Here is a 144,179-nt window from a genome sequence, read left to right on the forward strand (position 1 = left end):
AAATAAGACTTGCAACATTATCGTCACACGTCATTTAGCCCCACCCTTCGGGCTCCCCGGAGTGGGGACTGCTGGGTCAACAGCTTTTTGGCGTTGTCGCTCTCTTCCTAAGCCTTGTGAGCCCACTGACGCTGCTGGCCTCAGGGCTGGTATCAATCTGGCTTTATACACTACTACATGCCCGTAGGTTACAAAGTTCTACGGTGGCAACCTAGCACACCGTTTAGACGACATATGAAGTTACGTGTGAATTCCCCGAAGAGTAACTAGCGCCCTGGGGCCGTCTGCATTTTCGCAAGGCTTTCCCCTTACGGTTTACTTCCTGTAGTAACAGCATCTCTCCCAGTTTTGTCTGCCCCCAGCATCGTCTCTGCTTCCGCACCTTGGTGGGCCTGTCCTCCTTTCTCACAGCTTCAATATAACACTGCAGTAGCAAGGAAAAATCTATATACACTACTGGCCATTAAAATTGCTGCACCACGAAGATGACGTGCTACAGACGCGAAATTTAACCGACAGGAAGAAGATGCTGTTATATGCAAATGATTAGCTTTTCAGAGCATTCACACAAGGTTGGCGCCGGTGGCGACACCTACAACGTGCTGACATGAGGAAAGTTTCCGACCGATTTCTCATACACAAACAGCAGTTGGCCGGCGTTTCCTGGTGAAACGTTGTTGTGATGCCTCGTGTAAGGAGGAGAAATGCGTACCATCACGTTTCCGACTTTGATAAACGTCGGATTGTAGCCTATCGCGATTGCGGTTTATCGTATCGCGACATTGCTGCTCGCGTTGGTCCACATCCAATGACTGTTAGCAGAATATGGAAGCGCCTGCGATGCTGTACTCAACGACGAACGTGGGTGCACGAATGGCAAAACGTCATTTTTTCGGATGAATCCGGGTTCTGTTTACAGCATCATGATGGTCGCATCCGTGTTTGGCGACATAGCGGAGAAAGCACATTGGAAACGTGTATTCGTCATCGCCATACTGGCGTATCACCCGGCGTGATGGTATGGGGTGCCATTGGTTACACGTCTCGGTCACCTGTTGTTCACATTGACGGTACTTTGAACAGTGAACGTTACGTTTCAGATGTGTTACGGCCCGTGGCTCTACCCTTCATTCGATCCCTGCGAAACCCTACATTTCAGCAGGATAATGCACTACCGCATGTTGCAGGACCTGTACGAGACTTTCTGGATACAGAAAATGTTCGACTTCTGCCCTGGCCAGCACATTCTCCAGATCTCTCACGAATTGAAAACGTCTGGTCAATGGTGGCCGAGCAACTGGCTCGTCACAATACGCTAGTCACTACTCTCGATGAACTGTGGTATTGTGTTGAAGCTGCATAGGTAGCTGTACCTGTACACGCCATCCAAGCTCTGTTTGACTCAATGCCAAGGCGTATCGAGGCCGTTACTAAGGCTAGACGTGGTTGTTCTGGGTACTGATTTCTCAGGATCTATGCACCCAACTTGCGTGAAAATGTAATCACATGTCAGTTGTCAGTTGTAGTATAATATATTTGTCCAATCAGTACCCGTTTATCATCTGCATTTCTTCTTGGTGTAGCAATTTTAATGGCCCGTAGTGTATTACATTGCTTCTGCTGAAAGGCTGGTGTTCTGAGGAAGGGACAGGTCAAGCTGGAGGTAAGGAATTCCTGGATCGTGACTAGTGGCTGGTTAGGTGGAGGGTGAGGATCATGGTTGGACAGTGCTATGAACTAGGAGAGACAGGGATCAGTGTTGGGATTACGTTGGCTCTGGTTGGAGAGACTGGTGGCAAAAGACGTGTTTCCATTTCATGAATCAGGAGAAGGAGAGTAGGTCTTTGACACATCATCAAGGTCAAGCTTGGGTGTCGGGCGGAAGGTGAGGCCTCTACCTACGACCGAAACTTCTGTGGGGCTGAGGGTTTTGGAGGAAAGGTTAACAACAGTGTTAGGGGAATGTTCTGGCTCTGGATTTGGTGCAGTGTTACCAGGGAGTTTTTGGGATGTGGCAAGTTGAAAAGATCAGCTAGGCAGGGTTTGGAGCGCTGTGGGGAGGATAGGGACTGGATACTGGTTCACTGAGGTGGCAGTAGCATGTCAGCAGGTTGGATGACTTATGAAAGCGGTGCTCATAATGCCGTTCCAGGTGCTGGACAGTGTGGATTAGATTAGATTAGATTAGATTAGATTAATACTAGTTCCATGGATCATGAATACGATATTTCGTAATGATGTGGAACGAGTCGAATTTTCCAATGCATGACATAATTAGGTTAATTTAACAACATACTTAAGTTAATATAACAACTTTATTTTTTGTGTTTTTTTGTTTTTCTTTATTTTTTATTTTTATTTTTTTATTTTATTTTTTTATTTTTTAAATATTTTTGTTTTTTTTTCCTTAATTTATATCTAAAAATTCCTCTATGGAGTAGAAGGAGTTGTCATTCAGAAATTCTTTTAATTTCTTCTTAAATACTTGTTGGTTATCTGTCAGACTTTTGATACTATTTGGTAAGTGACCAAAGACTTTAGTGCCAGTATAATTCACCCCTTTCTGTGCCAAAGTTAGATTTAATCTTGAATAGTGAAGATCGTCCTTTCTCCTAGTATTGTAGTTATGCACACTGCTATTACTTTTGAATTGGGTTTGGTTGTTAATAACAAATTTCATAAGAGAGTATATATACTGAGAAACTACTGTGAATATCCCTAGATCCTTAAATAAATGTCTGCAGGAAGATCTTGGGTGGACTCCAGCTATTATTCTGATTACACGCTTTTGTGCAATAAATACTTTATTCCTCAGTGATGAATTACCCCAAAATATTATGCCATATGAAAGCAATGAGTGAAAATAGGCGTAGTAAGCTAATTTACTAAGATGTTTATCACCAAAATTTGCAATGACCCTTATTGCATAAGTAGCTGAACTCAAACGTTTCAGCAGATCATCAATGTGTTTCTTCCAATTTAATCTCTCATCAATGGACATACCTAAAAATTTGGAATATTCTACCTTAGCTATATGCTTCTGATTAAGATCTATATTTATTAATGGCGTCATACCATTCACTGTACGGAACTGTATGTACTGTGTCTTATCAAAATTCAGAGAGAGTCCGTTTACAAGGAACCACTTAGTAATTTTCTGAAAGACAGTATTGGCTATTTCATCAGTTAATTCTTGTTTCTCAGGTGTGATTACTATACTTGTATCATCAGCGAAGAGAACTAACTTTGCCTCTTCATGAATATAGAATGGCAAGTCATTAATATATAATAAGAACAACAAAGGACCCAAGACTGACCCTTGTGGAACCCCATTCTTGATAGTCCCCCAGTTTGAGGAATGTGCTGATCTTTGCATGTTACGAGAACTACTTATTTCAACTTTCTGCACTCTTCCAGTTAGGTACGAATTAAACCATTTGTGCACTGTCCCACTCATGCCACAATACTTGAGCTTGTCTAGCAGAATTTCATGATTTACACAATCAAAAGCCTTTGAGAGATCACAAAAAATCCCAATGGGTGGTGTTCGGTTATTCAGATCATTCAAAATTTGACTGGTCAAAGCATATATGGCATTTTCTGTTGAAAAACCTTTCTGGAAACCAAACTGACATTTTGTTAGTACTTCATTTTTACAGATATGTGAAGCTACTCTTGAATACATTACTTTCTCAAAAATTTTGGATAAAGCTGTTAGAAGGGAGATTGGACGGTAATTGTTGACATCAGATCTATCCCCCTTTTTATGCAAAGGTATAACAATAGCATATTTCAGTCTATCAGGGAAAATGCCCTGTTCCAGAGAGCTATTACACAGGTGGCTGAGAATCTTACTTATCTGTTGAGAGAAGCTTTTAGTATTTTGCTGGAAATGCCATCAATTCCATGTGAGTTTTTGCTTTTAAGCAAGTTTATTATTTTCCTAATTTCAGAGGGAGAAGTGGGTGAGATTTCAATTGTATCAAATTGCATAGGTATGGCCTCTTCCATTAACAGCCTAGCATCTTCTAATGAACACCTGGATCCTACTATATCTACAACATTTAGAAAATGATTATTAAAAATATTTTCAACTTCTGACTTTTTGTTCATAAAGTTTTCATTCAATTTGATGGTAATACTGTCTTCCTCTGCTCTTGGTTGACCTGTTTCTCTTTTAATAATATTCCAAATTGTTTTAATTTTATTATCAGAGTTGCTTATTTCAGACATGATACACATATTCCTGGATTTTTTAATAACTTTTCTTAATATAACACAGTAGTTTTTATAATTTTTGATAGTTTCTGGGTCACTACTCTTTCTTGCTGTCAGATACATTTCCCTTTTCCGGTTACAAGATATTTTTATACCCTTAGTAAGCCATGGTTTGTTACAAGGTTTCTTACGAGTATATTTAACTATTTTCTTGGGGAAGCAGTTTTCAAATGCATTTACAAAAATGTCATGAAATAAATTATATTTTAAATTGGCATCAGGTTCACGGTACACCTCATCCCAGTCTAACTGCTGTAGGCTTTCCCTGAAATTTGCAATTGTTAAATTGTTGACTGAACGTACTACTTTGGAGGACTGTTTAGTATTGCTGAATGGAGCTATGTCATATATTGTAACTAGCTGTGCACCATGATCGGAAAGACCATTCTCAACAGGCTGAGCATTTATCTGGTTAAACTTATCTTGGTCTATAAAGAAGTTATCTATCAGTGAGCTGCTATCCTTTACCACCCGAGTAGGAAAATCAATAACGGGTGTCAAATTGAAAGAACCGAGTAATACTTCAAGGTCATTTTTCCTATTACCCTCTTTCAGAGAATCTACATTGGGGATTCAGTTTCAGAGACACGATGTATACAGCTTGTCTTGGAGGGTTGCTGAGGTAGTTCTGGCATGCCTGTGCCGTACAGATGTGTATTTGCAGTACCAGTTTAGTGAGGACCAGGGACCAGCGGAACCTGAGAAGATGCTCATTATGAAAGCAGGGGTGGGATCCAGAGAAAGGAATTTTTGCAGTTAGACCATTGTACGGGTGGGGTGTGTACTGTGGTTTAGGCAGCGTTTAAGAAACAGGATGTGGGACTGGGTTTTAGCCAGGGAAAGGGATACTCTTTTCAACTGGTGCAGAAAGATGGAGCGGGTACATTGTGGTAGGGACACTGTAGGTAAAACGGGAAGGACACGGAAATGGGCAAATGAAGGAGTTAGATTGTCGTGAGGGGAGCTCAATAACAGAAAAGAGGAGTAAAAAAATACGACACGCAAAAACATGCACAGATACGTTAAAAATGTACAGAAACACGCGAAAAAAGGAACTGACGAGGAACGGGATATGCGTGCGTAAGGGAAAAGTGGGGGACGGGGGATCGGTTAGACTGAGGATCAAAGTTCGTGTGGCACAGGTAGGTGTGGAGAATAAAATGTAAAAATAAGTGAGGATGAGGGATAAAATGGGATCAATAGGAATAATTATCATTTGCAGTGGGAAGAACTTGGAGCATCAGATGCTGCACCGACACCCCGTGCAGTCACGAAGCCACATTTTTAGTGGAAGAAATCGTTCGTACAGAGTTGCTCGGAAGTGTGTGCAGTTTGAAAGGCGGTGAATAAACACTGGAAAGAAGAGAGAAAATGTACAGAGAGAAGAATAATACTATAGAGAATAGTAACAAAGGAAAACATTGCAGAGTTGTGCGATTGTAGAAAACCCGTTAGGGAAAAATCAAACAATGGAAACTCCAGGTTCGAATTTCAACAGTATAAGGAAAAGATAGATCTACTAACTGTAAAGATGACACATTGGCTTGCTGACAGGCACAATGAAAAGATGCTTACACATTTAGCTTCCAGTCAAAGCCTTCAGAAAGTGAAACACACACACATTCACTCACACAAGCAACCACACCACACACACACACACACACACACGACCACCATCTCTGACAGGTGGGACTGGGATGTCGCTGTAATGTGGGATGGAAACAACAATCTCTAGAGGAGGGGGGGTGGGGGACAGCAGCAAATGGGTGGGGGGGGGGGGGGGAGAGAGAGAGGAACGCTGACTGGCGGACTGTGTAGGACCACACTGCCGAAAGGCGCAGTGTCAGCAGGTTGTGGGGCTGGGAGGTGAGGGGAAAAGGACAGGAGTGGGGAAGGGGGAAGACGGGGGGACGCATTGGCAGAGTGTGGCACACAAAGAGGGTGAGCGGGCGAGAACGGGAAGGAGGTGACGGGACAGAGGGTGCGAAAACTGTCGGACGGAGGGTGTGGGGACTGTAGGTTGACGGGAATGGAGAAACCGAAATGATGCTATTTGAAGCTAAATCGTTAAAAGGTAACATATGATGATTAGGATGTCATAGAAGCAAAACGTATGACGTTTTTACACCTTAAATCTCCAAAAATATCTAAACTGGAAGGCACACATTGACTACTTAACAGCTTAGTATTTTCAATTTGTATTTTGGCAGGTGCGAGAAACACGGACTGGAAAGGTAGTCTATAACTTCTACTTTGAGTCAGTTATTCATTATGGCATAATCTTATGGGGAAATTCAACAAATGAGACTCCTAGTATTACAGAAGAAAATACTTAGGAACATAAGTGTTACCAAACAACAGGTGTCCTGTCAACTATTGTTAAAAGATTTCAATACACTATCTATACCCTCCCTTTACATATATGAGGTGATGTTATTCTTATATAAAAGTCAGCATACAGTAAACTCTGTTTCGTCCACAACTAAAATACTCACCACAGAGAGAATTTTAAACTCTTGAAACACTACTGAAAACTTTTCACCCAAACACCAGGGTAGAAGGGACTTAAAATTTACAATAAAATAAAAGGCAGTAATGTATTTAACATGGAGTTTGGTTCATTTAAAAGATTAGTTTTTACCATTCTAATGGAAAAGTGTTATTAGTCTATTGACGAATTCAATGGGGACAGTTTCAGAGTTTTAAGATGGTAACTATGCATTTTATTTTTGTATACTGGAAACTGCAGTATGCATTTGTGTAGCAGTATCTCAGTAGTATACATAAAATAATGTAAACTATTGCATTTCTCTTTAAAAATGTTTCTTATTTTAAATCCTGACATGTCTCCCACAAATTGTGTATTACGAGACAAATAAGAATGACGACAAGGCGCGACGGTGAGTGCGTGTTTCCACCTGCTGTGGAGGGTCGCTTATGCTTTAGACTCACAGCTTTGCAGGTCTGTCAGCAAGCAAAATCGAGAATGGTGACCACAAGATATTTATAATGTGTAAGTTGGCACACACATCAGCAGGGTGACAGATCATTCATGGAGTGGATCACCAAACCCACACTTGTGCCACTCCACAATGTGTGCTGAAACCACAACAAATGAAATAAAATGACAAAAATTGTTTTCCTAATGAGCCCTCCAATTGTGATGTTGTTAATGTTTATGTTTTATAACTTCTAATTATATGTAAATCGTGAAATATAGATTAGAAATACTGAACAACGGAATGGCAGTGAAGTGTGACTTCTGGTGACACTGACTGTGCAGCAATGTGTTTCAGAACCTCTAGAATATGAAAACTGGTCAGATCTGACAGTTGAGCTCTGGATCAGTGCAACATGGAAAGCATGTAATGTATGTGTGACTGACACTTTATTAACAACATTATGAGAAGGAAAGTTGCTACTCAACATATAGCGGAAATGCCGAGTCCGTCCTGGATTTTCCATTGTTTGACACTTTATTAATTTATTTCCATTTCGTCCCAAATAAAAATCGTTGTGTCCTTTCGTTAGTGTATTACTATCTGCAGGTGACATCAAAATAGTGCACATATGAAATAACTGAAAAGTGTGAAACAGGCATCTGAAAGACATTCAGGACACATGGAGGTAGGATTGCCTGCCCATTCAGATTTAAAGGACAATTTCATCAACACAAGGATATGGCAATAAAAGGTATGAATATGACATTCACTATGGTGCCAAAAATTCCCATTTGTGTAATGATAATTGTGACAATGAGCTTCAATATAGAGGGAAATAAAATCAGTTTCAGTGGCTGACATAATGAATTCTTTTGTGAAATAAAATTTTTTTAAACACGAAAAATTGCATTTTTATTTCGGCCAACACTTTCTTGGCTCTTATACAATAATTTCATAAATCCATATTTTGTCTTTTACTTGCTTTTCAAACAGTTCACTCATCCAGGGGCTCCAATGTTACATTCTGCAGTCTGAAAACCAAAATTATTTCTCAGTACCCTATGTCGGTGTCATCATCATCATCCGTTTCGTAATCTGTTAGGAAGTCATTCTCTGTCCATCGGAAAGTATTAATTATCCTGAGCCGAGGCATTTGACTCTGCATCTCAGCAAAAACATTTTTGTAGAAAACCTCATCCTCTTCCTCATACGTCACATGTAGTTCTCTGGAAGAAGAAAGAGAAAAGTAACTGCAACATTTGTATTTCTGTATTTTATTACACCCTATTTCTTGTAATACTACAAACCATAAACATTGATGAACTGTGTCATAATTGAAGTGCAAAGGAAATTTATCAGAATTTTTAAACTTAGGAGATACAAATTCTAGTTAATACCTATCTTCATATTAAACAGGTTTCAACTGTGGAAATATGTGGGTAGCATATGGTGTTTTGACTGATATCTCAATAAAGGACTTGGAGAAATGAAGAACCTACAAAAACAGTGAAAACTGGTCTCAACATGCAGCTGAGGTAAGTACTAAATGATTTCTATTGTGTTTTTCATTCTAATTATTTCTCGAATACATCAAATCCAATGAAATTTGGAATAATGCACTATTTTGCGACTGATGATTTTAAAGAAAGTGTTTTTTTTCCTCTGTGCCTTAAATACCTGAGGACCATCCTACAAGATATTTTCAAAATTTTTCCTTTTTTCCAGTCAGTCTTCTGACTGGTTCAATACAACCCACCACAAAGTCCTCCCGTGAGCCAATCTCTTGATTTCAGTTGCATCTTGTGTCCTCAATTATTTGTTGGATGTATTACACTCTCCTTCTACACTTTTTACTCCTCACAAGTCCTCCTAGTACCACGGAAGTCATTGCTCAATGTCCTAACACATATCCTATCATCCTGTTTCTCTCCTATCATCCTATCCCTCTTCTTGTCAGTGTTCTCCACACTGATTCTGCACATAACCCATCTCTCATTTCTTATAACAGCCCACCTAACTTTCAACACTCTTCTATCAATTTTCTTCTCTTCTCTTCCAGTTTTCTCATAGTCTGTGCCTCGCTTTCATACAATGCTGTACTCCAAACGTACATTCTCAGAAATTTCTTCTTCTAATTAAGGTTGATGTTTGATACCAGCAGACTTCTCCTGGCCAGAAATGCCCTCTATGCCTGTGCTAATTTGCTTTATACGTATTGTTTGGTTATAATTAAAGTTCAGCCACTTACACAGGTCCAGTGTGGGCTGAATTATCATATGGCAGTGAATCTTGGTAGGTATGCTAATGTGTTAATGCAGGACCAATTTATGCTGGAAAAACAATTACTTCCAACTACAGCCACTACGAGAAAATCTGGCACAGTACACCGTTTGTACGACATCCACACTATCGTTCGACAAGCTGTAACGTGAGTGAACCGTAGTGATAATTGAGGAGAAAGACTGTGTGCTGTTAGTGAAACAGTTTCATGTGAACGGCAGCAATTCCAATGCTGCACTGACAGAGGGGCCGGATGTCATTAAATGCTTTAAAGAAAATGACGATGAAATTCAAAAACGTGGGTGGGCTTGGTGTGGCACCTGGAAGAGGAATGCATACTACCGCAGTGGAAGTTATTGACACAGTTATTATTGCTGCAACTCAGTATGCAGCACGTGTCCCGGCTAATGCTAGTGTTTGTGCCCTTCCACGAGAATTGTCCATCCTGTGGTCAATGGTGTGGACAGTTTTTGTGTGGTGTCACCGCCAGACACCACACTTGCTAGGTGGTAGCCTTTAAATCGGCCGCGGTCCGTTAGTATACATCGGACCCGCGTGTCGCCACTATCAGTGATTGCAGACCGAGCGCCGCCACACGGCAGGTCTAGTCTAGAGAGACTCCCTAGCACTCGCCGCAGTTGTACAGCCGACTCTGCTAGCGATGGTTCACTTACTACAGACACTCTCATCTGCAGAGACAACAGTTTAGCATAGCCTTCAGCTACGTCATTTGCTACGACCTAGCAAGGCGCCATATTCAGTTACTGTAACTAATTACTTCAAGAACAAATAATATTGTGAATCATGTACCGTCAAGAGCGACGTTCATCATCAATGGATTAAAGTTAAGTATGAAAGTAATTACGTCCGCTTTCTGAATTCTCATTCCCTGTCATGTTCCAGACCTCACGTCAGCATAGTCCTTCCCTCCTCACGCCAGCCTGCGTGAGCTAAAACGCGTGCATTTAGACTGGTGCCCCTACAAGATCCGGACGGTGCAGCAACCAAATCGTCATATCTGCAGCAACGTACTGAATTAGCTCTTCAGTTTTCGGACAGATAGAAGTCGATGACATGCGACCAGGCAATTTTCTATGGAGTGAAGAGGCACATTCTACACTACAGGGTACAGTAAATACACAGAACTGCCAAATTTAAGGGTACTGTTAAACTGCATGTTGTGCACCAAGAACCACTGCAGTTGCTCTATATGACTGCTTGGTGTGGAGTCACAAGCATCTTTATTCTTGGTCCGTTCTCTGAAGAGGATACATCCGTAGAGCCTGTCGGGGGTGGGGGGCCCTCTGTGATGCCTTTACGTTATGGAGACCTCCCTGTACAGCACGTGATTCCTGCTTTGGAAGAGCACAACCGTGTGGAAACCATTCTTTTCATGTAAGATGGGCCAACATTGCACGTCACTCACCCAGTGAAAGATCTGCTTAGTGCAACCTTCCTTAAAACATATTATATCGAGAGGTTTTCAGATGCATTGCCTGCAAGATGACCTGATCTGAATCCATATGACTCTCGACTCTGGGAATACCTAAAAGAATACCTTTACCAGAGGCACATTAGGTCTCTACCTGATCTGAAGGCCAGTACGCAGGAACACATGGCTTAAATTCCACCGGAACTACTGTGAGCAAGTGTTGATCACATCGTTTTACAGAAGTAGCATCTCATTCGACATCTCCAGTGCTCGTACAGAATGAATTAACCCTTTAGTGACCAAATTATTTCCGGAAGTTGTAGATTTTTTATGAACACTTTATTGGGCTAAGAAACCGTTCATAAAATCATAGTTTAAATCTTGAAATGAGAGTTTAGCCTATGAGTGTAAAAAAATTAGTGGGAACTATTGGAACTGTGGAGTAACTTCACTTGCTAATTTAAAACAAATGTATTTCCTTTATTTTTTAGTACAAAAACATGTTAAACATTACATTTATATTTGTATTAGTTCATACTGTCCTTTGAGTTCACTAAGGTGATGTACTATGGAACTTAGAGAAGCATGGTGCTACATACAAAGGTACACGACAGTTGCTACTCATTACTTTTGTTCGCTTTTCTTTGTTCTTGGTGCTACATTGGCGGCATCTTCTGTTTGTTGTACCTTTTGTAGGGAAATGAGTTCCAACTTTCTCCAGACGAACTTCATCTGGTACTCCAGACACACCTCTTATTGGTGTTTGACCTTCCTCTTCTCTTACGACTTGAGAAGCCAGAGATAAGCTGCCTTGCCAAGTGCAATCTAAATGTTAGCTGGTCTGCTTTTGTCTTCTGTAGCTTCCACATAACGTAGGAACTGACAACTGCCAAATGCACAAGAAAGGAAAACAGTTTGTGCCACCACTTCCACGAACGACGGCCTACAGCATACCGTTGACGCAGCTGATCAAATCTATCGACTCCTCCCATTATTTTATTATACTCTGCCACAGCCAATGGGCAGAATACTTCAGTTCTGCTTCCACTAACTTACCTTGTAATATTTATGTAATTTTCAGTCAAATGCAGCAAATATCCACGAATACTATCTCCCTCATAAATACAAAAATAGATAAATACAACACAAGTCACTTCACACGCAAAAGGAAAGCACACTATCCAAAAAACGCTGTAGCGGTCGAAACAGTGGCTCGTTTTCACACGGGAACTGCGCTTCTGCAATGATTGACTCACAAGGTAGAAAAACAACAGCTTTAGCCTAACTGTTGACAATCTATACATAGTTAGCACACTCTAACAGAGATGGTAGCATAAGTTAGAAGTGGGAACACGGATTACCACTGAACTTACAGAGAAAACAAATAAGTGGGAACTATTTGCATTCGCAGCACCAGATTCGCACCTGGTCGCCAAAATTGAAACTAATTTTTCTCCAGCGTAAAACTGTTCTGTGTTAACGCATTAGAATACAAATCGAGTTTCGCTTCCATATGATAATTACAGCCCACACTGGACCTCTGCGAGTATCTGCACTTTAATTACAGCCATTTGGTATGTCATCATTGCTTCATGCATCGTGTGTTACTTTATTTCAAATGTATCAGAACTGCATCACTTCTTCATGGACACCAGTTTTGATGTTAAATCCATAACTAATCTGATATAGCTAATGCTCATTAATTTCATCTTTCCTGGTTTCTTTCTCAATCTGTAGTGTGTTCTCATTAGACTGTTCCTTCCATTCAACAGGTTCTGAAATTCTTCCTCCCTTTCGCAAGCCAATAGGAGTATCATCAGTGAATGATATTATTAATATCCATTCTCCCTGAATTTTAATCCACTCTTCCATCTTTCTTTTATTTCTTTCACTGCTTCTTTGATATATAAACTGGAAAGTTGGGATTGAAAGTTTACATCCCTGCCTTACACTCTCTCTAATACTAGCACTCCGTTCCCAGTCTCGTGGAAGTCATCGAGGTCATACGGTAGAAACGCAAAGTCATCGGAACCGGGCTCGGACGGTGAACAGAAGCAGCAGGAGCAACCTACCTGAGGTTCACGAGCCTCACAGAAAATTCTTCAAATGGCACAGCTCTGATGTGGCCGCTGTACAGGATATCGAGGCAGCGCAGTTGCTTCAAGTCCAGGACGTGCCGTAGGCTCGGCTGCAGGTCTGTCAGGTCGTCAATGTACTGGAGCAGCAGCGTGCGGAGGGCCGGCAGCTGCGCCACGTGCGCCACGGCAGATCCACCCAGCCCACTGCATCCGGAAAGATCCAGTCTAGAAGAACAAACAGAAAAATAATGTAACACTTTAAGATGTTGGTGACAACATGAAATTTGCTGTGTAATACACAGTACGACAAAAAAGAAAGGCAATGAATTATCCAAATGGGACAGAAATCAGTACATGTACAGACAAACAAATGGTTACATGTTGTATACATAGTTCCGTGTAGTCAGCGCGTACACAACTTTCCCACTAGAGCGCGCCCCGTTAAGCACAACAGCGCAGGCGCAGCGCTCGTCCGTCTCCGCACTACGAGATGGCGCTGCCTTAGAGACGGACCAAATTCTGCTTCCGCCGATCTGCGTATTAATATGAAACGCAGCCAATGAGATTGCTGCTAACGTAGAACCTTTTCTCCTCGCGGATCACACTCGCGCAGTGATACCTGAACGCGCGAGGTATTATAACGAGTGTACAGACCTCCAATTAGTCAGTCTGCATTAGTCTGTACCAGTCTATAGTCAAGTTTCAGTGTGCGCCTAATAAGATTATCATATTCCTGTACATAGCCACGAAGATAAATGTATAGACACTTTGTCAAGTATCAGAGATATGTGAGAATAAGATTAACGTACCAAGACCAAAGGAACTTCAGATTGTCAATTGTAAATAGCATCCAGAATCAAGTTACGTAATGTTTATGCTTGTTATCATTTTAATAAATGTGTGCGAAAATTAATCAAGTTCTGTTTGAAGTCGGTCACCGTCAACCTGCTACTCTAAGCGTGCAAGTGGCATATCTACTGTCCGACCTAACGTAGAAGATAAACACGCCACAATAAGACCACGAGACATATTGCTGACACTCGCCTACTTCGTTAGATCGACAAGTCAAATAATCTGATGGTGTGTGTACCGAATGTCTTACAGTACGCATACCACATTACAATTTCAGAAAAAACTGGACGATTCATTCAGGAGAGAGAGCTCCACAAATTGAGCAAATCAATAGCGCATTGGTCCATCTCTGGCACCTGTGCAAGCTTGGCACTGATGACAGAGTTGTCGAGTGTCCTCCTGAGGAATATCGGGCCAAATTCTGTCCTATTGATCCATCAGATCGTCATAATTCTGAGACTGTTGGAGGACCCTACCCATAACGCTCCAAATGCTCTCAATTGGGAAGACATCCGGCAAACTTTTTGACCGAGGTAGGGTTTGCGAAGCACCAAGAAAAGCAGTAGAAACTCTCGCCCTGTGGAGGCAGGCATTATCTTGCCGAAACGTAAGCCAAGGACAGCTCGCCACGAACGGCGACAAAACGGGGCGTAGAGTAGCATCGACTTACTGTCATGCCGCAAGTGTTCCGAGGACGACAACCGAAGAAGTGCTGAAAACAAATGGCACCTCAAACCGTCACTTCCGGTTGTCGCACCGTATGGCGGGTGACAGACACGTTGATATCCCTCTGCTATCCGGGGTACCTCCAGACGCGTCTTCAGTCTGGAATAAAATTGTCTTCAGTGATGAGCTCTGCTTGAAATTGAGCCACAGTGACCAGCAAAGACCTGCCTGGGGACACCCCGGAATGTAGTGGGGTACCAACCGACAGCAAAACAACCGGAACTGATAGTCTGGAGTGCCACTTGTTTTCGTAGCAGGTCACTTTCGGTTGTTATCCTCGGAAAACTTGTGGCATAGCAGTAAGTCGACACTATTTGGTTGCCATCCACAGCACCCTTACAGCACAGTGATACGTCAACGATATTCTACGCCCCTTTTGATTGCCCTTCCTGCTCATACATTTCAGCAAGATAATGCCCGCCCGCACACTGCGGGAGTTGCTATTGCTCGTCTTCACGCTCGCCAAACTCTACCTCGGCCAGCGAGGTTGCCGGATCTCTCCCCAACTGAGAGCATTTGGAGCATTACAGGCAGGGCTTTAATGATGTCAGGATTTCGATGACAGAATTGGGCACCCAATATCCGTCAGGACGACATCCGACAACTCTGTCGATCGAAGCCGAGCCGAATAACTGCTTGCGTACAGGCCAGAGGTAGACCGACGCGTAGTCGAATTGCTCAATTTCTGAAGCTCTTTCTCTCGAATAAATCATCCAACTTTTCTGAAATTTTAATGATTTGTTTGTCTGTGCACGTACATCACATCTGCCAGTTTCCATCCCTCTGGACAATTCCTTCGTGGTGTGACCTTTTCTTGACTTAGAGCGGCATTTACACGTGAGTAATTTCCTGTGCACACTAAGTGCAGCAGCTGTTGCAAATACATGCACGGGAACAGACTTTCACTCAGCTCTGTCCCGTGGCACAATCTTCTGGGCCTTTGCAGCTAAGGGGAAAAAGTACAGGGTCTTCATTAATGAGTGGTGCATTTTCATATATTTATTGATTTATATGGGCACATTTTACATCATAGTTTTACATCACTACATGACTACGGAGAGCACAGGCTCGCTGTGTCGTTGGGACCGGAACACGGGTCCGGGAACTGCGACGGACGAGCCCGGACGCGGTCGGGGTAGTATCTGGAGCTCAGCGGGAACGTGGCACGCACACCGACAGTGGCCCCAATACCCGATGCGACGACAGTGGGCCCGGGAGCTGTGACGGGCAGTCGGCCGACGAGACGGGAGGAGACGTCTGGAGAACTGAAGACGAGATCACAGCCAGTGAAGTGGCCTGCCGGGGACAGTGTGTTAATAGCAGATGGCAGGCAGGGTGCAAGCTGGCCGTGTCGTGTGGTGTGACGTCATTACGGTGCGGCACGGGCATTCGAAATGGACGCGGCGGCCAGCTCGCGTGACGCAGTCTGCCGGCTGCCGGAGTGCCCGTTTGGAGCACGGTCTCGGGGGCTGCCCGGCCAGGTCGGGGACGGGACGAGGTGGGTGTGGCTGCGCACTGGCAGCTGGCGGTACCCGTGCACCGTTGACGGCTAGGGGAGTGGACTCTGCCTAACAGGTCGCACGGGGAGTGTCGTCCGTGGACAAATCCTCCACTGAAACTTCCTAGCAGATTAAAACTGTGTGCCGGACCGAGACTCGAAGTAATAGGAAGTTTCATATCAGCGCACACTCCGCTGCAGAGTGAAAATCTCATTCTGGGAACATCCTCCAGGCTGTGGCTGAGCCATGTCTCCGCAATATCCTTTCTTTCAGGAGTGCAAGTTCTGCAAGTTTCGCAGGAGAGCTTCTGTAAAGTTTGGAAGGTAGGAGACGAGATACTGGCAGAAGTAAAGCTGTGAGGACGGGGCGTGAATTTTGCTTGGGTAGCTCAGGGGTAGAGCACTTGCCCACGAAAGGCAAAGGTCCCGAGTTCGAATCTCGGTGCGGCACACAGTTTTAATCTGCTAGGAAGTTTCATATCAGCGCACACTCCGCTGCAGAGTGAAAATCTCATTCTGGGAACATCCTCCTGGCTGTGGCTAAGCCATGTCTCCGCAATATCCTTTCTTTCAGGAGTGCTAATTCTGCAAGTTTCGCAGGAGAGCTTCTGTAAAGTTTGGAAGGTAGGAGACGAGATACTGGCAGAAGTAAAGCTGTGAGGACGGGACGTGAATTGTGCTTGGGTAGCTCAGGGGTAGAGCACTTGCCCACGAAAGGCAAAGGTCCCGAGTTCGAATCTCGGTGCGGCACACAGTTTTAATCTGCTAGGAAGTTTCATATCAGCGCACACTCCGCTGCAGAGTGAAAATCTCATTCTGGGAACATCCTCCAGGCTGTGGCTGAGCCATGTCTCCGCAATATCCTTTCTTTCAGGAGTGCTAGTTCTGCAAGTTTCGCAGGAGAGCTTCTGTAAAGTTTGGAAGGTAGGAGACGAGATACTGGCAGAAGTAAAGCTGTGAGGACGGGGTGTGAATTGTGCTTGGGTAGCTCAGGGGTAGAGCACTTGCCCACGAAAGGCAAAGGTCCCGAGTTCGAATCTCGGTGCGGCACACAGTTTTAATCTGCTAGGAAGTTTCATATCAGCGCACACTCCGCTGCAGAGTGAAAATCTCATTCTGGGAACATCCTCCTGGCTGTGGCTAAGCCATGTCTCCGCAATATCCTTTCTTTCAGGAGTGCTAGTTCTACAAGTTTCGCAGGAGAGCTTCTGTAAAGTTTGGAAGGTAGGAGACGAGATACTGGCAGAAGTAAAGCTGTGAGGACGGGGCGTGAGTCGTGCTTGGGTAGCTCAGGGGTAGAGCACTTGCCCAAGAAACGCAAAGGTCCCGAGTTCGAATCTCGGTGCGGCACACAGTTTTAATCTGCTAGGAAGTTTCATATCAGCGCACACTCCACTGCAGAGTGAAAATCGCATTCAAGTCCTCCACTGGTTTGAAGAACTGAACGAGAATCGGAGTAGTTGAGGTGAAAGCTGTCTCAATTCTGTCCACGGAGACTTTAGTCGGCTCGCCATTACATTTGATCTGCAAAATGTTCTCGTCACGGTGATCGTGCGGTGCACTCTATGGCAGCGTAAGTGGTGGCCGTGCCACGTCTACGCATAATACCGGGTCAAAAGTATTTAATGCGACAAACTCCTGGAGGTTGTAGGGGACGTCAAAACAAATATTTTCCCCTAATGTCATTTTTACCTATGAGGATTATTTAAACTGGTGGAGGCTGTATTATGCTCGTCAGTTGTTAGACGCCGTATTGCGATCTTGAGATGTTAGAGGGTTTATTACGCTCTTCAGTTGTGGGCAACTGCTGTCCACCAGTGTAGTAGTGCATTGTCTCTGTTTACTAGTAGAGCGATACATCTGGAGTGAATACACTGATATGGCTGGTGCGTACTACGTAGCGCACCACAACGGACGAGCTGCACAGCGGGTTTAGCAACAGCAATATCCTAATCGCCGTATCCCGCATCATACGACCTTTGCTGCTGTGTACCAACGTCTGCGTGAGACCGGGTCATTTAGCACATTACCTGGACAGGGACGCCGTCGCACGGTAAGAACACTGCAGTTTGAGGAAGCTGTCTTGTAGCATGTGGAGCCGGGTGCTTCAGTCAGCACTCGTGCAATTGCACGTGACATTGGGACTAATCAGACGAATGTAAGAACAGTCCTTCGAGAGCAGTTGTTACGTCCATTTCACTTATAGCGTGTCCACAACCTGGAACCAGTTGATTATCCACCCAGAGCACAGTTTTCGCAGTGGTACCTGGAACAGTGTGAAATGCATCCTACATTTCCATCCTCTGTGTTGTTTAGCGATGAAGCAACGTTCGGGCGTGATGGAGTCTTCAACATGCACAATTCGCATGTTTGGAGTGAGGATGACCTACATGCCACAGTTACTAGCGCTCATCAAGTGCGGTTCTTCGTTAATGTGTGGGTCGGTGTTGTTGGGGACTGTTTAATTGGGCCGTATCTGCTACCTAGGCCATTAAATGGCAGGCACTATTACAGTTTTCTCGCCAGAGCATTGCCAGAATTGCTGGAAGACGTCCCGCTCCGTACAAGACAACGCACGTGGTGCCAACATGACGGGCCGCCGGCACATTTCAGTCTTCGTGTGCGTCGATTCCTGGACCGACGGTTCCCAGAAACGTGGATTGGCAGAGGTGGTCCTGTACCGTGGCCGGCTCGATCCCCAGATATGTCCCCTCTGGACTTTTTTGTGTGGGGAGAGATGCGCAACCTTGTTTACGCACCTCCTGTTGCATCAGAAGAGGATCTGGTTGCCCGGATAGTAGCAGCAGGAGCAAGAACAATTCAGGATACTGCTGGGGTTTTGCCCGTGTCAGACATAACATGATCCGACGGTGTAACCTTTGTTTACGTGGGTCAATGGAGGCATTTCTGAAAATCTACTGTAATTGAAATTGGGTTGTGTTAATGTGTTGTCTCTTGGTCATAAAAAAATGGAAAAGTGTTTCTTGGTTTAATTAATTTGCCGCCAGAGAAATCTTCCTCTACCGGTTTAAATACTCCTCATAGGAAAAAATGACATTAGGGAAAAATATTTGTTTTGATGTCCCCTACAACCTCCCAGAGTTTGTCGGTATAAATATTTTTCACCCTGTATAATGTGGAACAGTGTAAATCGGCTCGAGCAAATACCCACCGGTACTGTGCCGTGTCGGCGCGTGCAGTCGGAGGTCGGCTGTACGACTGCGCAGATGTTCTGCCGGTGTCGGGCACCGAGGCAGCGTGTGACGGTAGTACCTCCTCCACTAATTCACCGGGAATGGCGAGCGAGTGAGCACAGGCGAGGTGTACAGGTGGAATACCGATGTCGTCCTTGGGATTATTCGCAGGCCGAGAAGTACGAGCCGAAGTGCGTCCGTCCGGGTGATGCCGTGACACGTCAGGGATGCTTCCGGTATACAGTGGAGCCGTTCCGGGTGGCTACGCACACGTCACGTGCACGGCGACGAGCCCGGAACTGTGTCGGACTGCCGTCGCGTGCCGCCCAATGTGCAAACTACGTCTCATCTCACTGGCTCAAATGGCTCTGAGCACTATGGGACTTAACTACTGTGCTCATCAGTCCCCTAGAACTTAGAACTACTTAAACCTAACTAACCTAAGGACACCACACACATCCATGCCCGAGGCAGGATTCGAACCTGCGACCGTAGCAGTCCCGCGGTTCCGGACTGCGCGCCTAGAACCGCTAGACCACCGCGGCCGGCTCATCTCACTGGCACCGTTTGATTCGTGGACACGACAGGACGAAGCAAACAGTCGGCACTCGTTCAAATCCGTCAAGGTGTCAGTGGGGCGCCACGCATTGTACTCGATCCGCGTGGTCCGTGGCTGACAGAATCGGAAATAGGCGTAACTGTCCACGAGGCGTGGACATCTAGCTCACACTGGCTTTTGCTTCGCTGGGTGCTCCACCGTCGTCACAGGTTGGCCCGGCCATTAAATCTCCTCCCACAGGTAAACGCTGACGTGCTGCTACCCACGTGATTCTGTGGGATGCCTGCCACAAGTTTGGCATAAGCTACGTTTAATATTTTTTGTGGGATCTGAAATTTAAAAACCTCTCTCACACCGGCCCGATTGAGCTTCACAGATCAGGATAGTAAAAAACACGCGAATATTTAGGGAATTTTCATTCACAAAGCAGGCTTATCACATTCACACAGTTCAATGCTGTCCTATCCTGATTAAATTGAGCTTAACTTAAATTCCATAAAGCAGTGAAGCAATTTCGAAGTCTCGGTGCGACGAAAATTGTCAGTCGATCTTCTGAAAACATTTGTAATAATTATGAACTTTCGGTGACCACACGGGGAAGACCGGAGATGTGCTGGTAAGACCGTGTTAGCCCATTTATTTGAAGTAACTGGATATCTTGAGCATACAGAACGGCAGGTTCGTCCAGTGTAAATCAGACGTTCCCCACTGATCCCGTGCAGCACAGCGTAGTAAGCAGACACTGTCAATAATAATCAGTTAAATAATACGCGAACACACTTACTTTAGTTTAGTTCATGTCTTAAATTCCTTCTCATACAGAATCTCATCAAGATGGCGACTAGCTCAACAATACATACATATACATCTTCGTTCTTTCACGGCTAATCGGCAAGATCTCCTTCATTCTTTTCATAAGAGAAAACATAGATAGCAGAGAAGGTATTCCATGGAGTAAATGCACGCTCCAAGCAATAATAGGGCTTGAAACTACTTTGCATTGATAAAAGATAAGAAGAGATATTTCGAGATATGTACTGAGTTATATATTTTTATAATATTTCTGAAAATATCGCGTAGAGACCGCCGCAAGAGACATTACATACGGTAGTGCTCAGGTGATCATTAGTGACAACGTCGGATTTCAAACAGAGTCCACAAAGTGGGTACCCCATCTTCTCACCACAGACGACAAATTTCATCGTCTTGAAGCGTACAAACAGCTACTGGTACGCTACCAAATTGAAGGGGAACATTTTGTGCACCGGATTTTGATCTGTGATGAAACGTGGGTACACTGTTACGCACGGGAATCGAGAAAAGCAGCCCAAAATGGCACAAAAAAGACCAATCTACACCCACTGACGACTCTACACCCACGGAGTGCCTAAAATTGTCTCTGTGTGGGGAAGGTTATTGCGACAGTCTTTTTTTATATTAAGGAAGTTCTCATCAGTTTTGTCCAAGAATGCTGTACTGTGAGCGCCGTATACTACTGCCATTTTTTGCATAGATCGGAAAGCGAATATCGCCAGAAAATACCAAATCTGGGGCGTGACTAGGCCGCGTGACAGTGCTCGGCCCCACACGGCAGCCCGGACTCGACAAAAAGTTCGGGAGCTGTCGTGTGCCACACTAGGACATCCTCCCTACACTCCGCACTTATTGTCCTGTCATTTTCATTTGTTTGGACCACTAAAAGAAGCAGTCGGACGACACAGATCTAACAACAATTGCGCTGTCAAAGTGTTTGTGTGAACCCTGCTGTTACAGCCACATTCATTTTGTGAAAACGGGGTTGAGAAAACTACCTATCCCCTGGGGAAAATGTATTTCCCATTCAGAAGACTATACACAGATTAAATAACTTGTGTGTATGAGTTTTTCTGAAGTGAACTTTTCTGAAGTGAACTTATAAACAAAAAATTCAAATTAATATTTGAATTTCCTTTGTACGTGAGCATAAAACATGTTCAAAAACTGCGCAACAGCGACGTCAGGTACTTACATCTGTAAGTGTTTAAGACGGTGGATCTCGGCAAGTGCTCCGTCTGTGAGACTCGTCGCAAAAGTCAGGCTCAGGTGGCGCAGTGACGGGCACCCCCGAGAAATGGTGACCACCGCGTCTCCCGGGAGGTCGGTGGCGTGCGGCAGGTCCAACTTCTGCAGCAGTGGTAGGCAGCCGGGCCTGCAGTTGTTCAAAACAACACCTGTTGTGAATGTAAATCTAAGCCGCACAGGTGAAATATTAGTCAGACCCTCAAAAGAGTACCGTATTTACTCGAATCTAACAAGGGGAAGGCCTCAGACACGGCCAACCGATTCGGCTCAAATTTGGCAGGTCGCTTGTGTACAACCCAAAACGAAGGAATCTAAGATATTTTGGGTCAACACCCCCTCGTTTTTGAGAAAATCACCCCTAAAGGTTATGGCGAGCAATCAACTCAAAATTGGCGGGATCGATAGATAACTGTAATTACATTTTTCATCATCAGGTATGAGGTCCGAAAACGCATACTTTTCCAGAAATGGGGGTAAGAAACTTTTACAACTGCCGCTTCTGTACCGACATGCAAAACGCTTTCCGCCGGCAGCGCCGATAGCACAAAGGTAACTGGCTCGGAATGGGAGAACCCGGGTTCGAATCTCGAAGAAACCTAGCGGATGTTATTATTTTCATTTGTATTTTTCCATATCTCAATTGATAAGGATAGGACGGTTAATAAGGTAAGTAAATCAATAACGAATGATAATAATAAGGTAAGCAAACTAATTTCCCAAACGCCGTGAGTTAGTAAAGTATTAAACTTTTAAGCCTCGTCACATGAAAACAACTCCGAGCAAGAGTGCTGCGAATTCCTCACGAGGGATCACAGACAGCCAACCGCGCGACGCTTGTTTACTGCGAGGCACGGGACAGAATGTACGCGCGGAGAGTTTTGTTGTCCCGGTTGCCTCTTCGTCATATCATAGTTGAGAACCTGGAAGAGTGAAGGTGTGCAGCACGAGCCTTATAGAAGTCAATCGGAAAGAGTTGTTTTCCGTCATAGGCTGCCGCGAACCTCGCCGATGCATGTAGTGATTTTTCCATCGTTAATGCGCCGAATGAAATACGATTTGTGAATGAATACAGTCCTTCCGTAAGTAACATATGACGAGTATTGTCTGTAGTTTGTGGTAATTAGCTCGTCTGTTTATGCTGTAGTAACTAGTTATTGTTTGTTGTGTCATATTTTTTCGAGATTCGAACCCGGGTTCTTCGAGACCCAGCCAGTTACCTTGGCCGGTGCGCATCAGCGCTGTCGCCGAATAGCGTTTACCACGTGGGCACAGAAGCGGCAGTTATAAAAGTTTCTTTCCTCGATTTCTGGAAAAGTTTGCGTTTACGGACCCCATACCCGATGATGAAAAATGTTCTATTTACAATTATCTATCGATCCCTCCAATTTCGAGTCGATTGCTCTTCACAACTTTTAGGGGCGATTTTCTCAAAAACGCGGGGGTGTTGACCCAAAATAACTTAGATTCCTTCGTTTTAGGTTGTACACAAGCGACCTGCCAAATTTGAGCCGAATCGGTTGGCCGTGTCTGAGGCCTTCCCCTTGTAAGCCGCACTTGAATCGAAGCCGCACCTGAAAAATGAGACTCGAAAGCAAGGAAAAAAAATTTTCCCGAATCTAAGCTGCACCTGAAATTTGAGACTCGAAATTCAAGGGGAGAGAAAAGTTTTAGGCCGCACCTCCAAATCGAAACAAAGTTGGTTCATTTTAATACGAGACACAATTTAGGTCGAATGAATGACGATACAGCTACAGTAGTTTGGTTCGAGTCGTAAGCTTAGCAATTAAGCTTTAGCAGGTAGCCATTGCTATGCGTCAGGCGCTCCGTCGGTATTTATACGGGTACCCTTCCTTTTTCACGTGCTTCGTCTGGTTTGAATTGATTGCTTATATTTCTTTGATCTCGTAAGTGCCGTTTTCTTTGTTATAGGTGTTTACGTCACTCTGAGCGGAAAATGCATTACTGTACTGTGTCACGCATTGTTTGTAGCATTATGATAGTGAGTGTTTACGGCCTGTCGCCGCTCGCGGCATGGCTTGCTTATGTGCGCGCTACCGCCGCTTACAATGGCAGCGGGGGGTGGGGGGCGGGGGAAGATGTTCTGAACGAGAGTTTAGCGAAAATTTTTCTCCGTTTGAAAATCTTTGCAGACGCCTCTTTAGTACATTACATTCTGCACAGAAATTAGAGTCATCTTAGATTTAAAAATCTAGTCAATTGCCGTGCTTCATTTCTGACTGTATCACTAATAGGCATAAGAATAATACGAATAGGTCTAGCGGTTCTAGGCGCTCAGTCCGGAACCGCGCAACTGCTACAGTCGCCATGCCTCGGGCATGGATGTGTGTGATGTCCTTAGGTTAGTTAGGTTTAAGTAGTTCTAAGTTCTAGGGGACTGATGACCACAGATGTTAAGTCCCATAGTGCTCACAGCCATTTGAACCATTTAATACGAATATAAACATGACATGATATGTACATTCTTCCGCGTTTGCTGTTGTCTCACTCTAGTTTCGTAGTTTATTACGGAGACAGGATTTAAATGAGATAGCAGCAAACACGAAAGAATACATGGCAAAATGTTTATATTCGTATTATTATATTGTGGTGAAGAGAATACCGCATGTGATTCACAATTCATAAAATTTCCTATTAGCAACCATCTCTTCTCACAGGTAGGTAAAAATTCAGAATGTAGAGTTGGCCATATTGACAAAAACCCCAAACAGTCTTGCCAGTCGGATTTTCATAGTACATTGAAATGCTGCTACATTCGAAGATGAACAATACGGTATTTGTATTTACTTCGTTGGATAATGTATGAAAATGCAGTGGTCGAAACTCGGGGCGGAGGAAAAAGCTCATCTTCCATTTTTTTTTTAATTTATTTACTGACGCAGAGGTTTTGGCACCAGTATTTATCTTTGTGCCTGCAAAGCAAGCCTGTGTAGCACTACATATATTCGACGGCAGAAGTTAGTTGTGGCGGCACCTATGAACATTTTTCAGAACTTCCGCTTACTTTGCACTCGATTCTAAGCCGCAGGCGGATTTTTGGATTACAAAAACTGGAAAAAAAGTGTGGCTTAGATTCGAGTAAACACGGTACACAGGGATGGCTAGAGGACAAATGTAAGGAGGTAGAGGCTTATCTCACCAGGGGTAAGACCTTTGGAGAGACCTTTGGAGAAAAGAGAACCACTTGTATGAATATCAAGAGCTCAGATGGAAACCCAGTTCTAAGCAAAGAAGGGAAAGCAGAAAGGTGGAAGGAGTATATAGAGGATATATACAAGGGCGATGTTCTTGAGGACAATATTATAGAAATGGAAGAGAGTGTAGAAGAAGATGAAATAGGAGATATGATACTGCGTGAAGAGTTTGACAGAGCACTGAAAGACCTGTGTCGAAACAAGGCCCCGGGAGTGGACAACATTCCATTAAAATTACTGACAGCCTTGGGAGAGCCAGTCCTGACAAAACTCTACTATCTGGTGAGCAAGATATATGAGATAGGCGAAATACCCTCAGACTTCAAGAAGAATATAATAATTCCAATCCCAAAGAAAGCAGGTGTTGACATATGTGAAAATTACCGAACAATCAGTTTAATAAGTCACGGCTGCAAAATACTAACGCGAATTCTTTACAGACGAATGGAAAAACTAGTAGAAGCCGACCTCGGGGAGGATCAGTTTGGATTCCGTAGAAATATTGGAACACGTGAGGCAATACTGACCCTACGACTTATCTTAGAAGCTAGATTAAGGAACGTCAAACCTACGTTTCTAGCATTTGTAGACTTAGAGAAAGCTTTGGACAATGTTGACTGGAATACTCTCTTTCAAATTCTGAAGGTGGCAGGGGTAAAATACAGGGAGCGAATGGCTATTTACAATTTGTACAGAAACCAGATGGCAGTTATAGAAGTTGAGAGACACGAAAGGGAAGCAGTGGTTGGGAAGGGAGTGAGACAGGATTGTAGCCTCTCCCCAATGTTATTCTATCTGTATATTGAGCAAACAGTGAAGGAAACAAAAGAAAAATTCGGAGTAGGTATTAAAATCCATGGAGAAGAAATAAAAATTTTGAGATTCGCCGATGACATTGTAATTCTGTCAGAGACAGCAAAGGACTTGGAAGAGCAGTTGAACGGAATGGATAGTGTCTTGAAAGGAGGATATAAGATGAACATCAACAAAAGCAAAACGAGGATAGTGGAATGTAGTCGAATTAAGTCGGGTGATGCTGAGGGACTTAGATTAGGAAATGAGACACTTAAAGTAGTAAAGCAGTTTTGCTATTTGGGAAGCAAAATAACTGATGATGGTCGCACTAGAGAAGATATAAAATGTAAACTGGCAATGGCAAGGAAAGCGTGTCTGAAGCAGAGAAATTTGTTAACATCGAGTATAGATTTGAGTGTCAGGAAGTCGTTTCTGAAAGTATTTGTATGGAGTGTAGCCATGTATGGAAGTGAAACATGGACGATAAATAGTTTGGCCAAGAAGAGAATAGAAGCTTTCGAAATGTGGTGCTACAGAAGAATGGTGAAGATTAGGTGGGTAGATCACATAACTAATGAGGAGGTATTGAATAGGATTGGGGAGAAGAGAAATTTGTGCCACAACTCGACTAGAAGAAGGGATCGGTTGGTAGGACATGTTCTGAGACATCAAGGGATCACCAATTTAGTATTGGAGGGCAGCGTGGAGGGTAAAAATCGTAGAGGGAGACCAAGAGATGAATACAGTAAGCAGATTCAGAAGGATGTAGGTTGCAGTAGTTACTGGGAGATGGAGCAGCTTGTACGGGATAGAGCAGCATGGAGAGCTGCATCAAACCAGTCTCAGGACTGAAGACCACAACAAGAACAACAACATCAACGGTACACAGATCGCTCTGGAGCGCTGCACACGTGTGGAAGTGGTAGTGAGCGGCCACGAGGCGGTGTAGTAAGGCGTGTTGAGCAGGAGACGTGGCAGAGTGGCGCAGAGGAGGTGTCTCGTCTGCAGGTGACGTGGCCACACCGTCAGCGAAGTTGCCGCATTTATTGGGGTATCGACACAGAGCGTCTGCTGTGCCTACAGAGGCTACTGCACAACTCACAGCATAATAGAACAGAGGTCCTAACGAGATTCTAACTGACAGGGAGACGAGTGTCGCGCCTTTTCGACGATAATTTCGTACCTGACAAGAACTGCTGCATTTTCGAGATGAACATTGTAAAGAGAACTGCACGTAACGAACGTACGATGTTTGGTGCCTCACAGAAGGCTATCATTCAGAGCTGCACGTAAAGCTCAAAGTTGCAGCTCGAGTTACGCACTGTAATTGAGTCGACAACTTCACGAGCGGTCCGTCATCCGAGTATTATTCTTGATGACTTTTACCTCGATTCTCACACAGTTGCCTTTCTCAAATTTTCTCGGTGCACAGGACCTGCTACACAATGCCAAATATTGCAGTCTGACTTCTTCTCCGTCTACAAAATACCGAGGGCGGGAAGAGAGCTTTGTAGTATTTACACTACTAAATGATGTAACAACTCTTTGAAGAACCATTATGTTTTCGGTTGTTCTTTCTAACAATTACAACACAGTGCGAGGGTAGTGGTGTGTAGTATCTGTAAGTGGTTGTTCTTTGGTGGGCGACAATGCCCAGTGGCGCAGAGAGTCGCTAAGTAGAGGCAGTTGTTGAGAGGCTGTGGACAGTGTAGGCTGCGTGAGCCGAAGGCGGTTACATAGCGAAGGATTTACCTCTGTGTTTAATAGTAGTGGCACAGTTTGATTAATAGTGTGTTTATGTTTGTGCAGTGTGATAAGGGAAAAAAATTAAATTTTACCAGTTCTTAATGCGTCTCCATCAGTTAGTACCACACCACTGCATGTAACAATGAACGAAATCTCGATATACACGGTCAACTAAAACAAGAGGAATGTAACATAATAATCATTAGTTAAGCCATATAATCTCCAAGGAGACGGGAGCTTATAATTGCATCTCTTGTTAATCAGAAAAACATATCCAAAAGGAATCTCAGAACAGATCAGAAGAGAATGACACCTTTCTTCAGCTCCTTTCAACCGTCCGTCTGGACGTCGTCATTCTGGGTGGCCCGTCTTATTCTCTGCCTTCTGAGACACAGCCGAGCCACGACGCAAAGCACGAGTGACGCCTACACTACAGGTGGCGACACCTGACCGCTATCGCACCCTGGTGACATTCTGTGCTAGCTTGGCTCGCTCCGACTCTGCACACTCGTGAAACCGGCACGAACACAGTGGAAAATTCTCTGCAGCCCAACCACCTAAGCAATAGTTTTACACTGACACCTTCCATCTCACCGTGAGGAAGAGGTGGAGCAACCACGAGCTGCACACATTCGACGAGCCAAATGACACGGACTGGACAGTACCCAGTTGGAGTTGTACGGTTTGGTCCAGTGGGTCGTGATACTGCTCATTTTTGTACGACATCGAGTGTACTGGTGACCCAATGAAGTGTTTAATCTGCAGTATGTACCGTGACTTGAGCACTTTTGTTGAGGTTACTGTGAACATTAACAGTGTTTATTTCCACATTCTCAGTAACCAAACGTTTTCCTTCTGTGTATGTTCCTGATCAGTATGCTGTGGACACTGCTGTCATTTGAGATGACAACAGCCATGTTCACAGGGCTGTAAGCATACATACCCAGTTTCATGAACATTCAATAGCCCTGCCACACCTTGACTTCTCCTCTATACCAGCCAGTATAAATCCCATTGGAGAATATGTGGGACTCATACAATGTAGGCTTTCACAGCCGGTGTTGTCTTCAGTTGAAACTTCCTGGCAGAGAGGCCGTGGTCAATGTATAAAATTTCCACCTGACGTTTCGTCTCCATCTACGAGAGACATCTTCTAAGGTCGACCGGCTACTGCCACTGAGGCACCATGTACTCTCGCATTTATAGAGGGCACCACCGTTCGTCACGTGATGCCGACGGTATGCCTATCTTTGGAAGGCATCTTTTTGGTGGGTCTGAAGATTGTTTCGAACCCATACTTGGCCAGAACTTTCTAGATACGGTCCGTGACCCACCATGAAGTTTAAGGAATATTTAAGAACTGCAAAAGACGCCCGACATCCCCTATCAACACCTGGGGTATACAAAATTCCATGCAGTTGTGGACAAGTATATATTTCAACAACGAAAAGAAGTGTAAAAACCCGCTTAGCCGAACATAGAAGTAACTGTCGCTTAGGACACATCGAAAAATCGGCCGTAACTGAGCATGTTTTTCGAGATGGGAATCACGAAATTAAATTTAATGAGACAAGCGTTCTAGCACGAACATCCCATTATCATGCTCGCATGTGTAGAGAAGCAATAGAAATTCACAAACACCATAACAATTTTAATAGAAAAGAGGAAGTTTTAAAGTTGGACAAAATATGGATGTCGACGTTGCGCCAGCAGAATGACAATCAATTACTCTTAATCGAGAATGATGACGCCTCCCAAAGATAGGCATACCGTCGGCATCACGTGACGAATGGTGGTGCCCTCTATGCGCTCTATAAATGCGAGAGTACATGGTGCCTCAGTGGCAGTAGCCGGTCGACCTCAGAAGACGTCTCCCGCAGATGGAGACGAAACGTCAGGTGGAAATTTTATACATCGACCACGGCCTCTCAGCCCAGAAGTTTCAACTGAAAAATATGTAGGACTATCTCAAATAGAGGTGGGAAGTAGCAATCGATATCCCCACATTTTTTGTAGCTCTTTGTTTTTTTTTCTTTTCTTTCTTTTTTTTTTTTTTTTTTTTTTAAAAATCTCATTTTGTTCGTTGCATTTGCTCGGGGCGGACGTCGTAAGACGTCCATTGAAGTTCGTTGTTGATCGATTAACTCAGTTTTTTATTACAGAGGGCAGCTAACCCTCTGGCCGAACACGCTGAGCTACCGTGCCGGCGTAGCTCTAGATGATCTGAGCATTGACGAGTGGCTCCGGCTGGGTTTGGCATACCTGAAACAGCGTCTGGACTCTCAGCCACTGTGAAGGTGTTAATGTGATGTCTTTATGGGGTGAGTAACTTTGTGTACGGTGCACTTAGAATGGCACTCTCTGCTGGCACACGCAAATGTTCACTTAGGTCGTATCAAAGCCAATCACAAACTTGTGAAACTTGAATTTCTGCTGATGTATAAGATATTCAAACAACTTGAGGGAGCACAGTCAGGAGATGTTTTAGGCAACCAATGACACGTAGCCAGGTGAACAGCCCTTCATTTTCGCAGCACAAATGCAATAGGGCAGCATTGTGTGAGGAAGTTTAAAACCTCAATATGCAGGTCACATTCAGACAAACACTGTGATGATAGATGTCAAAAGTTATCAATAGCAAATACTAAATGGTGACGTCTCTAGAAATGGAAGTTTTTGCTTAAATTCCATTTAAAATCCAGCTCTCTCCCTCTCTCTCTCTCCTGAAACAACAGAGAGACAGAGTTAATGTTGCTTCCTCTCCTGCTGATAATTAATATTCACAATCAATAACTTCCGGTGTTCATCATCTTTGGTTGTGCAGTGGAGCTAGTATTTACTCTCTCTCTCTCTCTCTCTCTCTCTCTCTCTCTCTCTCTCTCTCTCTCTCTCTCTCTCTCTCTGTGTGTGTGTGTGTGTGTGTGTGTGTGTGTGTGTGTGTGTCCTTTTTGACCAGCATACCGAGGTTTTAAACTTCCTTGCACAGCACACTCTCATCTCTCATTGCATATGTGGCTCTCAAACGGTGGGGTGTGTGCCTATCGAAATATTGGCGGTTGTCAAACACGTCACCAGCTGTGTTCTAATAAGACATTTGAACAAGTACACTCTCGAATAGTACCAAATACGAGAGTCGAGGAAAAAAATATTTGGTTTTTGGTTCTCCAGCACTTTTCATTGAAGATAATTGAAGAAAACTTATTTTACAACATATTTTGGTAGCTGAGCTACTTTTCTATGTAGCTGCCACTCAAATTTAAATACCTGTCACAGACTCATTTGCCATCAAGTTGTTGAGCCAGTCACTACTGACCTCTTTCAGTTTGTTGTCATTACCATTGTGCTCTCAGCTCAAAAAGTTCTTCATTTTGTGAAAAATATCATAATCATTTCATGACCAGATCTGGGCTATGACGTCGCTGTTCAAAAGCTTTCCACATAAACTGCCATGGCGACGCAGCAGAATGCGGCTGAACATTATCGTGAAGAACCACAGTGCTGCCGGAAAACAACCCATGCATCAGTTTTGAATTGCCTGGCACAGTCTCCGAAGGGTCTGACGGCAGGCTGCAGCATTTTTGGTCTCTCCTTTAACCCTACAGCCAACGAGCAGGATGCCCATTCAATCCCTAAACACTGTGGCTGTAGCCTTTCTGGTGATCAGAATTTGTTGATTTTTTTTTTTTATGTAAATCACGAATGGTGCCATTTGAATGACACGCACTTTGTTTCTGTACTTTTACATGGAACCCACGTCTTGCAACCAGTGACAATGCGGTTACAAAAACCCCCACCATACTTGTTATGCTGTGTGAGAAATGTTGCTGCCAAATGTCAAGAATACCACCTGGTACACACTTTCTATAGCCGAAATCACCAGAATCAGTTTGATAAAATCCATGTGGTACACACTTTCTATAGCCCAAATCACCAGAATCATTTTGAAAAAACTGATCATGCAATTTCAGGAAAGTACAAGTTCAGTCCATCAAAAGTGGAACGTTTATGGCATCGAATTTTTTTCCTGCGTTTGTCAGTAGCAACTGCCAGTCTGGCGGATTGTTCTTCATCATAAATTTTCCTCTGTCTGCCACTAAATGTGATGCACAATTTTTGAACTAAAACTTCATTCAACACACTTCCATAATGTTTTGTTATGTGTTTCTAAATTTCAATACAGCAGACTTTTTGGCATTCAGAAACCACATTATGCTAAGAACCTCACACTTCATGATCATTACAAGGTGCTGTGACTATCGCCTACTTGCTGACACCATTTTCCATAGGTCAACTGCTTCCTGCGCTGGAATCTTCCTCTTTTGACTTCATCCTACATTTTTATTCTACTCCTTCCCACTTTCTTCTGTGCTCTCACTGAACCTTCAAGAGCTGTTGTCAGAAATCCTTTTACTCATTTTATGTGTTCCGCTAAATCTGTTCCCCTTTTCTTAATGAAGTTTAGGAGATTTCTTTGCTTCTTTATGCTTTTCACTACCCCATTACTCCTCACTTTACCCACTCATGTTGTTTTCTCCATTCTTCTTTCAACCTCACATCTCAAATTCTTTAAATCTCCCTCACACACACACACACACACACACACACACACACACACACACTCTCTCTCTCTCTCTCTCTCTCTCTCTCTACATCTAGATCTACATCCACATAGATATTCTGCAAGTCGTCATATGGTGTGTGGCAGGGGGTGTTCTGTACCAATACTTGTCATTTCTGTTTCTGCTCTATTCGCAAATAGAGCAAGGGAAAAATGATTATCTACATGCCTCCATATGAGCCCTAATTTCTCTATCTTATCTTCACGGCCCTTCACACAGAGTATATTACTGACAGTAGAATCGTTTGGCACCCTGCTTCAAATGTGGGTTCTCTACATCTTCTCAATAGTGTTTCTCGAAAATAGCTTCACCTTTCCTCCAGAGATTCCCCTTTGAGTTCCTGAAACATCTCCATAACATTCACGTACAGTTCGAACCTACTGGTAACGAACCTAGCAGCCCACCTCTAAACTGCTTCGACGTCTTCCTTCAATCCGGCCTGATACAGATCCCAAACACTCGAGTAGTACTAGCTTCCTATATGCAGTCTCCTTTACAGGTGAACCACTCTTCCCTAAAATTCTCCCAATAAACTGAAGTCCACCGTTCAGCTTCCCTGCCACAGTGATCACACACTCGTTCCACCTCGTATCGCTTTGCAACGTTAATCCCAGATATTTAAATGACTTGACTGTGTCAAACACGACACTAGTAATACTGTATCTGAACATTACAGGTTTGATCTTCCTACTCATCCAGATTAACTCACATTTTTCCACATTTTGGGCTAGCTGCTATTCATCACACCAACTAAATTTTGTCTAAGTCATCTTGCATCTTCATACAGTCACTGAACTTTGACACCTGCAAACAACTGCAGATTGCCACCCACCCTGTCCACGAAATCATTTACGTATACAGAGAACAACAGCACTACTGTCACACTTCACTGGGGCACTCCTGGAGAAACACTTGTCTCTGACAAACACTCACCGTCGAGGACAACATACTAGGTTCTATTATTTAAGAAGTCTTCGAGCCACTCACATATCTGTGAACTCATTCCATATGCTCGTACTTTTGTTAACAGCCTGCAAGGGGGTAGCGTGTCAAATTCTTTCTGGAAATCTGCATGTTGCCCACCATCCATAATTCTCAGTATGTCACGTGGGAAAAGGGCAAGCTGACTCACACAAGCGAAACTGTGCTGATCCGTGTACATAAGCTTCTCATTCTCAAGAAAGTTAATTATATTCTTCTTAAATTTATTATATTCTGTCTCTCTCGCCTTCAATTCCCAGCTTTCACAGCCATACAGAAAAACACTCTACACTCTCACTTGGTGGGATCATTAATTTTGTCACACGTTTAAAAATCATACAAATAAACAGTAAATGACACATGCTGTTTGTGTCATACTGGCACTGAAGACAATGAAGGTGTAAGACACAGTGGCGGGATTGCGGGTAGAATTGTGCAGCTCTCAGATCAAAACATTCTTTACTTTTTTTTGAAAGACCCTCTATTTCCCTGGATAAACTGAAAGAACCAGAGGATGTAGAGAGCTTCAGGGAAAGTATAAGGGAACAATTGACAAGAATGGGGGAAAGAAATACAGTAGAATAAGAATGGGTAGGTTTGAGAGATGAAATAGTGAAGGTAGCAGAGGATCAAGTAGGTAAAAAGACGAGGGCTAGTAGAAATCCTTGGGTAACAGAAGAGATATTAAATTTAATTGATGAAAGGAGAAAATATAAATATGCAGTAAATGATGCAGGCAAAAAGGAATAGAAACGTCTCAAAAATGAGATCGACAGAAAGTGCAAAATGGCTAAGCAGGGATGGCTAGTGGACAAATGTAAGGATGTAGAGGTGCATATCACTAGCGGTAAGATAGATACTGTCTACACGAAAATTAAAGACACCTTTCGAGAAAAGGGAAGCACTTGCATGAATATCAAGAGCTCAGATGGAAACGCAGTTCTAAGCAAAGAAGGGAAAGCATAAAGGTGGAAAGAGTATATAGAGGATATATACAAGGGCAATGTTCTTGAGGACTATATTATAGAAATGGAAGAGAATGTAGATGAAGATGAAATAGGAGATACGATAATGCGTGAAGAGTTTGACAGAGCACTGAAAGACCTCAGTCGAAATAAGGTCCCAGGAATAGACAACATTCCATTAGAAATACTGACAGCCTTGGGAGAGCCAGGCCACATAAAACTCTACCATCTAGTGAGCATGATCTATGAGACAGGCGAAATACCCTCAGACTTCAAGAAGAATATAATAATTCCAATCCCATAGAAAGCAGGTGTTGACAGATGTGAAAATTACTGAACTATACGCTTAAGGAGCCCCGGCTGCAAAATACTAACATGAATTCTTTACAGACGAATGGAAAAACTGGTAGAAGCCAACCTTGGGGAAGATCAGTTTGGATTCCATAGAAATGTTGGAACACGTGAGGCAATACTGACCCTGTGACTTATCTTAGAAAACAGATTAACAAAAGGCAAACCTACATTTCTAGCATTTGTAGACTAAGAGAGAGCTTTTGACAACGTTGACTGGAATACTCTCTTTCAAGTTCTGAAGGTGGCAGGGGTAAAATATAGGGAGCGAAAGGCTATTTACAATTTGTATAGAAACCAAATGGCAGTTATAAGAGTTGAGGGGCATGAAAGGGGAGCAGTGGTTGGGAAGGGAGTGAGACAGGATTGTAGCCTCTCCCCAATGTTATTCAATCTGTATATTGAGCAAGCAGTGAAGGAAACAAAAGAAAAATTCGGAGTAGGTATTAAAATCCATGGAGAAGAAATAAAAACTTTGAGGTTCGCCAATAACACTGTAATTCTGCCAGAGACAGCAAGGGACCTGGAAGAGCAGTTGAACGGAATGGACAGTGTCTTGAAAGCAGGATATAAGATGAACACCAACAAAAGCAAAACGAGGATAATGGAATGTAGTCGAATTAAATCGGGTGATGCTGTGGGAATGAGATTTGGAAATGAGACACTTAAAGTAGCAAATGAGTTACTGATGATGGTTGAAGTAGAGAGGATATAAAATGTAGACTGGCAATGGCAAGGAAAGCGTTTCTGAAGAAGAGGAATTTGTTAACATCGAGTACAGATTTAAGCGACAGGAAGTAGTTTCTGCAAGTATTTGTACGGAGTGTAGCCTTGTATGGAAGTGAAATGTGGACGATAAATAGTTTCGACAAGAAGAGAATAGAAGCTTTCAAAATGTGGTGCTACAGAAGTATGCTGAAGATTAGATGAGTAGATCGCATAACTAATGAGGAGGTGTTGAATAGGATTGGAGATAACAGGAGTCTGTGGCACAACTTGACTAGAAGAAGGGATCGGTTGGTAGGGCATATTCTGAGACATCAAGGGATCACCAATTTAGTACTGGAGGGCAGCGTGGAGGGTAAAAATTGTAGAGGGAGACCAAGAGATGAATATACTAAGCAGATTCAGAAGGATGTAGGTTGCAGTAAGTACTGGGAGATGAAGAAGGTTGCACAGGATAGAGTAGCATGGAGAGCTGCATAAAACCAGTCTCTGGACTGAAGAGCACAACAACAACAGTAAAGTGGAAAAGTGAAGGGACACATACAGCACAAAAGCGTACAGGCTGACCTCGTCTGTTGACTGACAAAGACTGCTGACAGTTGAAGGGGGTCGTAATGTGTAATAGGCAGATATCTATCCAAATCATCACACAGGAATTCCCAACTGCATTATGATCCACTGCAAGTACTATGACAGTTAGGCAGGAGGTGAGAAAACTTGGAATTCATGGTGATAAGCCGCACATCACACCGGTAAATGGCAAACAACGCCTTGCTCGGTGTAAGGAGCATAAACATACAATGGACGATTGAACAGTGGAAAAACATTGTGTGGAGTGACAAATCACGGTATGCAATGTGGCGATCCGATGGCAGGGTGTGGGTATGGCGAATGCCCAGTGAATGTCATCTACCAGCGTGTGTAGTGGCAACAGTAAAATTTATAGCTCATGGTGTTATAGTGTGGACGTGTTTTTCATGGAATGGACTTGCACCCCTTGTTGTTTTGAGTGGCACTATCACAGTACAGGCCTACATTGACGTTTTAAGCACCTTCTTGCTTCCCACTGTTGAAGAGCAATTCAAGGATGGCGATTGTATCTTTCGACATGATCGAGCACCTGTTCATAATGCACCGCCTATGGTGGAGTGGTTACATGACAATAACATCCCTGTAATGGACTGGCCTGCACAGAGTCCTGACCTGAATCCTATAGAACACCTATGGGATGTTTTGGAGCACTGACTTCATGCCAGGCCTTACTACTGCCATCGATACCTCTTCTCAGTGCAGTGCTCTGTGGTGAAGAATGGGCTGTCATTCCCCAAGAAACCTTCCAGCTCCTGATTGGACGTTTGCCTGCAAGAGTGGATGGTGTCATCAAGACTAAGGGTGGGCCAACAACAAAGTGAATGCCAAAATTACCGATGGAGGGTTCCACAAACTTGTAAGTCATTTTTAGTCAGGTGTCCAGATACATTTGATCACATAGTCTATCTTACAACCTGCCTCATAACTGCTTGACAGAAAGTCACCTCAATTTTCTGCTTGGTCTATGTGACTAAATAATCTTAATTGGGGGCCAGTAAGCTCTATCTCACACAGCAATCCACACCTTTTATTTCTTCGCTTATGCTGTTATTATCAATTATCGGCACTTCTGAGCACTAGACTATCTCTCATCTCTCACAGTTGGTCCCGTTCAACTCGATGTATTTCTCTTTAACAGCAGCATTTCTCCTGGAAGAAAAGAAGTACTGAGTTTTGATGTCGTCTACTCAAATGCTCAACTCTTCTGCTTTCTTTTCTAGTCTGCCAAATACTTGTTCCAGTTCTTTCAATTTTCTGGACAACATGCAATCATCATAGGGATATGCTCGGTTTTGGTTCACATGGTTAAACAGAGTACCACATGGGTTATTGATCTTTCCACTTATCATCACTTTCTCCAACACTATGTTGAAAGGTAGTGCAGATAGTAGATCCCCCTGTCGTAACTCTTGGTTAACTTCAAATTTTTAGAAGAATTTCTTTCTATTTGCACTTGGCATTTCATGCTGGTGAGGACCAATTGTACCAATCTCATTAGTTTATAATGAAATTTCATACCCATTACAATTTGATATAGCTTCTTCCTTTTAAAGCTATTGTAAGCCTTTTTGAAACCTACAATGAGCTGATGTACATCCACATTATGTTCATAGTGCTTCTCCATTATTTGCCTTATAGTAAATATACAGTCAGTCACTGATCTGCCCTGTCAGAAATCACACTGATGGTCTCCAAGTATCTCTTCTGCAAATGGAATGAGTCTCACAGGAATGACTTTGGCTATGACTTTGTACACAACATCAAATAAGGCGATACCACAGTAATTTTCACAATCTGCTTTCTCCTTCTTCTTATAAATCGGGCAAATAATGGCCAAGTTCCACTGGTCTGACATCACTTCTTTTTCTCATATTTCAAAGATCAGCTGGTGGACAGGGTGTGACAGATGTTCACCACCACCTTCAGTCATCTCTGCTGAAATGTTATTGATCTCCGAGACCTCATTATTCTTCAGGCTTTTAACTGGCAACCTAATTTTCTCTACTATTGTTGTGGGTGCAAATATTTCATCCTAGCTACCACTGTGCATGGCCGACCGTGCCCTGTTTCATTTTCTTCCAGTATTACTACAGTGAAATCTCTCTATGATATTTTTTTTCAAGGGACCACGAATTCTCAACACTGCATCGAGGTAAACACTGTAAAGGTGAAGACTTCTAATTGATGATTATAAAAGTTGAGTCAAATTTTACTGAGGTTATACTACGTAAGAAGACAGTAAATAGTAAAAATTAAAAAAGAATTAGCTACAAATAATTACTTTAATAATGAACTTGTAAAATACAACTTGTCAGACTTTCGCAAAAATCTATGAACTGACACAAATTGAACATCCTGTACCCAGGGTTCTTTGAAGTAATCAAGCAAACATGTTTGCTTCCTATTTCCTCTGGGGTGTATTAGAACCATTTCTTGCTCCAAATGAGAAAGTTGTGCTATTGTTGTACCCGAGGGGTCATCATAAATCTTCTGAATGTTTTGAATGTTTCAAATCCTTCAGCCACCTTTGTATAAATGGATCTTCAGGCCCCAGATTCCTTCTTCCCATCCAGGGTGAACCCAAAAACGTTTGTTTTTTTCATCACAGTCATTGACATCATCATCCTGCCCTCATCCTAATGGTTACAGGCACTGCCAGGGAAATATTCGAAAAACGGCTACGTCTACCGTGTGTAAATTTATGGCCTGTGTGGTTGTGTGTACTACTGCTGGAAGAAGAGTAAATGCTCAAAAGCTAGGATGAATGTTGTTGCTTTTAAGTGTTTCTATGTTCCACATACCAATCTGTTAGACCGTAGGTAATTGCCTTTCCCTTATTTTACGTATTGCTCCATCCTGGAATTTCCATTATTGTTATAAATTTAGATAAAGTGTCCTTGAGCAAACAACCATTATAATACAAAACAGTTGGGTCATAATTCAGAACAGTAATAAAATAATTTTGTGCTAGCTACGTAACAGAACAACAATTACTTTAAAAAATAGGAACCTCAAGGTCACACCTGTCAGAAATTTTTAATTCAAATGAATTATGTTACGAAAAATCACTAATTCTCCTTCCATTTTCACATTTTATTCCATCTAGTGTAAACACGCAGATTCGTGCCAGGGATACCCTGTGTGTACTGTGTAATTGGTTGACGTGAACCAATCTGCAGTTCCAAACACGTATGCCTGCAGTGCACCTCAGGTGTATAGTGTAATTGAGGTGGAGTGTTAAACACACCGTACAGCTGTTCACCGTTTGCTCACACGAAAAACAAAAAAACAGTGCCGACGAGACAAACGACAAGCACAATGTGTGTCACATCTCACATCACGCGGGCACTGACGCTGACGTGTGACTCACGCCCAGTGTGACCTTTCAGAGCTTGTGCAAATACACAGGACGGGAAATGAAGCACCTCCACCAAAGGCTTAAATGCTATGAGGAGAGAAATAATTGGTTAGGGTTCCAAAAATATGAATGTTACATGGAGGAAAGTGTTGTACAGAGTAAACATACTAAAGAGGAAACTTTAGCAGTGGGCAAACGGGCTTTTCGTCGGGACTGGAAAAGAAAGACAGAACATGGGGGAAACATTATCTGAGGGAAAGTTATAAAGAGGTTTCCGTATATCTCTGATCAGCAGTTTACTAAAATATTCAGCCCACCATTCCAGAATCTGTTCTTCTCCTCCTATAAAATTTCCTTCTTTAGCACTGCAGAATACAGTACTCGAATAAAAGCATTTATTTAGTTCACGAACCCTTTCATAGAATTTTCTTACTTCTTCGCCGTTACATTTTTATTCTAGCTCCATAATTCGTGTCTTCTCTGATTTTCATTTCTTGCTTCTGTTGATTCTGTTTACTTCCTCCCTTCCCTTTGTGAAATCTTCCGTATTAGATTTTGTTGCCCTGTTTATCATTTTCTTTCTTGCCTCATTTCCCTCTGTCATTTTCTTTTTACAGTCTTCTTCAAACCATCCTGACACTTAACAGAGTTGGTACGAGGGTGAATCAAATACAAATGGGATTTTTGTTCCTGAGCACCAACAGTTGGTAGGACCGGACCTGTGCTGCTAGTATTGTCGGGTGGTTCCGTGAGGAGCAGGGAGAGCCGGCTATCGCATACCTCCGACAGCTCCGTCCGTAATCCGCAAGATATCTGAGTGACAGGTCTACCTCTCCACTGCGCGATGCATAATTATTACAAAAATTCTTGCTCGTGAAAGAGTTAGAGTGATAGAAATCTTCCAGAGACTGATTGCACAGTTCGGTGATCAAATACTGTCAAGGATGCGTGTGTTTGCTGGCATAAAGATTTCGAGGAAGAACGGGAACGTGTGGAAAATCAGCAATACGATCATCATCCTCGGACCAGTATTACAAACTGAGACATTTGTGCAGTTCGATACATTCTCGAAGGCGACCGATAGGTGAGAGTATCAGAAATAAGTTACGGGAGCTTTCGAGTGATCGTCACAAATTACCTACAACTCCGGAAAGTTTGTTCCACATGGGTACCTCGCCTTTTGATCAAAAATCAGAAGCTGACACATTCGGATGTCTGTCAAAGTCTTACAGCAAGGTTTGAGAAATAAAGTGATGCACTTTTGAGTCGGATCGTCAGCTGTGACCTGTGTGTCGGTCCACCACTGCACTCGCACATCCAGACGGGCCAGTAAGGAGTGTTGGAGGAAGGGGGAGGAAGCCCCAGGGAAAGACAGGGCTCAGCTGTCAGCTGGCGTGGTTCTTTCCACCATTTTTCATTTTTACCGGTAAGCCATTTTGCTCACTGCATTTTTACACGAGCAATGCACAATCGGTGCTGCACACTACTGTGAGCTGCCGAAGAAGGTGAGGGCTGCGTATCGCCTCAAAAGACGAGGTCGACTGCTTTGACAGGTCGTCGTCCTCTGTGACAGTGCTGGACCCGATACTGCAGCTCTGGTGATCTCCAAATTACAGAAAATGCACTGGACTTAACTTAGTCGTCCTCCTTACAGCCCGCACCTATCACAATGTGATTTCAATTTATTTGGACAGCTTGAAAAAAGCTCTAGGAGAGCACCAATTTGAAGATGACGGGGGTGTGGAGGAATCCGTGTGCAGTTGGCTTCTGACGTGACCAGCTGCATTCTATAATGCTGCAATAAAGAAACCTTCCTTCTCCCTGGGAAAAATGTACTTCTGAAGCAGGGAATTATGTGGAAAAATAAATTGTAACTGCCTTTTTTTCAATAAATGAATTTTTTAAAAATAAAATCTGATTTATATCGACTCAGCCTCGTACCTATAAATAGTGAGGAATGACTTACTGGAAGGCGAGAGAGATGAGGCGAGGCCGGTGCGGGCAGAGCTGGTTGCAGTGCAGTTCACGCAGGTTGTGCAGCTCTCCGAGATCTGCAAACGTCGCGGCCTCCTCATCGGGTGCCACGTCAAAGAGGCGCAGCTGCAGTTTCTCGAGAGAGCTGGCGGCCTCTTTCAGCACGGGAACCACACATCTGTCGGCAAGTGACACACTTTAAGCTTTTTAAAAATTTTTATTATACAGGATGTACAGAAATACCAAAATTTCCAATACCGGCTGTATTAGAGCGGAAAACATATTTTAGGTATTTATTAAGTGGACAACCTTATACTGTGTGTGCCCTAATTTTACGTCTGTGCAGATGAACTGTAAATAATGTCAGCTCCAGACATCAGCAAGGCACGACGGTGAATAAAACACTCCACCTGCCGTGGCAGAGCGCTTTTTCTTTGGGACGTCGCAGCTCAGTGGTGGCTTGAAGGACGAGGAGTGAAAAGAAGTGTGCAAGAAAGTCAACAGAGAAATCAAATGATGAAAGTTGTTAGAACTGTCACTCAGTCATTGGCTAATATCAAAGCAAGACTTATGTATGTTGAGACTTCCTGAGATCTGTTCACCTAGAGTGTCACTGAAGTTGTACACAGAGAAGTAGTGAACATATAATACAGAAGATTTAACGATACACTGTTTACATCTTTGTGTAAATAGTTGACGTACATCTGCACTCTCTTACAGACTGAGTAATTTTTCCACCTATCTATGTAATTATGTAGTTATGTAGTTCTCAATTCGTTCAAGCAATCAGTCATTCATAATAGGAAACACAATCATATCTCAGTCACTCAAATGATTCAGAAATTTTACTTGTTAGAATGAAATCAGGCGATGATTCTTCTTCTCTGCAGGCTCGTGCTTTGTGGCAGTCTGCTAATCTGTACAAATAAAATGCCTCGTAATTTTGGGAGCGTTGTATAATCAGTCGGGAAACCTCAGATTATGCGGATATTTGGCTTTGATGAAGTTTAACCTTCTGAAGAAGTAATGGAGCTCTTGGATTATTAAATGCAGGTTCGTATCCAGTCTTTCGGAAGATCCCTTCTGATTAACAACTACGCAATATATTGATGGATATCATTAATTCTCAAATGTCAAATACACACCTTTTGTATAAAGGAGCAATATATATATATATATATATATACATATATATATTTCCCTTTTAATCGTACAATTTCGTATCAGTTATCTTTTGTCATAAATTTCAATATTCAGATTACAATTCTTCAAACAAAGCTCAGGCTAATCGGCACGAAGACAATCTCGGAAGCTTTTTCTGACAACCACCAGAGAGAGTACTACAAAGAATAATTATGTGCTCATGGCATAGCTATTGTATGAAACTACTTTGAGCATGGATTCTGGAAGTATGAAGATAGAAAGTTAGTAAACATCATTCAAGGGTAGAATTGTATCAGAATAATTCATCGAATATAAAGAGGTATTACAACCTCGACCTTCTGCAGGAGGAGTCGAAGTCACACGGCCAGAAGTAGTGGCACTGTGCAGCATTTCCACAGCGTCGAGAGAGCTACGAGAAGGCAAGCGTCGGGCTCAAATGAGACAAAGGTGATCGCGTGAAGCATCAGAATGACAGACAGAACTATAAACAAGGACTCGGTTACTACCGACAACCGGAGACCATTTTATTTCACTTCAGAACATGAAACTAACATGACGCTTGAGAATTATAGAGTTTTGGGCAGGGAGAAACAAAATTAAAAGACATTCCTAAAATAAACACATTCTTGAGCAAAGTATTATGGAATGATCAATGTACAGTTGAAATGTTAGTGTGGTTGGGCACTGGTGAAGTCAATGAATGTGAATGGAAGAAAATGATCACAGTACACAAGGATCTGTAGTGTAGCTATAAGCCTAGGCTACTTTGGAATGTCACAGTTTGGTTGCAAGATGGTGAAGCCAACAAATGTGAATCAAAGAAAACTCACTGTGATGACAAACACATATGTAGCATAGCCTGAAGTTTATGTTAATGTGGAATGTTTAATTAATTGTCAGTTGGGGAAGCCATCAAATGTGAATGGAAGAAAACTGGCTGCCGCGGCAGACTGATCTGTAGTGTAGCCCAAAGTCTAAGTCACATCTGAATGTGGGAGTTTAAATAATAATCTCAAAAACGTAGTGTGGTTTTTGTTTTGTTTTGGAATGCTCCATTTTCCAAGGTCGTGATTTCACAGAAGCCTAAAAGAACAGCTTAAATATTACACAGCATTAAATTTCATATGTCAGCATTCTGCACACCTATATTTCATTATACCGCCCTGTATTTTCAGTTACTCACCATGATTACATTTATCATACGCTTTTGTCTCACTGGTTCCCATATTTGATCTATTTCTCTTGAAAGATACTTTTCAGTGCACTGCTTAGCAATTTTAGTGATTTATATAAAATGACGTACTTCTTACAATATAGCAGAGATGCTGAGTTGCAGATAGGCACAACAAAAAGACTGTCACAAAATAAGGCCTTTGTAAAAATAGACAGACACACACACACACACACACACACACACACACACACACACACACACACACACGCACATGCACGCATGCACGTGTCCACAGTCTCTTCAGCTTCCTGGATTTTTCATTGTTCGATGTACTTCTTACCTACATGTCAGTGCCTAAAATCTGATTTTGATATATGACAATCTCTTTTAATTGGATACAGATATATTCTTAAGTTTTATCACACTGTCCCACTCTCTCTCTCTCTCTCTCTCTCTCTCTCTCTCACACACACACACACACACACACACACACACACACACACACACATCTTTCCCTGCTAATGAAGTTCGTGTGTGTGTGTGTGTGTGTGTGTGTGTGTGTGTGTGTGTGTGTGTGCGTGCGCACGTGCGCAAGCGTGCGCGTGTGAAGGGGGATTTTGCTTGGTAAGTACATTTTTAATTTTTTGCATTTTAAGAAGAATGTCGTGGATTTATTTGATATAGCAGAATGTGATTCAGTTGTATACCTAAATATATGAGTGTCAGGGCCAGTGAATGCTGTGTGTCTGATGCTCATAGGTTGGCAATGTGTCAGTTATGCATGTACATCAAGTGATGTTTTCAGTAACAGTTTTTGCAGCATGTTTTGCTTTCTTGGTACTGAGGACAGAATTCTAGTTATATAGGTCAAGTGGAGATTTCAGTGCCAATTTTTGTAGCAAGTTTCGCTTTCTTAGTATCGTGGACTTCTTTCTAGCTATGTGGTCAATTGAAGTTTCCAATATGAGAATTTGTAGTGAGGTTTGGATTTTTGGTTAGACTTTTTTGATACATTTTCTTACAGATTTACTCATTAATTGGTATTATAAAGCTCGGTTTACCTAAACAGGTTAATAAAAAATGACAATACCAAATTGTGTGGGTTTTTGTGGCCTTCATGCAATGTAGATGTTATTGATTCCTGTGTATTATTTTGCTTGGGTATGTGAGTTAACACAGAAAGTGATTTGTTTTGTTTATCACTACCCAAAATCCCCTAATTTCTACGTGTTTCCTGTTACTTTCATGTTATTCTTTAAATTACTATAATCAAATTTTGTATTTATTTGTTTTGTTAATTTACTGAGTTTGTCAATGTGGTGGACAGAGGTAATATGGCTAAGTATGCTATATTCGTGACTTCTTGGATCAAAGGTGACAGCCAGTAATGTCTCGACATTTCCACTGTCCACATTTATCGTAAATTTTAACGACTATAACTCTGAAAGTAAGTTTCATGAAATTAGTAATTTTTGTCCCAGGTTGCTTTATGGAAATACTGTTTTGTATGCTTATTGCTTCTGCACTTAAAGGGAATTAGTAATACTTTTAGCTTAACAAATCCAGAAATTAAAAGAGAATCAGCAGACTTATTTTAAAGTTATTTGTTGCTGTTTAGTAAAACATTGCACCCGCCACAACGGAGCCTCACTGTGAAGGCTGTTCTCAAACATGGGATGAGATAGATGGAAATTGCCTAACTATTGTCAAACAATTGGAAACTGCTTTGAATATGTGTGTTGGGAGAGCTCCCCAGAGTTTTGTACCAGAGGTAACAAAGTTACCTCCAGCACTATCCTCTCCTGTCTCCTCTACAGAAGACTATTCATCCACTCGGCTGTGGGTGATGTGTCAGTGGGAGGGCTAGGCAACATTTCCAGGGGAGACAGGAACCAGGGAGAACTCCGTGTGTTAGACCCATCTCAATAACAGACAAGTTCAAAATGCTGACTTCCCCTGAAACTACACTCAGCCAGTGAGACTCACTTTCACTGTCGGAAACCTGTTCTGTCTCAGGTCAAGAGAAGGGAAATGTGAAAGTGTACAGTCCATCACTAATTTGTAGTTCAAATGTATGGCAAATAATGGTACCTGTTAGGGAAATGTCAGCTAGGGATGTAAAGGAAGATCAGATTCACCTGCCTGGGGGGTCTCATTCAGCATACCGAAGAGGCTAGTCTGGCAGCCGTTGACAAAATGAGGTACAACCGAGAACCGGTTGTGGTGGGTGTTGGAACAAATGATGCCTGTCATCTTGGCTCCGAGGTCATATTCAAATTATCCCAAGCAGATGGCAGGAAAGGCTGAGGAGACCATCCTTGTTCAAAGGTCACGGTTTACAGCACTGACCCCAGAACTTACTGTGGCACCACAGTTCTGAATGGAGTGGAAGGGTCGAATGACAGGCTTCAAAGGTTCTGAAACTTTCTGGAATAGCAAGATAACGCCGAGAACTGTACGGTCCCCCTAAATGGGTAAGAAATGCACTACATATCAGAGGCTGCTACCCAGGTAGCTGAATGTGTATTGAGTGCACCCAAGGGCTTTTTAGATTAGGTAACCCAATATTCACTCTAGACAATGACAGATGTAGGGGACGCAGAAGTGTCCGTATAAGATTCAAAGAAATGCCTCGTACAGGTGAGAGTCTTAAAATCCTACTGATTAATTGCAGCAGGATTCAGATGAGAGTGACTCACATAATGCTAGGTGCAGAAATCCGGTTAAAACCGGAAACTGATGGCAGTGAGATTTTTGTGAAAACTTTAAATGTGTATTGAAAGAGTAGGCTAATGGTAAATGGATGTGGTGTATTTCTCATAGTAGATGAGAAGAATACAGTTTTGTAAGTGGTGGGCATGGCAGGGTACCCTGCAAAACATTATTAAACCACCTACTTCATACTGTCTGGAAGACCAGTCACGATAGAAATATATTGGATATAACAATAATAAATAAACCTGAGCTCTTTGAGGATTTACACATAGGCCGGTATCAGTGACTGAGGCAGCTGTAGTAACGATGATTATCAAAATACAAAAAGCACAAAAATGAGTAGAAACATTCACAAATTCAGTAAACTAGATAGAGATGACGTAGTGCCATATCTCAGTAAGGAACTCAAAACATTGAGCTCTAGTGAGAATACTGCAGACAAACTGTGGCTTAGGTTTAAAAAAATAATTGCCCATAAATTTGACAGATATGTACCTAGTAGAGCAGTTCATTTTCTTAAAACATTGGGCTACGAACAGAGAGGCGCTACAAATTTGGCTGTCAAGAGAGTAATGACTACCGTCACAGAAATTTATCGAAGACCTGTCGAGAAACCAAAAGAAATTCAGATCGCGAGTAAAGGCTGTTGCTGGTATGTCTCCAGACACTCGTGGGCACGACAGGGACTGAGACTGAGAGTAGCAAAGCAAAAGCAGAAATGCTTAACTTGATTTTCAAATGTTCTTTTACAAAGGAAAATCTACGGGTGCTGACTCAATTTAATTCTTGCACCACTGCAAAGATAAGCAATATAGATTTTAGTGTCAGTGGTGTTGAAAAATAACTGAAATCACTAGAACTGAACAAATCTACAGGGCCTGACGGAATCTCCATCAAATTCCATACCAGACCTGTGGCTAATTTACAATAATCTATCGCAGATCACTCAAACAAAAACCTGTGCCCTTAGTTGGGAGAAAGCACAGGACACACACTTCCACAAGAAGGATGGCAGAAGTGATTTACAAAACTACCATCCAATATATTTAGCATCCATCTGCTGCAGAATCTTAGAATATATTCTGAGTACAAATGTAATGCTGTATGTTGAACAGAATGACCTCCTCCATCCCAACCAGCACGGATTTTGAAATCATTGATCGTGTGGATCCCAACTCATACTTTTCTCACAGGAAATCTTAAAAGCCACAGATCGAGGCAGTCACGGAGATGCAACATTTCTCAATTTCCGAAAAGCGTCTGACTCAGTACCATAGCTATCCTTATTACTGAAAGGATCATTGTATGGGCTGTGAAGTGAAAGTTGTGAGCAGGCTGAGGAATTCTTGGGAGGGAGGACACAGAGTGCTATCTTGATGGAGAGTCACTGTCAGGTGTTGCAGTAACTCAGGGTGTGCCCCACAGAAGTGTGTCCAGACACTTCTGTTCATGTTGTATATTAATGACCTTGAAGACAATATTAACTGTAATCTCAGACTTTTTGCAAGTGATGCAGTTATCTATAATGAAATACTATCTGAAAGAAGCTGCATAAATAATCAGTAAGCTCTTGACAAAATTTCAAAGTGGTACAAAGATTGGCAACTTGCTCTAAATGTTCAGAAATGTAAAATAGTGGACTTCGAAAAATAGAAAAAATGTAGTATCCTATGACGAAAATATCAATGAGTCACTGTTGGAATCGGCCAAATCATACAAATACCTGGGTGTAACACTTTATAGGGATACGAAATTGAATGATCACATAGGCTCAGTAATGAGTAAAGAAAGCAGGCAGTAGAGTTCAGTTTATTGGTAGATTAGTGGGGAAGTGCAATCAGTCTATAAAGGAGATTGCTTACAAATCATTCGTGCGACCTATTCTAGAATATCGCTCAAGTGTGTGGGACCTGTACTATGTAGGATTAACACGAGACACTGAATGTATACGGAGAAGGGCAGAATGAATGGTCACAGGTTTGTTCGAGCCGTAGCAAGAGACTGTCACAGAGATGTTGAAAGAAGTGAACTGGCAGGCTCTTGAAGTGAGACATAAACCATACCAGGAAAGTCTACTGAAGTTCTAAGAACTGGCTTTAAATGCTGACTCTAAGAATATACTACAATGCCTTACATATCACTCACACAGGAACATTTTCACTGTACAGCGGAGTGTGCGCTGATATGAAGCTTCCTGGCAGATTAAAACGGTGTGCCAGACCGAGACTCAAACTCGGGACCTTTGCCTTTTGCGGGCAAATGCTCTACCAACTGAGCTACCCAAGCACGACTCACGCCCCGTCCTCACAGCTTTACTTCTGCCAGTACCTTGTCTCCTACCTTCCAAACTTTACAGAAGCTCTCCTGCAAACCATGCAGAACTAGCATGGAGTGTGTGCTGATATGAGACTTCCTGGCAGATTACAATGGTGTGCTGGACCGAGACTCGAACTCAGGACCTTTGCCTTTCGCAGGCAAATGCTCTACCAACTGAGCTACCCAAGCACGACTCACGCCCTGTCCTCACAGCTTTACTTCTGCCAATACCTCGTCTCCTACCTTCCAAACTTTACAGAAGCTCTCCGTTGCAGAGTGAAAATCTCATTCTGGAAACATCCCCCAGGCTGTGGCTAAGCCATGTCTCCGTAATATCCTTTCTTTCAGGAGTGCTAGTTCTGCATGGTTCGCAGGAGAGCTTCTGTAAAGTTTGGAAGGTAGGAGATGAGGTACTGGCAGAAGTAAAGCTGTGAGGATGGGGCGTGAGTCGTGCTTGGGTAGCTCAGTTGGTAGAGCACTTGCCTGCAAAAGGCAAAGGTCCCGAGTTTGAGTCTCGGTCTGGCACACCATTTTAACCTGCCAGGAAGTTGCAAGATCAGAATAATTACAGCATGCACAGAGGCATTAACAATCATTCTTCCTGCACTCTGTACAAGAGTGGAACAGGAAGAAACCCTAATAACAGGTACAGTGGGAGGTACCCTCTGCCAAGCACCTCACAGTGATTAGTGAAATCTTGATTAGATGTAGATGTAGATGTACGTTAGTGATGCTAAAAGTGCTGGGCACTATCTGGATTCTGACTGCCTCTGAACTGAGAATTTAAATTCAAAACGGTTGTGTGTGTGTGTGCGCAAACTACTGCAAGACCGCCTTACATTGATTTCGAGTCTGGACAATGGCTAGATTGCAGAGATGAAATTAGCTTCCACACTGCCACAGAGAGGAGAGGGACAGATATAGAAGAGATAAAAGGTTTCACACTTTATGCAACACCATCCATAACTTATCAAGCACCTCTCGTCAAGCTTGTAGTCGACACTGGAATGTATGTGCCAGCCAGCTAACTAATGGGCTGCTTCAAGTACAGACTACACAAACCTGCAAAGCTCAGATCCAGCAAAAATGTCTATTGGCACAGCTTTACCTTTCTTAGTAGATATGACACAGCTGATGAGGTAAGCTCTGTTGCCTCATCTCTGAGACAACTACATGCTCTCATTAATACAAGGGTTGCCCAGAAAATAATGCAAAGCATTTTATTTTTTCAGCCAGAAACAATGCTACAAATGCAAAACATTACATACGTATTATTTGAAGTCTCCCGAGAGAGTGTGCCAAGTTTCAGTCACTTCCGACGGATAGCGTAGCTTCGGGACAGTTTCAGAATGGCGTCTGTAGGTGACAGACGTTACGAGTGATGTGCCGTCATCGAATGACTCGCTGCAGGAAAAGAAATTGTGGGGAATACTCAAAAACTCTTGTCCAGAGTTTAAGGAGCACCTGCTGTTGACAGAAGTACAGTCAGTTGTTGGACACTGAGGGTGAAGTGACACGAAGGCAGTTCGGCAGAGCTCCACGATTTTCAGCGGTCGGGGAGACCGTTGACAGCTCTCGCACCTGACCTAGCCCCCTCGCACTTCCACTTGTTTGGGCCATTAAAGGATGCAATTCGTGGAAGACATTTTGAGGGCAATGAGGAGACGATTCAGACAGTGAAGCACTGGCTCTGGCCCCAGAACAAGGATCGGTACCGACAGGGCACACACGCCCTCATCTCGTGCCGGAGGAAGGCTGTAGAACAGGATGGAGATTACATAGAAAAATAGGGTGTGTAGATTAAGGAAAGGCAAACCTACGTTTCTAGTATTTGTAGACTTACAGAAAGCTTTTGACAATGTTGACTGGAATACTCTCTTTCAAATTCTGAAGGTGGCAGGGGTAAAATATAGGGAGTGAAAGGCTATTTACAATTTGTATAGAAACCAAATGGCAGTTATAAGAGTTGAGAGGCATGAAAGGGAAGCAGTGGGTGGGAAGGGAGTGAGACAGGGTTGTAGCCTCTCCCCGATTTTATTCAATCTGTATATTGAGCAAGCAGTGAAGGAAACAAAAGAAAAATTCGGAGTAGGTATTAAAATCCATGGAGAAGAAATAAAACGTTTGAGGTTCGCCGATGACATTGTAATTCTGTGAGAGACAGCAAGGGACTTGGAAGAGCAGTTGAACGGAATGGACAGTGTCTTGAAAGGAGGATATAAGATGAACATCAACAAAAGTAAAACGAGGATAATGGAATGTAGTTGAATTAAGTTGTGTGATGCTGAGGGAATTAGATTAGGAACTGAGACACTTAAAGTAGTAAAGGAGTTTTGTTATTTGGGGAGCAAAATAACTGATGATGGTCGAAGTACAGGGGATATAAAATGTAGACTGGCAATGGTAAGGAAAGCATTTCTCAAGAAGAGAAATTTGTTAACATCGAGTATAGATTTAAGTGTCAGGAAGTCGTTTCTGAAAGTATTCGTATGGAGTGTAGCCATGTATAGAAGTGAAACATGGACGATAACTAGTTTGGACAAGAAGAGAATAGAAGCTTTCGAAATGTGGTGCTACAGAAGAATGCTGAAGATTAGATGGGTAGATCACATAACTGATGAGGAGGTATTGAATAGGATTGGGGAGAAGAGAAATTTGTGGCACAACTTGACCAGAAGAAGGGATCGGTTGGTAGGACATGTTCTGAGGCATCAAGGGATCACCAATTTAGTATTGGAGGGAAGCGTGGAGGGTAAAAATCGTAGAGGGAGACCAAGAGATGAATACACTAAGCAGATTCAGAAGGATGTAGGCTGCAGTAGGTACTGGGAGATGAAGAAGCTCGCACAGGATAGAGTAGCATGGAGAGCTGCATCAAACCAGTCTCAGGACTGAAGACCACAACAACAGCAACAGATGAAACACAATTATTTTGTGTGTGTAATTCTCATTACGTTCAATAAAGAGTTGTTGAAGAAAAAAAAATGTGGTGCATTACTTTCTGGGCAACCCTTGTAAGTCGACGTGGGAGGAATCGTGCAATAGAAGGCAGGACCCGACCTAAAAATAGTACAAATCAATGTAGTCCAACCAGTTTTATTCCAAATACCTTAGTATGGGGGTATGCTGGAATGGTAGAGTGGTGATTCTGAAGCTTAACGATGTTGCTTACTTAGCCTCATAATTGTGTGACACACTACTGATCCTCGTGTTAGCACATTGACGAGATATCTCTGAGGAAGATGGAGGTGAAAAATTGGCTCAGTCAGTCACCCAACACTCCCTATTCCAGTGCTGTCACCCTATCAGGGGCCAGGCCTTCTGTGAAAGCAGCCACGCCATTTACCAGCTCTGTTGCAACCACTCCACAGCTTTTCATATCAGTACGACTACCAGCCAGCTGTCCACCGGGAGGAACGGCCACTGCCAAACTGTGGCCGACAGTGAAGTGGACCGCCCTGGGGCACGGCGTGCAGCTGAACATAATTTGCTCGATTTCGACGCCTGCATCGTTACCTGGGGCATCTGGGTCCTCCCATTCACTACCAGCCTTTCCGAACTGTGCTCCTGTAACTATCCCAAACTCAACCTACAGTAACATACTGTTCCTGCACTCTGTATCCGACAGTTTCCACTCCCCTACATTCTGTTATCTCCTCTCCATTCCCATCTCCCACCCTCCTTGTTTGCTATTCTCTGCCATTACACCTGCCCACGTTTCCTCGCTCCTCTCCTCGTTTGCTCCTTGTTTTCGCTACCTACCTGTCCCACGACCTCCTAACGCCGCACTCGTCAGCATTTGAGTCCCCACTCACTCCGCTAGGCAGCGTTCGTCTCTCTCTGCACTCGTACACTACCGCCCCTTCCACTTCCTTGCCCCTCCAGATTGTCGCTCGTATCCCACATCGCAGTCGCATTCCGGCCCGAGAAACTGAAGTCGGTGGTCGTGTCTGCGTGAGGTATGCTTTCTTGTACGTACGAATGGCACGTGTCTCTCTTTTACTGATGATGGCTGTGGCTGAAAGCTTTATATAAATGTCTTTAAACTGTGCTCGTCTGTAACTTAATATGTCTTCTTTACGGTAAGTAGCAATCTGTCTTTTCCTACATTGTCGATATTCCTACCCGGAGTTTCCATTACAACAAATCTTCTCGAGAGAGAAAAGCTCGTATCCAAAAATCGATAGGGATCTAGATATCACCATTCCGGTGAAACTCGGCTCGTCCTCTTCTCACACGATGTCCTGCAAACTGTAAATCGAGGGCAACAGGCAGACTGCAAATTCCTAGATCTGCAGGAAGCATTCGACACGGTGCCAAACAGCAGACCGTTAATGAAGGTTTGAGCTCGTAGAATAGGTTCTCAGATAAGTAAGCGTCTCTAAGAGTGTTTACGTAATAGAAAAGTTAGTTAGTTCATTTCGTGTTCCACGGATCATTTTTGCACGATAAATCGTAATCGTCAAACGAGTCTTATTTGATGTTCGCACTGCAAATTAATTTGTAAATATGGCTATATGCTGAACATTTATAAGTTTTTTTTATTATGTATTAAATATACAGATGTGAGTTAGTAATTCTTACTCACAACATTTTACATGTTACAATAATGGAAATTCTTGTACAGAACAGGAGTTGTCAAGTAGAAAGTTTTTTAATTTGTTTTCAAATTTTACTTGGGTGCCTGTCAGACATTTTATGTCCTTGTGTAAGTGATCAAAAATGTTAGTTGCAGCACTGTGCACCCCTTTTTGTGCAAAAGACAACCTTAATGTGGAGTGATGAATGTCATTTCTCCTTCTCCTATTGTAATTTTGTACATCATTGCTCCTTTCGAACTGTAGTGGATTATTTACAACAAACTTCATGAGGGGATAAATACACTGGGAAGCAGTAGTCAGAACTCCTTAAACAGATGTCTACAAGTTGATCACAGGTGAGCAACACATATTATTCTTACAGCCCTTTTTGAGTTATGAAGACTTTCTTTTTTAAAGATGAGTTATCCCAGAAAATTATTTCATATGACGTTATAGAATTAAAATATACAAAATGTCAGCTTACTGTTTTGTCTTTCCGTGGGATTTTCAATGTTTCTAAGCGCAAATGTGGGTGAACTAAGTTGTTTCAGGAATTCCAAAATTTGTTTTTTCCAATTTAAATCCTCATCAATGAGGACAGTGAATGTTCCTCACAGAGAAAGTAACCATCAGGATTTCCCCAGGGAAGTGTGCTAGGACCACTCTTGTCCTCTGTACATCTATATACACAAATGACCAGACAGATAGGGTGAACAGCAACAATTTTCTGACAATCTCAGTCGGTCCGTTCCAATTAGGGGACATCGGCTAGTATGTACTTTTCAATGTCAATAAACCTTACCGACAGCTGTACACTTTAAGATATTTTATTTTATTTTGAAAGCAACCAGTTTCGGCAATTCGTGTTCGTGTTGCCATCTTCAGGCCCCGTACGCTATACAATAAGTTCTGCATGGTTCACAGAAGAGTTTCTGTGAAGTCTGGAAGGTAGGAGACGAGGTAATGGCAGAACTGAGGCTGTGAGGATGGCTCATGAGTCATGCTCGGGTAGCTCAGACGGTAGAGCACTTGCCCGAGTTCGTGTCTCTGTCTGGCACACAGTTTTAATCTGCCAGGAAGTTTCATACAATAAGTTCATTGACACTGAAAATTTTCTGATGCTGTAGTTTATGGAAAGTGTCATCTTTGAGTGATTGTAGGAAGATTCAGGACGTCTTAGACAGAGTTTCTATTTTATGAGATGGATGGCAGCTTGCTCTAAATGTGGGGAAATGTAAGTTAATAAAAATGACTACGAAAAACAATTCTGTAATGTCTGAATACAGTATTAGTGGTGTGTGACCTGACAGAACATCTAGGCATAATGTAGCAAAGTGATAGGAAATGGAATGAGTGTGTAAAGAGAAGGCAAGTGGTTGACTTTAGTTTTTTGGGAGAATTTTATGGAAATTTAGCTTAGCTATAAAGAAGTCTGCAAATAGAATACTTGTGTTTTGAATGCTGCTCAAGTGTTTGGAATCCGTACCAGATTGGATTAAAGGAATACATGCAATTATTTCAGATTTGAAATCTGTTACAGGTTTGATCAACGCGTATTGCAGAAATACTCTGAGAACTGAAATCCGAATGCCTGTAGGGAAGAAAATATCATTTTTGTGAAGCACTATTGAGAATATTTAGATAACTGGCATTTGTGACAGACTGCAGAATGATTCTACAGCAAGCGACATACGTATCACATAATGACCACAAAGGTAAGGTAAGAGAAATCGGCACTGGTACAGAGGAGAACAGATAGCCACTTTTCAGCTTGCTCCATTTACAAGTGTAGCAGGAAAGATAGTGACTAGAGGTGGTAAAAGGTATCCTCCGCCACGCACCGTACACTGGCTCTTGGAGTATTTTACGTCTGTGTGAATTTAGGTGACGTACCAGAACGCGGAGAAAGATGCCGACAGGCTCACCTCTTCCCCGCCATGGTCCAGCGCACGGTGGCAGAAGTGAGTGTGTCCCTCTTGGCCTTCACGAAGTACTCGACGTCCTCCAGCGGGTGGTAGTCACAGCTGAGGTTTATCTCCCGCAACTTCGAGCAGGTGTCTGCCAGGAAGCGCAGCAGCACGGGCCCCGCACCTCTCCGATTCTCGAACACTTCCAGGCTCTGCAAGTGTTCCAGGCGCGACACCAACTCCGCGTACTGTCGGTCGGCCAGTAAGTTGTTGGCGATTATCAGCTTCTCTATCTTCGGACACTTCTCAAATATGTACTTCAGGAGCTGCAGGGAGAACAAATTGCAGTGTATTTGTTAGTACATCAGTATTTTCCATAGATTACATCTCATTATGGGATGTAACTATTCATTTACTATTGTCATATTTCATACACTGAAACCAACCTTCTCAATACCAGTATTGCTATTAATATTCTCTACGAATTTATACAGCTGCATTCTTGTTAATGTGAAAATGAGTGTAAGAACACCATCTACATCCACACTCAGCAAACCGCAGTGAAGTTGGAGCATGCCGGGACATGTATCATGTATTAGTGCCACTTAAAGTTCATGTCACAACTGGATGAACCGGTTTTGAAACATTTCCTCACCCAGTAGATAGTGCGCAGTGTTCTCGACCTACCTTGCTTTGCTTATTCAATATTGTCTTCCCGGTAGCTGCGTCTGTCTCACCTAAATCACACTGAAATTAAGAAGCCAGGATCCTAGGTTAAGTTTTCCAAAATCAAAAGTCAAGATCGTATTCACTGTTGAACATTTATGTCAACCACAGTGCGATTTATTTGTTATCACTCGCAAACACAATATTCATGTGACCAGGCCTCTTACACTTAATTGTCAAGTTAATATATCATACTTTATAATTTCCCAGGGTTAAAATGATCCTTTCTAATTGGTTTTGAAGTTAACTATAGTGTTTTATTACTTAAATAACATGAGTGAGCTGTATCAATTTAAATACAGGGAACTAACTAATGCATCCGCCGTGGGAATTCCCGACTTATAACCATGGCACCTCTTGAACAATAATTTTTACATATTCAAATTTACTTAATTCTTAATTAATGCACTTACAAAGTTGAGACTGGAGTCATTTTACGAAGAAAATATAGGTAGCAAAAGTATCAAAACAGATCTCGGAATTATACAGTAGTTTGGTCCCAATTGGCACTTTAAGTCATACAGGCTGCAGATTTCAAGTCTTAATATCTATTTAATTAATAGACTTTAGGTTAATTTAAACACTTTGCTGGAATCAGTAAAATTTAGGCTTTCTTTTGGATGCAGTCTTCTAGCTGAATTCGATCTATTAGCTCACTCGAATTTTATTTAATATGTATTGCACAATATATGTCATTGTTCATAACTGTTAATATGATGCATTTCCAATAAAACTAATTAGCTCATTACTTTCAGAATGGACATTAGAATGTACTGAAATAATAGATTTTACAAGGGGAATTTTATTTAAACTATTTCTGAATTCTGTACGATGAGGCTGAACGTCACAGAATCTGTAGTCGGAATCTGAGTAGTGAAAATGAAAAAAAATACAAGTTCATTGCTTAACTAAGTTACTAAAGCAGTGTAAAACCAAACAGGATATCAGTGGGCAACCCTGCTTCATTACAAAGTGAGTGGAAGAGGGGATGACCCACTGTGTCATCTATTAGGGTTTCTTTCCATTCCGTTCATGTACGGAGCAGAGGAAGAATGATTGTTTGAATGCCCCTCTGCATGCTGTAAATAACCTACTCTTGTTCTCACAATCCTTATGTGAGCAATATATATAAGGGGATGTAGTATATTTATAGAATTATCATTACAAGCATGTTCTTGAAGCTTTTAACAGGCTTTCTCAAGATATATGTAAACTATACGAGTTGGTCGACGTTCAGAAGCAGTCGGAAATTACCACGACTACTGACAAACGATTGACAGCTGCTGCGAATTGGTGTGTCGGAAGAACTCCCGAGAGTCGTGTACCTGTGATACCTCTACCAGAGGTACCTCTTCTCCTGTGGATCCTGCCTCCTCTGCAGAAAGTACAGGATCTGTCATTACCTGTCCAACTGACTTAGCGTGGCTTGTACAGGGCGGACGGTGACCGAGGAGGACTCAGACTGTCGTACCAATCCCCCTAACCGACAAGTTCGAAGTGCCGTCTTTCACTGAAACTGAGCCAGTGGGACCCACTATACCTGTTGTGGGGAAACCTGTTTTGTCCAGTGTCGGGAGGAAGCAAACGCAAAAGGGTAGGGGTCAATTAATCGTCAGCACTTTGAATGTACGGTGAATGGTGGTACCCCTCAGGGAAATGGCAGCAAGGGACGGGAAAGAACATCAGGTGCACTCAGTGCCTGGGGGGGGGCCTCATTCAACATGTTGAACGGGCTGTTCCAGGAGTCATTGAAAGAATAAGTTGCAGCCAACTACAGACTGTGGCACACATTGGAACAAATGATGTCTGTCGTCTGGGCTCTGAAATCATTCTTGTGTCATTCCGACAACTGGCAGAGAAGGTTGAGAGGACCAGCATTGTGCGTGGAGTTTCAATGAAGCTCACAATTTGCAGCATTGTCCCCGGAAGTGATGGTGGCCCTTTGGTTATGAGTAGAGTGGAAGGACTGAACCAGAGAATTCAAAAGTTGTGTGACAAACTAGGCTAAAACTTCCTGGACTTGCACCATAGGGTTGAGAACTTTAGGGACTCCCTAAGTAGGTCAGGCATGCACTACACATCAGAGGTAACTCACTGTGTGTGGGATTCACACAAGGGTTTCTCAGGTTAGGCGACTCTCCATCCAATCCAGATAACAATAGATGTAGGAAACCCAGAAGTATCAGTGTAAGATCGAAAGAAATGTCTCCCACAGGTGAGAGTATTGAAATCCTAATGGTTAACTGTACAATACAAGAAGAATGGGCAGCTTTGAGAGATGAAATAGTGGAGGCAGCAGAGGATCAAGTAGGTAAAAATATGAGGGCTAGCAGAAATCCTTGGGTAACTCAGCAGTTATTGAATTTAACTGATGAAAGAAGAAAATATAAAAATGCCATAAATGAAGCAGGCAAAAAGAAATACGAACATCTCAAAAATGAGATCGACAGGGAGGGCAAAATGCTTATACAGGGATGGCTAGAGGTCAACTGTAAAGATGAGCGCAGATGGAAAACCAGCCCTAAGCAAAGAAGGAAATGCAGAAAGGTGGAAGGAGTATATTGAGGGTCTATACAAGGGTAATGTACTTGAGGGTAATATTATGGAAATGCAAGATGACGTAGATGAAAATGAAATGGGAGATATGATACGGCTGAAGAATTTGACAGAGCATTGAAAGACCTAAGTCAAAACAAGGCCTGGGAAGTAGACAACACTCCACAACACTCAGCCATGTGAGAGCCTGTCATGGCAAAACTCTTCCATCTGGTGAGAAAGATGTACGAGACAGGTGAAATACCCTTAGACTTCAAGAAGAATACAATAATTTCAATCCCAAAGAAAGCAGGTGTTGATAGATGTGAAAATTACCAAACTATCGGTTTAATACGTCACGGTTGCAAAATACTAACACGAATTTTTTGCAGACGAATGGAAGAACTGGTAGAAGCCGAGTCACCGAAGATCAATTTGGATTCTGTAGAAATGTTGAAAAATGTGAGGCAATACTGGCCCTACAACTTGGAAGATGGGTTAAGGAAAGGCAAACCTATGTTTCTAGCATTTGTAAACTCAGAAAAAGCTTTTGACAATGTTGACTGGAATAATCTTGTTCAAATACTGAAGGTAGCAGGTGTTATTTACAGGGAGCGTAAAACTATTTACAACTTGTACAGAAACCAGATTGCAATTATAAGAGTCAAAGGGCATGAAAGGGAAGCAGCAGTTGAGAAGGGAGTGAGACAGGGTTGTAGCCTATCCCTGATATTATTCAATCTGTATATTGAGCAAGCAGTAAAGGAAACAAAAGAAAATTTGGAGAAAGAATTAAAATTTATGGAGAAGAAATAAAACCTTTGAGGTTTGCCGATGACATTGTAATTCTCTCGAAGACAGCAAAGGACCTGGAAGAGCAGCTGAACAGAATGGACAATGTCTTGAAAGAAGGAAATGAGATTAATGTTGTAAGGGATCTGTGATCCCACGAACACAGATACTAGTATCCGACGCCCAGGTCAATAGTAGACAGGAGTCGATTGTCGAGCGCTGCAGGAGGCAGTGAGAGGAGTGTCGAGTGAGTGGCAGTACTGAGAAGATGGGCAAGAAGGGTGGTAGAGCCGAGTATGGTGTCAATGGCGGATGTGCCGAATGAGGAGTAAATTGTAAATTCACGGAAGTGTAACAAATGAGCGCGTCCCCATTATCGTTGTGGGGTTGACCCTCATCAATACCGATTTGTGAGTGATATAAAACCGAAAGTGACAAGTGCCGAATTTTGTGTTTCGCATGAACCGCGTCTGCCAGTAACGACCGTCGATTGCAGTGAGGATTGTTGTGAATGTTAACCATCATCATTGTGTGTGACAAAGTACTTAAAAATCAGCAACCAATAACAGATATAACCGTAATTAAGCGTGTAAGGCGAAGGTAGCCACTGCCTCAGAATTTGCACGCAGGTTGCAGACTGAGCTGTCTATTTGTAGCATCGTACCCAGGGTCGATCGTGGTCCTCCGGTTTGGAGCAGAGTGGAAGATCTAAACCAGAGGCTCAGACGACTCTGTGGCAGTATCGGATGCAAATTTCACGACCTCCGCTATCGGGTGCAGAATTTTAAGGTTCCCATTAATAGGTCAGGCGTGCACTAAAGTGCGCGTCATTTACAACGGCGGGCAAGTTTAGGTTCTTTCTGCACATCTGACGTCACAAAACACAGTCAGCCGATGAACAGAGAATGACGTTGCCAGAACTCGACTGCAGTGCAGAGCACGGACGAGTGTCTTAAGTTTTAGAAACGTTCAGTCATAAATAAAGTAATCAAACAAAAGCAAAGTCTTGATAGCAGACTTTTTTTTATAGAAAGTTTGGAAAAAGCATTCTTTATACCAACTGCTTCATATTCTATTAATTAATTAAGCCAAACAAGCAATAAGCCTCCTAATTCAGGTGATAGCAAGGAAAGGTGTTTGTATCATTCTCACGAACCGCTTTTTTGCAATAAAGAAAAGCGGTAATTGTTTATTTCCTATTGTACTTAGATGAAACATGAGCAATTCGTAGTCATACCAACAGTGTTTGTCGGTATTTTGCTTGGTATTTTTAATTAATTAAGCCAAACAAGCAATAAGCCTCCTAATTCAGGTGATAGCAAGGAAAGGTGTTTGTATCATTCTCACGAACCGCTTTTTTGCAATAAAGAAAAGCGGTAATTGTTTATTTCCTATTATACTTAGATGAAACGTGAGCAATTCGTAGTCATACCAACAGTGTTTGTCGGTATTTTGCTAGATATTTTAGAGTACTCCAGGACTTTTGTTAAACGGAATGCGGGGAGCACGTCTCTTAGCAGCGAAAGGGTTAGTGCGGCCGTGGTGGCTTTACTTCATAAACTGCGCGCTCCCGCCTAAACGTAAGTTGGCGCTGCCTCTCTTGGCGTGTACGTCGTTTGCAACTGGCAACGCAGCAATCTCCCGCATCTGGGCGGGCATGCGCAAGCCGCCAAGATAAAAGAATTGAACTATAAATGCAGGATGCGGCTACTAGAGTAGTGGAGTACGTGTGGTGTGCACACGGAGCTGTTTCAGGTTAGAGAACTCCTCCCTTGGGAGCAAAGATGATTTGCATGTCAAATCAACCACAGCAACCACGGAGATTCTTGGTCCTCGCAGATCAGAGATAGAAAGATTAATATGATTTTAGTAAACTGCAGGAGCATCCCAGGAAAGGTCCAAGAATTAGTATCGCTTACTGAAGGTGGCATTGCACAGTTAGTATTGCGAACAGAAAGCTGGTTGAAACCAGACATCAGTGACAATGAAATCCTAAGTTCAGACTGGAATGTTTATCCTAGGGATAGGTTAGTCGCCAATGGTGGCAGCGTGCATATTGCAGTAAAAAATTTGATAATATCTAGTGAGGTTACCACGGACTCCGAATGTGAATTAATCTGGGTGAAATTGAGTGTCAAATAACGGTCAACAATGGTTATCCAATGCTTTCATAGACCACCTGGGTCAGGATCTGTAGTTGTAGAATGCTTCGGACAGAACTTGCACAATATCATTAGTAATTTTCCTGATTGTGCCGCTGTAATAGGGGGTGACTTCCACTTGCCAGGTATAGATTGGAAGTGTTATGCCATCAAAAGTGGTGCCAGAGACAGAGAATCATGAGCCATTGTCCTGGAAGTCTTGCCCTAAAATTACTTTGAGTAGATAGTTAGAGAACCAACTTGAGAGGATAACGTTTTAGACCTCCTGGCAACAAACATACCTGAACTTATAAAATCAGTTAACGCAGAGAAAGGTATCAGTAATCACAAGGCTGTGACAGAATCTATGATGACGGGTCCTACAAGGAATGTTAAGAAAGGTAGGAAGACATATTTGCTCAGCAAGGGTGACAGGATATAAATTTCAGAATATCTCAGCAGTTAGTATCAAATATTCGGTGATGAGGACAAAGATGTGGAGAACAAATGGAAAAAATTCAAAGGCATCGTTCAATATGCCCTACACAAGTATGTTATGAGTAATGTTTTAAGAGATGGAAAAGATCCACCATGGTGTAATAATCATGTTAGAAAAGCACTACATAAACAAAGAGCACTTCAACTCAGATTCAAGAGAAGTAAAAACCTAGGTGACAAACAAAAGCTGAACAAAGCGAAAATGAGTGTAAGGAGAGCAATGAGAGAAGCGTTCAATGATTTTGAAAGTAAGACATTGTCAACAAATCTGAGAAAAAACCCTAAGAGAGGCTGTGTCGCCTGGCCACCAAGAGCTGTTACACAATGATTTGAATCACGGATCCAGTTATATGGCTCCCTCCGTGTATAGCAATTTTACGACTATGACGTGTGGGGCCTGAAGATGGCATCAATGTAATGCCGAAACTGATAGCACATAGAATTTCATAAAATAAAATAAATTTCTACAATACATACGGCTGTTGGTAAATTATCGCATCAGGAAGTTCATGCCAGCGTCCATAATGGATCAACGAAGACTACGAGATTTTGGTTGTATGTAAAATCAGTAAGTGGGTCAAAATCATTTATTCATTCTCTTGGTGACCACACTGGCACCAAAATGGAAGATAACAAAGAGAAGGCCAAAATACTGAATTCGGTCTTCTGAAGTTGCTTCACCGTGGACTTTCAATCATCGTACGACCATCGAAGTGGCAGATATTGAGATAACTGATCACGGAACTGAAAAGCAGCTACAATAGCTTAATAGTGGAAAGGTTTGAGACCCAGATGAGATACCTATAAGATTCTATAAAGATTATGCAAAAGAACTTGCTCCCCTTCTAGCAGTAATTTATTGCAGATCGCTTGAGCAATGAAAAATACCTAACAACTGGAAAAAAGGCAGGTCATTCCCGTTTTTAAGAAAGGCCGTAAGACAGATCCACACAGTTAAAGACGTATATCATTGATGTCAATCTGTTGTAGAATTATGGAACATGTTTTATGCTCAAGAATTATGACATTTTTGGAAAATGAACATCTCCTTTATAAAAATCAACATGGATTCCACAAATAGGAATCCTGTGAAACTCAGCCCACTCTATTCCTCCATGAGATCCACAGCACTGTGGACAATGGTGCTCAGGTTGACGCCATGTTCCTTGATTTCAGTAAGGCATTTGACACCGTCCCTCATTGCCATTTAATGAAAAAAATATGTGGTTACGGAGTATCACAGCAGACCTGCAATTGGATTCAAGACATTCTTGCAGACAGAACTCAACATGTTGCTCTTAATGGAACTAAATCGACAGGTGTAAAGGTAATATTCGGAGTACCACAGGGAAGTGTGATAGGACCGTTGCTGTTAACAATATACATAAATGATTTAGAAGAAAGCATCGGATGCTCTTTAAGGCTATTCGCAGATGACACAGTTGTCTATACCAAAGTAGCAACATCAGAAGATAATAAGAATTTGCAGAACAACCTGTAGAGAATTGATGAATGGAACAGACTCTGGCAGTTGACCCTGAACATAAATAAATGTAACATATTGCGCATACATAGAAAAAGAAATCCACTACTGTACAGCTACACTATTGATGACAAACACATTGAGACAGTGTCTGCCATAAAATATCCAAGTGTGACTATCCAGAGTGACCTTAAGTGGAATGACCATATAAAACAGATACTGGGAAAAGCAGACACAAGACTCAGATTCATCGGAAGAATCTTAAGGAAATATAACTCATTCACAAAAGAAGTGGCTTATAAGGCATTTGTTCATCTGATTCTTGAGTATTGTTCATCTATCTGGGATCCCTATCAGGTAGAACTGGTAGAGAAGATAAAGAAGATCCAACAAAGAGCAGCACATTTCATCACGGGATCTTTTAGCTGGCGAGAGAGCATTACAGAGATGTTATACAAACTCCACTGGTAGATGTTACAACAGAGGCATTGTGCATCACGGAGAGATTTCCTATTGAAATTTCAGGACAGCACTTTTCAGGAGGAGTCCGACAACATATTACTTCGCCCCGACATACATCCCGTGTATTAACCACGAGGAGAAAATTCAAGAAATTAGAGCCAATACAGAGACTTACCGACAATCAATCTTCCCACACACTATTCAGGAGTGGAACAGGGTTGCAGGGTCAAAAAGTGGTAGTGAAAGTACCCTCCACCACACATCATTAGGTGGCTTGCAGAGTATGATGTAGATGTAGATGAAAGGGTGAAATGCTTAACTCAATTTTCAAATGTTCCTTTACAAAGGAAAACCCAGGAGAATTGCTCCAATTTAATCCTCAAACCACTGGAAAGATTAATTAAATAAGTGTTAGTGTCAATGGTGCTGAGAAACAGCTGAAATTGTTAAAACTAAACAAAGCTCCAGGGCCCAATGGAGTTCCTGTCAGATTCTCTGCTGAATTTGCAGCCAAGTTAACCCCTCTCCTCACTACAATCTATCATAGATCCTCGAACAAAAAGCCGTGCCGAATTTTTGAAAAAATGGCACAGGTCACACTCATCTACAAGAAGCGTTGTAGAAGTGATGCACGGTTTTTTAAAAAATTGATCATGTGAAAATCCCAATTTGCACTTTTCTCACATGTCATACTGAAAGCTTTGGATCAAGGCAACCAGGTAGACGCAGTGTTTCTCGATTTCCAAAAAGCATTTGTCTTAGTACTGCAATGTCAAAAGTATGATCATATGGGTATCAAATGAAATTTGTGACTGGGTTGAGGACTTTTTGGTAGGGAGAGTGCAGCCTGTTATCTCGGATGGAGAGCCATCATCAGATGTAGAAGTAACTTTGGCTGTGCACCAGGGACCATTGCTGTTCATGTTGTATATTAATGACTTGTAGGCAATATGAATAGTAAAACCAGTCTTTTTGCAGATGATTCAGCTATCTATAATGAAGTACTAATTGAGAGAAACCGCATAAATATTCAGTCAGATCTTGATAAGATTTCAACATGATGCAGAGTATGGCAACTGGCTCTAAATGTTCAGAAATGTAAAATTTTGCACTTCACAAAATGAAAAAAATGTAGTAACCTATGACCAAAATACCAATGAGTCACTGCTGGAATCAGCCATCTCTACAACCAGGTGCTTGTATATGCTTTGTAGGTACATGAAATGGAATAATCACATAGGTTCAGTCATGGATAAAGCACGTAGTAGACTTCAGTTTATTGGTAGAATACTAGGGAAGTGCTATCAGTTTATAACAGAGATTGTTTACAAATCACTCGTGTGACCTATCCTAAAATATTGCTCCAGTGGGTAGGAGCCGTACCAGATAGGACTGACAGGGGATATTAATGTATACAGAGAAGGGGAACACTAATGGTCACAGGTTTTTTAATCTGTGGGAGACTGTCACAAAGATACTGAAGGAACTGAACCAGAAGACTCTTGGAGATAAATGTAAACTATCCCAACAAACTCTGTTAATGATCCCTCAAGAGCTGGCTTTAGATAATTACTCTAGGAATGTACTACAACTCCCTACGTATTGCTCACAGAGGTGGCGCGATGGTACGATTAGAATAATTACTGCACACACAGAGGCATTTAAACAATCATTCTTCCCATGCTCCATACACGAATGTCACAGGAAGAAACCCCAGTAACTGGTAAAACGGGACATACTCTCTGCCGTGTAGCTCACCGTGGTTTGCAGAGTATAGATGCAGATGTAGATGTAGATGAGTCTGTCAATTCAGTATCCGCAGTATATCTGTGACACTCTCTCACGGGTCAGACAAGCCTGTGATCATTTGGGCTGCCTTTCTTTCTATCCTCTGAATATTCCCTATCAGTCTTGTCTGGTATGGGTCTCACACACCTGAGCATTATTCTAGAATGGATTGCAGAAGTGTTTTGCAAGCAATCTCTTTTGTGCACTCATTCTATTTTCTTAGTGTTCTACCAATGAACCAAAGTCTGCCACCTGTTTACCTATGGCAAAGGCTACAAAACAGTTCAGTTCAATTTCCCTACAAATTCTTACATCCAGAGATTTGTATGAGTTGCCTAGTTTGATGCAGCTGTCTGCCTCTTCATCTCTGAATAACCACTCAGCCTACACTTGTTTGAATGTCTTTCCTTCTTTCCTGTAATTAAGTTCTGGTCTGCCTCTAAAATATGTAGACTTACTAACATTCCCTGCCCAAATGACATCAGGCAAACATTCATAATTTTATACTTCACAGCATTTACGTTAGCTTCATCTCAATACATTTGGCAGTGGCCCTGCCATAGTGGTAACATCTGTTCCCACCAGATTACCGAAGTTAAGCACTGTCGGGCCGGGCTAGCACTCGGACAGGTCACCATCCGATCTGCCGACCGCTGTCGGCAAACGGGGTGCACTCGGCCCTCGCGAGGCAAACTGAGGAGCTACTCGATCGAGAAGTGGCAGCTCCGGTCTCTTAAACGTACGTACGGCCGGGAGAGCAGTGTGCTGACCACGTCCCCCTCTGTATCCGGTGACACCTGTGGGCTGAGGACGGCACGGCAGCCGGTTGGTACTGTTGTGCCTTCACGGCCTGTTTGGGCGTAGTTTAGTTTAGTTTCTTTTCGATACATTTACTCAAATGTTTTCTCATTCTCCATTTCGTGTGGAGTTTACAATACTGACAGTGTGGTATCATCTTTCTCATCGGATGCAACACCAGGCACCACGATTTTTTAGCTGACAGTCAGCAAAGGTGAGAACACGGCAGCTGTGTAGTCAATAAAAAAAAGGTGACGGCTCTGTAACTGTACCGTGTAATTTATATTAAGAAAATGTTCAGTTATTGCCTATTGGCAGTAGAATTATTTTCCACCTGTTCATCATAGGAAATGATTTGTGAATGTATAATGTAGATTCATAGTGAGTAGTGAGAGGAATTATCACAATTATCACAATTCACAATATCACATTATCTGTAGTGAGAGGAATTATTCACAATTTAAAAAAAATTGCAACTGGGTATTTTTATTTATTTTGCACAGAGTTTGGGAAGTTATATGGAAAAGAAGCATTAAAGACCCATTTAGCCCAAATGGAAGATTGCAATTAGAAACTCAGAGAATGTAATAAGCCTTTTATTACAGCAATGAGTGGTAGTTGTCTTTGACTTAAAAATAAGAACAAATTATTTTACTAAATCCAAGAAAACTTATCTACTAATAGTTTTCTACACTGAGGTGGGTAAACAAAAGAAGGAAGTATTACAACAAAACTATTATATTATTGCGATGAAATGGAGATTTATTATGGTGTACAGAGTTTCCTCATATTCCTTCAAAGTCCGCTTCATATAGCAGGCACCAGTAACTGAAAAGTATTTTGAACTTCAGTCCAAGTAAAGCATTATAATCAAATATACTTCCCTTCACCACCAAATTAATTACTCCTCAATGCCGCAGATTGTGCTGTATCGAGCTACTCCTTCCTTTAGCCATATTGTGCCAGGGAGTTATTTTCCCCCAATTTATTTATTTATTTATTTATTATCGTCCCAATGATCACACTTGTGATATAGGATTTGTCAGGATACATTTCAACAACTATATAATATCTTAACAAAATGTTTTTCTATGCTGAATTCATATGAATCTATCTTATGTTTAATACAATATACAACTAATAAGTGTTTTTATAACATAATTTCTTATGTGCTTAACAGACCTATTCCTTGATGTTGTGATTTCATTTGTCACATTTATGATATCATATATTCTTATACAGTTGAGCAGAGCTATTCACTTATCCTGTAGTGACATTTGTCAAGCATGTGGTTCTTTATATTCTAATACAGTTGAGCCTAGAAATTCACTTACACTGTATCAACATTTGTCAAGCATGTGACTCTTTATAACAGTTTTAAATTTATCCTCATTTTCCAGCTCTTTGATATGTTTTGGTAGTGCATTAAAAAAGTTTGATGCCTTGATTACAAACATGTTTCTGACTTCGGGTCCTTGTTACAGCTTGTAAGGGGAGATCTTTACATTGCCGTGTATCGTAATTATGATAGTCTGTATTGGTTTTAATTTTGTCCTGATTTCTTTTGATCATCAACAGAAATTTCAGAATGTATAATTATGGAATTGTTAAAATTTTCAATGCTTTAAAAAGGGGCCTACAATGTGTTTGAGGTGGGCTCTGGCTCATTATCTGAATAGCGCATTTTTGCAATTTGAAAGTCTCATTTAGACGACAATTTATTTTTTCCCAGAATACTATCCCATAGGACACAATGGACTGAAAATAGCCAAAATATACTAATCTGGTACAGTCATTACTACAAACTCTTGAAATTATTCTAAGTACAAAACATGCTGAATTTAGTTTTAGTGCTAAGCTCACCAAATGGTCCTTCCAGTTTATCTTCTCATCACTGTGCATACCGAGGAATTTTGCACACTGTACTCAAGTTGTTTGTCCTCCATGGTGGCATTTAGGTCATCATGTTCACTTATTTTTCCATATTGCACATAATTAGTTTTTTTTTTTTTTTCATTCACTGTTAGCTTGTTTGCGCTAAACCATTTTTGTATATCTTGTAGGTCATGGTCCACAGCACTGTGCAATGACTGCTTCATATCACTAACTATTAAACTAGTATCATCAGCAAATAACACGATTCTAGCTTTTCTCTCTGACACCCAGATATCACTAATGTAAATGAGGAATAGCAAAGGGCCTAATACACTTCCTTGGGGTACTCCTACAGTGACCTCCCTTGGACCTGACCTTAGTTTAATTTTTTGGTTAATATTTGGTGCTGTAATTTCAACTACCTGCATCCTCTTTTCCAGATACGACTCAAACCACTTTTTTACCGGTCCTCTAATACCTATAGCTTCACGTTTTTCCAAAAGTATGCTGTGGTCAACAGTGTCAAAGGTTTTTGACAGATCTAGATTTAATCCAACTACACTTTTTCCCTCTCTCAATTTACTGATTATTTCTTTTGTGTATTCCAGTACAGCTGTTTCGGTACTTCTCCCAGCTTGAAAACTGTGCTCATTACTGTTTACCAGATTGTGGATATTAAGATTAAGGTTTTACAGATACAAATGAAATATAGAGTCACACATTGAGAAAGTTGGGAGAAGTGAGACATGTCTGTAGTTTTCTATTTTAAGCTTAATTCTCTTTTTCAACAGGGGGATGACTTTAGAAATTTTCAGTTTCTGTGGAAACACTCCCTCAGCCATTGACACGTTTGCTACGTGCACCAATGGTTTCGCTATTTGATTAGCTGTTTTCTTTGCTATTATTATTGACACCTCAACTACTCCAACTGACATCTTGGACTTGAGACTTTTAATCATTTTTAAAACTTCCTTTTCGTATGTTGGGACTGCCATCATACTGCTGGGTGCCTTGGGTGCTGCTCTCCTCATCTGCTCCCCAAAATTCCTGCTTAATGTCTGGGGTATATTTAAAAAGTAATTATTTATATAACTGGGCATGGCATATTTATCTAACATTTTATTCTCCTCATCTTTTAGAATAATTTCCTTATCTTTGATAGGTACCCCAGTTTCTTTTCTCACAATTTCCCATGCTATTTTAGTTTTATTTCTGGACTGTTTTATTTCCATGTCATTACTTATTAACTTTGCATTTGCAATTACTCTGCAGCATATTTTCCTATACGTTTTGACATATTCTATAAAATCAGTATCTGCACACTCCCTCAACTCTGAATTGAGTTTTTTCATTTTTTCACACGATTTATTAATGCCAAGAGTCATCCGAGAACCTGACTTTATGTGTCCATTAGACTTGATTCTGGTCAGTTTCTTTGGGAAACACATATCAAAGTTCATCAGATAATTCGATGAAAATACACTATATGCCTCATCTGTACTTGTTTGTTTCATAACATCTAACCAGTTTTTCTTTTCTAAAATACTTATGAACAGATGACAGCTGTCCACAGAGAAGTTTCTTTTGTAAATATTATTTATACCTTTATCATCGTTTGACCTTAAAGGGATTTCAATGGTGAGAGCATTGTCGTCAGACAATCCTAAATCTATGTTACCTCTATTTCACAGAGTACCTCTTTGTCAGTTACTCATCTAACCTTCAGCTTTCTTCTGTAGCACCATATTTCAAAAGGATCTGTTTTACTGTTGTCTGAATTGCTTATCAATCACGTCCCAATTACATACAAGTGTAGACTCCACACAAGTACTTTCAGGAAAGGTCTCTTAACATAAACGTAAACACCGCTCACAGATTAGGCCTCAGGCCTGTTCTGGCTGGCCAACTGCTGCCTAAAAGGCACTACGAGGAGCGGTCTACGACGGTGGAACGTGTGATCGGCATGCTGACAATTGCTCCAGCCATTGTAGCCACCAGATGAATCCTGATGATGCTGTTGCTTCTTAATTTGACCTCACAAGGGCTGAGTGAATACCGTACCATATCTCCCTATCTCAAAAGATATCTGAAGAGGTACCAGGAATTGAACCTGCGACCTCCACACTGAAGGCAGCAACATTAATCGTTTGGTTGCAGAGGTGGACTTTCTGACACTTAAGTTTGAATTTGATGTTAAAAGAGTCCTCTTTTTCAGAAATGCTTTTCTTGTTATTGATAACCTGGATTTTACATCCTCTCTAATTCAGCAATTATGTTATTTTGCTACTCAGATAACATAACTCCTCTACTACTTTTAGTGTCCAATTTCCCAATCTAATTCTCTCGCCACAGCCCGTTTTAATTCGACTATATTCTGCTACCCTGTCTTGCTTTTGTCGACGTTCGTCTAATATCCTCCTTTCGAGACATTATCCGTTCTGTTCACCTACTCTTCCGAGCCCTCTCCCGACACTAACAGAAATTACAGAGTCATCAGGAAACCTCAAGCTTTTAATTTCTTCTTCCTGAACTTTAATTCCATTTTCAAATTTATTCCCAGTTTCCTTTACTGCTCGCTCAGTGAACAGACTGAACAACACCTGGTTTAGGCTACAACCCCATCTTCCTCGCTTTGCAGCACTGCTTCCCTTTCGTCGGATCCGCACGTGGCGGGTGTCATGGAATAGCGGGTACTTAGACAGAGAGCAGATACGATTAGAAGTATGCACAATCACAGTGGCACTGCTGTTTACGTAAATTCGTACAGCATGTCCAAGAGATTCCATTAGACAGAGCCTAATCATTATAAATGATCAAAATACAGAAATGCCACTATAACCTTCACTCATAGACTACTAGTTGGCTCATTGCAGTGTCTTCTTATCCAGTTCAGCAGTGGTGCTACATACGTGTACGACCAGAGATGTGGCTTCAAGACGGCAGCGTATGCGTTCTGCCTGGCACGGTATCGATACTGTACAGCACTGCAACTTTCGTGCCCTTAAACTCTTACATCTGCAGTCTACTTTCTGTACGTGCCATAAATATCCTTTCACTCCCCGTATTTTATGCCAGCTAACTTCAGGGGCAGTATTGCCCTGTGTGTTTCTACATTTCTCTGGAACCCAAACTGACCTTCCTCGAGGCCAGCTTCTACTAGTTTTCCCGTACCTCTGTAGGCGTGATGGCGTGTCAATAAATAAGTTGCAAAACAGGCTAGAGGCAATAAAAATCGAAGTAACTTCCTGAAATTTGTTTCACTTTGCTACATATTCACACTGTACATTCAGACACTTATCCCACCTTTTTACAAGCCTTCAATAACTGGCAGCAAAGAAGTCTTCCGAGGGTAAGTTGGCACCGTAGGGCAACTGTTCAAAGCATTCCCAATTAAATATTGGTAACAGGTCCCGTATTTGTCTTTCTGTACGAGGGCAGGCACTGTCATCTAGAGGAATCACTACATTTGTGGTGAATGGTGTGTCAAGAGTTCCCACACACTGGTGCAGTATGACACGGCATTCGGTGCCTCACCATGAGGACGGAATTTCACCAGTACAGCCCTCACGTGTCCCAAAACATGGTGAGCAGAATCTTACAGGCTGACGGAATGGCCTTCAGTGTTTTTATTGTCGAGGAGGTAGAATGCTTCCGTTCCATGGATGGTCATTTGGTCTCTGGTTGAAAGTGGTGAACCCAAAACTTGACCCCTCCAACAATTTGTGCCACTAAATCCTCTCCTTCCCTCCTTCCTTCCCCAGAGTATCGAATGAGGTGCTGTTGAGAAAAGCCCATTATATTCATTTTGTGCTCCTCAGTCACCATGCTAGGCAACCACTGTGCACAAACTTTATGAAACTTCAGCTGCTCACCCATTATAGTGTAAGCTGTTTGACACGAACAGCCTACAGCACGTGCTACGTCACTGATCGCCACATACCACTCGTTACGAATTATCTGCTCCACACACTGCTTCTCGGTTTCAGTTGCAACCACTGCAGGACAGCAAGCATGCTCCCAATCTCTGACGCTTTGCCTTCCCTTTATAAACTCCTGATCCGAGTGAACACAGATTTCTGTGATAAACAGTTGTCAACATACACGGGACCCATTTCACGATACACTTCCCCTGTGAACAGCCCTTCCACCCACAAGAAATGCACGACCACATACTATTCTACTCGTGTACACTTCCCTGCAGCCTCTAAATGTGTACACATGCCACTATCTGCTGGCAAAGTATGTATGCACGATTTAAACACAGTATAAGGTAAACTGATATTTGTGACTTATTCATTGACTTGTCCTCACGGTGTCAGTATTTTGCAACAATGGTTTAGTAAACCGTTGGTCCAGTAGAATACACACCTGTAAGTACAGCAACTGCCTTCTCTGGAATTGGAATCGTGACACCCTCCTTGAACTCGGAGAGTATTTTGCCTGTTTCATACACCTTACGAGGTCTGTTCAAATAATTCTAGAACTTTGTCCAAAAAATTTGTCTATGCTTACCTTCTATTTCTACACGCTCTCTTTCGAAATACTCTCCACCACAATTGATAACACCGCTCGCAATGTCGTTTCTACATGTGGAAGCAGTCCTGGTACGCCTCTAGACGGATTACGCAAAACGCTGTTTTAAAATCTTCTTTTACGTCGTCTATCATTGCAGATCTTCGTCCTTTCAAAAGGGATTTCAACTTCGAAAATAAAAAAAGTCCACAGAGGCCAGGTCTGGAGAGTACGGAGCATCAGGCAGCACAGTGATTTCATTTTTTGTGCTACAGTCGTGCAGCAACAGGGAGAGATGTGTGGACGCGTTATCGCGAAGCGAGAGCCGTGAACTGTCTCGCCACTCTTCAGGCTGTTTCCTTCTCACATTTTATTGGGCTTCGTAACACGTCCCAATCCTACCATTGGTTAACAGTTTGTCCCTGTGGAACAAATTCGTGATGAAGATGAACTAATCATTCAAAGTCAAAGAAAACTGTCTGCGTCGCTTTGATATTTGATCTGACCTGATGAGCTAGTTTTGGTGTCGGAGAATCCTTCCTGATCCATTGTGAAGATTGAACCTGAGTCTCAACATCATAACTGTAGACCCACATCTCATCACCCGTTATGATACTCTTAAGGACCATCTCATTCTCATTTGTGCGATGCGATAGCCCTTCACAGGTTGCACGGCGACGATCTTTCTGGTCTCAACTCACGAGCTGTGGGACGAATTTGCTGGCAACACATAGCACTCCAATATGCTGTGTCAAGATTTCATGACATGGTCCAATTGAAATGTTACATTCTTCCGAAATCTCTCGGACAGTCAGTCTGTGACTGGATCGCACAATTTTGTCGATGTTACCGACACGAGTGTCGGTGGTAGACGTCGGAGGGTGTCCCGAATGAGGGTCATCTCTAACTTCTGTTCAGCCATTTTTAAACTGTGTCAGCCATTTGTAACACAGAGTACGACTTAATCACTCATCACCGTAGGCTTCCTGCATCGTTTGGAGTGTCTCTGCAGATTTTCTTGAGTTTCGTGCACAATTTAATGCAGATGCATTGCTCCTCTAGCTCTTCCATCTCGAAATTCACAAACTGTGCAACACAACATTCTATTAAATGCAGCACTCAACAATAACTAACAGAAATACAACAATGAAACACATTAAACACAAGCATATGCGGATGCCAACCACATTTCACTCTAAATTACAAATGTTCTGGAATATTTTGAACAGACCTTGTACACACACAATGGAATAGTTCTGTCATGGCTGACTCTCCCAAGGATCTCAATAATTCTGAGGGAATGTCATTTTCTCCAGGGGCCTTATTTCAACCTTCAGTGCTCCAACAAATGCTTCTCGCACAATAAGATCCCCCATCTCATTTTCATTTACGTCATCATCCCTTTGCTTTCAAGTTGATTTCCATTGTAAAGTCCTTCTACACACTCCTTCCACCGTTCAGCTTTCTATTCTTTGTGTAGTACTGGCGAGCCACTTGAGCTCTTTATATTTGTACAGCTGTTTCTCTTTTCTCCGAAAGTCATTTTAATGCTCCTCTACATGGCATCTATCTTTCCCCACAGTAATGCGTGCTCCTGTAGCATTGCATTCATCCATTAGCCATTCCTGCTTAGCAATTTTGCACTTTCTGTACAACTGACACACACACACACACACACACACACACACTCACACACACACACACACACACACACACTAAGAACCACAAGGGCCTCAAGCAAACCATCATCAAACCGAATATCAGAGAAGCCAGTGAGATAGCTTTTCGTGACTGTTCATACATACAATGTGGATCTAGAGCACAGACAAACGTGACACAGCCTAAGATTGATGGATGTCAGAAGCATAAATAAATGCTACAGTCTCAATCAATGATGATACGCTTTGGCCTCTTATGGTTCTCAGTGGCTCATATAATTTATGGTTGTATAATTTTATCAAGCAGTGTAATATAATTAACACAAATTTCCTTATGTCTCTCAGTAATTCACATACATTTGTAAATTGATTAAACATGTCCTATTTTTTATGTGTAATTTATGCAGTATACTCCTGATTACATGTTCACATGCAAAATTAAATAATTAAATACAAGTACATTCTAAATTATTGAAAATTAGATAAAAATTAAAGAATTTTTTAAATTAAGGAACTTAGTACTGTAGAGCAGTACAGGTCATTGTCCTAGGAAGTATTATTATTGATGCTGAAATTTATTGACTGCACGGTACTATGAAATATCAAAAATCAGGTTGTTCTGCAAAATAAAATTTTGTCACAAACACTGACTGTCTATCCTAGCATTTACCCCATCATAAGGCACTACTATTTAACATGATTTGGCAGATTTTGTTTTTATTTTAAATTTGAGGCCAGATAACCTTCCTGGTGCCACAGTCACCAGTTAACGTCAGGGAGGAGAGCTGTGGCTGCCACACGACTATGGATCGTGTAAACTTTGTCCTTTGTGTAACCGTATATTACAGATATTTGTACCGAGTGGAGATTGGGGACCAGCCCAGCATTTCCCTACATGAGTGCAGGAAACCACCTAAAAGCCACACTCGGGCTGACCGAAGTACCAGACCACCGGTTCCCAACCCCTCACGGGACTCGCCACTCTTCGTCGGGTCCGTGCTCGGCTACCGTGAGGCCGCGCAGCACAGTTTCCCTTCGGTGCTGCACGTATATCCTCACACTGTTCTATTTCTTCTCCCTCGGGGAACGTGTCCAGAATGTTTCTGGAAAGGTGTTTTGCATTTTCAGTGGCCAATATCAGAACAGTCTCTGCACTGTTTTTCATTTCTTTTTTCTTTCCTTGTTCCCATTCTCCTATCCTTCCTCCGTTTCGGCGTTCGAGGTCCTCCTTTTTTCTTCTTCCTCCCCATGCACCGCCTATGCCTCTGACACATAACACGTGAACGGGTAACGTGTAAAACCCAGCCCCGAGTCGACAGGTAGAGTTCGCACGTACCCCCTCGTAGAGGCCGGGCCTGAGGAGAGATGATTGCCCGAGCTGCTAGCTTCTCAAATTGCCAATTCGAACGTCTGTTAGGTGTTCGTGAGGTGCAATCTGAAGTGTGAACAATCGCCTGAGGCAAGTGTGCCCCCTTCTGATGTGTGCCCCCCCGTAGTAAGGAGCACGCCGTCGGAGATGCCGAAAATCGTGGGGGATTTTCTCGCAACGAGCCAATCGTCTTCACCTTCAACGTCTACAAAACATAAACGGAATGAGGCCAATGATTCAAAAGACCCTCCCAGCTGCACCACGGTTCCACGTGGTTTCACATATTGAAGACGGTCAGTCACTACGCAAAATCCGTATATTACCTGGAAAGGTGTCGATGCAACTGCTGGCCCTGTGAACTCCTGCTCTCATTTACACAATGTCACTTTGCTTTCGAAGGCTACTTCTGACTCTCAGGCGCGACACTGTTCGCAGCTCCGCTCCTCCGCGGCTATCCCGTTGGTGTCGAGGCCCGCCGAATGCGGAATTCTTCCTGCGGTGTTATTTACACTACACCGCTCGACGGTCTGACTGAGGCAGAAATTCGAATGTACCTCTCCGATCGGAGTGCCATCGCAGTCTATCGTGTGATGAAAAAGGTAGATGCCTCCTCAGTGCCCGCACGCACTCTGTTTCTCACTTTTGACAGAGTGGTTCTTCCGTCAAAGATCAAAGCAGGTGATGAAGTTATCACAGTCAGACTGTATATTCCAAACCTGACGCACTGCTACTGGTGTCACCGTTACGACCACACCTGAAAGTCCTGTCGACTCCCGGCCAGATGTGTAACCTGCGGTAGTGACGCTCACAAGGGCGAGTGCCCACCTCCTTCTCCCCGCTGCAGCGACAGCGCTGACGACCGTGCCAAATCCTCCTGCGATTATCTACATCTACATCTACATCTACATTGATACTCCGCAAGCCACCCAACGGTGTGTGGCGGAGGGCACTTTACGTGCCACTGTCATTACCTCCCTTTCCTGTTCCAGTCGCGTATGGTTCGCGGGAAGAACGACTGTCTGAAAGCCTCCGTGCGCGCTCTAATCTCTCTAATTTTACATTCGTGATCTCCTCGGGAAGTATAAGTAGGGGGAAGCAATATATTATCCCGCATATCCCGCATATCTCGACGAGTTGGCTGTCCGGGAGATATGAGTGAAGGAAAAACTGCATTACCCGGCTGCTCGTAAGTTGTCGGCTACTCGTAAACCCCACGTCCTACCGCCTGGCACCTACAGTATCGTTCTCGCTCTACGGAGGACCCGGCCGTGCAGACGTCCGACCTAATATTTAGCACCGCGATTGTGAAATTGCTCGGTGTCCCGGTAGCATCCCCGTCTCCTCCTCCAGCTGTGCGACAAACTTTCGCCTCCCAGAGTTAAGCCACCTGCTACACAACCGGCAGGCATAAAGGACAGAAGGAACACTCCTACAAAGACTTTGTACATCCCTCCAGCCAGCCGACATCAGAGTCTTCTTCTGCCAACCGGAAAGGCTCCGAGAAGTGGAACGGAGGCGGCCGGTCTCCCCTGCGACGCTGTCGCCACGTGATACCCTCACCTGGCGGAACTCTGTGTCGCCGGTGTGCACTCTCGGCTGTTTTTCTGCCCTGGAATACGCAGGCCGACAGACGGAGAATGCCGACACTCCTGTAGACTTAACGGAGTGGGATGTTCCTGCTTCCGTGTCCCGTAGTGACAGGTATACGTAGGCCGGCACTCGGCAGCCGCCGAGGTGACACCCCTCCATGTTTTCCTCGTCGTGACTCTCCTCCGGTGGAACGTTTGCGTTCTTCGATCCGACGACAACAATTTATGGGTGCTCTTAGAATCACAGTGTCCACTCGTCCTCTGCCTCCGGGAAAACAATATTGCATCCTCACGACCACTTTGAGCTCTCGCATTTCTTTCCAGTCTGTTTTGACCTCCTCCCCCTCGTGGAGGAGCCTTGTAGCTCATACGGGATGATGTTTACAGTCGATCCACCTCTCCGATTACCCATCTCCAAGCTGTTGCAGTTTGCCTTTTCTTTCCTCACTTGACCTTTTCCTTCTGTACCATTTATGTCCCTCCGTCATTTGTTATCGCCGGGGCAGACATTCTAGAGTTTATTGGGCAGCTACCTCACCCCATTCTGCTGCTCAGTGACTTTAATGTGCATCGGCCCCTTTGGGGTTCTACCAGAATGTGTCGGAGAGGTGACCTCTCGGCTGACCTTCTCAATCAAATTAACCTCCTCTGCCTTAATGTAGGAGCACCCATGTTCCTTTCAGACTTCACGCACACCTATTCCCATTTGGAGCTATCCTTCTGCACTGACCAGCTCGCCCACTGTCTGAGGCGTACGTTCTCTGACACGTAATCGAGTGACCGTTTTTCCCGTGTAATATCCGTTTGCTGACTCCTATCCCATCTACGTGCACACCCAAATGGCAGCTTACTAAGTCTGACTGGAGGCTCTACTCCTCTCTGGTGACCTTCGACAAACATTGTGCTGACCAGGTAGAGTATCTTACAGATGTTATCATTACTGTGACACAACATTCCATTCCTCACACTTTCTCTTCACCACGCTGCGCCCCCCGGTCCCTCGGTGGACCGAGGCATGCCGCGATGCAATTTGTGTGTGGACACGTGCTCTCTGCATTTTTAACCGTAATCCTACAATGGCAAACTGCATTCATTGTAAACAGTTGTGTGCACAGTGTCATCACCTTCTTCAGGACAGCAAACAATCTAGTTCGGTTTCATTCATTAGCTCTTTTAACATTCCACTCCCTCGCCCACCATGTGGGCCAATCTCTGACAGATCTCTGGGATTTTCAGGCCTGACAGTAGCAGACAATGTCACAGTGGACCCTACTGCTATCTCCGACACCTTGGGCTGCCATTTTCCTGCCTTCTCATCCATCGGAAATGAGTGGAGGAGGCTCGGGCAGGGCAAGCACTTTCTGCTTAACATGTACGACCGCATCTGGGCAGAGGGCACATTTCCCACAACGGCTCTCGATCTTCCACCATAATCGAGTCCGTCAACACGAGGTGGCGAAGATGAGGTAGCCGAGGAGGTGGAAACGTGGGTTCAACTATGCCAAGACTGCTCGGTAGCTACAACAGGAAAACACAATTAATTAGCAGGAGTACAAAATAAGAAAGAAGTTATTACTTAACTTTGCTGCAGTCCACGATCAGTTGGTCATCAATTATAGAAGGTGCGACTAGACTAAGCGTCTGTAGAATGACATAATATACATGTCAAAGATCGTGCAGTGATGACTTAATGTCTCGTAATCTCAAATGTCGAATCCGGTGAATTTGAAGACTAACTTGAAATGAAGCAACAAAGACTCGATGGCAGCAATACTGAGCTGCTGATGATGACTAACGTCGGCACTGGCTGACCACTGAGCGCGGCTACGAACTGTAGACTGGCACAACTGCATTACTCTCCTGCTGCACACGAAATGGCCCAGCAGTGCCTCGTGGCAGCGTAAGTACTGTGACTGGCTGTGTACTCTTTGGCTAACACAGCCATTCTTCTGTTCCATTTATTGAGAGAATCACATCCGGCGGATCGGTGTCTCAGGCGGTGGTGTGGTCGTATGACTGATGACATCACATCCCAGATTCTGGCACGAAGCCACTGTCATACCCATATCTAAGGCCGGTAAGGACCTTCCTTCTAGCTACTGCCCCATTTCTCTCACCAGCTGTGTTTGCAAGGTGACGGAACATATGATTCTCGCAATTTACTAAGCATTGCACACTGTGGATTTAGTTGCAGTCGACCATCTCTTCATTTCGTCCACCCGTGTCACAAACGGTTTGCTGCGGAACTCCCAGATTGTGGCCATGTTTTTCGATTTGGAGAAAGCCTACGACAACTGCTGGAGGACTGGTATCCTCTGTCCTCTCTACAGGTGGGGCTTCGGTAGCCGCATATCCCGTTTCCTTCAGGAATTTTTAAAAGACCGAGTTTTCAAAGTACGTGAGGGTTCTGCCTTGTCAGACACCTTTATCCGGGAAACAGTGTGCCTCGAGGTTCCATCCCAAGTGTCGTCCTCTTCGCTATCGCCATTAGTCCCATAATGGCCTGACTCCCACTGGACATCTTTGGCTCCCTTTTTTTCGACGATTTTGCATCTATTCCAGTTCTCCACTGACTCGGCTCATCGAGCAGCATCTTCAGCGATGTCTCGATCGTCTCTACTTGTAGAGCACGGACAGTGGCTTTTGTTCTTCTGTTGACAAAACTGTTTGTACATATTTCTTGTGGCGCAACGGGTTTCTTCCGCCATCTTTGCACCTCAGCCCTGTACCTCTTCAGTTTGTTGAAACTATGAAATTCTTGGGTCTCACGCTCGATAGGAAACTTTCTCGGTCCTCTCACGTGTCTTACCTAACAGCCCACTGTATGCAGTCCCTCAATGTTGTACGTGTCCTCAGTGGTACTTCCTGGGGAGCAGATCGAACCACCCTCCACTGTTTGTACCGGTCCCTTTTCCATTCAAAACTAGACTAGGGGTGTTTCGTTTTTGCATCTGCACATCTGTCCCTCTTATCCTGTTTCAATACTATTCACCATTGTGGCATCTGTTTGGTCACTGGCACCTATTCACTGGACCGGCTGAGAGTCTGTATGCTGAAGCTGCCAAACTACCGCTATCCTACTTTCTCCTCAGCAGGTAAGCACACCGTTTGTCTGCCGTGCAGGCCACCCACCCTATGCCTCCTTCTTCAATGACTCCTTTGATCGCCAGCATGGGGCACGTCCCTTTTCTCTGTTACCTCCCGGAGTTCACTTTCAGCTCTTCCTCCGACAGCTTAACTTCACAATACCTGCCACTTTCCTGATGCGTGTGAATCCTTCACCAGCTCGACTTCACGCAGCGGCCCGTGTTTGCCTCAGCCTCCATTCGCTTCCTAAAGTCACTACCTCCAGCCTCGCTCTATCGCCTTCAGTTTCACGACCTTCACACGGAAATTCACAATAGTACCTTTGCATATACTGACAGCTCTCGAACTGACCGTGATGTCAGGGGTGCCTTCGTCATTGGCACCGACATTCTACATTTCTGACACGGGTGCGTACGACCCTGCACCCTAAAACAAAAACAGAAGACCTGGTCATTAATCTGCTGCACAGAGCTGATCGGTGTCTGGTTTCCCTCACTGTCATCCAAGGTAGCACGCTGCAGCTAAGCTGTACGAGAAGCTGCTTCCTCGACAAGACTAATTACACTCTACCGTAATGATAAAAAATTACAGCTGAGAACATGACATCTGTCTTCAGAGTGAGACTCCAGATGAGGAGAGAAGCCAGTATCAAGTAGTATCTGTCCCAGACAGCAACAGGCATCACACAACAGAGCTTGGCACAGGCTCCTCCATCATCTGGGGTCTGAAGTCGGTTTAATGACTGAAACCAATTACTGACACCAGATATAAAACAAATTTGTGATCCCGGTTGCTACTTTTTATTATTCTATTAACCGTGATTGCCGAGTTTGGTCATTGCATCAAAAATTCTCACACTACAGAAATAAGCAAATTGTCAATTGCATCTTAATCAATTTCACCCAAATTTGGAAGACATGCTGGTTGCTGTATCACATTCAGCACTATGGCAGTTAGAACTTTCTAGCTTCCACAGGAGTGGTTATATGGGCACAAAAGGGTTTCCTACCACTGACATGTAGGCTGCCCTGCATGACTGGCATGTCATGTGAGTAGTATCTGCACAACTTGCAATGGCACAGCTGAGCAAGGTGGGGTGGGGGCGCAGGAGAGACTGACGGTGAGAAAGGGAGGAGGAGGAAGCTGAGAGAGAAAAGGGGAGGAAGAGATGGGCAGAGAGAGAGAGTAGGGAAGAGGTGGGAGTAGGGAAGAGGTGGGAGGATGAGGGAGACAGGGAGAGGAAGAAGTGGACACAGCGAGCGAGAGGAGGACGTGTGTGTAATATATGTGTCAAAAGTGTATGTGACCGAAGCCACTGGGAAAAGGCTAGTTAACGATAATACGAGAAATGTAACCTACAATATAATTTTAACAGGTAACTGTAGTTCAAAAATAAATTAAAAAATGAAAAAAAAGAAACATACCATGTATGAACTCTAAGAGTGATCTCAAAGCAAGATGAGAGGTCCCACATTGCTACATTTTGAATCACGTGCACTTTCTGTTTCTCAGAAGCACACGTATCTTTTAACCCGTCCAATCCCTCACTATAAAGTACAGAAAACAGGAATTGTCCATCTGGTTAAAAACAGTACTCGCACAAGTGGGCCCTCATTTATATCTCACACTATAGCTGAAGGTTCAACTTACCGAGTAGTTCATCTTCTGACAGCCGTGAAGCTGCAAAGTTGTGAGATTCGGACAGTTCCTGCAGATCTTACGTAAGATGCGAGCTCTGGTACCGCGCATCATCGTAAGTGTCCGGAGTTGTGGCATCATACCGGCTGTCCGTAAGACCTCTCTGTCCGTCTTCTCACACCTGCAGTGGGCGCACTCGGAGCAGGTGACACCGCAGCAGCTCCTCCCATTCTGTGCCCTGCAGTGTGAGAGGCGCACAATGAGAAACACATAATGATCGAATTCTTATACTTTGACGTAAGTTTCGTGCGTAAAACTACTCTCGTTAACTGTGTAGTCCATTTATAGTGAATTAATCCACAAGATCTTGAAGGCAGCAAATACTGGTGCCCAGGTTGACGTTCCTCGACTTTTGGAAGATGTCTGACAGGGTTCCACACTGTAGCTTAATAAACAAAAGATGAGCGTACGGAATATTGGACCAGTTTTGTGACTGAGCAGAAGAGCTCCTAACAAATGGAACATAGTATGCCATTCTTAGTAAAGAGAAACCTTCAGACATATTAGTAACCTCTGAAGTATCCCAAGGGAGTTCTTAAAAGATGTCATTTTCACTTTTAGCTGTAACTGTTTTTATTGTGCTATTGCAATTTTGGATTATAAGCCACTGTCTTGTAACAAGAACCGACACGACCTCACTGTGCCAGTACTGCAAACAGTTAAATGCGGCAGGAAAATACAGCTGTTAGTTTTCCTGGGGGCATGCTGCCTCTACTGTGTAGTTAAACGATGATGGCATTCTCTTGGGTAAAATATTCTGGAGGTAAAATAGTTCCCCATTCGGGTCTCCACGTGGGTCCGATAAGGAGGATGTCGTCATCGTGAAAAACCAAACATACAATCTACAGGTGAGGTCATAGACTGCTAGATCCCTTAATTGGGCAGGTAGGTTAGAAAATTTAAAAAGGGAACTGGATGATTTGAAGTTGGATATTGTGGGAATTAGTGAAGTTCTGTGGCAAGTGGAAAAGGAGTTTCAGTCAGGTGAGTACAGGACCATAAATACAAATCAAATAGGGTAGTGCAAGAGTAGGTTTAATAATGCATACAAAATAGGAGTCCATGCAGGCCAAAAACGGATATAAAGCCAACATTCACCACAGTAGTACAGGTTTATATACCAACTAGCTCCACAGATGATGAAATAAAAGAAATTGTTCAGACACATAGTTAAGGTACAGAAAAATTTAGTTGTGACAGGGTAATAATTCCTGCTGTCGATGTGCACTAAGGTCGTAAGCTGAAGCGAAGACTTGTTATTTTTCATATATCACACACACACACACACACACACACACACACACACACACACATACATATATATATATATATATATATATATATATATATACCATGCACACATGACCACCAATCCAGCATCTTGGGCTGGAATGCACATCACATTGATCACATTGGTTGCAGCAGCTATATGGAGACGTAGGGGCTTGCACAGGAAAGAGTGGCAGGGGGAAGTGCATCACACGAATCTTTGGAATGAAAATCAGAACAATAACAACAATACGGCACTGAATCTTAAGTGTGACAAAGGCATGTAAGCCAAAATTGCAATAGCATTATAACAAAGGAAGTTGATACCCCAAAGGAGTGCTGTAGGACCGTAACTATCCACAGAGTGTATAAATGACCTTGTGGAGAACATCAAGAGGCCCGTCAGTCAATTTGCAGATGATGACTGCAGTGGACTGACACTTGGTGCAGTGACTGTTAGTTGACCCCCAAAGTAAACAAATTAACATATTGCGCATAAATAAACAGAAAGACCCATTACTGGACAATTACACAATTGCCAAACAATCCCTGGAAGCAGCCATATTTATTATGTTGGAATATGTGCACAGAGCATTTTAAAATAGAATATCCTTGTAAAACTAAGTGTAGGAAAACGTTGATGCCACACTGAGATTAGCTGACCACCCACAAAGGAGCTAGTCCAAAAGTCCTCGTTCAGCCAATACAGTGGAACCTCACTTAATAAGCACCTCCCACATTGTGCAATTCACATAATGAGCTAAACAAATTATTAAAAACAGACACGCTTAACAAGCACGAGTCACGACGATTTAGTGCAACATCACCAGCCGTATGCACGCGGTGGGGGAAACGGTTGCCAATATGAGCAACTTTCATTGTCAGCAGCAGCATATCAATAATGTCTTTAGTACATACCACAGTCCGGGCTTAGCGCTCTTTCTGTTACCCACCTTACTGCAGCTTGCAATCACACATTTTTTCTAAAATAGTGCTCCCACAGTGTTTTTTATGCACAAATTTTAATAAGCTTCTTAAAAATGTCCCAGAAGCTAAAGCTGCAAGAATATGACCGTAAGAGTAAGAAAATGACCTTAGAAATGAAACGTAAAATAATTGAAAAAATGCAGACGTGGTGTGAGCATTGCTGATTTAGCATCACCTATTTGCACTATCCTCAAGAACCGGGACAAGATTAAGGAGATAGAGGCTGCAAAGCGAGTGACATGAACATCCAAACAATGGTTTCGTATTCTGGACGATACTGACAGGTTGTTCCTTATACAGATAAAATGGATAAATGAAAAGCAATTGCAAAACACTATTAATGAGAACATAATTTGTGAAAAGGTGAGAATGATTCACTGAAGTGTTTAAGGGAAGCGGTGGGTGGTCCGAGAAGTTTAAGAGAAGAACTAGCGTCCACTGCATGGCGGACACAGAGGCAGCAGAGAGCTTTCATCAGAAACTTCAAAATGCTCATAGATTCTGAGTGTTATCTGCCACAGCAGGTTTTTAATTGTGATGAGACAGGTCTGTTCTGGAAAAATATACTGAAGCATACCTTTGTAAGAGCAGAGGAGAATGCATTACCCAGGTGTGAGACAACCAAAGCCGATCTCACACTGCTATTCTGTGCCAATGCGAGAGATTATTTGAAAATTAAACCTCTCCCTGTTTACCATTGAGAAACTCTTCAAGCCTTCAAAAAGTGTAAAGGGCACAAGAGCAGGTTAAATGTGATGTGGAGATCCGACAACAAGGCTCGGGTGACACACGATCTTTTTTGTGATCAGATCGACGAAGTGTTCAGTCCTTCGATGAAAAAATATTCTCTCGAGATTAATCTACCACTCTGTATCTTGCTCATTATGGACAACGCTCCTGCCTATTCTCCAATCCTCCAGGCCTACAAGACCACTTCCTTGAAGAATTTCAATTCATCAAAATCCGTTACTCCAGCCTATGGACCAGTAAATTATTTCTAATTTTAAGAAGCCCTACACTAAGGCACTCTTCAGGCATTTCTTTGAGTCGACTGAAGTTACCAATCTCACTCTTGGAGAGTTTTGGAAATATCACTTACACACGATTACCTGTGTCAAGATCACCAAAAAGGTGTGGGATGGGATTACCGAGAGAACTCTCACTTCTACTCAGAAGAAACTTTGGCCAGAGTGCACTGTCGAATGTGACTCGGAGGCAATAGAGTCAGTACCTGTGGAGCCTGTAGTCAATGAGATTGTGTCTTTGTTAAGAGCACGGGACTAAAAGTGGACAACAGTGATATCAATCAGCTTGTGGAAGATTACAGCCAAGAAATGAGCACCGAAGAGCTTATAGAGTTGCAGTGTGTTTCACGGCAGGGAGTTGTGGAGAGGAGTTCTTCAAAGGAGGAGGAAGAGGAGAAAGAGGAGGCGGCAGTAACAGCAAAGCAGCAATCTTCTGGTCCAATACGAGAAATGCTGAAAGTGTGGGAATTGGTTGCATCGTCCACTGAAAATCATCACCCCAAAAAAAGTCAGTCCATAAGTTTAAGTAAACCCAGTCAACAATACAACATAAGAATCAGCTTAATTTTTCAAGGAACTCCACAACAGAATACAAGAAGTGACCCGTGAGGAAACTCTTCAGTTTCGATTTGAAAGTGCGTGGATTACTGCTAAGATTTTTGAATTCTTGTGGTAGCTTATTGAAAATGGATGCAGCAGTATACTGCACACCTTTTTGCCTACGAGTCAAGCAAGTACGATACAAAGGCAGGTTGGATTTATGCCGAGGATTAACTGAGTGAAAGCTGCTTATTCTTGCGAATAAGCTGATATTGCTAACAAGAAACGGCAGTAAAGAATATATAAATTGAGAGGCCAATGTCAAAATACCCAGACTAGTGAACAGGGGCAGACAAGAGTTTCGCGAACTTACACCACTTATTGCCCGAACCACCCATTTCTGAGCCAAAAATATCCTTTTAGAATGAGAAGAGTTACCCCAAAATATAATACCGTATGACATAAGTGAATTGAAATAAGCAAAGTAGACTAATTTTCATGTCGAACCATCAGTTACTTCAGATACCATTCGAATAGTACAAATGGCAGCATTAAGTCTTTGAATGAGATCCTGAACGTGGGCTTTTCCAAGTCAGTTTACTATCTATCTGAACACCCAGAAATTTGAACTGTTCAGTTTCACTAATCATAAGCCCATTCTGTGAAATTAAAATGTCAGGTTTTGTTGAATTACGTGTAGAAACTCTAAAAATGAGTCTTACTGTGATTTAGTGTTAATTTATTTCCCAGAAGCCATGAACTTGGGTCATGAACTGCACTATTTGAAACCAAGCCATTGTTGCACACAACATCCCTTATTACCAAGCTAGTGTCGTCAGCAAACAGAAATATTTTAGAATTACCCATAATACTAGAGGGCATATCATTTACATAAATAAGGAACAGGAGCGGCCCCAACACTGATCCCTCGGGCAACCCCCCATTTGACAGTACCCCACTCAGATCCCACATCACAGACATTCTCAACATTGTGAGTAATGACCTTTTGCTATCTGTTTCTAAAGTAAGAGATGAACCAATTGAGCTACTCTCACTATTCTGTAATGGACCAACTTATGGAGCTATAGTCGGTGATCAAAACAATCAAACATCTTAGTTAAATCAAAAAATATGCCTAGCATTCAAACCCTTTTGTTTAACCCATCCAGTACCTCACAGAGAAAAGAGAATATAGCATTTTCAGCTGTTAAATGATTTCTAAAGCCGAACTGTACATTTGATAGCAAATCGTGTGACATAAAATGATCAATTATCCTTACATAAGCAGCCTTTTCAATAACTTTAGCAAACACTGATGGCATAGAAATAGGTCTAAAACTGTCTACATTATCCCTTTCTATAAAGCAGCTTTACTTCTGACAAGGGAACCTCCCCACCACACTCCCCTCAGATTTAGTTAAAAGTTGGCACAGTGGATAGGCCTTGAAAAGCTGAACACAGATCAATCGAGAAAAGAGGAAGAAGTTGTGTGAAACTATGAAAAAAATAAGCAAAATATACAAACTGAGTAGTCCATGTGCAAGATAGGCAACATCAAGGATAGTGTGACCTCAGGAGTGCCGTGGTCCCGTGGTTAGCGTGAGCAGCTGCGGAACGAGAGGTCCTTGGTGCAAGTCTTCCCTCCAGTGTAAAGTTTAATTTTTTATTTTCAGACAATTATCAAAGTTCAGGCACTTACACATAATCAACTTCGCTCTCCAAAATTCCAGAACATGTTCAGATTTGCTTGGACATATGCAGGATTTGACAGTCTGCACACGGAAAAATTTGAAAATGTTAAAAACATATGTTTTGACAGAGCACAGGAAAACAGTGTGACTGTGAAACCGTTGCATTCATTTGTTGCAGTTTATGAGACAAACTCTTACGTTTTCATCACTTTTTTGGGAGTGATTATCACATCCACAAGAAAACCTAAATCGGGCAAGGTAGAATCTTTTTACCCATTCGCCAAGTGCACAAGTTAGGTGGATCGACAACATACTCTTGTCATGTGATGCACATGGCGTCACCAGTGTCATATAGAATATATCAGACGTGTTTTCCTGTGGAGGAATTGGTTGACCTATGACCTTGCGATCAAATGTTTTCGGTTCCAATTGGAGAGACACATCCTTTCGTCTACTAATCGCACGGTTTTGCAGTGCGGTCACAAAACACAGACACTAAACTTATTACAGTGAACAGAGACGTCAATGAACGAATGGACAGATCATAACTTTGCGAAAATAAAGAAAAAAAACTTTTCACTCGAGGGAAGAACTGAACCAAGGACCTCTTGTTCCACAGCTGCTCACGCTAACCACGGGACCACGGCGCTCCTGAGCTCACACTAGCCTTGATGTTGCATATCTTCCACATGGACTACCCAGTTTGTATATTTTGCTTATTTTTTTGATAGTTCCACACAACTTCTTCCTGTTTTCTCAATTGTTTTGTGTTCAGTTTTTCATGGCCTATCCACTGCGCCAACTTATAACTAAATCTCAGGGGAGTGCGATGTGGAGGTTCCCTTGTGAGTATTTTAATTGTTCAGGAAACTGACCATACCTAAAGGAAAAATTACAAATATGGCTAAGTACAGGGCTTACATGTGCATCACTGTACTTTAATACTCTGCAAGGAACTCCATCATATCCATGAGAATCCTTAGTCTTCAGTGATTTAATTATTGACTAAATCTCCCCCTTGTCAGTATCACAGAGGAGTATTTCAGACATCAGCCTTGGAAAGGCATTTTCTAAGAGAATTATATGATTCCCTGTAGAAATTAAATTTTTATTTAATTCACCAGCAATGCTCAGACAATGATTGTTAAATACTGTACATATATCTGATTTAATAGTAACAGAAATATTTTTACTACGAACTGACTTTATATTGTCAACCTTCAGACACTTCCTTCACAACTGACCATATGGTCTTAATTTTATCCTGTGAATTAGCTATTCTATTTGCGCACCACATACTCTTGCCTTCCTAGTAATATTTTTAAGCACCATACAATACAGCTTGCAATGGGCAACTGTAGCTTGTTTGTGACTACTTCTAACATTTTGATATAATTCCCACTTTGTTCTACATGATATCCTTACCCCAGTAGTCAGCCACCCAGGCTGCCTTTTACTGCTAGTACTCCATGTAGAACGTTCTAATGGAAAGCAGCTCTGAAAGAGCAGGAGCAATGTGTTAAGGAAAGCGTTATATTCATCATCTATGTTATCGGCACTATAAACATCCTGACACTCTCGTTCCTTGACGAGTTTTAAAAAACTCTCAATTGCCCTTGTATTAACTTTTCTACACAGTTTGTAATTATATGTGACATTCGTTTGAGTACACAAGCCTTTTAGAGCTAAAATTTGTGCATCATGGTCTGAAAGGACATTCACCCTTTTACTAACAGAATGCCCATCTGGTAATGAAGAATGAATAAAAATATTGTCTATGGCTGTGCTACTGTTCCCCTGCACCCTAGTAGGAAAAAACACAGTCTGTATCAGATCACACAAATTTAGGAGATCTACCAACACCATTTTTCTTGCACAATCATATACAAAATTAACACTGAAGTCACCATGTATAACTAATTTCTGGTACTTATTATAAAGTGAATCGAGAAACCTCACTAGCTTGAGCAGAAATGCTCTGAAGTCGCAGTTGGGGGACCTATAAGCAAAAAATACAAGTTTAGTTTCATTAAATTCAACTGCCCCTGCACAACATTCAAATATCTGTTCAGTGCAGTGCCGTGATACGTCTATGGACTCGAATGGAATACTATTTTTTACGTACATAGCCACTCCCCCATCCTGCAAGGAACTGCTTGAAAAACAGCCAGCTAATCTGTATCCTGGTAAAAGAAGCCTCTGAATTGTCAAATTATTTATGTGGTGCTCTCATATATCAATAATTTCAGAGTCAACATCTATAAGCAGTTCACTAACTTTATCTCTAATACCTCTTACATTTTGACGAAATACGCTAATTCCTTCCCTACTCGGGAACATGACGTCCTCTGACGGTGATTCCTTAGTTAGAGGGGCTTCCTTTAAGCAGGTATACCTATCAGCTGACTTCAATCTAAAAAAGGTGCAGCTCTAACAACAACTACTACAGGAATTTTTCCACGAGTGATCCCACCACCCCCTCCCACTACACTGTCACCTATAAGCTTTGCCAGCCTCCCCTCCCTATATCTTTTGAGGTGCAGGCCATGCCTAGTGAAACCTGATCTACTGATAAGACTGTACTGGCACAATTGCAATGTGACCCATCCCCTCTGCCACCAGTGCCTTCTCCAGCACCATGTTAACATGCCTAACAGCCACATTAAGATGAGGCCAATTGTGATGCTGAAACGCTGCACGAAATGCACATAGTGTTATGTTTGGGTAGCTATCTTTACCAGGTCACCACCTACTTCACATTCCCTGTCCCTATCACGTACGTAATACTGTATGCATAATTTTCTTTGAACAAATGGCACAAGGAAGATAAAACTTTTAGTACTTTTTCTGCACGGAACGCATTATCGTATTTTACATCACTTTATACGGGATAAATTATTTCCCTTAAAGAGTGTTTTGCACTACGAGTAAGATTCCGGAACGAATTGTGCTCACTGTGCGAGGTTTCACTGTATTTGAATACTGCTCGTGAGTCTGGGATCTGTAACAAATAGGACTGATAGAAGAAACAGACAATACCCAAAAGTAGAGCAGAACATTTTGTCATATAATAATAAAGATTCTATTGTCTTTAGGCCATTACAGCAATTGACAACGTCAAATGAAGTTACAATTTATAATACAGTGTGATAAGGTATTGACTACTGAAATATTTTAGCTTATATTACAATAAATGTACAGTGGGTCATCTGTTGGATTACTGCATTTTACAGTTGAAGAATTCATTGATATCATAGAACGGGTGGGCAATAAACCATTCATGCAGTCTTTCTTTGAATGTATGTTCAGGAAGATCCTGTATAGCATGTGGGAGCCTATTAAATAGTTTGTGCCCTGTGACTTCATAGCTATTTATTGATTTTGATAGTCTGTGGTAAGGCGTGTATATGTGTTTGATGCTTCTTGTGTTGCAACAATGTACATTTTTTCTACGTTTCACATCTTGTAGGTTCTTCTTCGTAAAGGTTCATTTAGTAAGTGCGAAAGCATCGACGAGATGTCCAGTCAACTCAAATGGTAAACACTGCGAGAGGAGTGTCGTGTACCACAGAATAGCTTACTTTTAAAATTACGAGTGCGTACGTTCCCAGAAGTCAACCTCCCGAAAGTCCACCAGTATATCGATCCTTCCTTCGTACAGCATATCCCAACAGGAACAGTCAATATTCGGAGGTACGACAGGAATGATCAATTGAAGCAAAAAATTTTGTAGGAATGGGCTGTAAAATGTGCCTGTGGTCATACCTTAAAAGCTATGACCACTGGTTCATCTTTGCTATTTTGAAAAACATCTCTTCTACTGAATAAATGTTTGTAGCTCTTAAGCTATGCACTTAAGAGCCCCTGCTTACTGGAAATTTTTTCTTTGTTTTGATCCATACCACCACCTCTCAAAATGCGGAAAGCAGAGAGCTTGCAGTACAAGGGACTTGTTACACAATATACAGGGTGTATTCATAGCTCTTATGGTATGTACTTTAGAGCCCATGCTTATGTGACGTTTTTTGTTTACAATGATCGTTTCTGTCACGTTCCCAAATCCTGGGACACTCTGTAGATGCAGATGTGGATATAGGATAATGCTAGAATATTGCACACTTTTTACTTGCTTTCGGTAGGTACAACATTGAAGGTTTTTTCTTACCTCAAAAATAAGATGTGTACTGAAATTACTTAATTCTATTATTAGATACTGTGTGAATGTCACCCTAAATAGTTTATAACACTGGTTTGGTGCAAGTGGATTACAACTGAACAGGAAAAGAACTAAATACTACAGTTTAAAAAACCAAAATCAACGGACTTCCAAATTATCCATAAAAACGAGGAACTTGGAGAAGCAGAATCTGTCAAATTCCTTGGGGTATTTTTAGAAAAAAAAATTATCCCGGTCTTCTCATATAAGCCTATCTCAATGACAATACTGTTCTATGCAAGTGACACGGACACTAGGAAAGTTCTCCGAATGACATTTTCACTATGCAGCGGAGTGTGCGCTGATATGAAACTTCCTGGAAGATTAAAACTGTGTGCTGAACCGAGACTCGAACTCGGGACCTTTGCCTTTTGCGGGCAAGTGCTCTACCAACTGAGCTACCCAAGCACGACTCACGTCCCATCCCCACAGCTTCAATTCTGCCAGTACCTCATTTCCTCTCTTCTAAACTTCACAGAAAAGCTTCTGTGAAGTTTGAGTCTCGGTCTGGCACACAGTTATAATCTGCTAGGAAGTTTCACTAGGAATGTTGTTTACCACAACTCTTTTGAATCTATTATAAGATATAGTATAATCTTTTGGGAGGGGGGGGGGGGGGGAAAGTAGTGTAAATAGAATATTATTAGTTTGAAAAAGTATTAGCATAAATATATGAACTATTGATCCTATAGCGTCATGCCAACCTTTATTCAAAGGTCTAAAAATTTTAACTACTTCATGTATTTACATTTATGAACTGTTTGTCTTTGCCCATATCAATCCAGAATTATTTATGGGAAAGCATTTTCAATTTATATATGGCACAAGAAACGAAGATAATTTTCTGTTGCTATATCATAGGCTAAATCTCTACTCCCAGGCTCCTCAATAAACAGCTATAAAAATTTATGATAAATTAAAAATGAAAAACTTTCTCAGTATGGAACTAGGTTCACTGAAGATAAAATTATGCACCATCCTAGTGCAAAAATGTTATTGTTCATGCATGGAATTTCTGAATGATGGGGAAGATTCCTTTTGTAGAATAATGAAACCAATTTGTAATGATTTTTATAGATTAGGTTTCTTTCTACATTGTATGTACCTCTGGTACATTATTTACAATTACAAGCATCCTCTACTTTAAATCAATTATGTATGTCATGAGACAATAAAATTGTGATTCTGACACAGACACACACACACACACACACACACACACACACACACACACACACACACACACACACACACAGACAGACATACACTTTCAGTGACTAGTCTCCTTTAATCTAAAAAGAGTTTAAATTCTATCAAAACTTTGCTAGAATATTATAAACAGCTTGATTCATGCAAGGCACACCCATTCAGCTTCAAGATACTGACACGAGGTTTTCAGCAATTGGTAGTAAGCACAGGGGCATCTAAATTTGTTATGGAGTGAGCACAGTTAACCCTTTTCCCAATCATAATTTGTTTTAATGGAACAGCATACATTTTAATGGCAATCAAAACCTCTTTTTCTTAAATGGCAATCAAAATATCTCAAAAAGACGAGTATGGCGTTATACCACTCATAAATACTGGTGTTGAAATTTTTCATAAAAATATCTGTCAAATATGCTGGAGTGGAGAGGCAAGGTGGACAGATACTGATACTGGGATGTAAACACAGTCAAATTGGGCTCTTGTGCAAGGGAGTGTATTGTGTGCAGTGAGAAGAAGGACTGAGGCTGATAAAATGAAACATATTTCCTCTTCGTTTTGGCACTACAGGTCTCGGTGGACCTCGAGCTCCTCAATACTCTTCCTCCATACGTATCTGTTCTCTGTTTTTCTCCTCCATCAGATCTCTATCTCAGTAAGGTCAGTGGATACAGTATCCCGCCATCTAGCTCTCGGTCAGCCCTTCCATCTGGTGGAACACAACCTGTCTTCCATTATTCATTTGGGCATCTTGTCATCTACATCTTCCCCACAAATCCCAACCAGAGTATGCTTTCAGAGTTAACAATATTAGGGAAGGAAAGTTGCTACTCACTATATAGCAGAGATGCTGAGTTGTGATAGGTACAACAAAAAGATTCACACAATTATAGCTTTCGGCCATTAAGGCCTTTGTCAGCAATAGACATGTGTACGCATACGCATACGCATACGCATACCCACACACACACACACACACACACACACACACACACACACACACACACACACACACACACACACACACACAAATGCAACTTGCACTCACATCTGGCGTCTCAGACAAATGAAATCATACTGTGGCACCTGCTGCACCTAACATGAAAGACATACGTTTCTAGGGGTGTCTGTATACTTTTGATCACAGTGTATGTTCAATTCAAAATCAAAATGAAAAACCTAAGCAAGTGAATTCTTATGAAATGGAGTAAACGAATTTCAGTTTACAATTTAATTGTGCCAACCATGTTGAAGAATAATTCAACTGTTTCACTTTAACAGCAAGCTTTCCAATTAAAAGAAAATAATGTAAATAAGTTATGTTGATAATAAAGTAGTACTATGCTGTCTACTTAATGACACACTCATTTCATTAATTTACACAGCAATTGTGAATCACAACATAAAACTTGTCACAGCAAAGCACAGCAAAACAAAGAGAGCTCTGGCACCAGCTGCCGATTAAAAACTGTACATCTCGACACGACTATCACTTGTCGGTTCAGAAGCATGACGAAGAGGAACTTCTTACTTACTTCGCTACACAGTATTTTGCACTCGGGCATTAGGCGGTGTGAGAGAGAAACAACCAAAGCATGCAAAGTATAAAAGCAGTACATTCAGAAGTTCGTAACTGTATACTATCAGAATTGTGGCCCAAACTTTAGTGCAGGCTCGATTGCTGAGCAACTACAATTTGTGACCACACTGAGGACTTCTCAGTGAGGAGAATGCAGCATTTTATCTCAGATGGAGTGCCGTTGGCAGGTGTAGAAGTAACTTCAAGTGTGACTGAGGGAAGTGCGTTAATGAACTGGCACACAATAGTAACAGTAGCCTGTAATGGGCTTAACACTACACAGAAGTGAGACATATCCCTACGTCTTCTTACCAACAAATGATACTATAAATGAAAGTAATTTATAATAACAGAACATACGATAATACACTGAGGCCACGAAAGTCATAGGATACCCTTTAAATTGCTGACGGACCTCCTTTTACCTGGCACAGTCCAGCAAGTTGACATGCACTCGACAAGTCACTGGAGTCCTCTACATCTACATCTACATCTACATCTACATCTACATCTACATCCATACTCCGCAAGCCACCTGACGGTGTGTGGTGGAGGGTACCCTGAGTACCTCTATTGGTTCTCCCTTCTATTCCAGTCTCGTATTGTTCGTGGAAAGAAGGAGTGTCAGTATGCCTTTGTGTGGGCTCTAATTTTATTCTCAGGGGCTCTTTGCATGATAAACGTAGGAGGGAGCAATATACTGCTTGACTCCTCAGTTAAGGTATGTACTCGAAACTTCAACAACAGCCCCTACCGAGCTACTGAGCGTCTCACCTGCAGAGTCTTCCACTCGAGTTTATCTATCATCTCCGTAATCCTTTCGCGATTACTAAATGATCCTGTAACGAAGCGCACTGCTCTCTGTTGGATCTTCTCTATCTCTTCTATCAACCCTAACTGATACGGATCCCACACTGCTGAGCAGTATTCAAGCAATGGGCAAACAAGCATACTGTAACCTACTTCCTTTGCTTTCGGATTGCATTTCCTTAGGATTCTTCCAATGAATCTCAGTCTGGCATCTGCTTTACCGACGATCAACTTTATATGATCATTCCATTTTAAATCACTCCTAATGCGTACTCCCAGATAATTTATGGAATTAACTGCTTCCAGTTGCTGACCTGCTATTTTGTAGCTAAAGGATAAGGGATCTATCTTTCTATGTATTCACAGCACATTACACTTGTCTACATTGAGATTCAATTGCAATTCCCTGCACCGTGCGTCAATTCGCTGCAGATCCTCCTGCATTTCAGTACAATTTTCCGTTGTTACAACCTCTCGATACACCACAGCATCATCCGCAAAAAGCCTCAGTGGACTTCCGATGTCACCCACAAGGTCATTTACGTACATTTCCTCTGCGGAAGTACTGAGCCGCGCTGCCTCTGTAGCTGTTTACACAGTAGTTGCAAAAGCGTTGCCACAGCACAGTACTGTGCACAGCCCGACCTGTCGATTACGTCCCACAAATGTTCAACGAGATTTGCATTTCAGGCATTCCGGGTGGCCGAATTGTTCACTCGAGTTGTCCGGAATGCGGTCCAGTGATATGGTACATTGCCATCCATAAAAATTCCATCACTGTTTGCAAAAAAGAAGTCAATGAATGGCTGTAAATTGTCTCCTAGTAGCCAAACAGAACTGCTCCAATGGACCAGTTTGGTTCCGTGTGAAGACAGCCCACACCATTGTGGAGCCACCACCAGCTCGCACAACACACTGTTGACAACTCGGGTCCGCAACTACATGGGCTACGTGCCACACTCAGACCCTACCGTCAGCTCTTACCGACTTAAATCGGGACTCGTCTGGCCGGGCCACAGTTTTCAAATAATCTAACATTCGACCGATATGCTCATGAGCCCAGGAGAGGCACTGCAGACAGTCTTGTACTGTTAGCAAAGGCACCCGCATCGGTCATCTGCTGCCGTGGCCCCTTAACGCCAAATTTCCCTAACGGACACGTCTGTCGTATGTCCCCGATTCATTTCTCCAGTTATTTCACGAAGTGTCGCTCGTGAGTAAGCAATGACAACTCTGAGCAAATGCCACTGCTCTCAGTCATTAAGTGAAGGCTATCGGACACTGTGTTGTCCACGGTGAGAGTTAATGCCCTAAATCCGGTATTCTCGCCACACTCCAGACACTACCAATCTCAGAATTTTGAATTCCCTAACGATTTCTGAAACGGAATGTCCGACGTGTCTAGCTCCAACTACTGTTCCACATTAAAAGTCCGTTAACTTCTGTCGTACGGCCATAATCACATCGGAAACCTTTCGGCAGGAATCAGCTGAGTATTAATGACAACTCACCGATGCACTGCCCTTTCATACCCCACCTGTATACGTGCACATTGCTATTCCGTGAGTTTTGTCACCTCAGTGTAAGTCTAATATAAACAGGCACATATTGTGTGCTGGTTTTATTTTTATTGCACATTTGGTGGGCCATATCTACATCTATGTCTACACAGATATTCCACAAGCCACTGTACAGTATGTGGTGGAGGGCACTGTGTACCACTACTTGTCATTTCCTTTCCTGCTCCACTCACAAATAGGGCGAGGGAAAAACAACTGTCGATACCCCTCCTCGTGAGCTCTAATTTCTTCTATCTTATCTTCGTGGTCCTTACGCACAGTGTATGTTGGCGGCAGTACAATCGTTTGGCAGTCAGTTTCAAATGCAGGTTCTCTAAATTTCCTCAATAGTGTTTCTCAAAAATGACATTGGCTTTCCTCCAGGAATTCCCATTTGAGTTCCCAAAGCACCTCCATAACACTCGCACATTGTCTGAACCTACTGGCAACAAATCTAGCGGCCCACCTCTGAATTGCTCCAACGTCTTCCTTCGGTCCGACCCGGTACGGATCTCGACCACTAGAGCAGCACTCGAGATGAGGTCGCACCGGTGTCCTATATGCAGTCTCCTTTACGTTCGAACCACTCTTTCCTAAAATTCTCCCAATGAATCAAAGTTAGCCATTCACCTTCCTTACCACAGTTCTCACACGCTCGTTCCAGCTCGTACCGGTATGCGATGTCACGCCCAGATATTTAAATGACTCGACTGTGACGACCAGGACACTAGTAATACTGTATCCGAACACTACGGGTTCGATCTTTCTACTCTGTTCTCTGCCAGATCTCTCGCTAAAGTATCACGTCGGTAGTTGTTGTATGCTTCGCGTGTAGATCTCACAGACACACGAATCTCTACTGACCTTCACTTGTCGTCAATTATGCACTCGCTTTTGAACCGAGAGTGCAACAGCCTCTACTTCCACAGCATCCAACGAATTTTGTTATTAAACCGTGGTGGGTCTTTTCCATTGTTTTCTGCTTACTAGTTATGTAACTCTCCAGACCACGATTTACAATAGGCTTATACTTTGGCCATAATTCCTCAACATCCATGGTACTGGAAGTAAATGATGCCAATAAACAGTCTAAGTGAGATGTTAATAACTGCCCATATGCTCTATCGAGCAGAAACTCTCTCCTAGCCTTCTTGACTGAATTAATAACTTTCGTACTCATAATTGCTACAATGACATCACGATCGCTAATCCTTGTTTCTGTACTGTCTCTGTCAATAAGGTCAAGACCGTTTATTGCTACAAGGTCTAAGATATTTCCACTGCATGCGGGCTGCCGATCTAGCTGCTCGAGACAATTTTCAGAAAACATGTTCACAAGTGTTTCGCATGACTGTATGTCTGTATATTCCCACAATGAATCGACAGACATCCCAGTCTATTCTCGGTAGGTTAAAATCACCTTCAGTTAGTACTACACGATCTGAGTATTTATGCATGAAGGTACATTTTCTTCTAATGACTCTTAGAAGTGTCACAGCAGAATTGGGTGGACAGTAAAAACATCCAACAATTAACTTGGTTTCACCTACACCTGTTATATGTGACTTCTTTGTCACACCCACTTCGACCTCAAAGACAACATTTTTGTCAACTGCAACGAATACTTCCCCTCCTATGGCCTCTAATCTGTCTTTCCAATATACACTCCACAGTTAGCTAAATATCTCTTAACTTTACTCTTCACGTTTCAGCTACCTCTCAGCCCAAGAATAATTTGAGCGTGAGAACTTTCCTGGAGGGCAGTACATTCAGGTACGTTATTACGAAGACTTCGACAGTTTACTCATAAAATTGACAGGCAAAATGTCTTTATTCTGAACGCCGTTTGACTCCCCTCGATGCTTATTGAATGGTGAGTGTCCGTCAGAGCACCTCAAACTGCTGCCTAGCCAAAAAAATCCCATGTGCACTCCAGAATTACTCTGCTACCTTAGTAGCTGTTTCCTTGTGTGGTGCAAATTGTGTAGTGGATACTGAGAGATGACATGCATCTTCGGCATGGGACTGCAGTTGCAGCAACTTAGTGAGAGGAAACAGCTGCTCGGACATGGCAGTAAGCATTTCGTGGGTCGCCATCCTGCCCTGGAGATGTGCAATGTTCTCAAGAACTGTTATATCGACAATAAAAATGGTGAACTGGAAGGGAGATACATTTCTGAATTTGATATCAATCTTTTATGAGCAACGATAAAAACATTTGAATAGTACAAGTTATCAATGTACATAAAGTATAGGAATATATATCGCATCTTCAGTTGCAAATTGTGTGAAAAGTTTAAAATTTAAAAAATGTTATCTGTTCTACATCACATTTTACAATTAAAGTAATTATTACAATATCACTGATGAAGTATGGGAGATTAACATGGGAAGTACAAGGATGAACTAATGCTATGCAGGTGTAATTGAGAAGTTCATAATAGTTTTTAAAAAAATTTTACCTTGCACTGATACTGAATGGTGGCCATTTTTATTTGTAATCACATGGTGGTTTTTCAATTTGGAGACCAGGAAGTAACAGCTACATCAAGAATCTCAGACTTTTTGCAGATTACGCAGTCATCGAATTGAGTGCTATCCAAAAACATATCCAGTCAGATACCTATATACGATTTCAAATTGTTGCACAAATTGGCAGCTTACTTTAGGGCCAGTCCTAATGAAGTGATCCAATAAAAATTAAGTCAGTTGCTTGACCATTTTTAAATATTTTGATTTTTTATGGGTGATTACCCTGTAATTGAAAAGTTCAAAATAGTTTTTGAAACAAATTTTACCTTGCACCGTTACCGAATGGCAGCCATTTTTGTTTGTAAGCACATGGTGGTTTTTCAATTTGGAGACATTAGGTTAATTTTAATATCACTGCACTGTGTTAAGTTACAACACTGCAACTGACATGATTGTTTTTAGAAAAGTCTCCTCTACAACATTGTTTATTACCCAAAATATCCTAAATTCAAAAATAACCAGTCAAAATAACCTCCAAAGTTTGGTATTGAAAATTTAGAAAAGCCACTTTTTAGGCTCATAAATGACAACCAAGAAACAATTTTTTTTCTAGTTAGACATCATAAACTACTAGCCTTATATAGAGCCTTATACAGAACAAGAACACTGACAAATGTTTCCTTAATTTTTATAAATATTTGAAATTTGAAAATCTTAATTTTTTGTAAAGTGTGGGACTAGTTATCCTTGGTGGGACTGATTGATTTTTGCACATTTTGTGCACCTATATGATAGCAAAGTACTGTAAAAAACTCAACATTGACATTTGACTGTGGACATAGATACGAATTTTTGAAAATGAGGAAATAATTCCCATCACATTACAATTGATCTTATGGCTGTTGCCTAATTCATGTGTGATATTGGCTAGACGTAATCAAATTGAAGTTAAGGTACTGAATTATATGCATAAACTCTGAAGTACGTTAACTGAAAATATTTATTTAAAATTTTTCAACATAATACAAATGTTGAGTTCAGTAATTTTTCAAGATGTGGTGCTTCTGAATCCTAGTAGTTTCTGTTAAGACCACTTATTTCTTCAGACAGCTTGAGGGATATAGAATACGACCTCCCAGTTGTTGTGGCAAGTTCAAGAACTGAAATCATCATGATCATCATCATCATCATCATTTAAGACTGATTATGCCTTTCAGCGTTCAGTCTGGAGCATAGTCCCCTTTATAAAATTCCTCCATGATCCCCTATTCCGTGCTAACATTGGTGCCTCTTCTGATGTTAAGCCTATTACTTCAAAATCATTCGTAACCGAATCCAGGTACCTTCTCCTCAGTCTTCCCCGACTCCTCCTACACTCTACGGCTGAATCCACGAGTCTCTTGGGTAACCTTGCTTCTCCCATGCGTGTAACATGACCCCACCATCTAAGCCTGTTCGTAACCTCAACCTTGTGATATGGTAACCTGAATCCACCCAGCTTTCGCTCCCATACAGCAAAGTCGGTCGAAAGATTGAACGGTGCACAGATAACTTAGTCTCAGTACTGACTTCCTTCTTGCAGAAGAGAGTAGATTGAAGCTGAGCGCTCACTGCATTAGCTTTGCTACACCTCACTTCCAGTTCTTTCACTGTGTTGCCATCCTGTGAAAATATGCATCCCAAGTACTTGAAACTGTCCACCTGCTCTAACTTTGTTCCTCCTATTTGGCACTCAATCCGTTTATATCTCTTTCCCACTGACATTACTTTCATTTCGGAGATGCTAATCTTCATACCATAGTCCTTACATTTCTGATCTAGCTCTGAAATATTACTTTGCAAACTTTCAATCGAATCTGCCATCACAACTAAGTCATCCGCATATGCAAGACTGCTTATTTTGTGTTCACACATCTTAATCTCACCCAGCCAGTCTATTGTTTTCAACATATGATCCATATATAATACGAACAACAGTGGAGACAGGTTGCAGCCTTGTCTTACCCCTGAAACTACTCTGAACCGTGAACTCAATTTACCGTCAACTCTAACTGCTGCCTGACTATCCATGTAAAGACCTTTAATTGCTTGCAAAAGTTTGCCTCCTATTCCATAATCTCGTAGAACAGACAATAACTTCCTCCTAGGAACCCGGTCATATGCCTTTTCTAGATCTATAAAGCATAGATACAATTCCCTGTTCCACTCATAACACTTCTCCATTATTTGCCGTAAGCTAAAGATCTGGTCCTGACAACCTCTAAGAGGCCTAAACCCACACTGATTTCCATCCAATTGGTCCTCAACTAATAGTCGCACTTTCCTTTCAACAATACCTGAGAAGATTTTACCCACAATGCTGATTAAAGAGATACCTCTGTAGTTGCTACAATCTTTTCTGTTTCCATGTTTAAAGATTGGTGTGATTACTGCTTTTGTCCAGTCTGATGGAACCTGTCCCGACTCCCAGGCCATTTCAATTATCCTGTGTAGCCATTTAGGACCTGACATTCCACTGAATTTGACGAGTTCCGACTTAATTTCATCCACCCCAGCTGCTTTATTGCACTGCAATCTATTGACCATTTTCACCACTTCCTGAAATGTGATCCTATTTCCATCATCATTCCTATCCCATTGTACATCGAAATCTGAAACATTACTGATTGTATTTTCACCTACATTGAGCAACTCTCCAAAATATTTCCTCCATCTGCCCAAGGAATCCACAGGATTCACAAGCAGTTTTCCTGACCTGTCCAAAATACTTGTCATTTCCTTCTTACCTCCCTTTCGAAGACTGATAATTACATTCCAGAATGGTTTTCCAGCAGCTTGACCCAAAGTCTCCAACCTGTTTCCAAAGTCTTCCCAAGATTTCTTCTTGGATGCTGCAATTATCTGTTTGCCTTTGTTTCTTTCTTCAACATAACTTTCTCTGTCTACCTGAGTTCTAGTATGTAGCCATTTTTGATACGCCTTCTTTTTCCTTTTACAGGCTGCCTTGACTGTGTCGTTCCACCAAGCTGTTTGCTTCATCCTACCTTTACACACTACTGTTCCAAGACATTCTTTAGCCGCTTCTAGTACTGTGTCCCTGTACCTTGTCCATTCCTTTTCCAATGACTGTAATTGACTACATTCAACTAACTGGTACCTTTCTGAGATTGCTGTTATGTACTTGTGCCTGATTTCCTTATCCTGAAGTTTCTCCACTCTTATCCTCCTACATATGGACCTGACCTCCTGCACTTTCGGCCTCGCAATCCCAATTTCACTGCAGATTAAATAATGATCAGTGTCGTCAAGGAATCCCCTGAATACACGTGTGTCCCTCACAGCCTTCCTGCCTTCCTGAAGTCCTTAAAAACTTTGTCACTATTCAATTTCTTGAATGGTGTTATTGGGCCAGCAGGGCGGTAAAAATGCACAGAAACATAATTATTTTCCAAACTTATGACTTTCAACCTCTGCATGCCACCATTGTCTATCACACACACATTCTCCTGTGTCATTCAGTGTTAAAGACAGAGAAGTACTTTTACTGACACAATGATCCTGGTAAATTTCGGTATCTGATGTTTTGTAACATCGAACTTAGTATTCTGCAATTCCAAGGAATCTAGATTAGATTAGTACTTGTTCCATAGATTGTGAATATGACACTTCGTAATAATGTGGAATGTGTCATAGATATGACATTACATAAAATATTACATGACACTCAATATTTTTAATTTTTTTTTAGGGGGGGGGGGGGGGGGGGAGGGGGCGGGGGGAGAATGACCCACTTACTATATCCAAAAATTCATCTAATGAGTAGAAGGAGTTGCCATTAAGAAATTCTTTTAATTTCCTTTCAAATGCTATATGGCTATCTGTCAGACTTTTGATGCTATTAGGTAAGTGACCAAAGACTTTTGTGGCAGCATAATTTGCCCCCTTCTGAGCCAAAGTTAGATTTAACCTTGAGTAGTGAAGATCATCCTTCCTCCTAGTGTTGTAGCCATGTACACTGCTATTACTTTTGAATTCATTCGGATTATTAATAACAAATTTCATAAGTGAATATATGTATTGTGAGGCTATAGTGAAGATCCCTAGCTCTTTAAATAAGTGTCTGCAGGATGATCTTGGATCAGCTCCAGCAATTATTCTGATTACACGCTTTTGTGCAATGAACGCTCTTTTACTCAATGATGAGTTACCCCAGAATATGATGTCATACAAAAGCAGAGAATGAAAACAGGTGTGTTAAGCTAATTTACTGAGATGTATATCACCAAAATTTGCAATGACCCTAATAGCATAAGTAGCTGAACTCAAACGTTTCAGCAGATCCTCAGTGTGTTTTTTCCAGTTCAACCCCTCATCAATGCATATACCTAGAAATTTTGAATATTCCACCTTAGCTACCGATTTTTGATTGAAGTCTATATTTATTAATGGTGTCATTCCATTTACTGTGTGGAACTGTATATACTGTGTTTTGTCAAAGTTTAATGAGAGCCCATTTGCAGAGAACCACTTAATGATTTCCTAAAAAACATCAGTTACAATTTCACCAGTTAATTCTTGTCTGTTGGGTGTGATAGCTATACTTGTATCACCGGCAAAACGTACCAGCTTTGCATCTTCGTGAATATAGAATGGCAAGTCATTAATATATATTAGGAACAGCAGAGGACCCAAGACCAAACCTTGTGGCACCCCATTCTTGATTGTTCCCCAGTCTGAGAAATCGCCAGTTTTTTGCATATTATGTGAACTGTTTATTTCAACTTTCTGCACTCTTCCAGTTAGGTATGATTTAAACCATTTGAGCACTGTCCCATTCATACCACAGTACTTGAGCTTATCTAGAAGTATTCCGTGATTTACACAATCAAAAGCCTTTGATAGGTCACAAAAAATCCCAACGGGTGACTTCCAGCTACCCAGCCATTTAATATTTCATTAGTGAAAGTGGAATTGCATTGTTCCTTTAATTGCTATATAGTTTTCAGATCTGATTTGAAGTGTTGTTTCTATATGAAGCACTATCTCTTCTTTCTTGATGGGAAAATAGGTGATATTTTTAATATTATGCTTGGAAAAGGCATACATATCCTCTTCTGTAAGAAATTTGTCTGTGGTCTTTCTTTGTATGCTGGATTTACTCACTTCACATTTTGTTGTACCTCCTACTTCAATGTTCGGTCTCCAACTCAAAATCTACTTTGCGGTTGCAAAGATTTGAAAATTCTTTTTGTTCTTGTATTGACTACCACTTCCATCTCAAAAGTGTATGAGCTTCTCAGCCTTGGACAACTTTTCTTTTATGTAATTTGTTACATACACATGGAAAACCAAAGTGCTGTGCTCCAAGCAGTTACTTAGAATGCAAATTGATGAACTGCAAATTTTGTCCTCATTTTTAAAGTACAGAACAAATGGATGCACTGTCACCTGGTCATTGATCCAGTGGTACCCTTGTATTGCATCATGAACCACAAACGTAAAGTAAAAACTTAGTTTGGTATTTAGAAATATAGTGGTGACTTTGTGATTCTCTAAGTTATCAATTAAAGATTCAAAGTACTCTTCCTGAGATTTAATCACTTAAGCATTTCAGCACTGCAGTTGTGACCCACTGTCTCAAGGTAGCACTGTCGGGCATTTCCTCCTCAGATTCGCTAAACAATTCGAGAGCAGTTTCATTATTGTAGCATTTATCATACAAAATCATCATGCAGTCATCATTGTTAGTGTCACAGCCTGTTAAATCTAGTAACTTTTTGTAGATAACATCATTGGGTTTTGCACCCATAGTCACCAGTCTGACGTTTTGATGACATAAACATGGCTCTAAGTCTTTTCTAATATTGTCTGAAATTCATTGTACCTTGCTTTCAATAGCTGCTTTTATTTTTCTGCAACTCAGTTTTCTTATTTTTGAGGCACAAGATATTTCTACATCAGGAAAAACAAAATCCAATTTGCTAATAGCTTTTTCATTAGGAACCAAAATGTCATTTACAAGATTACACAGTTTTGGTCCTGGATTCATCACAAATATTTTTGAATAACAATTTGGGCATGGGGAATTTCCAGGATTTACATTAAGTTTCATTTGGGTAGCTGTTTTACTCTCACTTAGCAAGGACAAATGTTCAAATTTTATTTCCCTCGAACCTTTAGTAACTGGCTTTTTATAAACTTTGAATGGATCAGAGCATTTTTTTTTTTTTTTTTTTCCAGAAATGTGATTGTATGTCAGAACATATTTTCCCTTAAGATACTCAGAAACTGGTGATACAGAAGACCCTACTTGTTATTTTAGACAAAGTTTGTCTATCTTCGTCAAAGTCACTAACATATTTTACATTTTTTGAAACTGAACCATACACTGTTTTGTGACACACTTAACTTAGAGCACTGTTCATCCATTTTATTGCATTCCAATTAGGCTTTCAAATTTATTTATTATTAAATTTTAAAATTATTTTAGTTGATTTCAAATTACACTAAAAACAAAAGTACATAAAATATTCTATGCTCTCAATGAAGTATGTAGATCCATACTAACAGAGGTTTCTGGCCAGACCGGCTAAAACAATACCATACCCAGCAAATGTAGTGGGGGAACACAGTTTATGTCACCGACTACTGGGCTGCAGTACAGACTTGTAACTCTGGCTACCAAGCCCCTGTACACACTTGTCATGCACAAAATAGTAGACTTACCAACAATAGGGAAATTTTTCATGTTTATTATTTTACTCTTATCATTTTGAACTTGTAATAATGTGCTACTTTTTTTGAGAATAAACCTAGGTGTAAATGGGCAATTTTTTTTAACATAGAACCAAAGCAAAAGCTCCTAGTGTTGAATATTTTGTTATTAAAATAAATAATAATAACTAAATATAGGATGACGGTGTTAACTTAATATATTAAACTAAACTCCACCCCGAACAGGCCACGGAGGCCCGAGGGTACTGACCGCGAGCCGTGTCATCCTCAGCTCACAGGCAACGTCATCAGATGCGGATACGGAGGGGCACGCGGTCGGCACACCGCTCTCCTGGCCGAATGTCAGTTTCCGAGACCGGAGCCACTACTTCTCAATCGAGTAGCTCCTCAGTTTGCTTCGCGAGGGCCGAGTGCACCCCACTTGCCGACAGCACTCGGACGAGTGCTAGCTCGGTCCGACAGCATTCGGCAGACCGAAAGGCCACTCGTCCGAGTGCTAGCTCGGTCCGACAGCACTTAACTTTGGTGATCTGATGGGAACCGGTGTTACCACTGTGGCAACTAAATTTTATTACAATGGAACAATAAACCATTTAAACGGGCACAATATCAACTATTTCAACGTATTCAAAAATTCATATCTTTGTTCACAGTCAAATATCAATGTTGAAATTTTTACAGTACTTTGCTATCATATAAGTGTACAATAAGTGAACAAAACAAATTTTTATATTCAGTCTCACCAGAGATAAATAGCTCCAAACCTTACAAAAAAATAATGATTTTCAAATTTCAAAAATTTATAAAAATTTAAGGAAACCTTTGTCAGTGTTCTTGCTCTATTTAAGGCTAGGAGTTTATGATATCTAACTAGAGAAAAAAAATACACTCTGATAATCACTTCTTGGTTGTTATTTTTGGGTCTAAAAAGTGGATTTTCTGAGTTTTCAATACCAAACTTTGGAAGTAATTTTGACTGGTTATTTTTTAATTTAGGATGTTTTGGGTAATAAACGATGTTGCAGAGGACATTTTTCTAAAAACAGTCATGTCAGTTGCAATGTTGTAACTTAGTCTAGTGCAGAGATATTAAAATTAATGCTAGTGTCTCCAAATTGAAAAACCGTTGCGCACTCACAAATAAAAATGGGTGCCATTCAGTAAGGGTGCAAGGTAAATCTTTTTAAAAAACTGTTTTGAACTTTTAAATTAAGGTTAATCACATGAAAAAAAAACAACAAAATATTTAAAAATGGTCAAGCAACTCTCATTAGATCTTTTCATATGGACTGATCCTTACAACATAAAACAAAGGTAATGAAGTGCAATCTGATCAAGTCAGGTGATGCTGGAGGGAATTGGATTAAAAAAATTTGTTTCTATATGTTGTAGATACATTTACTATCTGGACTGGAAAGTAATTTAAGTCATCAGAAATAAAGAGGGTATAAAATTAGTACTGCCAAAAGAAGGAAATGTGTCTCTGAAAAAGTGAGTATGTTATCATCTAATCTAAGTATATGTGTTAGCTAGCATTTTGTTATGCATTCATTTGGAGAGTAGTCTTCCATGGATAATAAATAGTATAGATGAGGCAAAGATAATAGTTTTTGAAATCTGGTTCTACAGGTGAATGATGAAAATGGAATGGGTACATCAGATAATACACTTAAACTAATAAACAAAAATAATCAGTTTTTGAAAATATAACAAAAAAATACACTCTGATAATCACACCGAGGTCACCACTTCGACGCTGTAGAGCACTCTCTGGAACAGGATAGTGCGTGTTGCCGGTGTGCACCCTCTGCCTATGCGTATTCACCTTAACTGATAACTTGGTGGTAGTTGTGCCAATGTAAAAGGCCGAACAGTGTTTAAATAACAGCTGGTGCATGATGTGTGTCATTTCACAGGTGGCTCTCTCTTTGACTGTACATGTTCTGCCAGTTACAGGGCTAGTACAGGTGGTGGTAGGAGGGTGCAAGTCTTACAGTGAAGACAACCACAGGGGTAGGAGAAATAGCATAGGGAGAGAGGTGCAGAAGGAGAATGAGGTCTGAAAGGATATTGCAGAGATTGCGAGGGTGGCAGGCAAAATGTCAGACAGAATGAACCCCATTTCAGGGCACAATTTAGGGAAGTCAAAGCCTTGTCAGAGTAGTTAACTGTATTTAATTGGGACAAACTGACAAAAAGAAGGGACAGGTTGTTAAGACATTCTGAGGCATCAAGGAATGGAGGAAAGTGTGGTGAATGGGTAAAAGTCATACAGAAGACAAAACTTGAATACAATGAGCAAATTCAAATGTACAAGGGTAATCCCAAAAGTAAGGTCTCCTATTTTTTTTGTAAGTACATAGACCTGTTTATTTCTACAATCGTTTACATCAATTTACAGCTTGAACATTTAGCTATTTTTCGACATAATCACCATTTCTGTCAATGCATTTTTGTAGACGCTGTGGCAGTTTTTGTATGCCCACATCATACCAGCTCGCCACCGTGCTGTTCAGATAGTTATGAACCTCTCCTTTCACCTTGTGGTCAGAGCTGGGACCACAGTTAGCACTGACAGGTACTGTGAGACTCTGAAAAAACTTGAATGGGCAATTCAGAACCAGAGAAGAGGAATGTCAAGCAAGGGCGTACACATTCTCCGTGACAATGCTCGCCCACACGTTGCTCGGCAAACCTTTGCTCTCCTGCAACAGTTTCAGTGGAACATAATCACCCACCCACCCTGTGGTCCTGACTTGGCGGCCAGTGACTATCAACTGTTCCCTAGGTTAAAAGAACATTTGGCTGAAAAGTGATTCAGCTCCAATGGTGAGGTGTAAGAAGAGGTTCATAATTTTCTGAAAAGCATGGCAGTGAGCTGGTATGATGTGGGCATACAAAAACTGCCACAGCATCTACAAAAATGCATCGTCAGAAATGGTGATTATGTTGAAAAATAGCTAAATGTTCAAGCTGTAAACTGATGTAAACCATTGTAGAAATAAACAGGTCTATGTACTTATAAAAAAAATAGGAGACCTTACTTTTGGGATTACCCTCGTATGTAGGTTTTTGTGTTTATATAAATGTGAAGAGACTTCTACCTCTACATCTACACTCCACAAAACACCGTGAGTTCATGGCAGAGGGTACATTCCAGTGTACCAGTTATTAGGGTTTCTTCCTGTTCCATTCACATATGGAATGCGGGAAGAATGATTGTTTGAGGGCCTCTGTGCATGCAGTAATTAGTCTAATTTTATCTTCACCATCCCTATGTGAGCGATACATAAGGGGTTGTAGTCTCTTGCTAGAGTAATCATTTAAAGCCAGTTCTTGAACTTTGTTAGTAGACTTTCTCGGGATAATTTACGCCTGTCTTAGAGAGTCCGTTAAGTTTTTTCAGTATCTCTGTGACACTCTGCCACTGACCAAACAAACCTGTGACCAGTCATGCTGTTCTTCTCTCTATTCATTCAATATCCTCTATTAGTCCTATTTGGTATGGGTCCCACACCCTTGAGGAATATTCTAGAATCAGTCACACAAGTGACTTGTAAGCGATCTCCTTTTTAGACAGATTGCACTTCCCCCACTATTCTACCAATAACCCATGAGCTCACAGGAAGAAATTATCAAAATCCTACGGAGCAACATTCACACTTTAAAAGCAGAACTGTCAGTGCAGAAGCAAAAAAAATTGGGACCTGAAAGGGGAAGAAAATGTTTTTGTGAAATAGCTGTGGCAATTGACGAAAATAACATCAAAAACACGCGGACTATTACATCTGTTCAAAACAATGCACCTGCAACACCTACAGAAGAAACTAGCACAGAAATCACAAAAACTCCAATTTAATGTAAATGGGCAAGTGTAACATGCAGAAAAAAGAACTCAAAGCACCTCAGTAATGTCAAACAGAACGAAAACAGTGATTTCCTTGTTATGGGCAATTCTCTGCTCAAAAATGTGGCAGTGCCAAATTCCACAATAGACATTCGCCCAGGTTTCAAGACCCATCAACTGAAGAAACGTTTTAACAACATATATAACTCGAAGGATGGTTCAGCAGAGGCATCTCGGAAGAATTACAAGGGGATATTCATCCACGTAGGTACAAATTCCCTTACAAGCAACACTGAAGAGGAAATTGTAAACAAAACAAAAAATTTAATTTGATCTGACAGATACGTCTACAAGACGTTTAGAATGGTAGTGAGTGGTATTGTCTACAGAAGATCTGTGAGTGATAGTTAAATAGCGAGAATAAATAGTGATATAAATGAAAGCTGTAATGATATGGGAGCCGTGTATGTAAATCCTAATAAGTTCTTAAGCAATAAATGCTTGGGTAAAGATGGTCTTCATTTTAACAGATTAGGATCAAAAATTCACAGCAAATTGTTCACTGATACTTGTAAAATTCTGAATAAAGGGGGAAACTTATAAGGAATGATGGGGATGAGAAACAGTGTTTGGTAACAAAAATGACAAAACCGAAATGATACCCAAGAAAGAAAATACTGCTTGAAACCATAAATAAGAAAGAATGTTCTTACATAATGCACTTGAATATAAATGGTCTAAGTGCTGACTTTCAAAACAAAAGTCATTAAATGGACGAATTACAAATTATTCTTTTGCAGTATAAAAATATCAAAGTTATTTGCCTCAATGAACATTGGCTTACATGTGACAATATCAAAATTCTTAACAAAATCGAAAATTTTGAAGTAGCAAACAGCTCTTGTAGATGTGAGAAATCATGTGGAAGCTCTTGCATACTTACACATTCTGAAATAAAATATGCAATAAGAAATAATTTAAATCATTTGAATGAAGACAGTATATTTGAGAGCTGCTGTATCGAGTTAAGGGACCTAAATATCATAGTAGTTTCTATTTACAGAGTATCAGAGAAAGCTGCAATTGAAACTTTTCTGTCCAAGTTTCAGTGCCTCCTTGAAAATCTAAAAAAATAAAAAGAAAAAAGGTTGTAACAGCTGCTGACTTCAACAATAATATCCTAGGTGAAAGCAATGATGTGTCCAAATTCACTGACAGTAAAAACTTTTGGCTTCAAAGTAAACTTTAAGCAAGCCACTAGGGTAAATGCACAGTCAGCCATTTGTATTGATAATATCCTAACCAACTGTGTGTTTGAAGATGTCCATAAATTTTGCTTAGATCTAAGGAACTCTGACCACTCTGCATTATTCATTGAATTACCAAAAATTAACAAAGAAATTCCATGCAACAGAAGCTCTATGAAAAGTAACTCCAATGAAAAAAATTAATTGTATTTAGAAATAAGTTAAGACAGGTTGAATGGCTTTATGACAACTGTATTTCAAGTAGTAGTAACTTTGACAAATATTTAAGCAGTTTTCTTGGGGTGTTTAATGAAACTTTTCCACATCTACATCTACATACATACTCTGCAATGCACCATATGGTGCGTGGTGGAGGGTACCTCGCACCAAAACTATCATCTTCTCTCACTGTTCCAGTCCCAAACAAAACGAGGGAAAAATGACTGTCGATATGCCTCTGTACGAGCCCTAATCTCTCTTATCTTAACTTTGTGGTCTTTCTGCGAAATGTAAGTTGGTGGCAGTAAAATTGTACTGCAGTCAGCCTCAAATGCTGGTTCTCTAAATTTCCTCTGTAGTGATTCACGAAAAGAATGCCTCCTTTCCTCCAGAGACTCCCACCCGAGGTCCTGAAGCATTTTCGTAACACTCGTGTGATGATCAAACCTACCAGTAACAAATCTAGCAGCCCGCCTCTGAATTGCTTCTATGTCCTCCCTCAATCTGACCTGATAGGGATCCAAAACGCTCGAGCAGTACTCAAGAATAGGTCGTATTAGTGTTTTATAAGCGGTCTCCTTTACAGATGAACCATATCTTCAAAAAATTCTACCAATGAACCGAAGATGACTATACGCCTTCCCCACAACTGCCATTACATGCTTGTCCCACTTCATATCACTCTGCAACGTTACGCCCAAATATTTAATCGATGTGACTGTGTCAAGCACTACACTACGAATGGAGTATTCAAACATTACAGAATTCTTTTTCCTATTCATCTTCATTAATTTACATGTATCTATATTTAGAGTTAGCTGCCATTCTTTACACCAATCACAAATCCTGTCCAAGTCATCTTGTATCCTCCTACAGTCACTCAACGACAACACCTTCCCGTGCACCACAGCATTGCTATGCACTGTATCCAAAAGATCATTTATGTAGATAGAAAACAACCAGCAGACCTACCACACTTCCCTGGGGCACTCCAGATGATACCCTCACCTCCGATGAACACTCACCATCGAGGACAACGTACTGGGTTTTATTACTTAAGAAGTCTTCGAGCCACTCACATATTTGGGAACCAATCCAATACGCTCGTCCTTTAGTTAGGAGTCTGCAGTGGGGCAGCGAGTCAAACACTTTCCGGAAGTCAAGGAATATGGCATCCGTCTGATACCCTTCATCCATGGTTCGCACTTAGAACCACATGTAACAAAATCACTGGTAAAGTTAAATGGATAACTCTGGGTATAAAAATTTCTAGTGTTAGGAAGAGGCAATGAAATGAGATATAAGAAAAACAGGTATTTTACTGAATATGTATGACATTATAAAGCTACGTTCGAAAAAATTGTGAAAGCAGCCAAACAAATTGCAAACAATAAGTTCATTTCACAACATTAAAGTGAAACAAAGGTAGTGTAGCCTGTTGTCAAATCAGAGTTACGTGTTAGAATTAATAGAAATGGAATATCTAGGATTAAAGTAAATGATAGCCTTATTGTAAACCCAGCTCAAATATCGGAGTATTTAAATGAATTCTTCATAAGTATGACAAAGTCAGATGTTGATACAGTAGAGTATCAGAGCAAAATAAACCCCTTTGGACTCCATCAAAGAGCTAAGTATCTCACAAATTTTAAAAAAGTCTCAATAAAGCATGTGGAAAATATTATACTATCATTACAAATATTCAGTTGGGTGGGATGGGATACCGACTAAAGTGATAAAAGCAGTGTATCACATAATAGCATCTCCACTAACTAAAATAATTAAGCAATATTTTGAACAGGGATGCTTTCCTGATGTGTTGAAGTATGCTGAAGTCACACCTCTGTTCGAGAAAGGGTCAAGGGAAGAAATGGGAAACTATTGTCCTATTTCTATTCTTCCAATCTTATTGAAAGTGTTTGAGAAAGTAGTTGCAAATCAGATGCAAAATTTTATTGTAAAAAATGATATTATTATAAATAATCAATTTGGATTCCAACCAGGAAAAAACACCCTGGATGCAATAAATAACTTTACTGAAAAGATATGCAAAGCACTGGACCAGAGGAGTAAAGTTGCTGGTATTTTCTGTGATCTTACTAAAACTTTCGACTCTGTAAAACATCCCTTGCACATCTATAAATTAGATAAATATGGAATTACGGGCAATATTCTCAAATGGCTTACATTTTACCTGCAGAACAGAAAACAAAGGGTAACTGTCACTTCAAATGTGGTGAGTTATTTTCCGAAGTGGAATACTGTATCACAAGGTGTGCCTCAAGGCTCCATTTTGTGGCCAATCTTGTTCCTATTTTATGTAAATGACTTCTCCACAAATATCAATTCCCCATCACTTCTGTTTGCAGACAATACTTCTGTTTTAATTGAAGATGGCGATGCAGAAAAAATTCCAAGCCTCATTGTGAGCACACTGGATACTCTAGAAAACTGGTTCCAGTTAAATGGGTTGAAACTGAACATTGCAAAAACCCATATGGTACATTTCCAAACCAAACACTTAAAATGCACAGAGCTTAAAATAACACACAATAATCAACTTACGAAGAAGTTGACACTGTCAAATTCCAAGGACTAAATGTGGACAAGAACTTGAACTGGAACACACATATTGACTCCTTATCAAATAAACTAAGCAGTTTTGCATTTGCAGTGCAGATACTTGCAAATTCTACTGACACGTCTACACAAAAAATAGCATACAGTAGTTATTTTGAATCTGTCATTAGGTATGGTATAATTTATTTTTAATATTTCTCATATACTGAAACTTCAGAAAAAGAATATCAGATACATGTGTACCACACAGAAAACAGAATCTTGTCACCCATTATTTCGACAACTGCAAATCCTAACTCTACCCTCCATATACATTTATGAAATTATTATCTTTCTACACAGCAGGCAAAAATTATTTGAGGAAAATCATTTTAACCACACATACAACACAACAAATAAAAATAATTTTATGCTCCCTAAACACAAATTGAAATAATATGAACATGCTCCACAGTATATGAGGATGACAATATATAACAAATTAATGGGCAAAAATATATTTAATGTTAAGCCAGAGATCCTAAAAATAATGCTACATCAGATTCTGGGAGAGAAATACTACTGTGACTCGATAGAAGGATTTTTAGAGGATGACATGATAATTTGAGTTTGGGCAATTTAGTGTTACATTTTTAGTTACTATTTTTATTACTGTTGTCATTATTATCTCTGCCTTTTGTGCATATAAAACAAAATTGTATTATTATTATGATTCTGTATGTAAAGATCAGCTTTCTACGTTTACAGTAAATTTTACCCAACTTTTGATATCTCTCCTGTACCTGGATCAAATGGTTATGTATGTAATGAAACTAATAAACCACAATTCTATCAACTGCTTTACCTGTCACCGAAGCTATGTCAGCATTCCATTTCATATCCCTACAAAGTGTTACACTCAGGTATTTTTACGAGTTGGCCAATTCCGACAGTGACTTACTGATATTATAGTCATAGCATACTACATTTTTCGTTTTGTGAAGTGCACAATTTTACATATCTGAATATTTAGAGCAAGTTCCCAGTCTCTGCACCACACTGAAATCTTATCGAGATCTGATTGAATATTTATGTAGCTTTTATCGGATAGTACTTCATTACAGATAACTGCATCATCTTCAAAAAGCCTGATTTTTACTATTAATATTATCTGCAAGGACATTAATGTAGAGCATCAAGAGCAAGGGTCCCAACACACTTCCCTGGGCAGACCCGAAGTTACTTCTACATCTGATGAAGCCTCTCCGTCTAAAATAACATGTTGTGTGCTACCTACCAAAAAGTCCTCAATCCATTCACAAATTTCACTCGATACCCCATACGATCATCCTTTTGGCAATAAGTGTAGGTGTGGTACGAGTCAAATGCATTGTGGAAACTGAGAAATACTGCACCTACCTGGTTGCCTCGATCCAAAGTTTTCAGTATGTCACGTGAGAAAAGTGCGAGTTGCGTTTCTCACGATCAGTGTGTTGAAATCTGTGCTAGCTGGCATCGAGGATGTCATTCCGTTCAAGATACCTCACTTTCGAGGGATCTATGATAGATTACAGTTAAAAGAGGGGCTAACTCAGCTGCAAAATCAGTATAGAATCTGACAGCGATTTCATCGGACCCTGGAGCTTTGTTTAATTTTGGCAATTGCAGCTGTTTCTCAACATCACTGACACCAATAATATTTCATTCACATTTTCAGCGGTATGAGGATTAAACTGTGGCAATCCTCCTCTGTTTTCCTTTGTAAAGGAACATTTGAAAACGGAGTTAAGCACAGGATAGGTTAGCAACCGAGCTACCTGAAGCCACTCTTTGGACTGATGACTCTATCAGCAACAACAGAACATTAACAATAACTGCTTACCTTCCTCTGATGATATACTCTTTGTCACGCACACACACATTTTGCAAGATGTCTATAAGCTCATTAAAACTGAAGAATGAAAATACATCTAGTATTATTTCATCTGGGAGATCATCAATATTCTTCCCCTGACCATCTCCTGCAACCATTCTCAGAGCTGTCCTACTACTGTCGAAGGTGAGCTCCGGCACAGCGGCGTGTATCGGACCGGCAGTCTCTCTCCGACTCGCCGCGGCAGCCTCCGGTAATGCGGTCGGTCTGCAGCCTCACCGTGCCGCGTGGCCGGTGCGAACCTCTGCTCCGCCTCTGCAGCCGCAGTGGTGTGTCGCCACCTGTCAGCGGCGACTACTTCCGGCTGCTGAAACAAAAATTTTCTACTCCCTGATCACAAATTTCTCATTAGCAGCAATTATTTCTGACTGATGAGTAATCACTCCAGTTGATAAAAAGTTCTACATTTTACTCGAGGACTGGTTTTGGGTTTATACTGAACTCATTTTGTAATGGAACCAGAAAATTGTGCTACGTTGAAGGGAAGTCATATGATTTTGAGTTTGCTTCAATGTAGCGCAATTTTCAAACTTGATTTTACTTCACCACAATACAGTTTTCAGATTCTACTAGAAAACCCACACACACACACACACACACACACACACACACACACACACACACACACACACACACACACACACACACACACACACACGCGCGCGCGCGAGGGAGGACTCGAACCTCCGCCGATACCAGCCGCACTGTCCATGACTGCAGCACCCTAGACCGCTCGGCTAATCCCATGTGGCTAAGAGCCAAAGTTGGTCATGAAGTAAACGTAAGTACTTTTTAGCAACTGGAGCAGTTACTTGTCAATTCAGTCCACATTTTCAGAGCAGCAGCACTATCCAGTTGTGCAGAAACTAGTAGTTATTCTGTTAACTGTATGGTCAAACACAGGACATTATTATACACTATGTTAGAGATACATTAATGTGACCACCTGTCTGACACCTGAGTAACCATCTTTTATGACACAAATCACTGTGAGATGTGCAGAAAGAGAGTCAGTAAGGTTTCTGACGGTACCGATGGGGGTGTGGAACTGTGCCGATTCACGTGCTGTGGTCAGCTACACTGGGTTTCTCAGCAGGAATAACCCGACTGACGTGGTCCACAGATTCTCGATCGGGTTTAAATTCGGGTAGTACGGCGGTCAACCGAGTACGGCAAATTCATCCTGGGGCTCTTCGAACCACAATGAGATGTCGCATTGTCCTGCCGGTAGATGTCATTGTGCCCAGAATATTGTTGTTGTGGTCTACAGTCCTGAGACTGGTTTGATGCAGCTCTCCATGCTTCTCTATCCTGTGCAAGCTTCTTCATCTCCCAGTACCTACTGCAACCTACATCCTTCTGAATCTGCTTAGTGTATTCATCTCTTGGTCTCCCTCTACGATTTTTACCCTCCACACTGCCCTCCAGTACTAAATTGGTGATCCCTTGATGCCTCAGAACATGTCCTACCAACCAATCCCTTCTTCTAGTCAAGTTGTGCCACAAACTTCTCTTCTCCCCAATCCTATTCAATACCTCCTCATTAGTTATGTGATCTACGCACCTAATCTTCAGCATTCTTCTGTAGCACCACATTTCAAAAGCTTCTATTCTCTTCTTGTCTAAACTATTTATCGTCCATGTTTCACTTCCATACATGACTACACTCCCTACAAATACCTTCAGAAACAACTTCCTGACACTTAAATCTATACTCGATGTTAATAAATTTCTCTTCTTCAGAAACGCTTTCCTTGCCATTGCCACTCTACATTTTATATCCTCTCTACTTCGACCATCATCAGTTATCTTGCTCACCAAATAGCAAAACTGCTTTACTACTTTAAGTGTCTCATTTCCTAATCTAATTCCCTCAGCATCACCCGACTTAATTCGACTACATTCCATTATCGTCGTTTTGCTTTTGTTGATGTTCATCTTATACCCTCCTTTCAAGACACTGTCCATTCCGTTCAGCTGCTCTTCCAGGTCCTTTGCTGTCTGACAGAATTACAATGTCATTGCAAAACCTCAAAGTTTTTATTTCTTCTCCATGGATTTTAATTCCTACTCCAAATTTTTCTTTTGTTTCCTTCACTACTTGCTCAATATGCAGATTGAATAACATCGGGGAGAGGCTATAACCCTGTCTCCCTCCCTTCCCAACCGCTGCTTCCCTCTCATGCCCCTCGACTGTTATAATTGCCATCTGGTTTCTGTACAAATTGTAAATACCCTTTCGCTCCCTGTATTTTACCCCTGCCACCTTTAGAATTTGAAACAGAGTATTCCAATCAACATTGTCAAAAGCTTTCTCTAAGTCTACAAATGCTAGAAATGTAGGTTTGCCTTTCCTTAATCTAGCTTCTAAGACAAGTCATAGGGTCGGCATTGCCTCACATGTTCCAACATTTCTACGGAATCCAAACTGATCTTCCCTGAGGTCGGCTTCTGCCAGTTTTTCCATTCGTCTGTAAAGAGTTCGTGTTAGTATTTTGCAGCTGTGGCTTATTAAACTGATAGTTCGGTAATTTTCACATCTGTCAACACCTGCTTTCTTTGTGATTGGAATTATTATATTCTTCTTGAAGTCTGAGGGTATTTTGCCTGTCTCACACATCTTGCTCACCAGATGGTTGAGTTTTGTCAGGACTGGCTCTCCCAAGGCCATCAGTAGTTCTAATGGAATGTTGTCGACTTCGGGGGCCTTGTTTCGACTCAGGTCCTTCAGTGCTCTGTCAAACTCTTCATGCAGTATCATATCTACCAGAGTAAATGAGCTGTATATACGGTTAAACACGGGCCCGAGGATAGGTGCACAATTCTGTCGATTCACTGTGGCTTCCACGACAATACCGCCCTGGGAATGATGCAAAAACATTCCACAAGACCGTAATGCTTTCTCCTCGTTTGCTTTCACACTTACAAAACTGTACACAAAGGCCACCTGACGTCACCCGGTGAACATCCAGTTGCGGTATTGGTGTGCAAATTCCAGCCTTCATCCAATGAACAGCAGTCAGCATAGATGCACGAACCAGGCACCTGCTGTGGAGCCCCATACACACCAACTTTTGCTGAACGATCGCCGAGGAGACACCGGTGGTAGCCCGTGGGTTCATCCGGGTGGTCATTTGCTCGACACTTGCATGTTTATTCACCTGTACACATCTCCGCAGCTATTTTTCACCCCTGTCACCTACGGCAACCTGTGGTGCAACACAGTTGCCTTGGCGCCACTTCTGGTTAGTGCCATTTTGCCGCACATGGTATACTTTAATCGCGGTAGCATACAAACAGTTTACACACTTATCTGTTTCAAAAATGCTTCCACTCTCGGCTCAAAAGCCTATGATCGTGCACTTCTGGATGCCAGATAGATCACTCCATTTCTGCATTACGACAATGAATACACAATTTTTCGTATCACCCCAACATTTTATGTGTGTGTACATAGTTCCGCGTAGTCAGCGTGTACACAGCTTTCCCACTAGAGCGCTCCCCGCTAAGCACAACAGCGCAGGCGCAGTGCTCGTCCGTCTCCGCACTACGAGATGGCGCTGCCTTAGAGACGGACCAAATTCTGCTTCCACTGATCCGCGTATTAATATGTAATGCAGCCAGTGAGATTGCTGCTAAAGTAGAACCTTTTCTCCTCGCGGATCACACTCGCACAGTGATTACCTGAACGCGTGAGGTATTATAACGAGTGTACAGACCTCTGATTAGTCAGTCTGCATTTGTCTGCACCAGTCTGTACCAGTCTACATTAGTCTGTACCAGTCTATAGTCAAGTTTCAGTCTGCGTCTGTACATAGCCGTGAATATAAATGTATAGACACTTTGTCAAGTATCAGAGATATGTGAGAATAAGATTAACGTACTCAGACCAAAGGAACTTCAGATTGTCAATTGTAAATAGCATCCAGAATCAAGTTACATAATGTTTATGTTTGTTCTTATTTTAATAAATGTGTGTGAAAATTAATCAAGTTCTGTTTAAAGTTGGTCACCGTCAATCTGCTACTCTAAGCGTGCAAGTGGCATTTCTATCGTCTGACCTAACGGCAGAAGATAAACACACCACGATAAGACCACGAGACATATTGCTGACACTCGCCTACTTCGTTAGAGCGACAAGCCAAATAATCTGATGGTGTGTGTACTGAAGGTCTTACAGTACGCACACCACAACATGCCGTCCTCGAGTGCTTATTGCGTGTCAATGTCGAATGTGGGTAGTGGTCAGATTAACGTCAGTAGACTGTGTATAAAGAAAGCAATACTAATGGAAAACAGAGAAAACATAGATTGCAAATATATTTTCATAGAGAATGCACTCAAACTATAATAACAAAATTTCAAAGTTTGTCTACTTGACTCATATCATATACACTGATGAAAGCTACATTGCAGCTGAAGTCTAGATCTGCAAGAATGTACAGACTGAATTGTGGCTGACTGCTGACTTACTTCCTGTGCAAACAATGTTTATCAATGCATGCTTTTGCAGAATAAGTACTTTTTCACATTAGACATTAGGTGCCTTGTCCCAGAAGATCATATCATAAAACCATATTGAAAGTACAAGACCACTGCAAAACAGATGTAAAGTGAAGTATAGTGCTATAGCTAGAGAGACGCATTTGGCTCTCGAGACAGCAATGTGTGACGCCTTCAATGACTCCTGTCACAGAATACTTTCAAATGATCTTTTACACAACCCAAAGAAATTCCGGTGTTATGCAAATGAGACAGGGACTGAAATTGAGGGTAGCAAAGCAAAAGTTGAAAAGACTAACTCCATTTCCAAACGTTCCTTTACAAAGGAAAACCAAGGAGAATTGCTCCAATTTAATCCTCAAGCCATTGAGAAGAGTCAGTGAAATAAGTATTAATGACAGTGGTGTTGACACACAGCTGAAATTGTTAAAACTGAACACAGCTCCAGGGCCCAATGGAGTCCCTGTAGATTCTATACTGAATTTGCAGCTGAGTTAGCCCCTCTTCTAACCGCAATCTATAGTAGATCCCTTGACCAAAAAACCATGCCCAGTTCTTGGAAAAAGGCATAGGTCACACCCATGTAACAAGAAGGGTAGTAGAAGTGATCCACGAAACTACTGTCCAATATCCGTGACATCGATTTTTGTAGAAACGTACAACATATTCTGAGCTCAAACATTATGACCTCCTCAATGCCAAAAAGCATGAAAACATCAATCATGTGAAACCAAACTCACACTTTTCTCACATGATGTAGTAAAAGCTTTGTATCAAGCAATCAGGTAGATGCATTATTCTTGATTTCTCAAAAACATTTGATCAGTACCACACCCAGGCTTATTGTCAAAAGTACGGTCAAGTAGGATATCGAGCGAAATTTTTTATCTGGGCGGAGGGCATTTTGGTAGTGGGAATGCAGCATGTTATCTTGGATGGAGAGTCATTGTCAGATGTAGAAGTCCGCCGCTCGTGGTCTCGCGGTTGCGTTCTCGCTTCCCGAGCACGGGGTCCCGGGTTCGATTCCCGGCGGGGTCAGGAATTTTCACCTGCCTCGAGATGACTGGGTGTTTGTGTTGTCCTCATCCTTTCATCATCATCCAGGAAAGTGGCGAAATTGGGCTGAGCACAGGTTGGGAAATTGTACGGGCGCTGATAACCGCGCCGTTGAGCGCCCTACAAACCAAATATCATCATCATCATCAGATGTAGAAGTAACTTCAACTTTGGATGTGACCCAGGGAAGTGTGTTGGGACACTTGCTGTTCACAGTGTATATTAGTGACCTTGCAGATAATATTAACAGTAAAATCAGTCTTTTCACAGTTGATGCAGTTATCTATAACAAAGCACTATCTGAGAAAAGTTGCATAAATACTGAGTCAGATCTTGATAAGATTTCAATGTAGTGCACAGATTGGGAACTTGTTCTAAATGTTCAGAAATGTAAAATTGTGCACTTCACTAAACAAAAAGGTATAGTATCCTATGACTATAACATCAATGAGTCACTGTTGGAATCAGACAACTCATACAAATACCTGGGAATGATCACATAGGTTCAGCTGTGGGTATAGCAGAGGGTAAACTTTGGTTTATTGCTAGAATACTGGGGAAGCGCTATTAGTCTCTGAAGAAGATACCTTACAAATTGCTTGTGCGACCACTTCTAGAATATTGCACAAGTGCGCGGGACTCATATCAAATAGGACTAACAGGGGATATTGATCATATACAGAGAAGGGCAGCATGAACAATCACAGGTGTGTTTAATCCGGGGGAGAGTGTCACAGAGATACTGAAGTAACTGAACCGGAAGACTCTTTAAGATAGAAGTAAACTATCCCGAGAAAGTCTATTAACAATGTTTCAAGAGCTAGCTTTAGATAATTATTATAGGAATATACTACAACACCCTATGTATTGCTCACAGAGGTGGCCTGAGGGTATGATAAGAACAATTACTGCACACACACAGAGGCACTCTTCCCGTGCTCCGTACGTGAATGGAACAGGAAGATACCCTAAGAACTGGTAGAATGGGACGTACCCCTGCTATGCACCTCATGGTGATTTGCGGATTATAGATGTAGATATGTAAGTCATTCTCAGAATAATCCAGGTAGTAGCGGGCTTTTCAGTTAGCAAATCCACCTCTGTTGTTATCCATCTCGATTCCTTGGAATTTCACACCTCACACTTCCACCTTCAACCAGTGTACAGCCACTGATCTATACGCACAGTCCCTGTAAGTCAGTTTTATAATGGAACAGTGTAATATCAGTTTTTGTACTGTTGGCTGTGAAACAGTTATTCTCTTTGCTGTGTCTGGTACTTTATCAATATGCTTGTGTCATCACGAGACACTAAAGTTTTTGAAGATTCCTACAGTATCCCGCATAAATCATTTGCGTGGATCGAGAATAGAAAGTGTTCGAGCACTGATCCTTGTGGCACACTATATTTAATGTTTCCCTGAATGATTCATTCCATGATTCCTTATTCTTGTTGTATCATTTGGAAATGTAACCTTCTGTTTTCTATTGTTAGGGTAAGACTCCATGCATGCAACAGGAAGGCCTTTAACACCATACAATTTTAGTTTTCCTAGTAGAGTTTTCTGATAAAACACAAGCAAAAATTGCCACAAGATCACAGAAAATTTCAAAAGCGTAATTTTTGTTGTTTACTTAGACCAGAATTGAGTTTTGAGTATCATATAATGCTTTCTCAGTAGACAACCCATTATGAAAGCCAAACTCAGCTGTTATTGAGAGGTTAATCTTAAAAAGAAGGTTAAACATTCTCTTGTTAGCCATTTTCTCAAAAAAATTGTAAGAACACAGAAATGAGGAAGAGGGATCAACAATTAAAGGTTAGATACTTATCTCCATGATTGTAAATGGGTATTACTACTGAATACTCCAGGGATTTCAGGTGATTCATTTTCAATCATTGACTGGTTACAAAGATAAATCAAGGACGGCACTGCCAAGTTTTTAATAATTTTCCTGAGCAATTGAAATAGCCAGAAGAGTTACTACTTTAAGTGACTTAATGATTTCTGTGGTCCTTCTAACAGGTGATTTACAAATGCCTGGCTAAGTAAATCTGAGGGTGTGCAATTGAGGGATCATTTTCTCACTCTTGTGTTTTCAGCTGCTGTTAGGAAGAATTCACTGAATTCAGTAGCCAATGATTCAAGTTTTATATCATTTGCTTGGCCTTACCCTGTTTCTACAGTTTTGAACTTCTTTTTTCTGCACAGTATGTGGGTTTTGCATTTTTTATGATAAAGTGAGAACAATTGACAGGAATGGGGGAAAGAAATACAGTAGAAGACGAATGGGTAGCTTTGAGGGACGAAATAGTGAAGGCAGCAGAGGATCAAATAGGTAAAAAGACGAGGACCAGTAGAAACCCTTGGGTAACAGAAGAAATATTGAATTTAATTGATGAAAGGAGAAAATATAAAAATGCAGTGAATGAAGCAGGCAAAAAGGAATACAAACATCTCAAAAATGATATCGACAGGAAGTGCAAAATGGCTAAGCAGGAATGGCTAGGAGACAAATGTAAGGGTGTAGAGACTTATCTCACTAGGGGTAAGATAGATACAGCCTACAGGAAAATTAAAGAAACCTTTGAAGAAAGGAGAACCACTTGCAGGAATATCAAGAGCTTTGATGGAAACCCAGTTTTAAGCAAAGGAGGGAAAGCAGAAAGGTGGAAGTAGTATATAGAGGGTCTGTACAGGGGCAATGTACTTGAGGACAATATTATGGAAGTGGAAGAGGATGTAGATGAAGATGAAATGGGAGATATGATACTGAGTGAAGAGATTGACAGAGCACTGAAAGACATAAACCGAAGCAAGGCCCCCGGAGTAGACAACATTCCATTAGAGCCTTGGGAGAGCCAGTCCTGACAAAATTCTACCATCTGGTGAGCAAGATGTGTGAGACAGGCGAAATACCCTCAGACTTCAAGAAGAATATAATAATTCCAATCCCAAAGAAAGCAGGTGTTGACAGATGTGAAAATTACTGAACTATCAGTTTAATAAGTCACAGCTGCAAAATACAGACGAATGGAAAAACTGATAGAAGCCAACCTTGGGGAATATCAGTTTGGATTCTGTAGAAATGTTGGAACATGTGAGTGACCCTAAGACTTATCTCAGAAGAAAGATTAAGGAAAGGCAAACCTATCTAGCATTTGTAGACTTAGAGAAAGCTTTTGACAATGTTGATTGGAATACTCTCTTTCAAATTCTGAGGGTGGCAGGGGTAAAATACAGGGAGCGAATGGCTAATTACAATTTGTACAGAAAGCAGATGGTAGTTATAAGAGTCGAGGGGTATGAAAGGGAAGCAGTGGTTGGGAAGGGAGTGAGACAGGGTTGTAGCCTATCTCCAATGTTATTCAATCTGTATGTTGAGCAAGCAATAAAGGAAACAAAAGAGAAGTTCGGAGTAGGTATTAAAATCCATGGAGAAGAAATAAAAACTTGGAGGTTTGCCGAATACATTGTAATTCAGTCAGAGACAGCAAAGGACTTGGAAGAGCAGTTGAACGGAATGGACAGTGTCTTGAAAGGAGGGTATAAGATGAACATCAACAAAAGCAAAACGAGGATAATGGAATGTAGTCAAATGAAGTCGGGTGATGCTGAGGGAATTAGATTAGGAAATGAGACACTTAAAGTAGTAAATGATTAATGGAAAATCTCATATAAGATGTGAAACAAATACTAACAAAGAGATAGAGGGGCTGGCCAGTACTTACCTCAGCTCAGTACAGCCGATAGATACACATAAAACAGAACTGAAAATTTACATTCCTACCTTTCGGAGCTTCGTTCCTTCATCAGGGAGGAGAGAGGGGAAAAAAGGGAAGAAGGGAAAGTGGATTCAGTTACTCACAACCCAGGTTATGAAGCAACAGGGAAAGGTAAACAGGGAGGGTAGCAAGGATGGAGGCATGGTTGTCAGACCCTCTGACAACCATGCCTCCATCCTTGCTACCCTCCCTGTTTACCTTTCCCTGTTGCTTGATAACCTGGGTTGTGAGTAACTGAATCCACTTTCCCTTCTTCCCTTTTTTCCCCTCTCTCCTCCCTGATTAAGGAACAAAGCTCCGAAAGCTAGGAATGTAAATTTTCAGTTCTGTTTTATGTGTATCTATCGGCTGTACTGAGCTGAGGTAAGTACTGGCCAGCCCCTCTATCTCTTTGTACTTAAAGTAGTAAAGCAGTTTTGCTATTTGGGGAGCAAAATAACTGATGATGGTCGAAGTAGAGAGGATTTAAAATGTAGACTGGCAATGGCAAGAAATGCGTTTCTGAAGAAGTGAAATTTGTTAACATCGAGTATAGATTTAAGTGTCAGGAAGTCGTTTCTGAAAGTATTTGTATGGAGTGTAGTCATGTATGGAAGTGAAACATGGACAATAAATAGTTTGCACAGGAAGAGAATAGAAGCTTCCAAAATGTGGTGCTACAGAAGAATGCTGAAGATTAGATGAGTAGATCACATAACTAATGAGGAGGAATTGAATAGAATTGGGGAGAAGAGGAGTTTGTGGCACAACTTGACAAGAAGATGGGACCAGTTGGTAGGACATGTTCTGAGGCATCAAGGGATCACAAATTTAGCATTGGAGGGCAGAGTGGAGGGTAAAAATCGTAGAGAGAGACCAAGAGATGAATACACTAAGCAGATTCAGAAGGATGTAGGCTGCAGTAGGTACTGGGAGATGAACAAGCTTGCACAGGATAGAGTAGCATGGAGAGCTGCATCAAACCAGTCTCAGGGCTGAAGACCACAACAACAACATGATAAAGTGAAGAATTTTTCAATACTTCTTGTAATACATTTTAAAGTCTTTATTAGAGCTAGTCCTTTGCATTAAATAAAGCTATATCTTCATACTGGAGGATATTTTGATCCCAAATGTAGGCCCGCCTTTCTCTGGGCTTCAAACGTATGTTTCCCCGACTCAGTGTACACGATTATTGGATTCATAAAGATGTAGGCATATTTCTAGAAAACAAATTTCTCATATAATGTGTGTTCATAGTAAACTTCTCCCCATTTCTCATCACACGAATTCTCTATTAGTACTGTGAGTTGACATTTACATACATATCTATGAAATTTTACTTTCCCCTTTTTATTCAAACTGGACTAATGCTTTATTGCTGCTATTTGATTAAGGTTACCAGACAAACCACTTCCTGCCCTATTCTCATTTTATATTATCCTATTTTGTTAATATTTTATCTGTATACAGGGTGATTATTATTAACATTTTGAAACCCTCAAAGTGACGTAGATGACACAGAGACAAGTAATTTGATACAACACGTGTGTCCTCGCAAATGTTGAGAAATACTCCAAAATTGGAATGGCAAATGTTGAACATGTGACATCACCAGACGACACACCCTCGCCCATAGGGGGCATTGCTATACATCACTCCGCCAGACTACTCTGTTTTTGTAAATGTAAAATGATTAATCATCATATTGGATTACCACTACTGCAAGTACTACTGTGTCACATTGGTAATGTGAGAATGAATACAGAGTACACTAGCGGAGTAGTGTGTAACAGAGCCATTGGACCAACAAGTGTAGAACCAACAAGCCCAATGACTGCACAAGTGGTTAGTTATGTTACCTGGACACATCACATGGCTGCCATCCACTTTTGGGGTATCTCCCGACATTTGCAACTCTGTGCGTCTTATATCAAATGAATTGTCTCAGTGTCATCTACGTCGCTTCAGAAGTTTTCAAATGTTAATAAGAATCACCCTGTATATTATTTCTGTAATGTTTCTGACATGTCTGATACTATTGCACTAAGTGGTTGACGGGGGAATAAGTAAATAATGAGGCTTATATATATTTCACAAAATACAGTTGCCTTAAGAAATAAATTATCAATGCTATCACACTATGTCCGTCTGTTCTTGTTGGGAATATTACTGAGGGTGTCAAGGCAAAGCTGGACATCATTAATTCTGTGTGTCCTCAGTACAAAATATATGTGATGAAACTGATATTGAAGTCCCCACATACAATCATTTCCCTGTTATTAATACTATCTTTAGCAGCCCCTCTAATTGTTTAATGAAGTTTAAAACATTTGCTGTTGGGGAGCCACTACATATACAGCCAGGACTGGTATCTTGTATGTTTCCAAGGTTAAGCACAGCTTTCAAACAGCTGTTCAGTGCAGTACTTAGTGAGTTCACTGGCCTGGGAGTATATTCCACTTTTCGTGTATATGGCCATTCCTCCTTTCCTCATATTACACCTACAGTAAAGTGATACTAACTTGTTAGAAATTTGGGCAATAACAAAAGGGTGGCAGGAATTACCCTACATCTTTCTAAGACCTTTGATAAAGTAAACCACCAAATTATCCTTGACAAACTGGAGACAATACACATCAGATGAACTGGGAGGAAATTGATTTAATCCAGTCTCTAGGCAGAAGTCAGGTTGTGGAACTCCTCTCATCTCAAAACAGGCACAAAATAAAGTGCATCTCACATGCTAAGAAAGTGGAAGCAGGAGTCCAGGGTAGCATTCTTGGCCTCCTATCATTCTTGATCCATACAGATGACATTGAAAGCCCCAACAGTTCACTTGGCCCCCTATTATTCTCGATCTATATAAATAACATTAAAAGCCCCAACACTTCGACCAAAATTATACTATTTGATAATGATACAAGCATAATTATAAGTAATGATAGGCAATCCTTATCCACTACAGCTGAAAATGTTCTGAAGTGTGTGCAGCAGTGGTTTCGTGCTAACAAGTTAACACTTCATTTAAATAAAACAGTCTGCATACAGTACAGTGAAATAAAAGAGAAGGATGACCTCTGTTTATTATTGAGTGACCAAGAGACAGAGAAAGTAATGTCTACAAAATTTTTGGGCATGTGCATTGATAATTACTTGAGCTGGAAAGACCATGTCATATACACACCTCAAAAATTCCATTCTGGAAGTTTTGCATTGAGAATAATTTGTGCAGTCTGTAGCACGGAGTGTGTAAGATCGGTATATTTTGCTCATTTCCATTCTATTGTATCTTGTGGAATAATGTTCTGGGGTGTAACAAAATCTCATCTGTAAAACATTTTTAAATTACAGAAAAGAGCCATTTGAATTATTACACGCAGCTCTCCACAAACACTGCTGGTCCAAATTGAGAAACCAGTAGTTAAAAATACCTACAGTACCATGTTTTTACATATTCAAAAGTGTACTGTTTACAAGAACACATATGAGTAGTTTACATACAAATTCTGATTTTCATAATTACAATACACATATCAGTAAGAATCTGCTTGTAGAAAGACAATGCCCCTCCAGTTTGCATCAAGGGAATGGAAGATGACAGAAAATTTAAAAGTGAATTCAAAAATTGCCTTTTAAATAAATGTGTTTAACCCTAAATTACTGGCAAATACTTGTATCTTCTTCATTGTCATATGAATCATTCTGTTCTCATTGTAAATTTTATACTTTGTTTTTATACTCTTTTAATTTCAAATGGTGTGATAAATGTGTTTCTCAAAGTGTACTGCATGCATTTCAAACCATTATTTACTTGAAACTCCCTCGCAGATTAAAACTGTGTGCCAGACCGAGACTCGAACTCGGGACCTTTGCCTTTCTGAGGCAAGTGTTCTACCCACAAGCTTGGGTAGCTCATTGGGTAGAGCACTTGCCTCGGAAAGGCAAAGGTCCCGAGTTTGAGTCTCGGTCTGGCACACAGTTTTAATCTGCGAGGGAGTTTCATATCAGCGCACACTCCGCTGCAGAGTGAAAATGTCATTCTGGAAGCATTATTTACTTATTCAGAAAGCATCTAGAAGACCAATGCATTAGTTCACTGTATCACATTTTTTAATGGATTGTAAAATGTTAATTTTATATTTATTATATTAGTTTGTAAAATTGGGCTGTGCGTATACAATATATCGTATTATGGTAATTCCTTTATCATGTAAGTTCTGCAAAGGTTGATAACAAACTAAACTATCAATTTAGAGACCTCTGTTCATGCTCTGCGAGTTCCACATGGTGTTCGTTATGCATAGCACATCTGTAGAAATATCTTTACTGTACTGGTAGGAGCAGCACATCTTTTATATCTAACATGTGTCTTATATTTTAATGTAAAATTCCAAATTTATTATGGTAGCCACCATTTCTGCTGTCCAAGCTGCAGTTCTTTTCCTAGTGATTGTTACAACTGTGTCTGTCGTTATTTGGTATCTCTGTCTTTCAGAAATATTTGCCCTAAGATAGACCCTGTGAAAATATTCACATCGAAGGGATTGAAATTATTTGTGCAAGTAACATCTAATTGGAAACATTGAAACATAGCTCTTAGCATCTTCATATCTGAGCAAGGGCCATACCTGGCATGACAATGAAATGCCATATTGTTTTTCACACCCAAGCCTGAAAATGTTAGTCTTGCACAATACACATGGCTGAACACTCAAAGATATGTGAACCACTTGGGTGCTACTCTTCATAATGCCCTACCAACATACATAAAGAGATTGGAGACAGAAACTGCTTTTAGATCAGAGTTAAAATTATTTCTTGCTGAGAAGTGTTTCTACATTGTAAATGAATATGTTAGTGTATAGGATTCCTAGGCCCTCATTCATTGTTGGGTTCTTTTGATCGTGTTAATGATATACCATCTATATTGTGTTTTTCTTTGCAAGGATGTTTCTGCTGTTGGTTTTCTGTTTCAGATGCTGTGTAATACACCTCTGCTGAGGAGAGATATGGTACTAACCTAATTGTGATGATTATAATGGCAGGTTTTCGAGTGTTCATGCATTACATCTTTTAGCAGTGTTACATAATGTGCTCAATTTTTTGAGCATTGTTTTGAATAGAAGTTTAATGATTTACCTACATCATTGATTGCAGAAAAATGCAAAATACACAATACGTCATTCTTTCATATAATTTGGTCATTTATTTTCAATTTTTTGACGGTGTTTTTATTTTCAACATTTCGTGTTCATTGATTCACTTTTTGTAGCTGTTGCAGTCACAATATACGCGATGTATTTTATGATTACCCTTATTGTACCGGACTGACATTCAAAACATTGGGATTTGTTTCTCATCGGGCCATACTGACTTGTGTTTTCATCTTTCCCCTTGTTGCTAACATGAATGCTGGGATGCTTCCTTTGATCAGGTCCTGGCCGACTTTATGCAGTATCGTATTTTGTTAATGCCTTATGTAGAGTATATTATTTCTGTTATGTTTTCGACAGGTTCTATACTATTGTACTAAATAATCCATGGGTGAATAAATAATTATGAAATAAGTCTACTATCTGAAAAATAATCCCATGTTCTGTCACATCTTAATAAGATTTCGAAGTGGTGCAAGGATTGGCAACACGCTTTAAAAACTCAAAAATTTAAAACTTCCCAAATATTTTTGTTTGTAAGGAAGAAATAATCTCCTGCTACGAGAATCGTTTTCGTTATTACAGTTACAAAGTTATGCATGTTACAGGAACATGTTGTTGACCATTTTCAGTACATCAGCAGCACCGCAATTTGAGCGAGTACTATATTTGTTATAGTTGCAGAAATAGCGAGGTTCAACAAATAACGTACAAGATAATTTGTTATGCACACCACATCCCGCAACTGTGAGTTGCCTTAGTAGTTAGTAAACACAGCTTGACAGTAACGAATAGTATATACAATATTATCGGAGAAACAGAGCGAGAGTTAGAAAGTGAAACACCGCTTTGCAAACCTTTCTTTTTGAAAAAGTTCTGTAAAGCATGTCAACTACGCACACAATAATTCAATTAATCGGTATTCAAACATGAGTTGCTAAGCAATTTATATAGAACTATCGTATAGTACATACATCATGTGTGTTCATTTATCGTGTTGGCAATGCTAGTATTCAAATGTTTTCTCACACTCCGTTGTCAGGACAATAATGCTGAAAGCATTTGAAATTTATCAATTTTCACTCTAGCAGAAGGTAGTTTCGGACTTTGCCGATTATTACAAATGAGGCCTTATCACTGAAGTTTGTAACATCCGATATCAGCGGATAACTGCCATTGTGAGCATTATCATGTTACATACCCTTTACATAAAATATATTAGTAATTCTTAAATTTAGTTACAGACCATATATTGACCTTAACCATGCATAACAAGAAGTAATATGTTCGGAAGTATTCTCACCTGAAAAGCTATCAATCATGTACTGCAGAGTGAATCAGCCAGTCTACTCATTTTTATTTCCGCTTACTGGCAGTTATTCCCCCTCCTGCACAGGGCTAGTGATGACATCGCGTTCCTTTAACTGTCGCCCGTCGTTAAGCCATCCACAAGCAAAGTGAAGGCAAAAAATCTTGCATTCGCATATTGTTGCACAGTGCTAGGAGGTAGTGTGTTGAACACAAAAAATCATGGCCGGTGCGGTGTGAGCGTTGGGGTGGATGTGGATTTATTTATTTATTTCGTGTTCCATAGATCCATATGGGAACATATCCCTGGATATAGAACGAGTCAACGTTTTTACAGATTATTGTTTTGTGCACATATACATTGATCTTATCATTAGATTAAAGAAACTGTGAAGTTTACCATATACCCTTAATATTAGTTAAGATACAAGACATCTGAAAGAATATACAGTCATACATAAATTTGGGTATTGTTCTTAAGTTATACAGGCGTCATATACAGACATACATAAATTTGGGTATTGTATTAAGTTACACTGTACTTACGGAGTATGATTAATCAATTGTAAAGGTCACACAGTAAGTTTTAAGCACAAACAAGAGATTTTGCTAAGAAATTCATCAATACTGTAACAAGACTCATCTAAAAGGAACTGCTTCAGATTTTCTTTAAACGTTGGGGTGCCACTGTATAAAACCCCCTTCTGGACCATGTTTTTCGTTTTTAGCTCATAGTGGATATCCAGTTTTCTTTGGGTGTTATAACTGTGGTATGATTTTGAATAAGATGCTATTTTTTGAAACAAAGCACATCAGGGAAAAAATATATTGGGCAGGTGTTGTAAGGATTTGTAGAGCTCTAAACAGATCCCTGCACGAGTGCCTAGGGTGTACTCCACACATAATTCTGATTGCTCGCTTCTGTGCATGGAACATTTTTTTGCTATTGGTTGATTTTCCCAAAATATTATACCATAGGCCATAAGTTGGTGAAAATAGCTAAAATATGCAGTTTTTATTGTGCTCATTTCCCTAGTGTCTGAAATTATTTTTAAGGCAAATGTTGCTGAGCTTAGCCTTTTGCACAGATCTTGAATATGGTGGTGCCACTTTGCTATCTATATGCAGATCCAAGAATTTGGAGGACTCAACCTTCAAAATCTCGTGCTCACCCATTTTTAGGTTCATTTCATTAGTAACATTTGTGTTAGAAGAGAAGTGAATGTAATTTGTCATTTTTAGGTTGACTGTAAGGCCACTGTTTTCAAACCAGTTTGTCAAATCTGCAAAAGCTTTATTTGCAGCCTCATTTGACATATTCCCTGAGAGATTATTAACTGATAACATGGTGTCGTCAGCAAACATGAGTATTTTCCCATATTCTGTACATAGTGCTAAGTTATTTATAAATATTAGAACGAGCAGTGGGCCCAGTACTGAGCCTTGAGGTACTCCTGCAGTAATGGAGCCCCATTCTGAAGATACCTGGCCACCATGCAGTCCTTCCACGATTACTTTCTGCTTTCTACCACACAGATAGGATTCAAGCCATGTGCCTACGGTTCCACCCATTCCTAGGGTCTTGGCTTTACTCAAGAGAATATGGTGACTTAAACTGTCAAAAGCTTTTGACAGGTCACAAAATATTCCAACCGTCATCATATTATTATTTATGGCTTCCATAACATTGTCAACAAAGGCATGTATTGCATCCACGGTTGATACCCCTTTCCAAAAGCCAAACTGGCTACTGCTGAGGATATTATATTTACTAAGATGCTCAACCATTCTGCTAAGCATCAATTTCTCTAGTACCTTGGAGAAAACTGAGAGTAATGAAATTGGTTGATAGTTTGTAGCCTCAGTATTTTCTCCCTTTTTATAAATTGGTCTTATAAGCCCATATTTTAGCCTGTTGGGAAAAACACCTTCTTCCAATGATGTATTACTAATATGGCAGAGGACTGTACTTATTTCTTTACAACAATATTTCAGTAACTTGCTGGAAGTGTTGTCAACTCAAGCAGAATTTTTACATTTTAAAGACAATCATTTTTTCTAATTCTATCACTGTAGTTTTTCGAAGATGCTTCTCATCTATTTTGTTAGTTAAGGTGTTATGCAAGTATTCTGTAGCATTCTTTACAGAACCCTGGCATCCCATTTGGTTGGTGACTGTTAGGAAATGATTGTTAAAGATATTAGCCACCATTTCGGGAGCATCCACCGAAAGGCTCCCAGTTCTTAAGCTAATCACTTCTTTGGCAGACAGGCTTTTCCCTGTCTCGCTTTTAACATATTTCCATATGGTTTTCATTTTGTTATTTGATTTGTCAATTTCCTTTTTTTAGATACATACTTTTAGATTTCCGGATCACCTTCCTTCATATTCATTACCTGTGTGTTACTTTTTCTCCAACGAATCGAAAACCTCGACTTCTGGCGAAATTGTTCTCCAGTGCAAAATTACACTACATTCAATTTCCTACAAAAAGGGTCTGTACTTTTCTTCCTCTTGGACCAATAATTTGGAACGGGTTAAAAACAACTATTAAATTGTGTACCATATCTAACTGCAGTAGAGGCATACTAATGGATAAATTGTGTTCCAGGGGTGAAACAGGCTGGGCTGTGGGAGGTGTGTGGAGTAGAGTGTGAGTGAAGGTAGCTCACTGCACTGTGTTTGTGCACTTCCCACCTCCATAGGTCTACAGATCTGAAGGTGGAGCTGGTGATTCTCCACTCTATCTCGTCCACTGCGTCACAAGAAGCAACTACAGAGTATATCACAAACTTATATGGCCCCTCTGTAGTGCACTATATGAATCACTGCCGACACAGTGCACAGACACGCTCGAGGAGGGTTTAGTTTGCACAACGTGCATTAACACTACATGGAATGCGAATATAAGGTACTAATAACACTAATACAGGTAATGAATATGAACAGAATCTACTTTAATCTCTGCATACTGTGCTACACTGCTACAGGAGAAATTGGTTCTTTATGGTTCTGTTCAGAAGACGTAGTGTTCTTCTAAGAAAGATCACTTCCACCATTGTGAGTACTGCTCACTTCTCTGTTTACAGACAGGCTGTAACTGCCCTGTGTTTCGTGTCCACTTATCTTTTGCTGATAGACAAAATAGCTTTGGTGAACTTGTGTTTAATATAATCCATTATGGAGTCGAGGTAGCAGTTTTCGTTATACTGGTTATCACTGTTAACATTCAACCGTGATTCTTATACATATATTTTAACAACGCGTTTCAAGATATGATGATGAGAGCATTGTCTCTTGAAACGCGTTGTTAAAATATATGTATAAGAATCGCGGTTGAATGCTAACAGTGATAACCAGAACTTGTGTTTATATAGTGAAGTTATTTCCTGTTTGGAAAGGGAGTAGGCCTATTTATTTGAAGGTGTTAAGTGAGCTATTATGTTGTCAGTTACTTATGTGGTGTTGGTGGGAAAGGGACTGGACTGTAAAAAGTGGCACCCTGCTGCTGTGTATTGTAAAACCGTGTAATTGTGTTTTAGGCACTTGGTGGTGAATTAATGGATGACTAAAAATGTTACTGCACTTCTCTCCCATTAATTGTGTTACAGGTAGACTGCATAAATATTTTCCATTCATAATTCATGAATTGCTGCATTTGCAGAGTGGGCTGCACCGAGTGGAACCACTTAACGCACATCCACAGTACATCTTCCGAGATAGGTGTGGCTATGTCTGATGGAATGTGACTGTTAATATTGAAGTCTATAACAGTTATCTGCTGTAACGCATTGCTTGACTTATGTTGAAATATCTGAACAACTGTTATAGTCTTGGTGACCTACTTTTGTTGCAGTGGATTAAGCCTCTGAGCCTCATCGTATTTTTGGAGAACTGAGGCAGGGTGATGCATTTGATAACCCTCGTGCTGTGAAAAGTATTCCAGCTTGTGACAATGAAATCTATGATGTCCTGTACATATTGACAGTGTGTCCTATTTGGAAGAGTTTCTTCAGCGTGGTAGACAATTGACAGTTCCAGCTGTTGAACTTTTTTACATGATATGAGTAGCGCACTCAACAACTGCAAATAAGTACCCAGTAAACTGAAAATAACTCCACTGTGTAAACATGAGTTCAGTGAAGCTATTCTGTCCATTTGCATAATACAAATGGACAGGAAATGCTGGGGAGCAGCACCTGTGGTGGGGGAAGCTGCCTTTCCCGTAACGGATCACTAAGAATCAGTTTCTCCTCTTGCAGTGTAGAACATTGTGCAGAGATTTACATACGTCCAGTTCATGTACATTCCCTGCATTAGTGTTGTTAGTAACTTGTATCTGCATTCTGTGTAGTGTTAACTCATTTTGTGCAAAATAAACCCTCCCCGCGGACATCTGCACGCTGTGTCACCAGCGATTCGTGTGGCGTATTGTGGACGGAGAACTTTGTGATGTACCCTGTAGTTGCTTCTTGTGATGTAGCGAGGGGGATCACCTGCTTAACCTTCAGTTTGCTTACCTAGGAAGGAGGGAAGTACATTAATTTTTTACCATTGGAACAATATTTTTAGTGCCGTAATTTGCAATTTTTTTCATCCTCTGCAAACTATTAGTCCTAGAGAAAAAGTGACTAGAACCTTTTTTGGCAGGGAAGTGAATGCAGGTTAATTTTGTATTGGGGAAGAATTTCCCCAGGATCCGTTGTTTTTGAGTCATTCAAGAACAAAAATAAAAAATTACCTTTAAACCTACCCCCACACCAATGCTCACACTCCACAGGTCAGGGTTTTTAGTACAATGTTTGTGACAATATATCCTAGAACTGTGTAAAACTTTGTGACTACGTGACTTTTCCCCTAATTTTCCTTCATTGACTGGACTAAATGTTAGTGTTTGGAACTGACACAGATAGTGAAGGGCTTCATCGTCAAAGGTAGTGTTGAGATGTGTATGTAAGTAAACTGGTTTTCAGAATTTTTGGTGTTACCGTTGTTTGTATTTTTGCACGATAAGGCATTTAGCGACAGCTGTAAACAGAATGGCAGAAGAACCTTTTGAGAGGACGGAAAAGAAACCCGAGCCTGTCAGCATTACCTCCCCTGAAATGTAAGAAACTGGTGGATTCCAAGACAAAATTGTGGAAAATGGAGACATCTTCAAATAACAGAAAGAAATAAAGGCTGAAGAGGCAGGATCACAGATGTCAGATGAAAGTTACCGCAAAAAAGGTTAAGTTGGAAAAGAGTGAAAATGAAAATGGATGCTTGTGCAGTGACTGAAGTTGAAGTCATAAATTGAGGATGATGGTGAGTAGTTCATATAATGTGTAATGCTACCTACATTTGAACTGTTGGCCTAAAGTGCACTTACAGTATACTTCAGGCTCTTGAGTTGCATGCTGCTGTTGGCAGATTGTATATCTCTGTTTAGCAATGGAGCTGTTAAGGAGCACTTAACTGTGCTAACAACACATTAAAGAACCATGTAGGCCTACTGTATACAGATTGTCCACATTGTGTAGCTATTTAGATTGAGGTGTAGTTTCTTAATAGATGGCTAATGTGCTACTCAGTATCAAAAAGTAATTTGTGTTTTTATCTTATCGGTTTTGTTTGAAATGCACAAACGAGGAGCCACAGTTAGTTGCTTGAACCTTTAACATTAAAGTCCTGTTGCATTATAAGGGAAATATATTTGCTACCAGTGAATGTTAATTTTTATTCCACGCACTCTCCGTTGACATTCTTAACTGCGAAAATAACAGTATTGGAGAATTGTACATAAATGTGTTGTCAAGGCAACACACTTCTAAAGACCAAGAGTAAAAGAAGTCAGATACAATGCACACTTAAAATTTACATTCTTCATTTGCCAGAGGAAAACTTCAGAATTGGGTGGTTGCTTTTACCAAACGATGCAGAACATTGAAGTTGTAGGTTGCCTCTTTTGCTATTTAACCACTGTATGCACTTGAATCTGTAATGAAAAATCTGTTACCTGGTGCCCTTTTGTGAGACTTACATTCATTTCTTTTTTTGTGACTCTTTATTATGTTGTATTTTAAATGTAGGCATACTTTGTGGCCTTCAGTCCAAAGGATGGTTTGATGTAGCTGGTTTGATACTAGCCAATCATGCGCAGACCTCTTAATCTATGTATAAATACTGCAGCTACATCAATTTGAACCTGCTTACTGTGTTCGTGACATGCACTACCTGTACAATTTTTACTCCCCCCCCCCCCCCCCACTTCCCTCCATTAACAAATTGTATTTGCCACAATGCCTCTGGATGTGTCCTATCAACTGATCCATTCCTTTCGTTACACTGTGCCACAAATTTCTTGTCGTCCACAACTCTTTTGTGCATGGTGGGCACGTGACCCCGAGCTCGTGCAACTCTCTTTCCTTTCTGGGCTGCGTGCCTTCCCTTTCCACATCCCTTCCTGTCCCCGATCCTCCTCCTCCCCCCCTCCCACCTTTTCCCTTCCCCTTCCCCTTCCCCTTCCCCTTCCCCTTCCCCTTCTCCTTCTCTTTGGGAGTCTGTTTTGCGCCTACATCCAGAGATGGACACTTGTGAACGAATGAAGTGATTTCTCTTCTTTTATCTCTACAATGTAACATATCTGCCCTTACTTTGCCCTTCTCTTTTCTCGATTCTTCTCTTTCCCTTCTTCTCAGCTGCAGCGCTTGAGAATTCTTCTCTACTTTCTTTTTCTTTCTTTCCTCCCTGTGCCTGTCTTAAGACCAACCCACGCGTAGCCGGTGACGGGGTAACGGGTAATTCCCCACCCCAGATAGACAAGTAGGACACGTACGTACCCCCTGGTAAAGGCCAGGCCCGAGGAGGGGCGGTTACCCGAGTTGGTACTTTCCGAATGTGCCGATCGGTCCTTCCGTCCGTTTCTCGGGAGGTGTGGCCTGAGGTGTACACAATCACCTAAGGCGGGAGTGCCCTCAGAGAGGGCTCCCACTAGGAAGGAGAATGCCATCAGAGACGCCAGTAATCGTGGTGGATACTTTTGCAATGGTTTCTTCTAATTCTAAAACTTCTGCCCACAAGAGAAAGCTAGACGAGTCTCAGCCACAGACAATTCTTCTGTCAGTGCCAAAGTTCCTAGTCATTTCTCAGTCTGACGAAGGTCGAGACTTCTCGACAGTCGACCCTTTCATTATTCAAAAAGGTGTCAATGCAATTGCAGGTCCTGTAAAGTCATGTTCCTGGATACGAAATGGCACTTTGTTGCTAGAAGCAGATAGTGCCCTCCAGGCACATAAATTGCTTCAAACTACGCTGCTACACACCTCCCCTATCCAGGCGGGAGCGCACCGTACTTTAAGCTCATCACGTGGTGTGGTTTATACAAGATCACACAACGGATTATCAAATGAGAACATTAAAAATTACCTGTCTGATCAGCGAGTAATGGCCGTACAATGAGTCACGAAAAGGGTTGAGAAGGAATTGGTGCCGATCCGCACTCTCTTTTTGATGTTTGACAGAGTTCAACTTCCATTGAACATTAAAGCAGGATATTTTCAGTTCATGTTTACCATCCCCGACCCTATGCATTGCTATCGGTGTCAGAGGTTTAATCAGACCAGCCAGTCATGTTCCAATATGGCCAAACGTGTAACCTGTGGCAGGGATGCCCATGAGGGTGCTTGTCCACCTCCATCCCCTTATTGCATCAACTGTATGGGCGACCATGCTGCTTCCTCTATAGATTGCCCCATTTTCAAAGACAAACGGTTATTTCAGGAAATCAGAGTGAAGGAAAAGGTGTCGATCTTTGCTGCTCGAAAGTTATTCGCCAGTCGAAAGCCCACTGTGCCTCACGCAGGTAAATACAGCACTGTCCTTGCCTCTCCTCGGCCAACAAAGGAGGCGGCCACGCAGACTTGTGATCTCACCTTTAGTGCCACGGTCATCAGATCGGCCAGCGCAAAGATCACCCCTTCAACCTCCCCACTCTATGGCTCGCCCTTCATCGGGCTCTGCTAAATCACGAGCCCCAAAATCAGACACCCAGACTTCCAAAAAAGAGCCTACTCGTGAAGATTTTTTACGTACCCCGACTTCACAACCGTCGATCCCTCCCTCATCTCAACGTCCTGTTTCCAAGAAGGCTAATTAGAAACCCAGTTCCTCTCCTTCTCCGCCACGGCGTGTCTCATCTACAGCACCACCTGGCGGTCACCACGATTGGCCGTCTTCTGTGTGGCCCAGGCGCACTGCTGGCGGCCGATCGACCGGCCGATTGCTGGTGGCAGCAGCTGCTGCCGAACAACCTATGGATCGGGATCTTCTGCCTTCGGCTGAATGCTGTTCTACGCTGTCGGTCACTGGCTCTGAGCAGTCGTTGAGTTGATGGCAACCTTGGTCACATTCTTCCCTTTTCTGTCCACCCGATGTCCATTATCCATTGGAATATCCGTGGCATTCGAGCCAGTTGGGATGAATTGTCGATCCTCTTACGATCCTACTCGCCGGTCATCTTCTGTCATCAGGAAACAAAGCTGCGTCCCCGCGATCACATTGTTTTTCCTCATTTTAAGTGAATCTGATTTGATCTCCCCTCTGTTGATGGCACTCCAGCATATGGAGGACTCGTGACTCTTCTCCATGTTCCTTCCAAACTGTTGCTGTCCATCTTTCCCTTTCTGGATACACCTTCTCTCTTTGTGCTGTATACATTCCATCGTCCACACCAATGGCAAGAGCTGATCTCCCTCATCTTCTTCGTCAGCTTCTGCCCCCCTATTTGCTTGTTGGGGACTTCAATCCCCACCACCTACTTTGTGGACCTCTGCGTCCTTGTCCGAGAGTCTCCCTGTTGATTGACCTCTTCCACCAAGTGGATGTTGTTTGCCTCAACGCTGGGGAACCTACATTTTTGTGTGCCTCCATGTCAACCTACTCATTTGGACCTTTCGGTCAGTACTGTTCAGCTAGCTCGGCACTTTGAATGTTTCCCTCTTGCCAATAAATACTCGAGTGACCATTTTCCATGTGTCCTTCGATTACAGCCACAATTGCCATCCATGCGCCCAAGACACTGGAAGTTTTCTTAAGCCGATTGGATGCTTTTCTCCTATCTAGCAACATTTGATGACCGTCAATTTCCTAGCATCGATTATCAGGTCACTCGTGTTACAGAAGTTTTTCTTACAGCCACAGAATGTTCGATACCTCGTAGTTCCCCTTTGCCCCAGTGCCCCCCAGTTCCTCGGTGGAACGAGGTGTGCCATGACGCAATACGCGAGTGGAGACGTGCTCTTCGTGTTTGCCGCCATCATCCTACGTTGGCCAACTGTATCTGCTATAAGCAGTTACGTGCACGATGCCTTCACATCATATACGACTGCAAGAAGGCAAGCTGGAATTTCTTTAGCAGCTCATTTAATACCTTCACTCCCTCATCAATTGTTTGGAGTCAATCCGACAGATATCCGTCACTTCCAGTTTTCCCCCAACCTCTGGGCTAACTGTCATGCAGGATACCTTAGTGTACCCAGTCGCAATCTCTAAGTCATTGGTCAACACTTTGCTGAAATTTTGAGCTCTTTGAATTACCCACCAGCCTTTCTCCTGAAGAAATGGGTTGCGGAAGAGCGACCAGCGACCTCTTGCTTTTTCCTCTCAATATCGTGAAAGGTATAATGCCGTTCTTTCTATGCGGGAACTCAGACGTGCATTCTCCTCCTCTCGCTCTTCTGCTCTGGGAGCAGATGGTATCCACGTCCACATGTTGCTGCATCTATCATACCCTTGTCTGTGCAACCTCCTTCGCCTTCATAATCAACTTTTGTGTTGACAGTACCTTTCCCAGAAAATAGCGGGAAGCTATTGTCATACCTGTTCCGAAACCTGGAAAGGACAAACATCTCCCCTCCAACTATCGCCCAATCTCTTTCACGAGTAGTGTTTGTAAGGTTTTGGAGCATATGGTAAATAGCCATTTAGGCTGGTGGCTGTGGTCCCAAAATCTTTTAACAACAGCCCGATGCGGTTTCTGAAAGCATCATTCGACAGTTGACCATCTTGTTGCTCTGTCCACTTATATCATGAACAATTTTCTCAGCAAACACCAAACGATAGCTATATTTTTTGATACGGAGAAGGCATACGACACCTGTTGGAGGACAGGCATCCTCTGCACGCTCTTCTCTTGGGGCTTTCAAGGTCGGCTACTCCGTTTCATCCGTGAATTTATGACAGAGCACACATTTGAGGTGCAGGTGAACACTACTCTATCCCGCACTTTCTCTCAAGAAAAAGGGGTGCCCCAGGGCTCCGTGCTAAGTGTTGTACTGTTTGCCATCACCACAAATCCAATTATGGATTGTCTACTTTCCGATGTATCGGGCTTCCTCTTTCTCGATGACTTTGCAGTCTACTACACCTCTCAACAGACCAGCCTTCTTGAATGACGTCATCAAGGATGCCTCGATTGCCTCCATTCGTGGAGCATCAAAACCAGTTTCCAATTTTCTCCCAGTAAGACTGTCTGTGTAAATTTTTGGTGTGGTATGGAGTTTTATCTGCCATCTTTACATCTAGGCCCTGTTGACCTTCCATTCACAGATGTCGCAAATTTTTTGGGACGTATGTTTGACAGAAAACTGTGCTGGTCTTCCCACATTTTATATCTTTCGGCTCGCTATCTGCGATCCCTCAACACCCTCTGTGCTCTGCTCCTGGGCAACGGACAGAGTGATCCTCCTCCGCCTATGCTGCGCCTTACTGTGCTCAAAATTGGACCATGGAAGCATAGTTTACTCCCCTGCACAGCCGTCTATTCTTCAGTGTCTCGACTCTGTCCACCACCGTGGATTGCATTTAGCATCTGGAGCTTTTTACACCAGCCCCATGGAGAGCCTTTACGCTGAAACTGCTGAACTTCCGCTGTCCGATCAGTGAGCTGTCTGAGTCATTTTGATAGTCATCTGTCTTCCATGTCTGCTAATCTGACCCGGGTTTCCCCCCCCCCCCCCCAGATGCCTCCTTGAATTTAGGGTATGCAGGCAACCCTTCCTCTCTGCTGCCACCAGGCGTCCACTTCCGTCAACTGCTACATTCACTTTCCTTCCAATTTCCTAAAACCTTCCTGACAAATAGGAGTACGCTGCCACCTTGGCCCCACCCCTGGACATGCCTTCTCTGTGACCTTTGTCAGCTTCCCAAGGATAGTACCCCCCCCCCTAGTTTATCGTTGGGCATTAGCTGCTCTATGCACACAAATGGAGGATGCCACATTTATTTACACTGACGGCTCCAAGACCACCTTTGGTGTCAGGAAAGCCTATATTATTGACGACACCCCTATTAAATTTCAGTTTCCTGACCAGTGTTCAGTTTTTACTGCTGTTCTCCGTGCTGTCCAATACATCTGTTACCGTCAGCGGATACAGTATATTATATGCTAGTATTCGCTGAACTCTCTTCTCAATCTCCAAGCTCTTTATCCTGTCCACCCTCTGGTCCACCAGATTCAGGCCTGCCTCCATATGCTCCACTTGGGGGGAATCTCTGTGGCATTCCTCTGGATCCCAGGGCATGTTGGTATATGTGGAAAGAGGCAGCCCATATAGTGGCGAAGGTTGCTCTCTGTATTCCTCAGCCCGCCGTTTGCACGGTTCCGTTTGCTGGTCTACAGAGCATTTTATGTTGTTGTGTTACTCTTTTATGGCACACTCATTGGTCTGCACTTCAGGATTATAAATTGTGGGTCATAAAACCTCTTCCCTGTGCTTTGACCTCTTCCGTCTGGCCCTGTTGTTGGGAGGAGGTAACTTTAACTTGACTCTGGATTGGGCATTGTCTTTTTAGCCATTGAGATCTTTTAAGTGGCGCTCCTCCTCTGCTTTGTCCCCACTGCTCTCAGTCGTGGATGGTGAGACACCTGTTACTTCAGTGCCCCTATTTTAAACCGCTTTGTGCCCGTTTACAGCTGTTTCCCGATATATCTTTCATTTTAGCAGATGACTCGTGCTCAGCTGATCGTGTCCTTGAGTTTATAAGTGTGAGTGAGATGACATTGGTCATTTGAAACTCTTTTTGGGGAAAACAACCCCCTCTTCAATAGCACTTTCCTAAGATTTCCTTCTGTTTTTTTAGTTTTCCTCCTCATTAAGTTTCGCTCCCATTGATGCTGATTTCAATTCCTGTTTTATCCTTCACTAAGTCACAAATGGGCGCTTATGACCATAGCTATTTTGTGCACTGAAACTTTTTTTAATCGTATTGACCAACTAGGATCATGTTAACAACTTCAGTTCCTCATCTTCCTTTGTTATTTTCTATTTTTCCAGTATTCCCTCATTTTCTCTCCATAAAGTCTCTTCATTTCTTCTGTCCATGTTGTTCCCCATATTTTATTTCTTCTGCTTTGAATGCCTCCCAAATTTA

At 41.6% G+C, this 144,179-nt stretch overlaps 1 protein-coding gene and 1 long non-coding RNA gene across 2 annotated transcripts in view; one reads left to right on the forward strand and one right to left on the reverse strand.

The window, feature by feature from the left end:
- Nucleotides 1-8,144: 8,144 nt before the first annotated feature.
- LOC124550838 (F-box/LRR-repeat protein fbxl-1-like) lies at nucleotides 8,145-115,952 on the reverse strand. Its single transcript, XM_047125564.1, has 7 exons — nucleotides 115,929-115,952; nucleotides 82,038-82,263; nucleotides 55,093-55,400; nucleotides 41,211-41,396; nucleotides 21,848-22,027; nucleotides 13,005-13,235; nucleotides 8,145-8,446 (listed from the first exon to the last, which is right to left on the reverse strand). The coding sequence occupies exons 2-7, from the start codon at nucleotides 82,164-82,166 to the stop codon at nucleotides 8,272-8,274; spliced, it is 1,209 nt and encodes a 402-aa protein (XP_046981520.1). The 5' UTR covers nucleotides 82,167-82,263; nucleotides 115,929-115,952; the 3' UTR covers nucleotides 8,145-8,271.
- A 15,547-nt stretch (nucleotides 115,953-131,499) lies between these two features.
- The window catches only part of LOC124551080, a 16,969-nt gene continuing 4,289 nt past the window's right edge, over nucleotides 131,500-144,179 (forward strand). The window contains exons 1-2 of the long non-coding RNA XR_006967768.1: nucleotides 131,500-131,637; nucleotides 136,783-137,075. This is a non-coding gene — a long non-coding RNA (uncharacterized LOC124551080). The remainder of the gene's footprint in view (nucleotides 131,638-136,782; nucleotides 137,076-144,179) is intronic.

The sequence above is a fragment of the Schistocerca americana genome, chromosome 9 (genome assembly GCF_021461395.2).
Source record: "Schistocerca americana isolate TAMUIC-IGC-003095 chromosome 9, iqSchAmer2.1, whole genome shotgun sequence".
NCBI lineage: Eukaryota > Metazoa > Arthropoda > Insecta > Orthoptera > Acrididae > Schistocerca > Schistocerca americana.

Excerpts from the sequence above, each read along its gene's own strand:
- LOC124550838 (XM_047125564.1), bottom strand. The coding sequence starts at position 82,166 with ATGATGCCACAACTCCGGACACTTACGATGATGCGCGGTACCAGAGCT. Across the intron at positions 41,397-55,092 it reads TGGACCATGGCGGGGAAGAG|ATGTGTGGTTCCCGTGCTGA; the intron begins GTGAGCCTGTCG and ends ACTTGCCGACAG. Across the intron at positions 8,447-13,004 it reads GTGAGGCTCGTGAACCTCAG|AGAACTACATGTGACGTATG; the intron begins GTAGGTTGCTCC and ends TTCTTCTTCCAG.